At 39.6% G+C, this 144,179-nt stretch overlaps 1 protein-coding gene and 1 pseudogene across 1 annotated transcript; both read right to left on the bottom strand.

Moving 5' to 3' along the window:
- Positions 1-50,218: 50,218 nt before the first annotated feature.
- LOC149161847 (heterogeneous nuclear ribonucleoprotein 1-like) lies at positions 50,219-110,961 on the bottom strand (annotated as a pseudogene).
- Positions 110,962-130,783: 19,822 nt separating this feature from the next.
- Positions 130,784-131,827, bottom strand: LOC149161846 (heterogeneous nuclear ribonucleoprotein 1-like). The gene has a single exon (XM_089435023.1). It carries the CDS (start codon positions 131,825-131,827, stop codon positions 130,784-130,786), a length of 1,044 nt encoding a protein of 347 aa, XP_089291149.1.
- Positions 131,828-144,179: the final 12,352 nt, after the last annotated feature.

The raw sequence follows: 144,179 nt of genomic DNA, 5'->3' as shown, positions 1-144,179 counted from the left end.
CCATAAAGCAAGTATAACAATATTTTATTTTTCTTATTTACATCTCTTTACATAAAATCACAATTATATGTCATTATGAAGACCAAAACTAGTTACACCTTTCAACAGAAACTACGATCAATAAGTTGAAAAAAATAATTGTGTGTATGAGATTCATCTCCACCTAGATGCTAAGAAAAAGAGCCATGGATGGAAAGATCCAAAGGATACAAACAGATCTAGGAATACTTTAGATCACAAGTAGGACAACATATAGCAACATAGGATACCTACCGCCTGATTAACGACTACAAACTCAACTCAACCACATGTAGAGCCATTTCATCGCTCAACTGAGGAGGCCCATCCTTTGACTGAAAATGAAAGGGAAACAACTATGATTTTGGCTTTATCAATGAGGCGAACAAATGTATCCACTAATTCAATCACTCATATAGTGGTAAGGGAACAACAAATGATGAAGAACTTATGGAAATGGAATTGTTTCAAAGAAATGTTATCATTGTCTCCTCTACATCTATTCCCAATAACTCTTAGAAATGGATTGATGTTCACAAGGGAAAATGAGAAAAGGGAAAATCCATCATCAATCATGGATTATAAGACCAAGATTGTAGTAAATGTTTTTTATTGTACTTTGTTGATCTGTGATGGATGAAATGATGTAATTTTCTATTTTGACGTAATACAAATTAACTTACAAAAATCATCCACTTTATATTTTAATTAAATTTAAAGTTCCATCAAAGGATTCTAGATCGAGTGGTTTGGTGATAAATTTGTTTCCCCAACTACACAAGTTAAAGTCTTTGAATGCATGTTGTAATTGACTTATTGTGGAATTTATGAAATAGTTGTATCTAGTGTAATCTTCACAGTTTATCTTTCAAAGATACCAATTCTCCAAACATTCTCATTTTGGTTTGATTTTTTTTTCCCAAATATTTATCACAATATCAACCTTTTAAGTTCATCCATATTAAATGATAAAACATATATATATATATATATATATATATATATATATATATATATTTAAAGATGTTATGTGAACATGTACGTACTTCTTTAGTTTTTGTTCATTATTATTATTATTATTATTATTATTATATTTTGTGATGTACACATGTCTGTACAATTTTTTTTGTTGCTTTCACCCAATGCTACATCACGACATCTCCTCATATTGGGTTGGTCTATAGAGCACCTTTAATTCTAATTTAGAAACATAAATTTGAATTTTCTTTGAAGTGGATTTGTATTTTTTTTTGTAAGTAAAAGTGTTTTCATTCTTTCAAATCAATGTTTGCATCAAAATTGATTAAAATATATCCTATTCTACCACTATGGAAATTAGAGTAGGCAAAAAATTTCATTTTACTTCATAATCACACAAACCTTTACTAATAGTGTACCAAAATCCAACAAGTTTGTCTAAAATTCATGGTTTGTAGGGATATACTAAGGAAAAACCAAAGTAAGTGAGACTTGATAGTAAATAACCATAGAACATAATTAACATTTGATATTTTCCATAGTTTGAGGCTTCCATAGGGATACAATCCTCATTACCTCCCAGAGAACAACCTAGAGCAAGGAGAAGGATGAGGTGGGCTTTAATTTTCCCAATTTTGTTTTCCATGGAGCACACTAACACCTATATTTCATATAAATGAAGAAGCATCTCTTCTATGGAAGTGTTCCTATCTAATAACATGCATCCTAGTAGAAAATTGAGGTGCCAATAAAGATTGACTATATGCATATAGTGATTGAGGTGACCTCAATGATTCCTCACATCCAAAAGGAATCCTTCCACCTCGACAAGCACCTTGAAGTCAACAATGCACTATATCTCATGTGCAATGTCACATTCATCTTGTGATACTTCCTCTTAAACTCTTGTAGGAGTAAGCTCATGATAATGAGTGATAGAGATTTCAAGTTCTTGCTCGAATCTACAAATTCCAATATCCTCATAATAGGAAATGTCATAGTGGGCACATTCTCTTTGTTTGTAAAAATCACAAAGAAATAGCTATGAGGAGTGAAAATTTCATTGAGATTGGTTGGTAGGAAGAGGAGGAAGTAGATGAGGCTAGAAGGCAGGATTGTCCACTAGCAAAGGGGAGAGGAATTAGAGGTAGGGAAAGGCCAATGGGGAAGAAATTACTGTAGGGAGAAATTTTTTTTACCAATGGTCCATATAAATACCTATGACCAACCCCAAAACTCCCAAAATATGCTATATACCATTAAATAAAATGTACAATAGATGAGTGCATACAAACTGTTAGCTAATATACTCACATGTAGAGGGATGGGTTCACATGCCATCATAATTATTCTCCACCTAGAATGACCATTGTGCAAATTGGGAGTAGGCATACAAGTTGTTCTAGTCTACCAAGTACGGGATGAGTTAAAAACCCAATGATATTGGAAATTCCATGTAAATACATCATTAAACCAAATGCAAGCGACATGACTGTTAGGGTGGTAATATAGTTATGACACATAGATTAACCAATGTGATTGTATGTGTGTTCTAAATTCATCATAAAGGAAGAAATGCCACATCACCCTTCTCTTCTAGTTGGTGGAATGGTAGCCACATATCCCCATATGTCTTGTGTTGGGCATCCCATTCAGGGAATTTTATGCATTTTTTCAATGTAAATATTATTTTTCATTTTTTCTTTTTGTTTTTGGTTTTTTTGTTAAACTATTGAACATATATTATGCTGAAAAATATATATAGTACATAGTACAAAATGACACCTTGACTAACTCTAATTTTCTTGAACATGTTATTTTTCCAAGACACTTGAGAATATAGGTTAGGTTATAGAATATCTGACACTACAACCTCAAATTCCACAACAAACTACTTTGTACAATGGAATATGAACAACAATAAATAAACACACGCACAAACAGATAAATTTTTACAGTTTCCAATAAACCAACTTTGTTATATTATCAATTTATAATACAACAGTCTAGGGCTCTTGTACCAGGGATCATGGGCCTCACACAATCGCTGATATTAGGAATAAAACTAGGGTTTGGTGTCAGTCCTTTGATAACCAATCTACCCTGAACAAGATACAACTAAACTAGTAGATGATATATTGCACTTCACAACTCCAGTGGTCATACCCTAAACACATCTGCCCAATCCTTTGGCTGTTGATCTATAATAACATCAACCTACCTCTCTCAATGAACCTCCTCCTTTAGGTCACTGAACACGACTTCAATATTCCCTCTATATGTTCATTCGCCCATCGATGAATTAACACATACGGTATTTTGTTGAGCTGTTCCAACTCTGTTTGTGAAGAACTCTAGACTGCCCATTGTTGCTCCTCAATTCCTTTATGACTTCTTTCCCACTAGTTTATTCTTAGTCCTTCAAGAACACAACTCTAGGGACATATTCCCCCTATTTCCTACCTGTGCTACTCCAATGAGGTAAAATTAGGGCATGGAGGGTTGCCACCTATCATTTTCAAAAGTCATTCTTTAATAGCAAACTTGGGCTAGTCAAACTACTTCCTTGACTTCCTTCTTTTGTCCTTCAAAGATCTGTCACTAAGCTTCCTTCAAATCTGCCTCTCCTAGCAGAATTATGTTCCTGCAAAGTATGCACTTAGGGATCCTAAGGTCACCTACTTTATATCCTCTTTATAGCCTCAATATGACCTTCAATAATTTTTCCAAACGTGGAACTAATATCCACTAGAAAAACGTCACAACAAGAAGGTTAAACATACCTTGTTTCTTAACTTTCTACTGTCCTTATTGTCCTTGGTTTTATGTCCTTCCTTCAAAAATCAGACCTCTGATTAGGGCATGCTGTAAACATTGTTACAACTGTTATAGACATTTTTGTGCCTGGCATCACTGAGCATGAAATGTCAATAATCAAGGGATCCAAAGTCCCTAAACATGTTGTTCCTACCCCTAGAGGAACAAGGCCAAGTAACCACAACAATTCACAAAAGTTCTCCACCTGAAAACACTCAAAAACAAGGCAATTCTGGATCATGTCAACTGCTCCACTGAGCATCTACGCTGAATGTCAACTGCTCCACTGTCTACCTGCGTTGAATGTCAACTACAAAGAAGGCTACCTACGCTGAGCGAGTTTGGACAAGTGGCAGAGTCGTTCCTCAAGGTGTCAATGCCCAGGAAGCTTCCAAAATGACACTTGGATCAGGGAATTCAACTGGTGATGAGTAAGAGGTTCCAAATCTCCAAGTGGAAGCAAGAACCTCCAAGTGGACTCAAGAACTAATAGAGGGAGAGGACACTAGTCAGATCTCAAGCTCACTCATCCTCTCTCCAATATCCCTATATATAGATCTCTCTCCATGAGGTCAAGGGAGGCTAGAATTTGGTATTTGCAAAGAATTGCTGTTGGTTTGTGGCTAGAAACATTGGGTGTGTTATGCTTTGAAGGGAGCTGAAGAAGGAATTCCATTCTGCTGGGAAGGAGATGCTGGATTAGAGCCCTATGGGTTGTATCTCTTCCTGAACCCTGTTACTTTCAATAAAGTTATCTTGATTCTTTCCTATATGCTGGTGTATGTTGTATGATTGCATTAGTATATTTGATTTAATTCTAATCCTGAATCATTTATGAATATGTATATTTGCCTTTGTATTGTGTTCTTCTCTTGTCGCAAGTAGTTGTTCTCTTGTCACGGGTAGTTGTTCTCTTGTCATCTCGTTGGATTCAAGTAGCTGTTTTCTTGAGAAAGCGAGGAGGAAATTAGCTGTGGACACACAAAGAGAAGAGGATCTAGATCGAGGGACAACCGGAAGACAACGGTAAGTCTACCAATCTCCCCTCTTTCACATTTCATAAAGGAAGAAATCATAGTAGCTGTATTCGTTTGTTGCTAAGGCGCTGTCACACCTTAGGTGGATAGGATCGTCCTGCATAGGCATTTTTCCCCACATCAAATTGGCGACTCCGCTGGGGAAGAACTTGTTTATTCATTTCATTTGTGTTTCTGTCATTTGTTTATTTCATAGACTTGACAGTGACTATTGAACTGCATCTTTCCCGGATGCAAAGTAAAAGTTGCTGCTTTGATCCAGTATGTTGGACTTGTCTATAATCTAAACTAGATCCACAAATGATTTGATGATCCTTGTGATAGTCTTTAGTACCCTATCAAAGCATCCCTCTGTTTATACCTTACTTGTGTTTCTGATTTGGCCTGAAACAGTTGATTTTTTAGCATTTTGTGACCCAGAAACCGAGGGAAACGAGAGTTTCTCTCTTCAGCGCAGGCACTGTGAAGGCAGTCTGCATTTCAACGCAGGTCCCGAAGGGGCTACCTGCGCTGAATTTCAAACTGACAGTGTTAGACCTGCGCTGAACCAGTGTGGCCTTGTGCAGCTGGGGTTCTTTGTCCTTTTTTGCCCTGTTTTGATCTCTGTTTTTGCAGCCTTTAACCAACATAGGTGACAGTCTGATAAACCCTTTTCTTTGCTTGGATTCTGCCCCATTTTTGTACAAAAAGATTGTGAATGTTTTTTATGTGTTTGTGGCGTCATTTACAATCTTCCTTTGCATGAGTAAAGTAGTCTTTCTGTAGCCTTTGATTCAGATCTAATTGATAATGATCTTAGAAGAGAGTTCATTGGCTGTTTGTTCAGATTGATTATAGTTTTACTTTTGCTTATTGGTTCGAATTTGTTCTTTTCAAAGTATCAAAACTAGTCTTTATTTCGAAAATAGCAAAGTGATTGTAATCTCTTCTACCCTTATTGATTTCGAAGAAAATGAACTTGTTTATTTTGATCATTGTAAAAGCAAATTCAAATTTGTGCAAAAAGCTTTCTTTGTAGGCATTTATACTAAGAAAGTTGAAAACAAACACCTGCATTGTGCATTTTGCATTTGATAGTTTGCATGTTGGATTTAGGGAAAGTGCATTAGAGTGTGCTAATTGCTCTTTGAGAAAAGATAGTCGCTCTCTTTTCCCTTAGTAGCTAGGATTTTCAAAGTTGAAAGATTGTAAAGCTTGCTTATCATCTTAGACTGCATTTAGGAATTTGTATCATACATCTCGTGGTGAACCTTGAAAGGAAAACTTTAAAAAGATCAACCTAAAATAAACTGAATGAACCTAACAACGCTTTGTAACATAACGCACAACATAGAGGTCTAGGCTAGAGACGTGTTCCGGCGTCGTTAAGCCGAGTGACTGTCGATCTCTAAGAAGGTGGGTGATTCCTCCTGAGAGACGGTAGCGCTAGTACGGATTGTGCTCCCACGTACCGTCGCGTATATATTGGGAGACCCCTATAGGCATATATCTTTTATCCTTAGGAAGCCATGTCGGCCGCCCTACTGATCGCAATGCAGTGAACACAGCATTCACGAAGATCGACCACCCGTACCGTAAAAATTATTCTGTGGTTTTGCGAAAAGTTTGGCACACCCTCTGCCTAGATCTCCAGAGCAGTTTCTTTTGGCCTTTTTCGGACTCTATAACAGAAAAAGTCCATCCGAGCATTTGTCACTTCGGGCTCGTTAAAACATCGAAGGGGACTAGAGTCATCTTTAGCTTTTTCTCGACTCTTTAAAAGTGAAAAAGCAAGTTGTGTCTAAAAGCGTCGTTAACAATTTATTTTAAACGGAACAATCAACCTTTAATCCTGCGTTGATCTTTAGGTTGAAAAGATGGAGCACACAAACCAAGGAATTCCCTTGGGTGGAAATCCTAGTCCCTTCTCCTCTTTGGGAGATGTTGGTACGCCCCACATGGCCACATTGTCGCTTCTAGGACTGACAATTGGCCTACCAGTTTGGCTCTTTTCGACCAATGTCGTTCAGAATACCACCACTCCTGAACAGTCGAGTCAACAGTTAGATCAGACAAGAGTTACCTCCCAGCCTTCCACTTCATCTTCCTCCCCTCCTTCCTCTTCGCTTGACGGAACTGGTCGATCAAAAAATCGGGTTCCTAAGGAGAAGAAGGAGAAGAAGAAGAAAGAAAAGAAGAAGAAGGAGCCTAAGGCGACTGGGGCCAAACAAGTGTCACCTAACAAAAATCCACACACCGCAGTCGTAAGGCCTAAATCGCCATGCGTCATATGCAGGGGAGACCATTTCCATAGAGATTTTCCTTGTATCCCACGGATACTAAGAGACTGGTCCCCCCGTTTGCACAATTCGGGAGCATCGACCTCTGATAGCCATGTCGACTGCTCACCGTCAACTAGTGGGAGTGAAGCTCCAGGACAGAATGGGAGAGTTAAATTTCCCTACAGACTGTGTGAATGCGATCACGCCATCCACTGTTGTCCCTTCTTAGACGAGGCAAAAAGAGTTCTGGAAGATCGCCCGATCTTACGAGCGAATCTTCCTCTTGGATATCAAAAACTCCTGCCAAGTCCCTCACTAGTTGAGAATCCGGCTGAGCCACTTAGATGGTCAGCCGAAGCACCTGTCATTGAAGAAGAACCGTCTGGATCCATGCCTGACGAAAGTCAAAAGGTTGATACGGCAGTTGACCCGGTTTTGCCTTCAGAGGCTCCATCTTCAAATGACACCATCACAGAGGAGAATACAGACGACACCGTCCAGGTTCTCTTCATCAGCACTAACTCTGATGATCAAGGGGGCAATGCCACCATTCCTTTGTCGCAGGAAGTAAGTTCATCAGAGTGCTATCCGGCCGTATATTCGGTCCCACTGCCAAGCAACCTGGTTGTATGCTTTGATTAGAACCAACTAGGCAGACCCCGGTTGCCAGCCAATGTACCATTCAGAATTATTTGTCAAATATACAGAATGGTAATGACTGGCACTATCATTGATGAGGGGGCATCTGTGAGTATCCTTTCCTCTATTGCTTGGAAAGCGCTTGGTTCGCCAGCGCTTTTACCTGAGATGAGAAATCTATCAGGTTTTGATAAAGGAACCAGCCGACCTTTAGGGATCCTCCCCAATGTGCCTATAACATTGAAAGGGAAGATCGTTCAAATGAACGTGATGGTAGTTCAAGGACCCTTGGATTATAACCTACTCCTTGGACGAGACTATATATATTGCATGGGAGCTGTAGTCTCCTCACTCTTTAGAGTAATGTGTTTTCCACATGAAGGAAGAATGGTCAAGCTCGTAGACCAACTTTCGTTTCCCGGATCACACATCGCAAATAGTCATTTACCATCCCTAAATGGTCTATTCATGCAAGAAGTGTCTCAACCCACGGTCTGTCCTCCTGATGAGCGCGAGTAATCCGGGAGGATATGACTGGAACCCAGGGGGCATGCGTCCTGGTCTGCTTCGGCAGGAAAACTTTGGGTATAGGGTAGGTTTCCGCGGGAGAATATGACTAGTCCGTACCCCGTCCGTTATTTGGAAGAGGGGTTGTTCTGGAATAAGATTTTTTTGTCAAAGTTACGTGTTTGGCACCATTCATTCACCCTTGTCTATTTCGGTAGACATTGCCGAGGAAGTGTTTTGTTTGAAAGAGTAACGAGACAATATTTGGGTAACCTGAAAGAGGTAAGCCTCTCTCGATTAAAACAAATGTTTTGGCGGAGGGTAAGTAGAGGTAACCTTGAAACTCTATTTTATACCTGGGGGCATGCAAACCTTTCGGAGTGCAAGCAAGGGGAAACTATTTATTTTTTAAATTTTAAGGACCTCTAACCCTTTAAACTCGTAGGATTAGTCGTTTCCAAACTTGCATAAAGAAAGGAGAGGGAGCATAGCTTTGGTAAGGCGCAAGCTCTATAAAAAATGGGATCTTTCATGAGACACTCTTATCATATGACTAGGTAATCGAGCAGTTTTAGCATAAAGTTCATGCTCGTTAAAAAATAAACGTAAGATCCGAGCAGTTTTAACGCGGTCTTCATGCTCGTTAAAAAATAAATATAAGCAGTGAGAAATGTTTCCTCCAGTGTTTAAGCTCATTTTTATCTAAAAAATGAACCTATCCCGGTAAATAACCACTGTGATCGTAAATTTATCAGCCATAAAAACCTTGGTCGTGTTTGCACCTGCCACCTCCATCTTTCATTTGGCCGATCGTTCACCCCCATATGATTGTTTACCCATTTTGAGGAACAGCTGCGAAGAGTGATTTCACCTAGCCATCCTTGTGACACTGTCGTGATTGGAAAATTCCAACCTGTACCTGGAATCAGTTGCTACCCCTGTTTATCACGCGTTCCTGAAAAGACGAGTCTTCTTTAAGCTCTTTTCAACTGACTCGTAAAATATGAAAAGATTGCCGAGTTTTGGCCTTCTAGCTCGTTAAAAGGATAGGAAGAGCTATCCCTCCTCTAGATTTTAATCTTTTTGGACCTGAGGGATTATTGCACAAAAAGATTGAGCGCTTGTTTTGTTCGGCTCGTTAAAGATATCGAAAACTCATCCCTTTTATATTGTTTTATACTTTTTCGGACTTAAGGGATTAGATGACGAAAAAGGAATTTTGGAGTTAACTTTATGTACCTTTTCAGACTCTCTAAAAATGAAAAGGACCGAGTTATCCTTGTCGTTAGACTCGTTAAAATTATTAAATAGCGACAAACTTGCCTTTAGATGAGAACGAGTTTCACTATCGCTAAGCTCGTTAAAACATAGCGATGGGCTTGCCCGAAGGGCAGGTTATAGAACAAGCATATGTTATCCTCCTCAAGCTTGACAAAAATAAAGAGGTACTCGTCAGCAATGACTAGGGAAAAATTGGGAAAAAATCAAGAAAACTTTGATGGTAGCAGGTCACTCTTGAACATGACACTTTTCCTCCGTACCACAATCGGGTTGGGTTGTTTCATTCACCGGTCACATCACCATGGTCTTGCCATACCATCCATATTTGGGGTAATGCTACCGATCCATCGCATCAGTGTCGCCATATGTTCAAGAGAAGTCGTTCAGAAAGAGTCAACCGGGTCCCATCCACTGCCATACATTATCCTTCATCCATTCATGACCGCCACCCTGAATCATATGTCACTGATTGTTTTCACCTCCATTAAAATCATTAGCTCCGTTCCGTGTCACTGATGTGGGATTCATTAAGGCCCTCCTTTGACGGATCGCTCCTTGTCGACATCAGCTCATTATCCAAGGAGTTGATCTAGGAACAACCCCTTCAGTACTTTGAAGCTTGCATGCCTCAATGGCAAGTTTCTCACTTCCGGCGACAGGTATACATCAGTGACCTTCGACCAGAAGATTTTGCGTGGTGTTCGACGCCAAGTCCTTTATTCACACCACGTGAATTGTACTGGAGTACCTTGAGGGTCATTATCATTATCGGTGATTCCTCTCGCGCTTGTTAACGGTTTACATCATTGACCGGTAATCAAGCGATGTCTTTCCATGTTCGACTTCAGCGCAATTCTCACATGGATCGACTTGTACTTAGAGTGAAGATCGAACGATTTTGAAGACCTCGGATCTAGTTTCATCCATCTGGGCTGCGATATATATTCAGGAAAAAATAAAGACATTTGACATGTACATCATTGCAGCAGATGATCATCCTACTCAAAGGATGGTAATTTTCACCAAAATTATCAGTCTACCATCAGACGGTCGTCTGTTCTATGTACAAAAATGAATTTATAAAGCTGAGCATGGGAATGCTCGCCTCAGCTGGATCATGAAAGTAGTATGAATCATAATGTATTGTATTGTATTTTATTACAGGTCTCCTCCCAGCAGATGGATGAACTTCGGACCCTCCTAGATAAAGCATTTCACCCGATAAATGACTTCATACTTTAGGGGGCAACTGTTATAGACATTTTTGTGCCTGGCATCACTGAGCATGAAATGTCAATAATCAAGGGATCCAAAGTCCCTAAACATGTTGTTCCTACCCGTAGAGGAACAAGGCCAAGTAACCACAGCAATTCACAAAATTTCTCCACCTGAAAACACTAAAAAACAAGGCAATTCTGGATCATGTCAACTGCTCCACAGAGCATCTGCACTGAATGTCAACTGCTCCACTGTCTACCTGCGTTGAATGTCAACTGCAAAGAAGGCTACCTGCGCTGAGTGAGTTTGGACAAGTGGCAGAGTCGTTCCTCAAGGTGTCAATGCCCAGGAAGCTTCCAAAATGACAGTTGGATCAGGGAATTCGACTGGTGATGAGTAAGAGGTTCCAAATCTCCAAGTGGAAGCAAGAACCTCCAAGTGGACTCAAGAACTAACAGAGGGAGAGGACACTATCCAGATCTCAAGCTGACTCATCCTCTCTCCAATATCCCTATATATAGATCTCTCTCCATGAGGTCATGGGAGGCTGGAATTTGGTATTTGCATATAATTGTTGTTGGTTTGTGGCTAGAAACATTGGGTGTGTTATGCTTTGAAGGGAGCTGAAGAAGGAATTCCATTCTGCTGGGAAGAAGATGCTGGATTGGAGCCCTATGGGTTGTATCTCTTCCTGAACCCTGTTACTTTCAATAAAGCTATCTTGATTCTTTCCTATATGCTGGTGTATGTTGTATGATTGCATTAGTATATTTGATTTACTTCTAATCCTGAATCATTTATGAATATGTATATTTGCCTTTGTATTGTGTTCTTCTCTTGTCGCAAGTAGCTGTTCTCTTGTCACAGGTAGTTGTTCTCTTGTGATCTCGCTGGATTCAAGTAGCTGTTTTCTTGAGCAAGTGAGGAGGCAAGTAGCTATGGACACACAAAGAGAAGAGGATCTAGATCGAGGGACAACCGGAAGACAACGGTAAGTTTACCAATCTCCCCTCTTTCACATTTCATAAAGGAAGAAATCATAGTAGCTGTATTCATTTGTTGCTAAGGCGCTGTCACACCTTAGGTGGATAGGATCGTCCTGCATAGGCATTTTTCCCCACAACAACAACCCTTCCTACCTATATTATTCTACTCCAAAGTCTACTATTATCCCTCTTCTAATATATTAGTCCCTTCGTTGGTCCTTAAGACACCTCCCAACACACAGTTGCACCTTTTAGCCCTCACAAAGGCACCTACATGTTATAGACATTTTTGGGCACTGCAACCCCAATCATAAATTGTCCATAAACCAAGGGCTCCTAAGTCCCTAAAAGTGTTGTTCCAACCCCTAAAAGAACAAGGTCAACTGATTACTGCTTCTCCCAGAAGTTCTCCATGAAAAGCTACTAAGAACTGGTCAAAACTGGATCATTTCACTTCCTCCATAGGCAAAGTGCGTTGCATCTCACCTAAATACACACAGTGGGCGCGTTGCATTTCAAAAAGCCCTTCTATGGGGTGCGATGGGTGAGAAGGGACAAATGATAGTGTCAATCTGCAAGGTGGAGAAGCATGGAATCTTCCAAAAACTTCTCCTGTGACACTTGCCTCTCTGAATTCGACCAGGGATGAGTAAGAGATCATCAATCCCCAAGTGGAAGAAAGAACTATCAGAGGGAAGACACTAATCAAATCACAAGCTGACTCATCTCCCTTACAGACATCTATATATGGATCCCTCATCCCAGAGATCCAGAGGCTAGAATTTTGCATCTTGTAAGGAATTGTTGTTGGTTTCTTGAGGCAACATCATAGTGTTGGGTGATCTAAGCTTTTCATGAGGTGAAGAAGGGCTTACTTGCTGAGAGGATGGTGCTGGGTCAGAACAACTAGTTGTAACTCTCTTGGCTCTTTCTTGATTATCAATAAAGCTATTCAAGTTTTCCTCCATACTCTTGTGTGATTTATGTTTTATGCATTTGTATGGTCAATTTACATCTGATCCTAGATTGTTTATGATAATAGATCCATGTTCTTGTATAGTGTTATGCTGCTTTAATTCTACAGGTACTCTGTGAAGCTGAGTATACGAGAAAGCAAGTAGTAAAGGACTATCAGAAGAGAGAGGAATCGAGCAAGGAACCAAGTGTAAGACAGAGGTTGGCCTCCTCTATTCTTCTCTCATCTATCTTTCATAAAGGAAAACGAAAGTAGTTTTACTTTGTTTGTTTCTAAGGTAGCTATGAGCCTTAGTGGGATTAGCAGTTCTGCATAGACGCTTTTCCCTATAACAAAATGGCGACTCCGCTGGGGAGCGAATAGATTGATTGTTTATCTACATTTGTTTACTTTATAAACTTACAGATGGAACCTAAAGTCAAGCCAACTAGCCTTCGAACTGCATTTGCTATGCAAATGCAAAGTAGACCAATGCTGCCTCCATCAATCTCCAGGTTTTGTTTATGAATTAAACAACTGATTTACATGCTTTCTAATTGCCCTCGTGGTGGCTCTAGTAACCTCCTTAGATCTACCCCTGTGATTGATTTACTGATTACCACTTGCTTGGCCAAAATCCCTGAACTGGACTGCAAACTGTGACCCGGAACTCAATCAAAGTCTCGTCCCTGGTCCAACACACTGTCTGTTCTGTGAATCTCAAATTCAGTGCACTTCCCGAGTGTAGTAGGTGCGATGCATTTCAAATTCACTGTGTTACAGGTGTGCTGATCAGACTAGGCATTGTTCCTAAATTTTGGTTTCTGTGTTCACTATTTTTAGATCTATTCAAGAGTTTTGCTGCCTATAATCAGTACACCTCTGTTTGAAACCCATTTCCTTGCTGTTATTCCGCCTCTATTGTGAAAAGAACTGTAAATGTTTTTATGTATTTGTTGAGTCATTTTCAGTTCTCCTTTACAAAGAAGTAACGTAATTGTACTGTCGTTTCTTGATTTGAAAGTGTCACAAGTGTCATTTTCAGTCATAGAAGAGGACCTGATCGTTCTTGATAGTTGATTACCCTGTTACTATTATATTTGATCTGAATTAGTAGTTTTTCTAGTGTCGAAGGCAGTTTTCATTTCCAAATCGCAAAGTGTTGTTATTGTCTTCATTTTGATTTTGAAAAGAAACTTGTTAGTAATTGTCGCTTTGAAAAATAATTCAGATTTGCGCATTAGCTTTCGTTTTATAATTCACATATTAAGAAGGCTGAAAATAAATACATGCATGTGCATTTGCATTTAGACTGTTTGATTGGTTTGATTTAGGATGGTGCATATAGTGTGTGCTCTTTTCTCTTTGTTGAAAGAATACTGTCTCTCTTTCCTTAGTAGCTAGGATTTTCATTGCACAAAGAAGATAAAATGACTGTTTATCATCTTAGATTGCATTTTAGGAATTGTACATCTACATCACACGGTGAACCTGAAAGGAAAATTTCTTAAGCAAGATCAACTATAAAATAAATCTAATAAATCTAACAAGGCTTTGGAACCTAACGCACAACATCTAGAAGTCTAGGCTAGAGACGTATTCCGGCGTCATAAAGCCTGGTAACTGTTGTTCTCACTGTTGGTTGGGTGATTACTCAACTTTGAGACGATAAGTGCCAGTACGGACTTGTGCTCCCATGTACCATCGAGTATATTTTGGGAGACCACAATAGGCTTTATCCTTTATCCATAGGAAGCTGTGTCTGCCGCCCTATCGATCGCAATACACTGAACACAACATTCGGGAAGATTGACTGCCGTACCGTAAAATGTATTCTGCAGTTTTGCGATTGGTTTGGTAATTCCTCTGCCTAGATTTCCAGAGCAGTCCCTTTCGTTCCTTTTCAGACTCCTTAACGGAAAAGGTCCATCTGAGCACTTTTCACTTCAGGCTCATTAAAAAGCGAAGGTGACTAGAGTCATCTTTTGTCTTTTCTCGACTCTTTAAAATTGAAAAAACAAGTTGTGTCAAAGCGTCTAAAATTTATTTTAAAAGGAATAATCATCACCTTTCCTACGTTGGTCTTAGGTTGAGAAAATGGAGTCCACCAACCAAGGAGTTCCCCTTGGAGGAAATCCTAGTCCTTTCTCCTCTTGGGGAGATGTTGGTGCACCCCATATGGCCACATTGTCGCTTCCAGGATTGAAAATCGGCTTGCTCGTATGGCTTTTCTCAACCTTCGCCATTCAGAACACCGCAATTCCTGAACAATCGAGTCAACAACTAGACAATTCCAGAGTTATCCCCCAACCCTCTACTTCGTCCAATTCTTCCTCTCCTCCTGCCTCTTCGCTTGATGAGGCTGGTAAAGCCAAAAATCAAGTACCTGAGAAGAAGAAGGAAAAGAAGAAGAAAGAGAAGAAGAAGAAGGAGCCAAAGGAAAAAAGGGGCAACCAAGCGTCGTCTAGCGAAAATCCACACACTGCACCGACCAGGCCTAAATCACCATGTGTCATTTGCAAAGGAGACCACTATCATAGAGATTGTCCCTACATCCCTTGGATCTTAAGGGACTGGTCTCCTCGTTTGCACAACCCACTGTCGTCAACCTCTGATGATCATATTGAAAACACACCGTCGACCAGTGAAAGTGAAGCCCCTGGACAAAAAGGAAAGTGCAAATTTCCTTGTAAACTGTGTGAAGGCGATCATGCTGTCCACCATTGTCCCTTATTAGATGAGGCTAAAAGAGTTTTGGACGATCGTACAGTTTCACCGTTACGACTTCCTCCTGGATATAAGAAACTCTAGTCGAGTCTGTCACTAGTTGAAAATCCGGCTGACTCGCCCAGGTGGTTGGCCGAAGCATCTATCATTGAAGATAAACCATATGAACCCATACCAGACGAAAGTCAAAAGGTCAAGGTGGAATTTGACCCGGTCTTGCCTTCAGAGGTTCCATGTTCAGATGATACAGTCACCAAAGAGAACAAGGATGACACCGTCCAAATTATTTTTGTAAACATAGACTCCAATGAACATGGGGGCAATTTACCCATTCCTTTACTGTAGGAAGGAAGTTCGTTAGAGTCGTACCCGACCGTTATTTGGTCCCACCTCCAAGCAACCTAGTTGTTTCCTTCGACTAGAATCAACTAGGTAGACCCCGTTTATCGGCCAGTGTACCATTTAGAATCATTGCTCAAGTATATAGAATGATTTTGGCTGGTACCATTATAGATGAAGGGGCTTCTATGAGTATCCTTTCCTCGACTGCTTGGAAAGCGCTTGGTTCACCATCGTTTTTGCCTAAGATGAGAAATCTAACAGGCTTCGACAAAGGAACCAATCGACCGTTAGGGATCCTTCCTAATGTGCCCATAACATTGAGAGGGAAAACTGTTCAAACGAATGTAATGGTAGTCCAAGGAGACCTGGATTATAATCTACTCATTGGACGAGACTATATTTATTGCATGGGAGCCATTGTCTCATCACTCTTTAGAGTAATGTGTTTTCCGCACAAAGGAAGAGTGGTCAAGCTCGTAGACCAGCTTCCATTTCTCGGTTCACACATGGAAAATAGTCATATACCATCCCTGAATGGTATTTTCATGCAAGGAATGTCTCATCAATCCCCAGTCCATCCACCTGATGAGCGCGAGTGATTCGGAGGACATGACTGAAACCCAGGGGGCATGCACCCTGGTCTGCTTCGACAGGAAAACTTCAGGTATAGGATAGGTTTCCGTGAGAGATATATGACTAGTATGACACTCCCGTCCGTAATTGGAAAAGGGGGTTAGACTGGAATAAGATTCCCTTGTCAAAGTTATGTGGGTGGAGGCGTCTGCACCACTCGCCTTTGTCTATTTCGGTAGGCATCACTGAAGAAGTGTTTTGTTTGTGGTACATATAGAACAATCTTAGGTAACCTGAAAGAGGTAAGCCTTTCCCAATGAAACAAATGTTTTGTCGGTAGATTGAGAGGTGACCTTGAAACTCTATTTTATACCTAGGGGCATGCAAACCTTTTGGCGTGCAAGCGAAGAGCGACCATTTATTTTTTAAAATTTGTAGGTCCTCTAACCCTTTAAACTCGTAGGATTGGTCGTTTCCTAACTTGCATAAAGAAAGGATGTGGGGCAAAGATTTGAAAAATTGTCATTTTTATATATGAGACATCCTTATTATACGACTGGATTAATCGAGAAGTTTTAACGCGGACTTCATGCTCGTTAAAAAATAAACATAAGCAATGAGAAAATGTTTCCCCCAGCGTTTAAGCTCAATAAAAAATGAACCAATTTCGGGTAAATAACCGTTGTGAATGTAGTACTTCAGCCTTTAAATCCTTGGTCATGTTCTCATCATCACCTCCACCCTATATTGGCCGATCATTCACCTCCATTTGATTGTTTACCCCTTTTGAGGAACAACTGCGAAGAGTGATCCTGTTAGCCATCCTTGTAACACTGTCGTGATTGGAAAATTCCAAACCTTACCTGGAATCAACTGCTACCCAAATTTATCACTCGTTCCTCAAAGACGAGTCTCCTTTAAGATATTTTCAGCTCACTCATAAAACATGAAAAGATTGTCGATCCATTGGCCTCTCCAACTCGTTAAAGTGACCGGAAGTGCTATCCCTCCTTTAGATTTTAATCTTTTTGGACCTGAGGGATTATTACACAAAAAGATCAAGTGCTTGTTTTGTTCGGCTCGTTAAAAGTCTCGAAAATTCATCCCTTCTGTATTGTTTTATAATTTTTTGGACTTAAGGGATTAGATGACGAAAAAATATTTTTGGAGTTTCCTTTACGTCCCTTTTCAGACTCTCTAAAATTGAAAAGGACCGAGTTATCTTTGTCGTTAAACTCGTTAAAACCTAATAGCGACAAACTTGTACATAGCTGACAAGAATGAGTTTCACTATCGCTAGGCTCGTTAAAACATAGCGATGGGTTTGCCCGAAGGGAAAATTGTAGAACAAGCATATGTTATCCTCCTCAAGCTTGACAAAAATAAAGAGGTACTGGTTAGCAATGACTGGGGAAAATTGGGAAGAAAACTTGAAGAAACTTTGTTGGTAGCAAGTCGCTCTTGAACATGACACTTTCACTCCGCATCCAAGTAGGGTTGGGTTGTTTCATTCACCGGTCACATCACCATGGTCACATCACACCATCCACATTTGGGGTTAATGCTACCAATCCATCATGTCAGTGTCGCCGATATGTTCAAGAGAAGTCACTCAAAGAATTCACCTGTGTCTCACCAGCTGCAATACATTTACGCTCCATTCTTTCATGACCGCCACCCTAAACCTTATATCACCAGATCGTTTTCACCTCCATTAAAATCATTTGCTTCGTTCCGTGTCATTGATGTGGGATTCATTAAGGCCCTCCTATGACGGATCACTTCTTGTTGACATCAGCTCATTATCCAAGAAGTTGATGTAGGAACACCCCTTTCAGTACTTTGAAGCTTGCATACCTCAATGGCAAGTTTCTCACTTCCAGCGACAGTTTTACATCAATGGGCTTCGACCGAAAGATTTTGCGTGGTGTTCGACGCCAAGTCCCTTATTCACACCATGTGAATTCTACTGTAGTACCTTGAGGATCATTATCATCATCAATGATTCCTCTCACGCCCGTTAACAACTTACATCATTGGCTGGTAATCAGGCGATGTCTTTCCATGTTCGACTCCAGAACATTTCTCACATGGATCGACTTGTACTTTGAGTGAAGATCGAACGAGATTGAAGACCCTGGATCTAGTTTCATCCATCTGGGCTGCGATATATATTCAGGAAATAAAGACATCAAATGTACATCATTGTTGCACATATAATCATCCAATCTAAGGGATGATGGCTCTTCCAGAATCATCAGTCTACACTCAGACGACTGTCTGTCCTATGTACATGAAAATGAATTTATAAAGTTGAGCATGGGAATGCCCACCTCAACTATATCATGAAGATATTATGAAGATAATGTATTGTATTGTATATTATTATAGGTCTCCTTCCATCTTGAAAGAACTTCAGATCCTCATGATAAAGCATTTCACCCGACATCAAAAAGATTAATGACCTCATGCTTTAGGGGGCAACTGTTATAGACATTTTTGGGCAACGCAACCCCAAGCATAAAATGTCCATAAACCAAGGGCTCCTAAGTCCCTAAAAGTGTTGTTCCAACCCCTAAAAGAACAAGGTCAACTGATTACAGCTTCTCCCAGAAGTTCTCCATGAAAAACTACTCAAAACTAGTCAAAACTGGATCATTTCACCTGCTCCATAGGCAAAGTGCATTGCATCTCACCTACATACACATAGTGGGTGCGTTGAATTTCAAAAATACCTTCCATGGGGTGCGATGCGCAAGAAGGGACAAATGGCAGTGTCAATCCGCGAGGTGGAGAAGCATGGAATCTTCCAAAAACTTCTCCTGTGACACTTGCCTCTCTGAATTCGACCAGGGATGAGTAAGAGATCATCAATCTCCAAGTGGAAGCAAGAACTATCATAGGGAAGACACTAATCAAATCACAAGCTAACTCATCTCCCTTATAGAAATATATAAATGGATCCCTCATCCCAGAGATCCAGAGGCTGGAATTTTGCATCTTGTAAGGATTTGTTGTTGGTTTCTTGAGGCAACATCATAGTGTTGGGTAATCTAAGCTTCTCATGAGGTGAGGAAGGGCTTACTTGCTGAGAGGATGGTGTTGGGTCAGAACAACTGGTTGTAACTCTCTTTCTTGATTATCAATAAATCTATTTAAGTTTTCCTCCATACTCTTGTGTGATTTATGTTTTATACATTTGTATGGTCAATTTACATCTGATCCTAGATTGTTTATGATGATAGATCCATGTTCTTGTATAGTGTTATGCTGCTTTGATTCTACATGTACTCTATGAAGCTGAGTATACGAGAAAGAAAGTAGCAAAGGAATATCAGAAGAGAGAGGAATCGAGCAAGGAACCAAGCGCAAGACAGCGGTTGGTCTCCTCTATTCTTCTCTCATCTATCTTTCATAAAGGAAAACGAAAAGAGTTTTACATTGTTTGTTTCTAAGGTAGCTACCAGCCTTAGTGGGATTAACAGTTCTGCATAGACACTTTTCCTTGTAACACTACAGGAGCTCGAAATCCTTATGAAGCTTGCGACATATTCACAAGGATGATCTATAATATATTTCAACATTGAATTACTCCTCCCTTGTCACTGGTTGCTTTTGCTCCTAATGTGATTCAAATAGACATGAGAAATTAACCCAAACGACCCTATTTCCTCCTTTGATTGGCCTCCTAAAGATGTGGATACCTTAGAGAGATATCTTTTGATATTTCACACTTTGGATGTGGCATAATGAGCCTCCAAATCACCTCCATTTATATTATTTTTAAGGGTGTGCAAAAACTAGCCCTTGGGGCTTACTTCATGTTAAGCCTACATAAAACTCTTTTACAAATCCCACACAAAACATATAAAATTTATAACTTCATTTGTAGACTTCCTCTCTTGGTGCTTGATGTTTCCCCTTACTCCTTTAAGGGTGCTCTTCCATCTCCAAGGGTCACATAATCAAATTTCTTCTTAGTTTTGGCCCAACTCCTTTGGGTGTAAAACCCCATGCTTGGGTTCTTAGCCCACAAGGACTTTTGTGGTGTCAGTTCCTCCACAACCCTTTTTCCCAAGGTTTGGAGTACCTCCCAAGATACCAATATTAACATAGAAATGACTAGATTGAAAATATTGGTCAAGGCTTGAACTCAAGTGCTTTAAAACCCATTATTTGAGCTAGACGTGGCCTAACACATTATTACCAAAAGTACAAAAAGTGGCTATAAAATCCATGAAAAATATATAGAATTAAAGGTTGATGACATAAAAACTAAAAACCATGAAAAATGTTGAGCATAGGTTAGTTTTTGTAACTCTCCATCCCACCCCCTTGGAATTCCCAAGCTTAATGGAAGGTGTTACTTTATCCTAAACCAACCTCCATGGTCGCAGTATGGAAATGGGGTTAGAAATTCCTCATCGCCCATAGTTAGTGGTATTAACCTTGGGTTCCATTGTTGTATTCTACTTGTTGAGATATTTACAATGATATAAAGTTGATTGAAATCCAATTGATGAATCAAAATTTATGGCCATTTAATTTTTTGAGCATATGACCTTGCCACATTAGCCAACACCATGACTTGGAACTATCATTTAGCCTATGTGGATTTTCAAAATCAGCAGCAACCTCCATGTGGTTTGACACTTCATCATGTTAAAATTTGGGTACCAGAGGACAAGTGGTTCCCTAAGGCTTTGATCTTCGACTGGAACTTGAACGGGCTGTGATGCTGCTGACTCTTATGCTGCTATAGACTCAAAGCCCTCTTCATTTATATCCCGGAAATAGAAAGCTATACGGCCGCGAACTACTAATACACGGGGGAGTACAGGTTTTGTTCGCCTCACCCTGGCAAATCTATTGATTGGATCTAATGGATGGCAGTGAAGCTCCTGGCTCGTATGCTACCTTTGCTTCTGTTACCTCTGCATCTGTATTTGGATATGCCACTATAGGATATGAAACGGGAAAACAGGCGGGCTATGGCTCTCCAACCAATAGGCTCTGCTCCTCTCGCCCCTGGTACTGCATAAGCCTCCGCTACTAATGAAACTCCTGCCTTTTCCGGTCAATCTCGATCTATCATTGCTGCTCGATCTAAAACTAGCATGGATGCTGGCTCTCTAACAAGCTCTTGCCCTGGAAGGGATGAGCCAGCCCCAGTTCCCAAGAAAGCACCACTAACAGCTGCATATATAGTTCCAGAAGCGGATGTAGATTGAGCAGATCCATATGTACTAGTTAGAATTCCATTTCGAAAACCAGCAGTATCTTTTAGGCGTAGATGAGGCTGTTTCATCAGTCCTATCCTAAGTGGGCTATTGTTTAGTCTCTCTCTACCAGGTCCAGATTGGGGGGTTGGACTGCCTCGCTCTCCCTCGGGTGTAACCATTTGATCCGTTAGCTGGCTGGCTAGGGTTAGGTATGTATGGTGGCCTACCATGCGCCCTTGTCCGAATGAATTGAAGTCAACTGATTGTCAAAGCTAGTTCCCAGTGGTAATGAATTGATTCAACCAAATCCTACTCTAATAATGTATTTAGAATGGGAAGATCTGAAATGGGCCATCAAATTGCGAGGTATGCTTTGCAAGGTGTTGGCTTTGCCCCCGCCTTCGTTCCTGCTGCTCCCACCACGGGATAAGGTGAAACCCCCGCCTATGCCTCTATTGCTGCTCCTGGTAGTGCTTGCTTTGGGACTGGAATTGGAACTTCAATAAAAGAAACTGGTACAGGGTCAATTGCATTATCAATTGTGGCTCCGGAACGGGCTATGGAATTGGATTTGATCGAACAGGAACTAGCTGTGCTCTGGCTGTTGGTGATACTGCGGGTGATACTTATGCACCTGGAACCAGGCGAGGTAGCGGCCCTGGAAAAAGATCTCGATCTCGATAGAGACGATCCGTCTTGGCCTTCTACTGTAGCATAATGAGGTCAACCGCCTGTTTTTTACTCTTCTTCCAAGCAGCCCTGAGCGAGATAAGAGCCTTAGTATACGAAACACATCACCAAAACCAAAGAAGCACACATTGGTTAGGGGCACGCCCACCGGCGGTAAGAGACACATCCGAACACATCCATTGGTCGTCCAGCAACCATGGTCTGGTACTCGGAAAAGGCTGATGATTATAGTAATGTAAGTAATAGCAATGAGATCATTAGTGTTTATCCCTAGTATGTTCACCTATCAATGGAGTTATGACTATATATACACCAATGACCGAGTAGGAGTATAAGGTAGTGCAATGAATATTAACATATGAATAAGCAGTAACGATATTTTCACTACGATACAGAGGTGGTTAAACACGGATAGTTGAGCTATACTAATAGTGTTATAAGCAGTATGTATATTATGGCAATACAACCAATCAAGCTACCTGTGAAAGCAGTTGAAACAAGCATAAATATGGTAATGATCACAGCTGGTTACCCAGTAGTGGTATAAGGAATACGGGTCAATATGAATTCTCACATATTACTCTAATATCTAATGGGAATAGTACCAACCATGTTCCAACTATCACCAGTCAGTAAGCTAGTAATCATACACTGATTTGGCTTCATGAGGCTTTGTTACCTATATGAGACTTTATGCTAATGACCAGTCTAAACATGATACCTTTCTTATCACTGATCTTATATTGATATCATATATGGTCATAGTAATGGGATTTATACATAACCAATACACCTGAACAAGTATAACACATGAGTAACCATGATGATTACAGGAAGCTTAGTCAACCTTATACTCTTATCACTGCTTCTTGCTTAGTACTCATTGCACCTACTCTATTAGTACTGTTACCCTTATCACACAATGTAGAAGCAATACTGGTTTGTATTTGCACATTGCTATTATTACACCAAGTATAACACAATAGGTAATCACATAATCATTGATACTCTTCTATTCACATTGTACGCTATTACTCACGAGCTAACCAACTTATGCGTATTTATATAATATGAAAAGCATAGTGATAAAGTCAAAGCGTATATGATCCAAAGCTTACTTTTCATTCCATAAGTATTGGTCATATGATGCTTACTATTCCAATGCTATGTAAGGGTTACTAATATGACATGAGTATAACACACGGTAAAGATGCTTACCTTATTCCCATATGTTACTAGCTGTGGATTCATAAGCTATATACACATAAGTAGTACTAATACAGTCAGCTCTGTTCAATTCCTTCTACACCCCTATTCTAAGCTTAAGGATGAGCTATTACCATTCAATAAAGGTGAGGTAATCTATTAAGCTGAAACAGTCATCAGTTACGTATGTGTTAATAAGACAGGTACCAATCAGACTGGATACGGTTTGTTACATATCTAACTAGTCCTAATTCCATTGTATCATCTTATACCATACAGCTGCTTACTGTGATAAGATATGAGCTTACTCTATAGGCTTAACAAAGGTAATGGGTTTGAATCCCAGGAATGAGTGATCTCCATATTGATTAGGTTTGTCAACAGCCTAGTAGTATAGCTTACATGATAGGGTTATCCTATTGAATATGATAGCTAGTTTGATATGAGCAGATCCCTATTAACTAACCTGTAGATGTTTCATACAGAGTTACAACAAACATGAAAGGTAAGTGTAATTACATATCTATCTCTATTGAGATGTGTATACTACTTATTACATACGTATTACTCTAGTCGACGGAGTGCTGCCCAACAACCACTTACTTAATTAGGAATCGGAATCGGAGGTACCACAATAGGATATATTTCCCCTTACCCCTGAAACTGCTACCCCTAGTCACATTCTATGGAAGAGCTTCATGGCTACTGCCTCTATCGGGTCGGAATGAAACTGGCCAACCTTAATTTAGCTTTAGACCAGAACCCTAGGACGATAGAGTTATGGAGGATCGATCCCTAACCCAGGACTTTCTCTTTTCAGCAGCACCGGATTATGAATTGAATGGATTAAATCACCCAACATGCTCTCAGTCAGCCACTTGCCTTAAGAGAAATGCCATTTCGATACCACATATGACTCGACCCATGCCAATGACGCGCTTAATAGAGAGAACATTGCATCTCATACACTTTTTAGTATTTACCGGAACCGACCTTGTAGCCCCCAACTAGGTGCCTTCGGAGCCCGGAATAACCAATGCAATTAGTTAATGGATGGGATTTTGTCATTTGCGTTATTACATATAGAATATGAAACCTGATTTACCTTCTTTGCACACGACCCAACCGACCCAGGATAAGAAAGAAGTATTCATCCACGAACTTCAACTTAGTTACCTTTTTATGGATTGCCGCCAAATACTCTTAGTTGCCTGCTTCCTTTGCTCCCCCCGATTAGTATGCATGGACATGGCAGCAGGGTGGCTGGATGAATAGATGGATGGATGTATGGATGGTGCAATAGAGGGATAGTTTAGTAGTCCAGTCCATAGGGTTTTGACCTTGAGCTTTGATCCTTGAAACTGCCTGCCGGGTATGGCTTGGGTAGATGGATGGCATTCGGGACATCTTAGAGCCTCGTTGGGATGGGATTATGGGACCAGACTTATCAATGCTAGGAGGAGGGATATTGAGGGATGCCCTGACAAAGCCAGCCAAGATATCCTTTGTTTATCATACTTGCCTTTAGAAATATTACTCAATTGGGACTGCTATTACACACTCCCTTTCTCTTTACCTGCACCAACAACTAGACCTGGTACGATAGCCCTGTATCTTTACTTAGGCTTTGCAGGCCTCGAGACCCAGCATTTGGATTCTTTCAGCCAGGAAGCCATTGCTATACGGAACATACCCTTGCCTTTACTCTTTCACCTACCACAACTAGTAGATCTTTAGCCCTAGACCTTGAATGCATGGCAGGCATTTTGTTAGTCACCCATGTTGCTAGAGCTTTGAAGCTCCTTATGGGATGGGGTGGCATGCCATGAATGGATGCAGTGAATGGGGATGCTCAACCTTACCCCTCTCTTAATACCGCCTTCACCTAGGAGCATGATGGAATTAGATGCCAGAAAGACTCAAGTTGGCAGGGACATGAAACACTCCCCTTGTTTCTCTTTACCTGCACCAACTAGACCTGGAGCCAGCCCTAGACCTGGAATCTTTTAGTGAGTCACCCATGTAGGTAGAACTTATCTTAGAAGCAGCAGATGGGATTGGAATTGGATGGCATGTGCTATTAAACCACCTTACCCTTGACTTTTCAATGGTCACTCGTACTTCCAACCAAGCATAGAAACTCTATTACTATGCGCAGCCAGGCCATACCTAAGCGTAAACCTGACTTAGAATAACATGCCAGGCTCAGTCATATAGGCATGCATCCAACCTACCTTGCTAGAGACCAAGCCTTCTAATACCAGGCCGGTCAGTACCTTTCATATTTGGATATATTCCTCCCTAAATTTCATCTCATGCCTTATGCCTATTATATCTTATATTATGCATAGTGGAAGAACCGAGGCGCCTGTACTATAGACCAAAGAAAATAGAAGAAATATGCTAGAATAAGAAAGGCTGAAAGAATCAAAGCTCATTATCGAAATCACGTATATATAATATCTCTTGCTGTGTCTGTGTAGCTCTAGCTCAACGTGTGTTGATTGTGTGTAGTGATCTCAGTAAGTGTATATCTTTAAGCCGTGTTCAATATCTAACCTCGTGTTCAGCTCCTGCTCTCTGGTGTGTCCATCCATTCCTCTGGTGTCCAGCCATCCCATCTAAACATACAGACCCTCTAGCCCAGCCCTACCACCCATACCATCCATCAGACTCATACCGCTAATATTCACTCTATCCCCATCTAGCTCTATCCTTCTATCTAGCTATACACAGCTATACCCCAGCTCTATCTATCTCTCTATCTACCTACCTGCCTAACCTACCTTTATTACCTCCCTCTACTAGCTCTGAATGAGTACTAGACTATTCCTCTTCAGCTTGAGATTTCATTCAATATATATTAGTATTTATAGTATCGCGCGCTACCTACACAGCTTCAACACCTTGAAGGGTTAAGGTGGCTATAAAATGCACGCAAATTACCATCAGGACATGGATTGCTTTGAGGGCTTGACGACTTTTACGAAATTAACCAACAACTTTCATTGGATCAGCAGGCTCAGCAACCAACCTTTATTGGGTCAGGCTCAATTGGTACTTAATGTGGTACTTAATGGTAGCAAGGGAGAATGGTTATCGTAACTCTTTTCTTTTCTTATTGAAAAGTCAAAGTGTGAGTCACAGGCACAGGGCCAACGCTTCCACTAACGTCGAGGGTGGATTAGAAATGGCGATAGAATGCTTTATAAGAGCCATTGAGCACGTTTTGAAAGATTGGTTATATTTGCTTCTTCAACCTAATTCTTATGACTTTATTTGTTACGTTCTTCTTAAATCCAACTCTTCCTTATAAAGAACTGGATGAATGACTTGAATAGAGGATAACTGCCCCCCTATATAGGGAAAGTCGAGGTAATTTGACCAGAGATTAACTAACTAAATAGAAGAAGGTTAGTCCTGATAGCAAGCACTTGACCTCTCTATCACTTTGATCTTGAACTTGGTCCCACCTACCCGTTTACTATTGCAGTGGGAAGGCGCAAGAATAGAACAGGTTAATGGGAAAATCTATGGTAGTATGGGAGGAGGGTTTCTATCACTCTTTTCTTTATTGAGGAAGAGTAAGAGCGTGAGTCACAGAGTGTATGAGATTGTATGATGGATGAGTCAGTATGAGATTGTATGATGGATGAGTCAGTATGAGATTGTATGATGGATGAGTCAAAGGACAGGGCCCCTCGTCAAGGGTGGACTGGAAGTGGTAATAGAATGCGCTACAAGGGCGATTTATATGGTTTTCGACATTCACCTAAGTTCCTTGCCCCCGGAGGGACAAGCGGCTTCGCACCTTTGTTCAACCTTCACTTTAGTTTCTTCGCACCCGTTCCGTTGGTCTTTATTACGTATAACCGCTTGTGAGCATCCTTCCCTTCTGAAAGCCAGTGCTCTTTCTTTCCTATTGCCTTGACAAGTTGGGTCATCAGGTCTTGAACGATGCTCTTACCTTTTTTCAATGCTCAATGAATGACGACGTTGATGCAAAGGAGAAATTCTTTCTCTTCAAACCCCCACCCATGAACCAGCAAGCAAGCAGCTTAAGGAAGCACCAATCCAACAACTCTTCTTAATAAGAAAGGAAAGGAAGGCCTTGGAAGAGTTGACAATCATCCAGCTTGCCCGGCCAATCTTAACATCACATCACTACCTGCCCTTAACCGAGGGAAGTGGGAAAGCATGGGCCAAACATCCAGTACGTCACATGACTACTATATCGGGTGGGAGTGAACAAAGGATGGTAACAGTAAATGAAGGAGCCGGGTAACCGGTTGAACGAACAACTATAGGAGATGGGGAATTGAATTCCTTCCTATGCTTTTATTAGACTGCAACTACCAGCACGCTCAAACCAAAGCCCTATCCTCTATCTCTACTTGAGACCTTTCCGTCTATCTAGCCCGTCTCTCTCTCTCTTGCTGCCCGGCTTTCTGATCTCTCCCTCCTCAACCTTTGCACCCGTATCACAGTTCACCCGTACCAATCGTAGTTTCCAACAGTGCATGGAACCTATTACCTACCTGTATCATCAATCTCTCCCTCCCTCCCTCTCTTCCTTTTCCTCCCTTCCTTGCCCCCGGAGGGACAAGCGGCTTTGCACCTTGGAATATTTAGAAGAAGGAGCAGTAGGGAAGTATCTTATTGGATAGCAGCTGGTTTAATAGCTAACAGGTAGATCCCCGTGGGCAGAACAGAATAACCCTAACTGGTTGATTCGAGAACTTATTGCTATTGGGCACGGATATATCACTAGGGATGGTGTAGAATTGTAGGGATGGGATGATGTGAATGGAAGGAGTAGGGATCGTGAGTCAAGGCTTATCTACTGTGTCCAGGCCTCAAGCGTCAAGGCTTATAGTGAAGGGACTCGGCTTGGCGGATCATTTTCATTAATGTCAGTAAATTGTTTGGTGAACCGGATGTCGGAGTTGATCCATCCTAAGGTGCAAGGTTTTGCTGAAGAAGGTTATTCAGGATAAGGATGCTCAACTTGAGGATCTGCGGGAGCAGCTTATTCAGATTCGGAAGAATGAAGAGATGGATAGACTGGAGGCTAAACTAGGTAAAACTACTAAGCTACCTACCCATAAGCCGAAAGAGCCATCCTGGTGGAAGGATAAGGAGAGGATGGATAATAGGAAGAAGCCTCCTGGGTCGAAGGGATACCATAACTGGGCGGGTTATAAGCCACCTGGGTCTAAGGGATACCATAACTGGGCGGGTTATAAGCCACCTGGGTCGAAGGGACGGAGTCACTCACTATCATATGGTGAGGGTTACCATAATTGGGCGGTTTATAAGCCACCTCCGTAAGTAGCTTGGTTGCTAGATACGGCGTAGTTAGTTATATATGAGCATGTGGTAGTTGCGGCTTCATAAAATAGAGATGTGCACCTCGGCGAGATGGCGTAATGACATATATAATGCATTCATGCATGGGGATGCGCTTTAAGGCTCGACCACCGGGAGAGGTTTTTCAAGGCCTAATTTGGCCATTGAAGCTTGGCGGAGGTTTGGGGCATTCTCCCTTAATTTACTTATTGGGTGGGGGGCCTGGTCGAGCGTTAAAACCCTACTAATTTGGCCATTTTAGCTTGGCGGAGGATGCGTAAGCAGGCTCGACCATAAGGGAGAGGTTTTCACATCTTTCCCTTCAATTTACTTATTCGACGTCGTGTCTTTATATACGCTATTTCCGTAACCCTAAGTGGATCCAGTCGGTTAAGCGCGAAGCCCTCTCCTCTCCCTCTCCTCTCCCTCTCCTCTCCCTTATGGTCGAGTACCTAAAGGTCCTTATCAGTCGAGTACCTCTCCTTATTAGTCGAGCGTGCTTACGCACCCTAAAGGTCCTCTCCTTAACAGTCGAGCCTGCTTACGCATCCTTATGGTCGAGCACCCTAAAGGGACGGAGTCACTCACTATTCATATGGTGAGGGTCCTCTCCCTCTCCCTTATGGTCGAGCCCCTGACGGACCTTATGGTCGAGCCTGCTTGCGCATCCTTAACAGTCGAGCACCTAAAGGTCCTTATCAGTCGAGCCCCCTAAAGGGTCCTTAACAGTCGAGCACCTAAAGGTGATGGCGGCCTTAACAGTCGAGCCTGCTTACGCATCCTTATCAGTCGAGCCCCCTAAAGGGTCCTCTCCCTTTTGGTCGAGCCTGCTTACGCATCCTTATCAGTCGAGCCTGCTTCCGCATCCTCGGGCGGAGGAGTGTCCAAGCAGTGGGGAGCTGGCTTTTGGTGCCCAATCTTGGACAATGGGCGAAAGCCCGATCCATTGATCAATATCGCGTGAGTGTTCTATCTATCGCTGTAGCTGCGAGCGCTTCATCTATCTGGTCTTTCATCCGCAGATGAGTCTTTCGGTGATCTTATATCTACAACAATTCCGTCGCCGTCTACCAAAACGAGTAGGAGCTACATCCTTCTTCTTACTGACAGCTACGTGCTGGCTTTTTCATTCTTCCCTACCATCCCGGCAAGCGCTGGAACTTCTTCCATCCTCGTGTACTCTTCTTGCTCGCTCTCCTGGTTTGGCCCGGCTGAACCTCCTTCTCTAGGCCTCCGTTGACCTGCTTCTTCCTTAACTAAAAGTGACGATGACGATGCCAAGCTAATTCCTAGCAGGGCTGCCGACACGCGAATTACGACCAAGCACTCCACCCCATAAAAATCCTTCAGTTCGATCTCTGACCGTGCTTTTCACATTGCCCTTGGAAGGAAAGGACACTCTCTGAGGCGCATCTTTGTGTGTTAGATTTGAGAGCCTTTACTTGACTATTCCTATGAGTGGCTTACCACGCCACCACCTCCCAAAGTTAAGCCGTCTTCAATCGAAAGATACGCGGCTACCAAGGTCTTCTCTCTTCTTCAGCAGTCTTCCTAGCTACAATCCTTTAAGAAAGATTATGTAATATACTTTTATATTCTTATATATATTACAAGTCGGATCATGCAGACTGACGAGAGAGAGTCTGGTTAGTCTGATTAGTATGAATCTCAGATTGCAATCAATCACCTCGCTAGGAAAGAAAGTCTAGCCATATCGAGAAGCCCATCGGAGGATAGAACTATAATACAGATCGGGATAGCCGGGCCTGAGGCATAAGTCAGTCAATCTAAGGGGAGTTCTCATTACAGGGGAGGTGATACCTAGATAGAGAAGAGGAAGAGGACTCACTCCATTTATCTTTATGTCTGGCCCCAGCTTTAAGAATGATTTGGGATCATTCACGGGGGAGTTGTTAATAGAGAGTTCCTTTGGTTCGTGGTTTGATTGACCCTTGAGCACGAACTCGGTTCAGAGGAAGACAAGCAAAGACGAGACAGAGGCAGCTAAGGCAGCGCCCGATTCGCTACCCGACCCATCATATCGTAATTGCGTTATCGATGGGAAGAGTCATTCCTTCTGACAGAGGAGAAACTAAGGTTCGTTATAGAGGTGAGGAGTACGAGTCTCGTAATCGGGAGCCAGATCTGGATCGTACCCCAGAAGCTACATAAATTGTTGATAGCATTCATTCCCCGGGTGACTTTATTCCCTAAACTAAGGAGAGGGCGAAGCGAAAGGAAGAAGCTTGATTTCCTGTGTATTCCCGGGGGGCTACATAAAGAGATTGATTTATTCCCATAAGCTCAATTGAAGGATTTCCTCTAAGGCCGACCGGGACCAATAAGCTTCAATTGCTTGATTTCATGTAGTACCGGGGGCGCTATAAGGGATATTGAATTGCTTGACTTTATTCCCCGGCGAAAGAGAAATATCTTCCTTAATTCCAGGTATAGCAGCTCAATTGATTGCTTAATTCCCAGTCTTTTCGTTCAATTCAATCTCCACTATAGGCAACAGCGGATTGAAATATAAACTACGGCTACGGCGACTTCGCTCGTTGCTTTTTGGCCGTATCTTGCGGCTCCCCATAAATGCTCGGTTTGACCAGTAAGATCAGTACATATCGGTTCTTTCCCAAGATTGCCTTCACTGGTTAAACTAGACGCTTTTATTTGCAGTCTCTAACTCCGATAATATTCGATCCGGGTGAAGGGTGCGTAAGCACGCTCGACTAATAAGGCCGCCATCAATTTTCTTCTTTTGATTGGATGAGCCGCCCCTCGAGGCAGATAACCTTCGTTCTGGTGCTGCTTGCCCAGGAGGTGTTCAATTCATAGAGCATGATTGGGAGTGTCCATCTGATATTTTAAATAATCTGCAAAGGAGGGCGAATTACCAGTCAATTTCTGTCTGTCCAACGAAAGGAGGGGATCTCCCCCCAAAAGGTATGGCATATGATCGAATAGGTGGACGCCTATCTCCTTCTCCAACTACTAGAGGTGCTGCGGCCAGCTTCTCGAATATCCGCTTGAAGTGAGAACTCCTAGCCACTGGCTATAGCTGATGAGTTGCAGCACACGAATGAAGGTGGGACTGGAATGGATTGATAGAGTGATCTGGAGCATTATAAGATCCCCGGTTCCACCACCCGTATGAGACTCGACGTCGATCAGCTGCTTCGATCGATGAGGGTGCTTTCTCTCCCTCCCCCGAGGTTGAGTTACAATAATGGACTCCATGGGGATTACAACAACCCATATGTCTTCTATAATCGATATGCCTCAAACAAGGAATGCCAGCGGATGAAGGGAGGATGATTTCGGTGGCTGCAGACCTTCACGTCCGATGATCGAAGGAAATAGAGGAGGGAAATAGGGTATTATAGGGGGGGATGCATAGAACTGATATGCCCGTAGGGAGGTATGGCTTTTAAAGACTCTGGGAATCAACCTATTGATTGGACGGGGGGAATGGATAGCAGAAGATAGGGATTATCCGCCTCATCAACCAAATGATGGCTGGTGCAAGGCCAATCATCGGGAGCATTAACAACCCATATGAGGTGCGCGGACGTCGAAAGAGGAATGTCTCGACCGGTACCCCGCCCGCGGTATAAGTGAGAAATATGGGGTGATGCAGGATCAAACAAGGACAGGAAGTCAAGCTCACCCGGGAGATAAGGCCAATAAACAACCCAAATTCCTGCCTCCAGTCCAGACGAGCAGAGGAAGATATTTGATTCAAGGAGGGAAGTTCATAACTTATGCCCCCAGGTACCACCTCCCTGGAAAAGTGTCCAAATTTATTTTTTACTTTTCTACTAAAGTGACTTTATAAGTGGTAAAGTAAACTTAATTTAAAAGTGACTTTATAAGTGGTAAAGTTGCATTCTAATTTAAAAGTGACTTTATAAGTGGTAAAGTTACATTGTAATTTAAAGGTGACTTTATTAAAGTGAATGAAGAATTAGAAAGTGAAAAAGTGACTATGGAAATAAAAGGCTAAGTGGGTCTTTATTTAAGTGGGTGAGTTAAAAAATAGAAAGTGAGAATTAAATGCACATTTATTCTTGTCCCTAGATCTAAATGAATCTCAGCCATTAGATCTTAGTGTAACCCAAAAAGTCATTTAGAGAATAAAAGGAGAAGAGAAGGGGAAACGATCAATTCATTTTTTCATGAGCATTTGAGAGAAAGAGAAGAGAGAGCAAGGAGAAAATCTTTGAGCAGTGAGGAAGTGAAGGAGAGTAGCAAGAATACATTTCAACAAATCTGGGTAGTAGCATTTATTGGCACGCATCCCAAGGAAAAATAGTACAATAGGAGAAAAGAATAGAAATCAAGGAAGAGGGACAAAAAGTTCTGGGCACATTTTTCGAGGCTGGTCGTACAACATTTAATGTTGTTTTATTGCTGTAAAAATTTCTGTTTTGGCTATTTTTTGATTGGCACGATTTTCGAGGTGGAGTTGAAGCACAAAAATCGAGATAAGTTGTAATTTGTAGTTGCTGGAATTTTTACTATGTATTTCAGTTTCTTTGTAAAATCATTTTTAGAAATAAAGAAGAGCTCTCAAACTAGTTTTCCCCAAGAGTTGTAGGGAGTTTTTCCAGGGTCACATTGACCAGAAATAATTGTGTTACTTTTTGTGTGCAGATGTCATAATTTTTCTGTGTTTTATTTTGGCAATTTCAATAGTTGTGAAATCTCTAAATTTGTGTTTTCAGAAAAATATTATCATTTCTAGATTTTAGAATTTTTATCATGCTTGGATTTAAAACTAAATGCATGGAGTGATAAGGAAAACTGATAACCGGAGTGGGGGTTGATATTTCTTTATGGTATCAGATCTTGGTTGGCTTAAAAGTACAATTTGGGACAGCAAAGTAAAAATTACAGCAAGTTGATTTTTACACAAAAAACATAAACCTTTACCACAGATTTGAAAATTTCAATTTGATAGGACAGTGAAACATGTCTTTTGGTTTGAGAGTTGAAGACAGGTTGGATGGGCAGAACAAATATAGTGCATGGAAGGAGAGAATCCAGAGCATCTTTGAAGAAGCAGAAGTCTGGGGCATTATGGTAAATACTACACAGAACCCAGTAGTAGTACCTATTGACCCTGTATAGTTGGTAGAGTTTAACAAAAAGAATGCTAAGGCAAAAAGATTGATTCTGGAAGGAATAAAAGACCATGTCATTCCTCATGTGAGAGGAAAGACTTATGCACATAAAATGTGGATAGCCTTGACTAGTATTTACTAGAGCTCAAATGAAAACAGAAAAATGGTCCTAAAGGAGAAATTGAAGTTCATTAAAATGGCTAAGACTGACAGTGCTACAACATACCTCACAAAGATCACTTCAGTGAGAGATGAGTTGGCAGTGGTAGGTGAGATCATTTCACCCACTGAGTTGGTGAAAATTTCTTTGAATGGTCTTCCCAAGACTTGGGAGAATTTTGTGGATGAAATTGTTGCACGGGAAAACCTTCTTGACTGGGAGAGGTTGTGGGATGATTGCATTCAGAATGAGATTATAAAGAACCATCTTGGGGCATCCATACAGGTGGAGGAGGATGACAATGTGACATTGTTATCAAGAGGCAAGAAGGGCAGAGCAAAGAAGCAAGCTTCCAATAGTGGAGGCAAAAGTAAAGGTAAATGTAAGCAGGAGAACAAGGAGAAGGATTATTCCAAAGTCAAATGTTGGGACACTATGCTGTTGTGTGTCTGGAGAAGAAGAACAAGTAAGGGAAAGACAAATCCATGGCAGCTTCTGCAAGATAGAGAGCTTCTCAGAGAGATTTGATCGATATTTTGGGTTCATAGCTTGTGAGGCCACTAGTGCAGGATCACCTACCATACAGGTTCAGAGAGAGTGTGCCTTCCCTGCTACTAGCAGAGCATCTTCTAGAATTTGGTATGTTTATAGTGGCGCTTCCCGCCACATGAAAGGAGTCAGAGAGTGCTTCTCATATCTTTCAGAGGGTGATACTGATATGGAGGTAGTACTTGGTGATGATAGCAATGTTATAGCAGTCGGTGTGGGGACATTGACATTTGATAGGGGACCCAAACCTCCGTTGAAAGTGTAAGATGTTCTATATGTGCCTGGAATGAAGAAGAACTTGATATCCATCTCAACACTTGAGGATAGAGGGTATGATGTGTTGTTCAGGAGAGGGCAGGTGATTATATATCCTAGGGGAACTCTAGCTTCTTTAGCTAGAGAGATTGGTGTGTGCCATGCTAAGGTGTACAAGTTCTCATTCTAGCCCCTGATGGCATTGAGTAGTAGCACCCAAGATAGGATCGACAACAGATCTACCAGTTCAGATTTGTGTGAGATTTGGCATCACAGGATGGGGCACATGTATCATGGGGCCTTGAGTACATTCCAGGAGATCACCGCTGGAGTGCCAGATTTCAGTTCTGATCACCTTGATGTATATAGAGGATGTGCTATGGAGAAGTTTTCCAGATCTCGTTTTCCCAGTAGTTATAGTAAAGCAACCGGGATCCTTGACTTGATACATGCCGATGTGAGTGGTCTAATGTCTCATGTATCATTGAGTGGCTATGAGTACTATGTTTTATTCATTGATGATCACCCCATGAAGAACTGGATTTATTTCTTGAAAAAGGCACTCTATGGCTAGAAGCAAGCTCCTAGAGCTTGGTACTCAAGGATTGATACATACTTGCAGCAGTTTGGTTTCACAAAGAGCCTCTCATTCCAGTGTTGTATGTTGATGACTTGATCATCACTGGTGCAGAGAGACTCATTGAGGGTTGCAAGAGAGATCTTGCTTCAGAGTTTGAGATGAAGGATATCAGCTTGGTGCATTATTTTCTGGGATTGGAGGTGTGGCAGGAGGAGGGGCATTTATTCCTCGAACAAGGGAAGTACATTGTGGATATTCTTAGAAAATTTCACATGGAGGACTGCAAACCCATGTCTACACCTATGATCACTAACTGGAAGAAGCTTCATGCTTTGGATTTTGAGTTGGTGGATCCTACTCTATACAGATAGTTTATTGGTTGTTTGATGTATTTGGTCAACACTCAACCAGATATATGTTTTGCAGTTAACACTATGAGTCAGTTCATGTGTGAACCCAAGAGAGTGCACTGGGTGGCTGCAAAACACATTCTTCGTTACTTGCAGGGGACAGTGGATTTGGTCTGGATTATAGACAGGGTGATGGAGTGAAACTAGAAGGGTACATGGATTCATATTGGGCAAGTTGTGCTTCAGATAGGAAGAGTACTTTCGAGTATTGTTTCTGGTTGGGTTCGACACTTGTGTCAAGGATCAACCAGAAACAACAGTCAGTTGCATTGAGTTCAGCTAAGGCATATTGTATGGATACTAGTTTGGCTAGTTGTGAGGCCATATGGCTTCACAAGATGTTGTTTGGTCTATTTGGTCAGGCATTGAGACCTTCAGTAATTTACTGTGATAATCAAAGTTGCATAAAACTCACGGAGAATCTAGTTTTTCATGATAGGTCAAAGCATATTGAGATCAAGTATCACTTCATTAGAGACTATGTCCAAAAGGGAGCTGTCAAGCTTGAGTACATTTCCACAAATGAGCAGGTAGCGGACATTTTCACCAAATCCTTGCCACGGGGCAAGCATGTATACTTCAGAGACAAGATGGGAGTGGTGAGGAACACTTTCCTTGATAAGAAGGAGTCTTAAAATTTGTGTACCAGAGGACAAGTGGTTCCCGAAGGCTTGACCTTTGGCCTAGGGAAAAGTGTCTAAATTTATTTTTTACTTTTCTGCTAAAGTGAATTTATAAGTGGTAAAGTCAATTTAATTTAAAAGTGACTTTATAAGTGGTAAAGTTAAATTCTAATTTAAAAGTGACTTTATAAGTGGTAAAGTTACATTCTAATTTAAAGGTGACTTTATTAAAGTGAATGAAGAATTAGAAAGTGAAAAGGTGACTATGGAAATAAAAGGCTAAGTGGGTCTTTATTTAAATGGGTGAGTTAAAAAATATAAAGTGAGAATCAAATGCACATTTATTCTCATCCCTAGATCTAAATGAATCTCAGCCATTAGATCTTAGGGTAACCCAAAAGTTCATTTAGAGAATAAAAGGAGAAGAGAAGAGGAAAATATCAATTCATTCTTTCATGGGAATTTGAGAGAAAGAGAAGAGAGAGCAAGGAGAAAATTTTTGAGCAGTAAGGAAGTGAAGGAGAGCAACAAGAAGACATTTAAGCAAATTTGGGTAATAGCATTTATTGGCATGCATCCGAAGGAAAAATCGTACAGCAAGAGAAAGGTACAGAAATCAAGAGGGACAACAAGTTTTGGGCACATTTTTCAAGGCTGGACGTACAAAATTTAATGTTGTTTTATTGTTGTAAAAATTTCTGTTTTGGCAGTTTGCTGATTGGCATGCTTTTTGAGGTGGAGTTCAAGCATGGAAATCGAGATAAGTTGTAATTTGTGGTTGCTGGAATTTTTACTGTGTATTTCAGTTTCTCTATAAAATCATTTTCAAAAATAAAGAAGAGCTCTCAAACTGGTTTTCCCCAAGAGTTGTAGGGGGTTTTTCCAGGGTCACATTGACCAAAAATCACTGTGTTATTTTCTGTGTGTGGCCGTCATAATTTTGTTGTGTTTTATTTCTACAATTTTAGCAGTTGTGAAATCTCTAAATTTGTGTTTTCAAAAAAATATTATCATTTCCAGATTTTAGAATTTTTATCATGCTTGGATTTAAAAGTAAATGCATGGAGTGATAAGGAAAACTGATAATGGGAGTGGGGGTTGAGATTTCGTCACATCACACTCCATGCAATTACATTAAGATGCTAATTAATCCATCTATCAAGACCCCAACGACATGAACTTCATGTTATGTGATGGGAATTTTACATTCCTCATAACTCTTGTCTCTCCAACTGTAACACCCCTCCCTTGTGTACTAAATTATTGTAAACCTAAGCTAAGTTAAAGCTAGGTGTGATATCCTCCTTTGTGTGTTAAATGTTTGTAATCCTAACCTGAGGAAAGATAGGTTTGATACCCTCCTTTGTGTGTTAAAATATTCTAAACCTAAGCTAAGGAAATCTAGGTGACATGTGGTATGAAAAGCAAATGTGTTATTAAATAAATTAATAAAATAAATCACTTGGAGGGTGGAGCACCAAGAGAGAGGAGTTGCTTGAAAAATCCCATGAGGAATGGGATAGAGATGAATCTTTCATGATAAAGCTTCTAGATGTGATTCTAGATAAGTTTGGATGGATTGGTGATCCATCAGACGGATGGGAGATAAAGATCTATCAGACATAAAATCTTTGCAGGAGATAAAAGTTAGATTTTATGAGGAAAAGCCTCGTGGGAGATAAAGATGAGATTTTCCAGAAAAATACCTAGGCAAATGGAAGAAATCAATAAAAGCAGGATGCCGCTAATGGTAACTAAATCATGAAAGAGGGTATTAAATTCCTAGTGCAGAGATGAAATGATGACAATTGATCCTTGGCAATATCTTTGGCTCATGGGGAATCAGAGGTGATTCATGGCTGGGTGATGGTGCTTCTCCCTCCAAGTGGGATTTAGTTGGTGCTATTTGCATGGAATGTTTGTACGTGGATTCTTACTCTCTCTCTCTCTGTTACTGTTCCAATTTTCTTATGAGGATTTTTCCTAGTTCTAAGAGTGAGGCTAACATTCCCCCCCCCCCCCCCCCCCCAATGATAAATCCAAAATAAGAACAAGGAACCCTCTTCCAAGTTCTCAAGTTGATCCTCAAAAAACATTTTCATAAAAAACCACCAAAGCTGGATGCTGAAGAAACTGCAATATGAAGAGACCATGAGTTAGCTGCATGTCTGATTCATCTCTGAATGTTTCTTAAAAACTCCATCACGTGCCAAGATGCAAAAGGATCCATTTGTCCTTTGCTTGAAATCAACATCTTGTGTCCATTGAAAAAATATTGAGAATGCCCACTGGCTAATGACATTGAAAAACAACTCACTATTGCTTTTGCTGTGTTTAAAAATTGCTCACTGCTGACTTTGTTGTTGATCTCCCACTGGCGAATTTGTTGATGTCGAAAACTACTCACTGTAGCTTTTGTTGTTGATGCCCACTGGTTGCTTTGTTAATGTTGTCGAGACTTTTAGTCTGAAAACCACTGTCAATTTCATTAACATTTCCCCCCTTTGTCAGCTGAAAGGAGAGACAATCTTCTTCAAATTATAGTTGAACTCCCCCCTTCAAGTGTAGGAGTGTTTCATTGGTGTACTCCCCTGTTCAACTGCAGGAGAGTACCATCTTCATTTTTACTGTTGGCTACAATATGTGAGTGAATTCGATTGTAGAAATTATACAATATTCTGAATGTGGATGACCATTCCCAAGGATCAATCCATGAATAATCTATCTTCAATCTGCTTGATTGTTGTTGTGTGCTGCTTTGTGCTGATGAATGGTTTGACTTGCCACAATGGTGATAAGGATGGAGATCAAAACACTGGTCTTCCAGATGACCGATTCTTTGACAATGAAGGCATTTTGGTTTGACTGCAACTTTCTCATGGCTTGATGATGTTATTTGATCAAGAAATCCAGCACTGATGAACTTGATTGGCTTAGAATAATCGAGGATATGCAAGTTGTTTTCATCTTTTTCATATCCTAATCCTTCTCGATTTCTGTTACTTTGGATTTCTTCCCATGGCTTGATGATTGTTTTGGAATAAAGTTGAATTGAACCAGGGACCACTGCGACACTTGAAGTTGGTTGGATCAGTGACTTTGAATCAACATCTTTATCTTCATCTTTATGGATGAAAGACTTGGAAACATCACTTTTCTGTTGCCGCTCATCTCTTTGAAGTTGCGACTCCAGTTGAAGGAACTCAATCATTTCATGTGCATGTTGAAGATGCACTTGAATATCAGCACGAGTTTTTTTGCTGATTTGTACCACGTCTTCAGCAGTTGAGAGGATCAAATTGTTAAGAATCTTTAAAAACTGAATGCTTTTTGCCATGTGAACTATTTGGAACTCACACTCTCTTGCTTTTAATACTTGTTGGATTTGTAGAACTCACTCGCTTAATATTTGATTGATTGTTTCATGCTCGCTTGAACTTGTTTATTGCTCACTTGAAGAATAGCATACTAAAATTCACACTTGTTTGATGATGATTTCTTGCTATATGGCTTGCTTGAACTTTCTTCATTGATTATTGACACTTTGTGATTTCTTGAATGTACTGCTGATTTTAAAAAAGGAAGGGTGTCAAACACTGTTGAAAATGCACTCAGGAGACAAATGACAAGTTCAATCTTGATGACTGCATTGAAGACTTACTTGAATTAATGCATTCACCTTAACAATTCAAACTAGGGTGTCGGTTAAGACCAAGAATGCACCCATACAATTCAGTTAAAAAATGTTTATTTGCAAGTGATACAAAAAGTGTTGATGATGTTGATGTCATCTTGGCTTGAAATGCTTGATTTTGTAGCATCCTTAACTTGAATTGCTTTGATTACATGATGTGAAATGTGCTTGCTTGGAAGATCATCTTTATCAAGTTTATGATGTGATGCTTTGTGCTTGTGTACTTAAGCTTGATTACAGGAACTTGATTAAGCATTATTATACTTAAGCTTGCTTATGTGCATGGAGTTGTTTAAGCATAATACAAAGAGAGTGTTTCGATATACTGAATACAAGTCATGCACACACATTCGTTACACACGTTGTACCTAAGATCCCCTTATTCAATTTCGGGCAGGATCTAGGACACAAGCACCACAAAATTTATGATTTTATTAATTACTAGAGTACATCATTCTTCAATGTCACAACTTTGTCGTGGAAACTTCTCAATGAGAATGTCACACTTGCAAACTTTGTAAGAAAATTATCTTCAAAAACTACCTGCATTGACTCAATCGCTCTCAAAGTAAAATATTAATGTGGAGTGCAACAATGACTTTCTCTAGAAAAGAATTCTCTTATCACTCCAAAAAATACACTTTATCACTCCATTACAAAAAAAAATCACTTGACTTCCAAAAACAATTTATGAAATCACTAAATTGATTTCAAAAATTTAAAGCACTCCTTATATCTCCAAAAGAATATTTCCTTTTTTAAAAAAAGACCTTATTATTCCACTTGCTTATCACTCAAAATAAAAACACACCTTATCACTCCAAAAATCTCTATGACCACTTATGTCTCTAAAAAAAATCACTTATAGCTCCACTATTACAAGTCAAAATATTCTTGAAACATTTAGTGATGTGGTTGGAAGTCCGTACTATGTAACCCCTGAAGTACTATGCAAGAATTATGGTCCCGAAGCTGATATTTGGAGTTCTGGAGTCATTATGTAATTAGAAGGATGCTTGATAGAAAACCCAAAAATCACCCAACAACTCATGAAGTGCTTTGTGACCCTTGGATTCGGGATGATGGGGTTGCTCCTGACAAACCTCTTGATTCTACAGTGCTCTCTCAGTTGAATCAATTCTCAACAATGAACAAGATTAAAAATATGGCTCTTTGTGTTATAGCGGACAATCTCTCAAAACATGAAATTGCTGGTCTTAAAGAGATGTTCACGATGATTGATATAGATAACAGTGGTACAATTACCTTCAATGAATTGAAGGATGGATTAAAGAGAGTTGGTGCTACTAATATTATGGAGTCACAAATTCGAGAACTTATGGAGGTAGCTGATATAGACAACAGTGGTACTATAGATTATGGTGAATTCATTGCAGCTACATTGCATTTAAACAAGATGGGATGGTGCATGTGATTTTATGACGAAATTTGAAAGAGATCGGGACAAGCGATCCACTAGTATTGGCTATATATTGGATGAATGGGATGAAGAGTATGACTGTGGTAAAAGGAAAAAGATCAAACAATTACAGTTTGAATATGGCATGAATGACTTCAGTAGGAAAGATTCCAGTGGGCATCTCATGGCAGGTAGAATGAAGGGAAAACAAGATCTAGTATTGGGAAAAAATCCTCTAGATGGTATCGTAAGCACAACCAATGACCCTCTTCTCCAACCACGAATATTTTTACATTCTACATGAAACCTCGCAATCCGTAGTTTGATTGTGTAACTCCGAGTTCTGGGATCAAAAATCCCAGTGTTCCTAAGCCTGCAACTTATAGAACCGAAGAGCTATAGGAGGATTTGTTGTATTATGAGCCAAGTGAAGAATTCGAGCTTTGAAGAATTGGCGCTGATCTTGCAAACCTCCAGAACACATGCTTCCTGAATTTTGTTCTCTAGTGTCTCACGTATACACAGCCTTTGGTAGCATATTTTTGAAGCGGCCAACATAAGGCGACATGCCGCAAAGCTGGATTCTATGCCATGTGGGCATCTTCATACATTCTTCAGAAGCAACTCAGCAAATATTTTACAAATTCAATGGTGAAGCCAGATGGGTTGATTGGAAACTACACCTAAGAGATTAAGAGGGTGAGAGCAGCCACCGGATTTGCTATAGCCGCAGAGAAAATTGTCAATCTCTAATAATTGTCTCCATGCATATGTTGTGATTGATAACACTAAAGCAACAGAACACTCTTTACATAGGCTCCATAGATCTTTTCCACTCTGATACCACATGAAGAAAACTAATAAACAAATAATACACACTCACACTTATAAAATAAATATCAGACATATAGAAAAACCAGATATGGCGGAAAAGGCATGAGAGACTTTCCTGTAGTTTCTCATTCTCAGGAAGTTGTCTCAAGATAGTGCATCTATCTTGAACAAACTTGGTTGAGATATTTTCTCAACAAAACACTAATCTAGGAGAACTAGTTGGAGAGAATCTCTCATCCTAACTAAACTCCCTAGTTTGAGGAACTAACTCCTAATTCTCAAGATTTGATTTATTTAATTATAATTTTGGATTTATAATTGTTTTATTATGAGAGTGAGGCAAACATATTTGAATGAATTACATGTTCTTGGATATTAATAGATTTAATGATGTTTCCCTCTAATCTCATGAGATTCACTTGCATGGTATGTGTTTTTTGTTAATCCTTACATGTTATGAGATTAAAATCAATTATCTCAGATATAATGATGGTTGAATTTATCTCTATTATGGAATGATGGATTTATTATGCAGGTTGCATTCCAATGTGAAGTTAACTGTAGAAGCATGTTCAGTGGGTAATAGTTCTAGGACCCATTCATGGTAGAAATTGGCATGTGACAATTATTCATAAATAGATTACCTGTGTTAATGTTTCCTTATGAAATGATTGCATCCATTGTGGCTTGATGTGCATATCAGTATTCCTTTGACCATGCTTAAGGAGTTGGAAAATGGTAACTATACCTGATAAATGATTTTGGTTCTAAGTCTAAAATCGTGAAGCCAGATCTTCATGTTATTTAATCCATGCAATAAGGTACTATAAGCTGAGTTTCTTTCCTTGATGTATTCCACTTCTGTACTTGCATGGCATAAGATATCTATTGATGCTTCTATTTGTATTCTTGTAATTAATCTCATTTTATGCATGTGGATGTGTGTAATATCCGATGAATCTAAAGGTGATCATCATTTTAAAGGATCAGAGTATGTATGTATTGCTATATAAAGTCTCTAGTTAACATGGCAGATATTGGTGGCTGCATGCAAAATAGATAGTATAATGCCTTTAACAGAATAGTCCATGATGGTCAGAAGATCTATGGTATGTATACTCAATAAGGTTCGATCTTCATTCTTTCTGTTGCTTAAGAGTAATCTTATGATGGAAAATGATGGATTCTTATTATGCAAATGTTCTTACTGCATTATGATGTAACAGTAGAACATATTAAGTGTATGAAAATATAAGTGGTTGATTTGAATTATAAACTATGAAAACTGGATCTAAACAACCTCAACCTAGTACCAGTTAAGGACAGTGTAGGTATTCTTGCATGTGCATAATAGATAAGACAAGAGTAGCTTTTATTATACCTGAAGTAGGATGCATGCTTGTGTTATTAGATATAGATGTAGGGAAATGTTCTATTAATGTTGCACGAAGTATTACATGAAGACATTATAGTAGTTGTAAGGGTTGCATGTCAGGAGAGTATATCATATTACACCCATGGTATATGATTGTCTACCTTGATATTTCACAGTGGTTATGATCCTTGGTTCATTGGACTCGTGATGACTGTGAAATCTTAATTGAAATCAAGACAAATTTTTTAACTTTATGGGGCCTAGAGGCTATTTTCATGGGTAGGCTAAGGAGGTTCGTTCCACCAACCACTGAGAATTCATAATCAATCCAACTATCCCATAGTGAATTAGGGAACCTCATGCTAGCACAATGTACTGCCTCCTGGTCCATGACACATCACTTATTCTTTGCCACATGTCATCCCATGTGGCTCCTTCAGAGGGTGCTATGTGTCACTTAAAATATGATATATTGACCCCCTTAATTGGGCCAAATATCCCTAACCCATGGCACTCCATGGGAGCACCACATTAACCTACTCACCCATCATCAACCCACATTTCGCCCTATTAGTTTTCCAACTCTCACCCTGACCATGTCATTCTACCACTTGGACATGGCCCTAGGTCCTAATAGGGTACTATATTCATAAGCAAAGATAGAATTCACCATTGTAATGGATACATGGGTTGTAGTGGATCCCAACTTATTGGCCTCCACATAATCATGCCCTAGCCTTTCTCCTATTGTAACAACATAGAGATACCTACTCATAGACTATAACCATGGAATTCACACCATTTGACAATAAATCCTCTATCTCATGGATCTCGTCCACTAGGGGCCACAACTAGGTACTTACTGGCATACCAAGGCCTATGATGCAATAGGAATTTCCCTATCTCTTGAATGGTTTACAGTCTATCTCGCAACTCCCATCTACTATGGCCACATCAAAGAGGATTTCCTACCTTACTCTTGGAATGCGAATGGGAAATACCTCAATTAAATGATTATAAAAAACTCTCTTTCAAGATCTCCAACACTTAGATAAATTCCTTCTCTCGTGCTGCAAGAACAACCTAATTATGGATCCCTCTAGCTATTGTACATGGATTTCACTACTCCATTCCTAATGCTCCCAAAAATTTTCCCATCTAGTTTTTAAGGGGACATTACACCCGTTCCCTTGTATTTTTCGAGGTTTTCAAGGTTTGCATAGAAATTCTTGATAAGTCATAATGTCCGGGTCATAATTTTCATCCACCATAGCTACACATTTGAGATATTGGTCAATAATAGCCATAGACTACTTAGAGTCTAATAATGGAATATGGATCTACAAGCCCCTCTTACATGAGAACAAACATTCATACCATTCAATAAATTACATATGTATCATGCATTCCTTAACAACAATACATGCCATAAACACACACAGACACACACACATATATTCAACAACGATAAAATTCATATTACAAAAATAAGTATGAAAATACACTTAAATGAAGAAGGACTTTGATTTTCCACCCAAAAGTAGGATGATTTCATTGCTACTCTTTCTTGTAGCCAACCACCCCCTAGTTGGATTCAAAGTCTGAGGAGGTAAATTTCTTAGGAGTTCTCAAACAATCAACCAATTTTTAGATGCAAAGACGCTCCTCAAGTTTTTTCTCCAATAACTTCCAGTTGTAACACCACAATAGCTCTCACCCAACAACACAACCACAAGGGTTCAACAGAGCATAGAGAGTCTCAGTTTAGCTCTATAGAAAAATGTATATACATAAAGGGGAGGTTTATAGAATGGGTCAGCTCTAGTAGGGACAAGAGCACACCCATCCTAGTATTTTATCAAAGGGTACTAGGACCAGTGTTATCAACCCAAAGCATACACTTGGTGTTTATAACACTGGTGTTCTCAACCTAGAAAGTTCCCTAGTGGTTTATTAGCCTCGAGGCTAGCCAATGATCAGGTGGTTTATCAACGATAAATCCCTCATAGGTTTATCAACCCAACAAGCGCCATAGTATCCTAGATTTATCGATCTCTCTCTAGCGAAAACAACACATGGACACATCCAAAGGCCTCAATAATAAAATCATCATACAAGCATGCCAAAACAACCTCAACAATAACATGGGGGATCCATCTCACAAGCACAATTAAATAACACATGTTTAAGGAGATCTAGTCTTCCAGGTAGACTCACATAGTTTCCAAACTCCTCTATGTTATTCACTCCATCCTACTCTTTCAGAATTATTTCTCCTAGAATAATGTGTTACCATGGGAGAAATATCTACTTTCTTTTCTTACCAAGAATCATCATTGGGACCTTTCTTCCTCAACTCCTCTTGCATGTTGATTATATCACATGAGCTACAAGGTGAGTCTATATGATCATCCACCTTTTTAGAAGTCCATGTATTCCATTAAATGGCTGCACAATATGGTTGTATAACCAACAAGCATTTTGATGATGAAGTAAATGGAAGTTGTTGTTTTACAAGAAACTCTTCCTCCTTCAAACCTCTTAATCCATGTCAACTTCCTCATCCAATCAATGTGTTTACTTTTCCATATTATTTACATGAATTACAATTCATAATAATATTTACAAGAGGGTTTGATGGAAAAGGATGTCACAGACCCCACCCCCTTAGAGGAACACCATATTCAGTCTTCTATACCTGAAAACACATTGTTTACAAGATTTTTACATACACAACTCTTCCCATTCATTTACATTTACATTTACATTTACAATCATATCCACATTTTCTCGACCAACAAACAAGAATGGGTGTGGCACCCTCATTTTCTCAACCAACAAACAAAAATGGGTGTGGAACCCTCATGGAATAGCTCAAGACAACAATTCAAGTGGCCACAGAGAGAAAATGAAGAACCAACAAAGGTATTTTCTAGTTTAGGGACAATGGTCTACTGAAATAAAAGGTATCTTCAAGTATCCAAAGATCTTTTATGGCTATTGTTTTTATTACAACAATTTTGGACATGAAGCCATAGATTATAGATGGCATGCAAGAAAACAAAATGCATTGGTTGGAAGCAATTCAAGAAGGCATAATATGCCCATGAATAATCACATTGGAAATAGTAGTGGGTTTGAGAATGATTTTGTTATATAGAGAAATCATTTTTCCCTGCTCCCTTACCATAATGAATGCTACAACTATGGCGAGTTTGGGCACAAGGGAACCCACTACATATATAGTAGAACAAATCCCCTTCTTGACCATTGAGGATGAGAAGAAATGAATTATAAGGAAAATATGAGTTTGTATTCAGTGTTCTGTGTAGAGAAAACATGATGAAAAGAGTAGAAAGAAATCAAAATAAAAACAAGAAGAATTATCCTCTTATCCTTGGAGTAGACCCCTCTGTGAGTATTGGTTGCAATGAACGTAAGGTTTAGTTTATAGAAGAGAGAAACATCCCAATTAATCCTTCCTTGAAGGAAAAAAGGAAAATTAGTGAAAATAAGGCTTAGGTGAAGAAAGAGGAATTTAAGGAGAAGTGCATTCTAGCCTTACACAACCAAGATAAATCCCAAACAAGGGTAAATATAAAGCTAAAAGGTAATGCTCCTGTCAAGGCTCAACTAGTGAAGATGTGTAAATTAAAGGAGGATAAACTACTCAAATGGAGTAGACCCTTAACTTCTCTTTATTAAAAGGAAGAGAATGTCTTCAAGAGAGCCAAAGAAGTTAGATGGAGGCTTCAAGAAGAAATAGACATAGAGGTGCATCTAAATGATTGGAGGTATGGTTGAGTCCCCTTGCTGATTTTAATAACAATTTTTTCTATTTCAAATGTATCAGCATTACAAGACGGAGGAGAGTGTAGTTAGTATGGTTTGAGGGGGAGTTCAAAAAACTACTATATGGTGTGAGAAAATGATGGGTTGCAACAAAAGTGTGGAATGACATGAGGCATAGAGTTAAGTCAGGTCCATAGTATCAATCCCCATAGAGGGGGAGCTACTTTGGTTTTGGACCCTATATTAGGTTGGGCGGACCTACCTATGGTTTTGTGCATGTTTTTCACACATGGTTTTGGACGCGATAGTTTTTGGTCCATGTTTTTGCAAGCAATGGTTCTCGGTCCATGGTTTTGGATGCTTCGGCATGTATAAATATGTATTGTAACATTGACAGGAAAATAATGAAAAATCAAGCTCGTAGTCCTGTTTTGGGATCCAGGGGAAAACCTTTGTGTATATGTGTTTTATGTGTTATGCTCTCACACTGTTTATTTTCTTTGTTCTATAATTCGTATGCAGGTAATTTCTGTATGGGGTTAAAACCTACAAAGGTGTCCAAAACTAGAGGGAGTATTATTTCGGTAGCCATAAGGTGTCCAAAACTAGAGGGAGTATTATTCCGGTAGCCATAAGGTGTCCAAAACTAGAGGATTATGCAAGTAAGAGAGCACATTAGTAGAGAAACCTTATTTCTTCGATATGGAGAATTTTTGTGTTTCCATCAATACTAAAGGGAGATATTGTTGGATAGTTGGAATTCCTAGGTTAGTTGGTGGCATCGAGTGTGTTGACATTGATTTTAGATAGGATATAATTAATGTGCATGGTGCATCAAAATCAAGGGGAGTCCCATGGTTACTACGGTCCCTGGTAAAGAACCATTACAGTAGCAAGATGAGGTAAGAATATAAAATGTTACACCTATTATGATTAGGGAGTCTAAGGGTTTGAATGCATTTGTGCTATAGGATATTAGCTTATGTACTCCTAGAAATAACATAGTTTGACAGTGCTAAGAAAGACCTTTCTAATGATATGGCGAAGTCCAGAAAAGGCCTTATGGATCATAAGTTATTGATAATCAAAAGTGACTATCCCCAAGCTCAAAGTAGCAACTCTAAATATGTTGTAGGGTTAAATTGGTTACCAAGGTTGACATTTTTTTCAAACTAGGTGGAGTATTTAAGCAAAGTCACTAATAACATATTCAAGTCAGTGTAGAATAACAACGCAGTGGCATAATGAGTTCTAATTGGCCAGAGGTGGAGCCCACACTACATAACTCATCCCAGAAGAGTTTCCCCAATGATTTGAAGTTGCAAAAAAGGGAGCACCCGAGATGACTTGATCCTAGGAGGAGTTAGTAGGCAGTAATAACATTGATTGGTGGAGTAACATAACTTTGATTGGTGGAGTAACACTGTGGGGCCCAAATGACTTTCCCATAAGGACTTAAGTTGTGCTAAGTGTTGACGCGTGGGATGACATTAACCTAAGAGGAATGAATCGAACAAAGTGAACTCATCCCTAAGGTATTTCCCTAGAAGAACCAAAGAAGCGGTTGGAAGAGATGCTTAGGATGACATACGGCCAAGAAATGTGGCACAACACACACACGCACTCTACACAATTCCGATGAAAAATATATAATAACCCTAGATCTTTATCAATAGGATAATGTTTCTTGAAGTGTTTTTTGATTCCTCAATTATTTATAAATCTAAGTTTAACATGAATCTTTTAATGGTAATAAGAATATATTTCACAAATAAAATTTACAACATTATATAAATCAAACATTAGTAATTGTCTGTGGTGATAAAAGATATGCTAATAAAACACATTTAAGGGGAAATTCCATTCCATATTTAGGGGGGCCCAAACTATTTCTAGTTTTTTAGGAGACCCTTACATGTAGGAGACCCTTAGTCTTCATTCCAACATTCTTTAGCCTCCTCTCAAGGTAGATCCTATTCAACAAATTACCTCCTCTTTCATGGTTCTCCCATTCTATAGGGTACTAACAAACATGTTGATGATAAAATTTGTTCTAACCATTTCAATTCCGTGATACCTTCAAGATGTATCAAACATTATTTTGAAGGGTAGATATCAATATGGATTGATATTGGTATAGATACCAAAAAAAAATCCTAAATAACAAGCTCATAATAAGATTGAATGTGAGCTTGATTGAACATAAAGCTTAAATTCATAAATCCTGAATTAGATAGATCTACAGCAATAGTTATTGAATCTACAACTTACATAAAAATAAATAATGTTATTTTCTAGAAACTCAAAACTTCCAGAAAGCCATGGCAAACCTCAAGGCTTTGTGTTAGGTCAATCTAACGGTCACAATGCAAATAATAACCAGGGCCGAACAGTCCACAACGGGAACTATCTAATAGTCCACAATGGAAATAGTCGTTGATAGGCCTTCCCATGCAATCAAACAAATACAGATGCAATTCATGGCTTCAGATGACAGTAGTACATTTAGTTCTCAATAAAGTAGTAAGCTCCAAAGTAAATATCTGGAATCGTTAGAGTTCTAACAGTTACTTCTATATCTATTGACTCCAGTGTCAATTGTTCTGTCTGGCATATGGGTGATATCGACCATTGGTTCTACTTTCTGAGCCTCCCCTTCCACTCCCATAAGCACCTCCAACGCCGCGTGATGAATTAAAACTACCACCATCACCATTGGCACCGTAACCATAACCCGCAGCTCTATAGCCACCCATCATTCCACTGCCATACCCACCAAACCCTTCGCCATCAGACGCAGGACGAACTCCATAACCACGGGCACCCTCCATATCCACTATAACTAACCCTAAAAGCCCCAACTCCACCATGAACGTAGGGAGGTCGACTATCAATCCCATAAATCGGAGCAGCGTCAGGCAAGGGCTTCTTGGGTTCAGCCTTCTTGATCTGAACCGGCTTTCCACCTACCTCAACTATTTTGCATTGGGAAAAGATTTCTTCAACAACCTGCTCACTGTCAAAAGTGATAAAACCAAAACCCCTGGACTTCCCAGTGCTTCGATCTCGCATGATCTGATGTTCTACAACTTTGCCGAATTTGTCGAAGGAGTTCTTGAACTCATCATCAGAAATAGCTTTGGGTATACCACCCACAAATATCTTTCTCGTCCTTGGGCCCTTCGACGTGTTTCCCCTTGGAATCGTTCTTTTGATTTCCACCGTTTTGCCATCGAGGATGTGGGTGTCCTCTATAACCTTGTCCAACACAGAGGGTCGGCGTAAGTCACAAACCCGAATCCTCGAGGCTGCCCAGTGACACGGTCCTTCATGATAATAGAGTCTGTGAGTTCCCCATACCTACTGAAATGCTCTGTAAAAGCGTCTGTGGTGGTAATCCGAGAAAGTCCGCCGATGAATATTTTTCCAGGACTCGATGGCACATCCTGCGTTTTCTGGTCCTTTGAAGAATCCATAGCAACCGAATAAAAGACGACACAACGGAAAAAAGGGAGAAAACCTACGTCTTCGATTGAGATATCGCAGAGCGGGCTAATGTTACGAGGAATATCTGTAAACCCTAATGCTGATGTAATGGAGCTTATTATAAAGAGTGTTTTGGGTGAGCGATGAGGCGATTCTACACCAGCATGATTATTATTTATAGATGATTAAAACAAACCTAGTCCTCACCCTTCACAACCGTCGGCCCTCCAGAAATAAATAGTCCTCACCCGTCGGCCCTCCAGAAATAAAAATGTTATTTAATGTCATCGTATATCGTTTCTAATCTCTTTAAATAATATTATTGTGGGAAAAAGTAAATATGGTTAAAATAAGAATAAATGTGTATGGGTTTTATAATGAATGAATATTTTTCCAAAATATTATGAAATTATTTTCTTGGTAGTATCAATACCGTCCAAAATGAGTAATACATTTTTTTTTCACTTTTGAGAGATTTTCTACTTCACATTAAATCTAAATTTGAAAATGTGTCATATATCAATTTTTTGACTTTTTAACTCAATATGATTCAACAAAATTTTTGAGAAACTAAGAAATTGTCTAGTTCACATTAAATCTAAATTTGAAAATGTGTCATACTATCAACTTTTTGACTTTTTAACTCAATATAATTCAACAAAATTAGAGTGATCTTAGAAAGCCATTCTAATAGAAAATAACAATAATATATTAAAGAATGTCAAGTAGTTTCTTATCTTCTCATTGCTCAGAGTTCCATAGGCCGATTCCTTGTTAATGGAGTTTTCATCATCCTTTATTCCTTCATATTAAATAAAAAATTAAATAATACTTAAGAAGCTGGATAAATTTGATTTAAGATGGATGTAAGGATTTGTTTTTGAAATGATGTTATGTATATATGTATAAATATAGTTACTTATTTTTTAATTATTATTATTTCTTGTGGTGTAGAGATTTATATTCATAGTTATTACATAGAATTATTTTCAAGGACAACCATATTTACTAAACTCAAGTAGCCTTTATATGAAACCTTTGGTAGAATTATTCAATAGAAATAAAGAGGATTTTAACTTTGCATCTATCTTGATACAACTTTATTCTCTTCCTCATGAATTTTGGAACAACATATTCTAGAGGATATAGGAAGTGTTATAGGGCTTTTTGTTATCCTTTCAAAAACAACAAGGTAAGGTTGCTACACCTCATATGGCCATATTTGTGTATACATGGAGGTAATGAAGTCAGTCTCAACTAGTGTCGAAATGAACAATTGTGATAACATGTAATGTCTCTTTATAATAAATAATAAAAATAAAAATAAAAATAATAAATAATATAATATAATATTAAATAAATAATAAACAATAAATAAAAAATATAGTAATAGTAAATAAATAATAAATAATAATAAATTAATAAATTAATTACATGCTCTAAATAAATATAAATAAGAATAAAACAAGAAAGCAGTAAAAATCAGTAAAGCTATCAAAAAGTAAAAACAAGAAAGCAGTAAAGTTGCATGTTGACACGTGGAGTGTGTGCATGTGGTTCCCCTTCCAATGTTTCCTCTATATAATAGATGAGGAGGAAGATGAGAGGCATTCCATCATTCCATGATTCCATCATCCATTCTCTTGGGAGAATAGTGTTAGGAGACAAAGGATACCCTGGCAATAGTACGTTGATTGAGGGCTTGGGGGTGGCCATCAAGATTTTGTGCAACTGAGCCTATGTTGGGAGGAGAGTCGGAGGAGAGTCGTCCCCAGGACTTTATTGCAATAATCAAAATTTAACTAGCATTCAACTAGCCTTCCGTCTCTGCTCACACTCATATTTCTGAAATTTAATGTTAACTAGTTGATAAATTGTGTGTTGATTATAAATTGCTTGATTAATCTAATTAATTGCGTGTTATTATTTCGCAGCTGTTACATAACATATGGGAACAACTCCTAAAATATGAACATATTCCCTTTTGTTTTAGGAAATACCATGAATTTGCTCATTGCTTTAGAGATTTTATGTATAATTTTCATGTAGCAACCCATGCAAGAAACACAAATAAAATATCAAGAAGTGATGCAGGTGGATATTGGTGGCCAACCACCTATTCCACTTGGACCCCCACAATTGTTTCTTTTAGTTTCCTTAATTGTAGCACAACTTACTATTTTTGGTAGTTTTTTAGGGCCTAAACTTTTGAAGCCATTTTGAGGGCTTAAAAGACATTTTTTGGGAAAACAAGAGATTAGAAATGAGGTATTATGATAGTCAAACATAGATCGTATGCCAAAGTTATGGCCCGAGGAAGTTGATTTTTCAACTAACCCCAACGGGGCTCACAAGCTTTTGGAGCTTCATCTCCTAGGGTTAGATTTTTGGATGTTTAGTGTTTCCCATTGCTTCTAAATGATATAAAGTCTTCTAAAACTCACTATAACACAGTTCAGAAAGCATGTAACCACCACATCTCTTCTCAAAGATAAGCTACCATCACCTGAACTAGTGTATTTCCATTCTGCATGTAACAATTTTCAGTAATTTGTTATTAATGAATTAAAGTTTCTCTTTCACTGTAGCTTTGTTCTTTTGTTTATATTTGTATTTCATTTCCTTCCTACATAAATCCAAATTAGGAAGGCTTTACTAGAATTAAAAATAGGAAAAATATTTCTAAGAAAGGCAAAGGAGGCTTGTTGATCGAGGAAAATAGAGAAGGTAATAGATATATTGTTCTTCCAAAACTAGAGCAAGACCAAGCAAAGGTTGTTGAAAAAAGACAGAATGAATGGAAACCCATCCATAGGAAAAGAGTAAACTAGTTGTTTTGGAAATAATTCAAAAAATGGAGCATAAAAATGGAATTGAAAATATCGAAATGGGTGAGGACAAGCAAAACAACTTAGAGGAAGAGTATCTTAAGGAAATGGATTTAAAAGATTTGGATTTATAGATGCTAGCACTAGAATGGTAGACTAAAGATCTCTTAGTGATTCTTGAAGAGGAAGTGAAAATCATTATAAAATATGATATAAATTCTCAGGAAATACTTTAGATGCAAGCCCAAGATAGTCATTCGTCTCCTTCTTCTTCTTTAGTTTTGGGAGAAATTGTAATATAAAAAAAAGGAAACCAAGCCTACAAAGGAAGATAAGAAAAAGGGTAAAAAAATATTAAATATCTCATAGAAGAAATGGAAAAATATCTAGTCAATATACGCAAGGTAATGCTAAAGATGAAGAAACTCTTTAAAAAATAGAATTATGCAAAAACTCTTTAAAAATAGAATCATGCAGGAATCTCTAGATATTATGATGCTATAAGAAATTAAATTTTTTGTGGAATCAATGGAAACAATTTCTAGGGAAGTATGGAAAAGTAGTCAACCACTTACAAATCATGTTCACGAAGCTTTGGGAGGCATGACCATTCTTTGGAATACTTCTACAATTTCACTTCTTGTCTCATTCACTTCTCAAAGAACTATTACAACTAGATTCATTCTAATAGGCTTCACATGTATTGGCCTCGTTACTAATGTTTATGGACCTAATTATTAGTTAGAAAAGAATATTCTCCAAAAGATTTCCAAAAAACATTAGAGGAGAATCATGGATCATTAGAGGATATTTTAATAGGATAAAATATTTTAACGGATATAACAAAATTGAATGAAGATACTTCTGTCTTGATGGACATTCCAAATATTCTAATGTGATAGACATGGAAACAAACAACGACGTATATACTTGGGAAAAATAAAGGAGGGGAATATTCTCGAAATTTTCCAGATTTGGATCCATTCCTTCTCTTTGAATCTCTTATTTTGGATTGAATTAAATTTGAAGGTTCTTTTCTACATTGCACTGGGCCAAATCATTGGTTGATAGGACTTTTGTTAGATTGCAAAGAGAGTCCGAAGCAAAAATCCTTCATATTAAAATATTTTTGGTTAATGAAACCTTATTTCTTAAGCAACAAGGAAGCTTGGTGGAAAGAATTAGAAAACATGGACGATAAAATTATATAACACTTTTAGAATCAGTTAAGATGTATCAAAATAAAGATAAAGGAGTGGAATATTAAAGAATTAGGAAACATCCCTAATAAAAAAATATACTAGAAAAGGAGTTGAAATCCTTGAAAAATTATCATTGAAAAGGTAAGGATGGAAAAATTGAACCACTAAGAAGCTATTATTCAACTCCAATTGTAAGAGCATCTTAAATAGGATGATATTTTATGGAGGAAAAAATAAAAAATCCAATGGCTTAAAGAATGATAAAGGAATATCATTTTTTTTCACAGATCTATGATTCAACATAGGTAGTGCAATAGAATTGCGAGCATTAAAAACTCTCAAAAGTATAAGCTTGAAAATAATGAGGAAATAAATAAGGATTTATGTTGTAGCACCTATAACAACTCTCCAAAATTTTTCCTTTGCTTTGTTTTGGAGCCTCCCTCTTTGAAATCTTAACAGTCATCTTGTACTACGCAGGTACTTTTGTTTCAGTTGTTTTTATCTTTCGCTTAACAACTTGTGTTCACTTTCTTATTTTGTTGACTAATGCAAGCTGACCCAACAACTTGGAAAACTGCGCCACCTAGAGGGCAACTTCCTTGCACTCAAGAATTGCATAGAGCAGCCTAACAATTGCCTTGCACTTAGTAATTGCACAGAGCAGGCAACCAACCTTGCTCTAGAAAATTACACATAGCATGCCAGCAACCTTGCTCTAGAAAATTGCACAGAACTTGTGAGACAGCCGGGGCCACTCACCCCAGAAACATCACGTAAGCGTTTCCCAAGGTACTGTCCTTGGCATGTGCTGGTAGGTTGCCCAGTTCTCTCCAGAATAACACAATTCCTCCTTGCTTGCATGATAACTATTCCCGAAAAAAGAAAAAAAAAAGAAAAAAGAGAAAAACCATCCCTAGATTTTAGGGATCTATTTTTAGCAACTGGGAGTTACATGAAAAGTTGATTTTAGAAACTTCCTGCCAACTGTCGCTTTTTCCTAGATTTGTGGCATGCACATCATAAACCCTAAATCTGACAAATATATTTAATGGATGCTCCAAATCTCATTCTTCACATTCAATCTTGGAGCTCTGGCATTCCCAAGACATCTAGGAACCTTCGACATAGTCAACATAACTTTTCTAGGTAAGTTTTTCTTTTCATGTCTTTTGACTCTTTTTCTATCACTTTTGATTTCTTGGCTTGTGTGAGTGTTGTTTTCCTTGCTTTAATGAACAAATGCTAGCATTTCAATATGTTTTAACTTTTATAAGTATCGTTTCTAGTTTTGCATCACATTTCCTTAGTGTCACATGCATGACTCTATTATGCACTAACAGTCACTGTTGCAGTGACTCCCTTCTACACTTGTTTGACTTATTTCTACACTTGCTTGGATTGCATGCATGTATATTCACTCCGATATGCACCATATTTACACATTCATTCAGTACTTCGCATTTTGAGGTTGACCTTAGGCAGGTCTGGGCTGCCTTGGCCCAGATCTTGCTTCTCCTGGCATGAACTACGCATTTCGAAAGTCAAGGCTCTACCTTGCCTCCAAGAATTGCATAGAGAGTGGCTGACACTGGCTCCCATCTGTGTTTTGCGCAATCCTCAGAGACAGTGCCCAGTCTTGCCAACTAGGACTGCACAATGCGCAGTTCCAGACAACAATCCAGCTAGACTGAACTACATATTGCACAGTTCCAGTCCATAGTTAGCCTCTTTGGACTGTGAATTATGTAGTTCCAATCGACACCAGGCCTCACTAGTAGCTGGCACCATGCAATGTGCAGTTCCAACTGACAATCTCCTAGCCTCTCTGAGTCAATGTTGTGCAAACTTTCCCAACAGCCACCGAGTTTGCTACATGATTGATTCTTGAGTTTCTTTATGTTTTCAGATGACATTGGCTTTTCATGAGTGTCTTCTCTGTCTCGAGGTACAACAGGTGTTGATAATATTCTCAACAATATAGGTAACATGGCCTCCAAGAGAGTTGGACCAAAAGACACAGTTGAAAGTAGTACCAAAGATGTGGTCGAAAAAGTGTCTATGATCTTGCCCATTTATGCAGACACACATCTCTTCATTGAGAAAGACATAAAGATCACATGGCAAGACATCAACACTATATTCACAGGCAATTTTGAGGACAATCTGGAAGACTGTCATGTCTATGTCAACATTCATAAGTCAAGATTATACAAGGTTGCATGTAGGTATCCCACCTTCCTGTGCACAGACGTGATCCACTGGATTGTCTCACACACTGATCTTGAGACAATGATACTGAGTAGTGTTAGTGGATTAGAGATTTCTACCTTCAGCGTAGAATATTATCAACAAATGCATCATTTTCTGCAGCCAATGAACATGATGTATGCATCATTTTACACTCCCAACAACAACGCAAACACAAGAGACATCTTGAAGCATTGGGTAAGGGAGCCATCAAAGCTCAGGATGACACCCAACTAGATCTACAAGACAAAGACACTCAGGAAGGCTTACCAACTCTTGGTCATCTGTGCATGTCACTTATATGGACAAGAGAGTATGGAGACCTTCCCACAGAGTTGGGTTGTTATGTTGAATTAACTAGGAAGTGAAGGAAAACCTTTCAAATTGTCCAACATGTTGTCTCTCCAGCTGAAAGTCCATGTATCAAATTCCCAGAGTTTGCCCAAGGATCAGCAAGCAAGATTCTTCATGTCCACCTACCTGCTCGATGCAATTTGTGCCCATCAATAGTTTCCTAGCATCAGTTGGGCATGAACACCTTCATAGAATGTTGTGAATGTATATTGCAAGTTGCTCTCAGAGTGCAGCTACTGAGGAGTGATGGATAGAATATCTGACCACTTCATTGCCCCTTTGTACACGATGATCTTTGAACATGATCCACCTTGCATGTCTCAGGCATAAATGGAGGTGTTGTTGAACATTGCAGATTAGTATGCCTCACCTGATGGCACCTTCATCAAGATGTATAACATGGAGAAGGCTCCACATTTTCTGATGAAGTTTTCCACAGACAAGCTAGTCATGCACGTGGTTGCATACCACATCTCGACAGGATTATCAATTGGACTGCACAAGAATAATAAGGCACCATGGCCCATACTTCCTTTGCAAATTGGGTTGTATGCGATATGGAGATTGAAATAACTGGATGTTTAGGTCGAGGACTTCAAGAATTTTATGTTTGGTACCAAGAGTTTCAATCCCTATGATACGCATGGCTTATGCAGGGACCACTGTATGAGAGTGTACTATCTTTGGATCCACGAGGTGTGTCATTGGCCAGAGGATTACCCTTGGAGATATTGCTATAACTCCTCTAGGCTCAATGAACTAGTCAGCATGGTAGTAGAGTGGCTAGCACCACTCAAGGCAGCATCACCACAGGGAGCAACAACAATAACAACAACAAGTAGAAAACTTGCGCAAGACAAAGGAAAGAGGAATATTTATGAAAGTGTAGAGGTAGAGCAAAGATACAAGTTTAAGGAAGATCCAATGGTTTAGAGAGTAGCTTTGGAGATAGAAGCAAATAGGTAACAGGAGAGGAGTGCAAAAAAGAATAGATAAGAAAAGACTAGAAGAGACGGAGAGGAAGTTGTAGGAAATGGATCAGAAGCTGAAAGAAGAACAAGCATTGTGCAAAAGAGAGAAGGAACATGAACAGGAGGAAGTGCAAGGAAAACAAGTAGAAAAAAACATGCCAATGCAGGTTGAAGATTAAGATCCAAAAATAGATGATGAACATGGTGAGAAACCACAGGAAGAGGAACTTTCTCAGTAGGATGAATTGATAGTAGAACTAATGGACATAGATGGTGTACAACCATAAAAAGGTCAAGACACTGACCTCATGCCAAAAGCAACCAAGGTCACCCCACATGCTTCACCAGCTCCAGTAGCAGAGAAAGTGACAAGTGAACAAGGGGATATCGTTCTCCTTAAGGATAATCTAGGAATACATGTGTACAACATAGCCTTTGATGAGTCACAATAAAGAGTTGTATAGGTATGCAGAACGCACATCCCGGATGAGCATGAATCAGCTGTGAAATTTGAAGAACAGGTGATTTTGTCAAACATGTGAAGACATCCAGCTACCTTCGCCAATGCTACGAAGCCTTATGTTGAAGCCACAACCTCAAGTGTGAAGTTATTTATAGAAGAAAATGAGCACATGGCTAAGGAATTACAAGAAACTAGGTAGAGAGAGGAATAATCGACATGATCCTCCAGAGCAGAGATGATGAAAACGATACATGCTGAAGTGTCGACTCTTGACACAGTAATATACAGACTGTATGATAGGTTCATCACCATGCACAAGGTAGATGTCCATCTATATGGTCACCAACAACGCTACACCAAGATAGCGCAAACACTCACATATATAACTACCACTGTTGATCATGTACATGCATGGGAAATGAAGTACAAGGGAGCCCCACTTCACTTGCACAAGATGATGAAACCATAGGTAGAGTTGGACAAAGCACACATCTAGAGTCTGATCTGGAACTATGAGAAACTCTTGCCGCTCATCACTAATGTTTAGGCTTCGTATGCATGATTGTTCAGGAGTTTGGATGTCGTGGTGTGAAAGTATGACACCCTATCAATTAGAATACTCACTAAAACCAAAGAGAAGAAGCAAGTCCGACTGGAGCTTGACATGTACTTTGATCAATTGATGCACATAGACACCAATGCATATTTGTAGATCAGTGCAGAGAATATGCTGAGATATGTCATTGTTTTCACTGTGCTGAAGACTAAGCTACGCATGTTACAAGACGAGTTGGATAGAGGTTCCAAATAAGTATACGAGGAAGCAATGGAGGCAAGAGTTCATTTCCAGAAAGACATCATCAAACGGTACACAGACACCATTGTGCAATACCAGGTTTGGAATCAGTTCATTATTGAAGATCACGGAGAGGTGGTTGATGGGTTGGTCTTTCCACAACTGTCTAAGTCTTAGTGTTGTCTTATCTAGCTAACTAAAGCCTATTTTTGTCCCACATGGGTATATGTGGAAAGTGTATTATTTTTGTAAACATGACATAATTGAAATTCCAAGTGTCATTAGTGGAATGCGAATAATCATATGTAATGTACAGAGTTATATGTAATGAAGTTGAAGAGCCATGAGGGTAGTCCAAGAGTCTCAAAGGGGAATGTGAACGGTCACCCCACCCTTTGTTATAAATAGAACCTCACAACTCATAGAACATGATTTTGGGAGCCAAGATTTTGCTAGTCATTTCTTAGAGAGGGCTTGGAGAGTATTGTGATGAGCCTTGGCTTCTCCATGGTGTAGCGTGAGGACATCGCTTTGGAGGAGCATGCAGTGTTAACTGTAATTTTCCACTATTGGGGCTAGTGGCTATCATGGTTGTATGTATGGATGGAACTTTCACTTTATATATAATATAACATAGCCAACATGTCTTCATGCATATGTTGTTATTGTAGTTCAACTATTCTGGTTACTTTAGCAATTTATGTTGTTTCACTTACACATTTGTGTATGAACTATTTTGTCTATGATTGTATGAATCTTGTTGAAGTTGTGTTGTTGGTTTAACCCATCACTTTGGATTGTCGACTATTCTTCTTTCCAGCTTGTGATGTCATTCAACTCGTGTGTTCCTTTTAGGCTGCCTACTATTACAGGCATCTAAGTGATACACTTGTTCCCCCCCTTCGTGTGTTATAACCTCCCCATGCATCTCTCTCGACTCACCAAAAGGTGACAAACTTACTTCCGACAAAGTTATCTTACTTACCTCTACACGTTATCGTAGTCAAGGCATAGCTTTACTACCCATTGCTGGGACTCCTACTCTGAAAGGTCTAAGGTGTAGATGGGACATCTTATCGGGGAGATCCCTTGACTTGTTGGCGGGTCTAGCACCGCCAATATTTTTGGCACTAGAAGGAGGGCTAGATGACAAGCTGAGTCCTCAAAGTCTGTTTTGAATCTCTGCACATTTGTCATGACTTACTATACAATTAATCCTCTGACATGTCTATCTTATGGAAATGATTTTGAAATATCGGAGGAGCTTTGGAATGACTTGTCATGTAACACATACGATTATGAAGGTGGAGTAGCTTTTCTTAGGCACAATGTTGCCTTCACTCACTTTTGTGAAAGGCATGAAATCATTGAGGATTACATTGCCTGCTCTCTATTCGCATTTGCACTTCATGGGAATGCACTGATGTGGTATGTCACACTGCCCGATGCCTCTATTCACTCTTTTGATTAGTTGGTTGGACAGTTGACAAGTGCTTTCTATCACTATGATCATTAAAAACTCAAAATTAAAATTTTGCAATTACGAAAAGAACCTGATGAGTCCCTTGTGAAATTTTGGGATTGCTTTCATAATATTGCATTTCAAATCCCTGAAGGTGAAATTGATTGGAAATTTCTTTGTGAAATATTTCGGTATATTCTTCACATATTTAATTATCCACATATCTTAGAATCATTCGAACCCCTCCCAACATACCTCAATGTTAGAGCTACAAAATATAAGATAGACAAGGTTGTTGTCACAAGTGACCCTCCATCCAGTTCTCATCAAACAGCTCTAGCTCTGCAGTGTGAGGTCGGAGAAAGTGCGTGCACATATGTTGAACTGTCACATCCTCCCACCTCACCTGCTCTAGATATCTGCACAAATTTTCCTTGCAAGCCTGTTGGTTGTCATGATGTTTCGTTATCTCAACCTCTGTCCTCTAATTTTGTTGATCCTCTGGATTGTACTATGTTGTGTTCTCCCATTCCAGACTCCACACTTGTTGTTCATGAAGATCAAGTTATCGACGGAGATGGTGATGAGCAACCAACCTACGTTGTCATTTATGATGGGTTAGTGTGGGAAGCTGAAGAAGAACATGTGGTGAAGGATGACTGATGAGCCCCAAATTTGGTAACATTTTGGGCTCATTTGGCCTAACTACCTTTGCTCAAGCCTTTATTTTTCATAACTTATGCATCATTTTTTAGTATGTTTATGTCATTTGTACGAATAAGGGCAGTCACTATTCCTAGGTGGCTAACACGTGCTCATTTCAAGTTTTTTGACACATGATTGGAACAAAACTGAGCAGATAAGGACCAAGAGACAACCAAGATGGGGTTGAGGATTCATAGGAGGGTTGTCTAGCATTAAATGGCCTTCCTCGGGATCTTCACCCCGAACTCCGAGCTCTAACAGCCACCACAACCGGATTTAGAAGGCAGCCAAACGGATTTTGAGGAAGCAGCAGTTCACTACTATTTTGGTCGGCCAAGTCCCACTGATTTAGGAGGCCAGCTTGGGGCCTCGTGATGTATAAATGATAAGTGCCTAGCCTTCGAAAAGGACTTTTGAAACATTGTTGCACATTCTGCACTACGAGCTGCTAGCTTGGTTTTGCTCTTTTGTAGCAATTATTGGCATGCTATTTGACTTATGATTATTATTTAATGGAAAGCAGTCAGATTTGATCTCAGTTCTGAGCCTTTAAAGGAGCCATAGCTCTCGGGGTTGGGCCCAACCTGAGAGCCTAAGGCCTCCTTCTTCTGTATTATTATCTTTTCTTTCAGCATTATGGTTTTCCTTTACATGCATTTGAAACGCAGTTTGCTGAGTTAGATTTCTTGGTGTGGTTAAGTAGGTCATTGTTATAAGATAGAGTTTCTTCAGCTATTTAGAATAGAGTGAAGAGATTGGAGTTGATAAAAGTTCTAGAAAAGGGTTGCCCGAACACTCATTTTCACCTCTTTCTAGGGGTTGGGATTGCAGACAGTGCTACCCACCAAAAAAATTGGTTTACGTATTCATGCTATCTTTGGTGCAATATTTTCATTTGTAGAAGTTGTCCATGCATTCAGACCTCTTGGAATGATTCTTTGCTTCAGTACCAATACATGGTTTTCTTTAGAAGTAACGTGCTGATCATTGGTTCCATTAAAAAGTTAGGACAGATCAGGAATGTTTTGGTTATGTGCAGGACGTGGATGATTTGATTCGGTTTACACTGTGCAGTGCTACTCCCTCACCCTTTCATCCTTCTAAGCCTTGCCCAGGCCAACTTCTCATCCCCCAATTAGACCCTTTGTCTCTCAGCTACTCTACTGCCCACGTTATCCTCCCTTTTCGGCCTTCCATTCCCTCTACCCTCCTCCAGAAAAACTAGCTTAGCACACCTCCTCATCATCTCATCTCTCTATCACTAAGTCATTACAAGCCCCTCTCCTACCTCCCTATCCACCCATGCAGCCTCTTCCACTCACCCATCACCGAAAATCTGATTGTAGAACATCCTGTAGGAATTACTGAACATCCTGTAGAAATTCTGAAACATCCTGTAGAACCCCTGCAGACTTCCTGTAGAAGCTCATAAACACGGTTTCTTGGGAGCCAAATTTTGTGAGGCTCTCTGGAAGGGTGTTAGGGACCCCTTAGACCCTCTCTGAACCTTCCCAACCTTTTTCAAGCCTTTCTCCTCCTTGATCCACCTCTGCACAGTAAAAAGCTAGTTAAAAGCACATGCATGATAATTCTAATAATTAAAACAAAAATACAAAAGATGTTTTCTTCAGATAGAGGTAGTCTAGACACATGCATTTTACCTTCATAAAAGTAATGGCATCTCCTTCAGTAGTTTTCATTCCCATCTCTGCATCAGTAAGACTAGTTGGTAGAATTAGGGTTTGCTAGGGTTTGCGTTCTTGTTGGCTTTCAGTTCCTTTCTGCAAATAGATTAGCTTCCTTTGAGTTAGCTATCGTCCATCAGTTAAAAAGATTCTTCTAAGAGCTTATAGAAGTTTGCTTGAGCCCCTAGCGGATTTGTGCCAGCTGACCAGGTGACAGCTGCGGCAAGAGCTAGTACTTGTGCATACAGCACCGTCGCTTCCAAGTTTGTTACGAACTACCGGGTTGATAAAATTAAAGAAGGAAGCTCCAGGAGTTGTAGAATTATTTCTACAATACTAGAGCCCACCATCTTTTTGGCACCGTTGCCGGGGAAGCGTCAGAGTATTGGCGATTGTTGCTTTTCTTCTACTTTCCTACTCTCGCCTGCAGCTAAGTAGTATTTCATTTCCATTCTGCAATTTCCTTTCTGCAAAAGTAGCATAGACATTTCCTGCTTTCATAGATTAACATTTCAATTCCGCAATTTCATTTTTGCAAGCATAGATTAGCATTTCAATTCCGCAAGTGTAGCTTAGCATTTCATTCCTACAATTTCATTTGACCAAAATAGATTAGTTCTTTCATGCTTTCATTTCAATTCCGCATTTCCATTTCAGCAAGATAGTCAGTTGTAATTCAATCTGTTTTAGTTTTGCAGGTACCAGAAAAAAACAAAAGCAATCAGAAGTCTTTTCATTTCATGCCTCGTAGAAATCGAGATAAAACAGGCAAATTCTTACCCAACACCCCCACCACATCACTGAGTCACCCTTCTCTCTTCTTTGGTGACAGTGATCCAGAAGAACCTATAGGCGAACCTCCTGAGATATACGAAGATCCTATAGCAGAAGAAGAGTTAGAGAACACTCCATTTGAAGCTATGGATGACAATAGGGGAGAAGATGAGAGAATTGAAGGTCCCTTCCCCATCCGAGAGACCAATGGAGACATGAAAATGAAGAACATCAGCCCCTCCGCTTTACCTCACTTCCATGGACTGACTACTGAAGACCCTAATACCTTCCTGTTTGAGTTTTCCATCCTTTGTCGAACCTATGACCATACCGAAGATGAGCAAAAACTGAAACTCTTCCCCTCTACCCTTAAGGATGCAGCATTACGCTGGTTCATGGGCTTACCTGGGGACAGTATCACCACTTGGGCCTAGATGCAGCAAGCTTTCAATACCAAATATCGGGACTACTGTAGGTCCAAGGAAACCAAGGGAGAAATCTTTCGGATGACCATGGGGAATGATGAGTCTTTAGAAGATTACGAGGAAAGGTTCCAACTTAGCTATAAACGGGCCAGGTGCACACTTGACCCTGAATCTCTTAAGTTGGTCCTGCTCCGAGGAGTCCCTGAAGACCTCTTAGATACCCTTCACATGCTAGCTGGAGGAGATATTTACCAACTGCCTTATGAGGACATAAAGACTGTGTTTAGAAACCACTCTAGGGCAGCCCGGAAAAGAGGTAGAGGAAACCTCCTCTCAGCTGGTATTCCTTTCTCCCAACATGAGTTTGCAAATCAATTAGAGGACCTCAAGAGTGAGGTGAGACAGACCATCGCGATGCAACTTGATACATTCCGAATCCAGCAGAAGAAAGAGGAAGCTGAGAGGGTTTTGGCTATCTTCTGCCCGAGGTGTACAAGGAAACACCCTAAGAACGAGTGCCCATTACATTCGGTTGAGGTATGTTTTGTTTGTGAGGAGGACCACCCCACAAACCAATGTCTGACCTTACCTGGGCTTAAATCCATGTATCAAGGGACAGAAGCGCCCACTGAACCTCTCTATTTCCTCAACCAAAGGAGGCCACATGAACCTAGACCTTACCAACAGGGGATGCAAGGGACACCTCAAGCTTATTAAAGCCCCAACCAATTCGCTCCTATGCCTTCCTGGGGTCCCCCTGCTCATCTTTCCTGGTCTATACCTCCTCCATGGTCTTACCCGCCCCAGTACCATACTCAGCCCACTACGCATTCGTTTCACTCACATGCCCAGCCATAGCCTCAGTGGAATGCACCTCAATCGGGGTGGAGGCCCTAGTACAATACTCCTCCCACCATTTTGCCTCCACCACCAGCTCAACCACAACCATTACCTCCTTCTCCTCCAAGGCAACCCCAAATGCCTGCTCAACCGAACCCGAACCCCAACAACAGACAAGCCCAACAGGTATATACTGGGGAAACATCATGCCCTACCTATGTTGTGGAGATCCAGGAGATCAATCTGCGATCTGGAAAGACTCTTCCAGATCGCCAACCTCCTCCCCCAGAGGACGAGGAAGATAAATAGGAAAGTGAACCAAAGGCCATTCCACCCTTTCCTGAGAGACTAACGGCCACCACACAACCCAACCCAGAGGAGGATGAGCTTCTGGGAGAACTCAAACAGTTGTGTGTGAGAATACCACTTCTCCAAGCCATCAAATATGTACCGATATACAACAAACTGGTTAAGAAAAAGTGCTTCAGACACCCAGGCAGGCGAAAAAGAGATGCTTCAACCATCAATGTCATAGGACAGCTGTCTGATCTTATGTTGGGGCAGGCCATCTGCCCAAAGTATCTGGATCCTGGGAGTCCTGTAGTTGATGTCCACATCAATGGCACCATCATACCTCACACATTTATTGATCTGGGGGCTGCCATTAATGTGATGACCAGAGATGCCATGCTCAAACTCAACCTCTAGGGTTCCCTGGGAAAGACCTCGACAGTCCTACAACTAGCAGATCGCTCCACTGTGACTCTCGAAGGGATTTTAGAGGATGTCTTGGTCTCTGTTGACTCTTGGGAGTACCCTGCAGACTTTTTGGTTCTGGAACCGAAGGCAAAGCTTACTGGATACCCTCTTATTTTGGGAAGACCTTGGTTAGCCACTGCAGATGCTTACATAAGCTGATGTGCAGGAAACATGACCATCAAAAATGGTCCTATGTCCAAGCAGCTAGTCCTGTACCCTCCTGCCCAACCCTTATTAGAGCATGACTTACCACTTTGGTTGGAGGAAGGAGAAGAGGATGAGGTGTACTCAGCACCTTTGTGCACCCTAGACACCACTAGGGGAGGCCTCCCAACCGAGGATGATTTGATTGAGACCTTAATCCAGACTCCACCTCCCAGTGCATTGTCCTTAGAGGAATTGGTGGAGGATGCCCAAGCCAGCACCTTAGTGGACCTTTGTGCGACCAACCATGGTTCGAAGTTTCTTAGGTTTAGCAGGGTATTATAGGAGATTCATTAAAGACTTCAGTAAGCTAGCCTCGCCATCGTTTAGCCTCTTGGCAAAAGATGTTGAGTTTAAATGGACTGATGATTGTCAGAAGGCTCTGAATGAATTAAAGGACAAGTTGGTGTCTGCCCCAATCTTGAGAGGTCCAAACTGGGCCCTACCTTTCCACATCCACACTGATGCCTCAAACAAAGCCATAGGGGAAGCCTTAGGACAAGTTGAACAAAAACTTCCATACGCCATCTACTTTGTCAGCAAAAACTTATCCAAGGCAGAACTGAATTACACTGTAATTGAGAAAGAATTCTTGGCCGTGGTCCATGCACTGAACAAATTCCGACATTATATCACTGGATATCAAACATTTGTACATACTGATCATGATGCAATTAGATATTTAATGAATAAACCATATGTGAATGCTCGTATTATTAGATGGTTACTTTTGTTGCATCAATTTGATTTGACTATCGTTGACAAACCAGGTAAAGAAAATGTTGTTGTTGACTTTTTGTCTAGATTGGATTTACCTGCAGGAGAGGATGGAGCAGTGGATGACCAGATGCCAGATGAACATCTGTTTGCTATTTCAATACTCTCTCCATGGTTTGCTGATATTGCAAACTACCTTGTCTCAACACAGTTTCCTCCGCACCTATCCTCAAGAGAGAAGAGTAGGATCATACGGAAGAGTGCCTCATTCACTTGGATCGGGGGCAACCTGTTCTAGCTTGGCCCTGATCAGATCTTAAGGCATTGTGTAAGGGAGGAGGAAGTCTTTGATATCCTCCTAACCTGTCATGACGGGCCTTGTGGAGGACAGTTTGCAGCCAAAAGGACTGCCTTCAAAATCCTGCAGGCAGGCTACTATTGGCCCACGCTTCATCAAGATGTCAGAAGGTATATCAGCCAATGTGACCGATGCCAAAGGATGGGTAAACCGACTCCAAGGGACGAAATGCCTCTCCAACCTCAAGTGACCCTTGAGCCATTTGAGAAGTGGGGTATGGATTTTGTGGGTCCAATCAATCCTCCTTCGAGGCAAAGGTCTTACATCATTGTGTGCACAGACTACCTGACAAAGTGGGCAGAAACCAAGGCAATCAAAGCAGCGATAGAAGAAAAGGTGGCCGAGTTCTTAAGAGAAAACATCTTCTACAAATTTGGCTACCCAAGAGAGCTAGTCATTGATCAAGGAAGCCAGTTCACCTCCAACTTAATTGAAGACCTACTCGCTCATCACAAAATCAGGCATAGGAGTTCCACCCCCTATCATCCTCAAGCAAATGGGCAGGTGGAAGTCACCAATAGAGCATTGGAAGGGATCTTGACTAAGGTGGTGAGCAGCAGTAGGAAAGATTGGGCAGATCGCCTGGTTGAGGCCACATGGGCTTACAACACCACTTGGAAGACCACAACCGGCTTCACACCTTATGAACTGGTTTATGGGAAGAGAGCTTTGCTGTCAATTGAGTTCGAATACAACACCTTGAGGATGGCAGCTCAGCTAGACCTGGATCTCAGCCATGCCCAACAAGAAAGGTTATTGCAGCTAAATGGATTGGACGAGCACCGAATGCAGGCCCTTCTCCACTCAGAAGTGTTTCAACTTCAGAGGAAGGTGTGGCATGACCAACACCTCAATGACAAGCAATTTCAGCCGGGAGATTGGGCGCTGTTGTATGATTCCAGGCATAAGGATTTCAAGGGGAAGCTGAGAACCAGATGGCTGGGACCATACGCTGTGGAAAAATGTAATGACAATGGATTTGTTCTTATTCAGACCATTGATGACGAGGCCATCCCTATGCTTGTCAATGGGCATCGACTAAAGATCTACAAAAACCTCTCTCAAGACAAGAATTCATCAAAACTGTGGAAAAATCTGTGCTGGTCATAGAGCAGGGTTCTGCCTCTGTTTTGGGCATACCCTGAAGATCTTAAAAAAAAAAAAAAAAAAAAGATCCTTGGGTGAAAACCTTTCTGAGGCTCCCAAGGCAGATGGTAGGGGTGAAAACCTCGTTGAGGCATCCCTGCTGTCTTTCTGAAAATGTTTGAAAAACACCCTTGAGTGAAAACCTCCCTGAGGCGCCCCTGCGATGTTTCAAAAAAAGAAAAAAAAAAAAAAAAAAAAAGAAAAAACAAACAAAAAGAACAGGGAAAGCAAGTTCACAATGTGGCAATGCATGCAGGTTGCAGGTATTCCATGCAGGAAAAGAGGCCCCTCAACTCAAAGACAAGGGTCCCTACTATGCTACCAGGTGACCTCACCAGCACTCCCTCTAGAAACACTCATCTCTTCCAAGGTCTGGGCATGATTTGATCACAGTTTAGCCTTCTACAGGAAGCTACAGGACTTTCTACAGGAAGTTTTGTATTTCTACAGGAAACTTCCTGTAGAAGCTTTGGACGGCCCAGAACCGACTGTGTGGGAAGATCTAACACCCGAGGTCCGACACAGAGGCATGCAAGCTAATGTTTTCTCCCTCACGCACTGCTATCGCCTCCTTCTACCACCCCAGTTGCCATGCAATGGAAATACCTGCAGAGTCAAATCAGAACATTGAATTATCAGAGGAAGCGATTCTCAAATGGGAAAAAAGGATGCAGAGACACCATGCATTACTTATCAAAGCCATCCGAGGGCCCTGCGATCGTGACCGTGATGCCACCGTCTCCACCGTTTTGGCATGCACCCGAGGAGGAAAAACTGCTACAGGACATCCTACAGGAATCCCATAGCAGTTCATCCAGCTAGAGTGTACACCATCAAGGCGCCTGCAACACATAGAGCAGGCACATGCACCACCCGCAGCCAAGTAACAAGCTTCGTAATTAGCAGCAGTCTGCAAGGAGGGAGCTCCGTGCCTGTGTATGAAGCAGCAACAAGCAAATCCAATCACCCTCGTCCTGAAACCTGAAAATAATGTCGCGGCCGCAGAGGTAAGTGCCTCACCCTTTTTTCATCGAATTACATGAATAATACTCTAAAATGTTTGCAAGTGTGGAAATGAACGGGTTGAGTAGTCGGGTAGCCATTCAACTGGCCACCACAACCAGTTAGATGGTCGCGTCAGATTTGGAAAGTGGTGGTCGTGGCAAGCGAAACGGGTAATGGACATGTGAGAAGCGTCCAGTCAGGGAGAAGCGGCGATTTAACGGAAATGGCGGCGGTAGATCTGCAAGGAATGATGCGGCAGTCAGGGAGACTTGCATTGAAATGAGTAGGTGACGTCCTCCAACGGTCCGGCAGGGACAGCTCACCCCCGTGCCACGAGTTCAGCCGGGATTCAAATCCACCGGCTAGATCGTCACTCCACTCATTTATCACCAGCCGTTTTGCAGTCAAGTGAGCGTCCGAATTTCTTTGAAGCTCGTTGCTCCAAGTCCTCGGCTCGTTCAGACATCTGGTGGTGGCACAGAAGGCGCAGAACCACTGACGTGCTCTCCGGAACCTGTGCGCGACTTCTACAGGAAGCTCACCGCTACGAAGGAAAATTGATCTATTCACGTCAAAGGTGGCGAATTGGAAAAGGTAAGCCTGAACCTGTTCCTCCCATGCAATTGGTTTGAAGGGTGGCGAAGTCGACGTCCTCAAAAATGTAAAACTACAGTCTGAGCATAAAATTGCAAGCGTCGTCTTCCTTTTGCATGAAAATTATCGTCGTAGTATATGCGGGGTTTTCTATAGGATTTGGTTCGTAATTAAGGCCCTGTCAAGGCTCATATTCACGAATTGTGTGCATGACAGAGGCGTAGTTCTGCGCTCTGTCTCAAGCAATCCGAAAGGCCATCTTTTGATACACCCCCGCCACCTCCAGCTAACATAACAGGCTTTCACCATGCCAGGTGGATTCATCAGAAAGGAACTGACAGACTCAAAGAAGCTACGGGGGAACCCGGAGGTGGTAGAACTGTTCACTCGTGTGCGATGGATGTCGTTCTGCGACAAGCTTCAAGGTTATGATGATGAGGTGGCAGAGGAGTTCCTGCGAGCTTTGAAGCCAAAATCAAAAACGTTGGCCGTTGTCAATTTCAGGGGTTTGAATCTCAGACTCACCCCACAGTTCATCAGCAGAGTCATTGGCCTCCCAATGGGGGTACCGTGGGACAAGGAGGAGAGGAAATTAGGCCAGAAGGCTAAAAAGGAGTTCTTTCCACCGGAGGAGCAATTCTCAGAGGATAAGAACGAGGTTCGCAGAGCTAGCCTACAGCCGCTTTGGAGTGAGTTCAGCCTCCAAATTATGAAATATATCACGTGCGAAGGACGATTCAGCATCGTATATGGGTACCATTTCCGGCTACTCACAGAATTGAGGCACCAAATGGACCTACCTTCAGAAAACAAGCTAAGTATTCCTTACTTCCTCCTACAGTCCATGACTGAATGTGCCACCAAATTACGAGAGGGCATGCCAGACCAGGTAGCCCATCATGGGCTCATTAAGCTCCTCATGGAGGATGCACTCCACACCTACACAGTCCCTCTCTCGTGGGAAGCCTTCCAAAATCTGACTAAGGATGGCGATATCAAAATGTTGACCAAGGAGCTCACCTCCTCCAGTAGCGAGGAGAAGGAGCCAGTACACACAGAGAAGAAAGGGAAAGGCCAAGAAACCGCGGCCAAAGCACCGAAGAAAGAACAAAAGGGGAGGCAAGAGAAACCCAGGTTGCAGAAAAGGAGGGTGACAAATCCACACTGACACCCAGAGAGAAAAGGCTACAGAGTAGGGTGGAAAGGACAAAACAAGTCCACGTCAGTAAAGGCACCTCGAAAGAAGCCTCAACCAAGTCAAAAGGCAAAGCACCCTCAGCCAAACAGGCTAAAACGGTGCCACCTGTTTCTACAGGAAAACCAAAAACGGCTTCTACAGGAAGCCAGAAATCAGCTGATACAGGGCCTTCTACAGGAAGCCCTTAGAAAGGAAAACCAAAGGAGAAGACAACCAAAATTCTTGCAAGAGAGGCAGCAGCCGTGCTAGCCACCCTTAGTACACCTCCTAAGCCGAAGGGAAAACGAAAGAGGGAGATCCCTCTGTATTTCAAAGCCAGGAGAAGTGTGAGAATCAAAACAGGCAGGCCCTAACCACCATCCAGCAGCCCAATTACTATAGAAGATACCCCTACCTCACCAAGGGAGAGGTCCCCCTCAAAAATATTAGTCACTTATGAGCGAGGGAGCCCGAAGACAACTACTTGGAAGGAGAGAATGGACAGGTTGGCTTCAGAAGCCCCGCTACAGGATGCTGAGGCCATTCTACAGGAAACATTGGCCCGGCTTAAGGAGACAGAGATGATGGAGGGAGAGGCACCCTCATCACCACTTAGGGAAGACGAAGTAGAGCCACCGAGGGAAGAAGAGAAAGAGCATATTCCGGAACCTAGTCCCTAGCCAAGCTTGAGCTCGTATTATAACTTTTTGGAGGCTGGGAAAATTATTCCACAAAAATTCACAGTGCCGCTTTTCTTTGCGTTGGAGGAAGAAAGAGTGAGAACCCACACGTGGATGAAAATAGCTAAATCAAAAGGAGTGGCAGATATAGGACCCTTGGAGGAACAACTCAAGGAGGCAAGAAAAGAAATAGCTATGTCCAAACACGTGGCAAACTGCCAGCGGGTATTCCTACAGGAAGAGAACGAGAAACTTAAACTGTAGCTACAGGAACTGAAGAAGGAAAAGGGCACATCCTCAGGGGAAACTACAGCAAAACATCAAGGCCGAGAAGGACTGCAAGTTGGTCTTGGGGAGCCAAACTCGCATCTACAGGAAAGGGAACTGCATACAAGCTCTCAAACAATAGTTGCAGCAAAAAGAGGCACAACTGGCTTGCATGGCCAGTTGGGCCATGGATGCTCTACAATGCAAACAGCCGGCCAAATCCTATGGTCTGTACCTACGAGATCAGTGGCTACAATTTCAGATTAATGCATTGGCACAGAGGGGTATCTCCCAACTCCAAGACCCCCAACAGTTCACAGCGTTATGCAATAGCAGTTCATCAGAGGATAAGGCCAAACTCTCGGAGTTCTATCTCCATAATTTGGCCCTTCCTAATGTGACTTCATGGGATCCCAACATAGTTGTAGGGGATATGCAGTTGATGGCATTTGCCTCATGGTTGAACCATGAAGAAAAAAGGGTAGCAGAGGTCAAAGAGGTCATGGACCGAGAATTACATGAGCCACTACTGATTAGAGCATAGCCAGGGGATCCCACTACATTGATATCGGCCCACTAACACTTAGCCACCAACCCTCAAACTTTATTGAAATATATGGATCAGCAGGCTCAGGCCATCACACATTTCGAGGATATGGAGCGACTATTAGGGGACAACTGTGTTCATGCTTGCACCCGCCGATGGAACACATTGTCCCACAGCCTTAAAATCAGAGAATATCATACTCCAACTCGAATGAGGGAAGCTCTAGCACGGGTTCCCCTCTACAAGAAGTCCACACAGAACCTCCAAGCCAACTGGATTGGCCTCAAGCTAAGCCCACCTCTGCTGTTAGGATTGATGGAAGGCAACACAGAAAAAGAAGAGCATAAGCAGTGTGAAGAGGTGGAAAGGAAGGCTGGGTTCCATGCCAATGAGGAGGAGACCACTTCAGAAGCCTGGGATGTGAGGGTGGCAGTGAAAGCAATGAAGGACGAGGAGCTGGATTAGTTGCTCAGGGATGAGCAATCATTTTAGCTGGGGGGTGATGATGAGCCCCAAATTTGGTAACATTTTGGGCTCATTTGGCCTAACTACCTTTGCTCAATCCTTCATTTTTCATAACTTATGCATCATTTTTTAGTATGTTTATGTCATCTGTACGAATAAGGGCAGTTACTATTCCTAGGTGGCTAACACGTGCTCATTTCAGGTTTTTTGACACATGATTGGAACAAAACCAAGCAGATAAGGACCAGGAGATAGCCAAGATGGGGTTGAGGATTCGTAGGAGGGTCGTCCAGCATTAAATGGCCTTCCTCGGGATCTTGACCCCCAACTCCAAGCTCTAACAACCACCACAACCGGATTTAGAAGGCAGCCAAATGGATTTTGAGGAAGCAACAGTTCACTACTAGTTTGGTCAGCCAAGTCCCACTGATTTAGGAGGCCAGCTTGGGGCCTCGTGATGTATAAATGATAAGGCCTTAACCTTCGAAAAGGAATTTTGAAACATTGTTACACATTCTGCACTACGAGCTGCTAGCTTGGTTTTGCTCTTTTGTAGCCATTATTGGCATGCTATTTAACTTATGATTATTATTTAATGGAAAGCAGTCAGATTTGATCTCAATTCTGAGCCTTTAAAGGAGCCATAGCTCTCGGGGTTGGGCCCAACCTAAGAGCCTAAGGCCTCCTTCTTCTGTATTGTTATCTTTTCTTTCAGCATTATGGTTTTTCTTTACATGCATTTGAAATGCAGTTTGCTAAGTTAGATTTCTTGGTGTGGTTAAGTAGGTCATTGTTATAAGACAGAGTTGCTTCATTTGTTTAGAATAGAGTGAAGAGATTGGAGTTGATAAAAGTTCTAGAAAAGGGTTGCCTGCACACTCATTTTCACCTCTTTCTAGGGGCTGGAATTGCAGACAGTGCTACCCACCAAAAACATTGGTTTACGTATTCATGCTATCTTTGGTGCAATATTTTTGTTTTTAGAAGTTGTCCATGCATTCATACCTCTTGGAATGATTCTTTGCTTCAGTACCAATACATGGTTTTCTTTAGAAGTAACGCGCTGATCATTGGTTCCATTAAAAAGTTAGGACAGATCAGGATTGTTTTGGTTATGTGCAGGACGTGGATGATTTGATTCAGTTTACACTATGCAGTGCTACTCCCTCACCCTCTCATCCTTCTAAGCCTTGCCCAGGCCAACTGCTCATCCCCCAATTAGACCCCTTGTCTCTCAGCTACTCTACTACCCACGTTATCCTCCCTTTTCGGCCTTCCATTCCCTCTACCCTCCTCCAGACAAACTAACTTAGCACACCTCCTCATCATCTCATCTCTCTGTCACTAAGTCATTACAAACCCCTCTCCTACCTACCTATCCACCCATGAAGCCTCTTCCACTCACCCATCACCCAAAATCCGATTGTAGAACATCATGTAGGAATTACTGAACATCCTGTAGAAATTCTGAAACATCCTGTAGAACCCTTGCAGACTCCCTGTAGAAGCTCATAAACATGGTTTCTTGGGAACCAAACTTTGTGAGACTCTCTGGAAGGGTGTTAGGGACCCCTTAGACCCTCTTTGAACCTTCCCAACCTTTTTCAAGCCTTTCTCCTCCTTGATCCACCTCTGCACAGTAAAAAGCTAGTTAAAAGCACATGCATGATAATTCTAATAATTGAAACAAAAATACAAAAGATGTTTTCTTCAGATAGAGGTAGTCCAGACACATGCATTTTACCTTCATAGAAGTAATGGCATCTCCTTCAGTAGTTTGCATTCCCATCTCTGCATCAGTAAGACTAGTTGGTAGAATTAGGGTTTGCTAGGGTTTGCGTTCTTGTTGGCTTTCAGTTCCTTTCTGCAAATAGATTAGCTTCCTTTGAGTTAGCTTTCATCCATCAGTTAAAAATCTTCTTCTAAGAGCTTATAGAAGTTGGCTTGAGCCCCTAGTGGACTTGTGCCAGCTGACCAGGTGACAGCTGCGGCAAGAGCTAGTACTTGTGCATACATCACTGTCGCTTCCAAGTTTGTTACGAACTACCGGGCTGATAAAATTAAAGAAGGAAGCTCCATGAGTTGTAGCATTATTGCTACAATACTGGAGCCCACCAATGACATCCTTCTGTCTACACCTCATCCACTATTTCCTGACATCTTTTGTTATTCTGTTGTTTATGGTTTGTCTTGTGAGAATCCATCCCTAAATGTTTTTTATTCTGATCATTCACAAAAAACACCAGATGTCAGTTTTTCATTTGATCATGGAGAAGACACATATTTCTTTGCAAGTCCTCCCAATCTATCATCTTTCTTTTCTCAAAACAAAAAGGGTGAACATTCGTGATTTTCATCAAACCCTTTGTATGATTCGTTAGATCATGAGGATGTTGATGAACATATTCAATTTTATGATCATGACTATCATGATCCCTTTACTCTTTCATTCTATCATGATGATGATTCATTCGTTGTTGATCTTTCTAAGCCACTCGTATTTGATGATCTACCTGATGATGAAGTGGAAACTCTTCAAGCTGTCGAGGCACTTCAACCCACATTGATGGTTATGTCAGGTCCTCATTGTCTTGAGGTCAGTTCTACTTCCGATAAGAAATTTATTGAAATAACGAAGGTTCCCCACCACTCTCCTATTTACATTGAAGATCAATATAGTTCACATATTTCACATACTCCACCTGAATCACATGAACCCATCGCTCGTGTATTGCAGGAATCATATACAACACACACTCTTGAAAAATCTATGTTGTCTTTCTTTTTCATGTTTTCTCATTTATCATGGTCAAAAGATTGTGTATGATTATTGTATGTGCACAATGTGTTGCATCACCATGATATGTCCGCATAATGCTTACATTGTGCTTTTACTCATTTCTTTTCTGTGGACACTTTTAAACTCAGAGCTTGTTGGCCTTCACTATTTTATTTTTCTTGTTTGTTGGTTTAAATGCTTATATTTATTGTTAACCAAGACTTAACCAACATGGGTCAACTAATGTGATGGTGGTTGCATTGGAAATACCACTTTATGTGAGTGGGCGCATGCATTGTTTAGTTTAGGAGTAGGATTAGTGTTTTCTATTATTTTGTTTTGTTTGCATTTTTCTTTGATTTATTGTTTGCATTGCATTTCTTTCTTGCTTACTTGGTTTGCTTTCTTTTACTTCTACTCTTTGCTTGTTTGCACCCATAGGTTTAGTTTTGCATGAAACCATGTGTGGATCATGAGACAAGCAAGGTGAAGTACAGGAGGATGTGTACAACTATCAACACTTTGTTATCTGTTGTCCTCTCTCTTTATGAAGGGCTTGTTTTCTTCAGTTGATGATACCCTAATGGAAAATATGTTCTGTTCAGAGTGAGTCTTGGTGAAAACACAACACTTGCACTTTTAACTAGTGCCACCTACTCTAATAAGTTTTTTTGGGTTAACTATTGTCAGTTCAGTCAAGTAGAGTAAGGTGAGGGGAAAACATTAACAAGTATGTCAAAGGTATATATAACATACTTCTCTGAAGGGACAACCTATTTTTCTCTCAATAAGTCGGGATCCCTCTTTTGCCTCTGAAAATGAATAAGTGCTTATGCACAGTTCTTTGAAAAATGAGAAAAATATGAAAAATGAGGAAAAAAACAAAGGTGAAAGAAGAGAAAGGATTCATGCAAAGAGAGGTGATGCAAGTAACTCTGCCTGGGGACAAACTAGGCTTGTTGGCAGCGGAGTGATGCTTGTGTCCTTGTGTGACACTACCGGGGTAGTGTTTAGGCCTTCTCGTGGTAGAGAAACACCAGAGATGAAACTAAGACTATAACATTTATATTAATTGTGCACCAATATACCTCTCATCCCCAATCAAAATAACTCAGTTGGCTTGGCTTGGTATGTGTACTAACCGATCAAGAGAATGGTAGGGACTATATCTTTAACTCAAGTTTAGTGCTAAAGCCATGATGATCAAAGAATAAAACAATACTTTCGGAGTTAGACTCACTTTTCACAAAACAAGGTCCATACAAAGAGTTAGAGTTCTACCAGTGTGTTGCCAATGTTGTAGAGGCTACAACCACCCTCAAAAATTTCACCTTCACTTCATTTTGGAGTCTCCCTCTTTGAAATATTAGCAACCATATTTTACTTCTTAGGTACTTGCGTTAAATTTGTTTTTATATTTTTCTTAACAACTTGTGTTCACTTTCTTGTTATGTCGACTAACCGCAAGCTAACCCAACAACTTGGTTCACATCCAGTTTTGTGCTGTCTAGGAAAGTTGCGCCATCCTAGAGGGAAATTGCCTTTCACTGAAGAATTGAGCAGAGTAGCCTAGTAGCTACCTTACACTCAAAAAGTGCACAGAGTAGGCAATCAACCTTGCTTTGGAAAATTGAGCAAAGCAGGCCAACAACCTTGCTCTATAAAATTGAGCAGAACTTGTGAGACAGTCGGGGCCAGTCAGCCTAGAAACATCATATAAGCGTTTCCTTAGTTGGTTTCCATTGCATGTGCAGGTAGGTTGTCTGGATCCCTCCAGAACAACACACTTTTCCCTTGCATTCATGGAAGCTTTTATCGTAAAAGAAAAAAAGAAAAAGAGAAAAAAAGCATCCATAGATTTTAGGGATCTATTTTTAGTCGCTGGGAGTTACATGAAAAGTCGATTTTAGAAACTTCCCGCCAAGTGTCGCTTTTTCCTATATTTGTGGCATGTGTGTCATAGACCCTAAATCTAAAACATCTATTTAATGGATTCCCCATAGCTCATTTTTCACATTCGATTTTGGATCTCTCGCATTCCCGAGGCATCTAGGAACCTTCGACACAGTCTGCACAACTTTTCTGGGTAAGTTTTTCTTTCCAGTCTTTTGCCGCTTTTGATTTCTTGGTTTGTGTGAGTGTTTTTTTCCTTGTTTTAGTGAACAACTGCTACCATTTCAATTTGTTTTAACTTGTATAAGTGTCATTTCTAGTTTTGCATTGCATTTCCTTAGTTGCTCATGTATGACCTTGTTCTAGACTAATAGTCGTTATTGCGGTGAATCCCTTCATGAGCTTCATTTTTTTTCCTGTTCGACTAGTTTCTACACTTGATTGGATTTCATTCATGTCTATTCACTCATATCAGCACCATATTTTCACATTCATTCAATTCTTCACATTTTCAGTTTTCCCTTGGTGAGATCTGGGCTTCCCTCACCCAGATCTTGCTTCTCCCAAGATGCACTGTGTATTCCCAGAAGTCAAGGCTCCACCTTGCCTCTAGGAATTGCATAGAGGTTACATGGCACTGGCTCCTAGTTGTGCTCTGTGCAATCCTGGGAGAGAATGCCCAGTCCCACCCAATAGGATTACGCAATGCACAGTTCCAGACATCAACCCAGCTAGACTGAACTATGCATTGTGCAATTCCAGTCCACATTCAACCTCTCTGGACTGCACATTATATAGTTTCAATTAGCAACAAGCCACACTGGCAGTTGGGACTACACAATGCGTAGTTCCAGCTGACAGTCTCCCAGCCTCTCTAAGTCAATGCTTCGAAATCTTGCCCAATAGTCACCCAGCTTGTTGCATAATTGATTATTGAGTTGCTTTATGTTTTCAACTAACATTGGCTTTCTGTCAATGTCTTCTCTATCTCCAGGTACAACAGGTGTTGGGAATCTTCTCAACAGTACAGGTAACATGGCCTCCAAGAGAGCTGGATCAAAAGACAAAGTTGAAAGCAGTACCAAAGATGTGGTTGAACAGGTGTCTATGGGCTTTGTTACCAGGAAAACTAGTGTCTATTCAGAACTGCTAGTCCCACTAAGACGGGTAGCTATCTTAGAAACAAACAAACTAACGTCACTTGTGCTTTCCTTTACAAGAGATAGATGATGTAAGTTGTTAACAGGCACGAGAGGAATCACCGATGATGATGATGACCCTCAAGGTACTGCAGTACAATTCATGTGGTGTGAATACATGAGTCAATGTTGAACACCACGCAAAATCTTTTGGTCGAAGGCCATTAATGTAAACCTGTCTCTAGAAGTGAGAAACTTGCCATTGAGGCATGCAAGCTTCAAAGTACTGAAAGGGTTGTTCCTAGGTTGGCTTCTTGGATAACGAGCTGATGTCGACAAGAAGTGACCTGTCATAGGAGGGCATTGATGAATCCCACATCTATGACATGGAACGGAGAAAATGATTTTGTAGAGGTGGAAACGATCTGATGATACAAGGTTTAGGGTGGTAGTCATGAAAGAATGAAGTGTGAAGGTATTGTAGCGGATGAGTCACAAGCTAGGTAGGTGAATTCTTTGAGCGACTTCTCTTGAACATATTGGCGACACTGAAATGGATTGGTAGCATTAACCCCAAAAGTGGATGGTACAATGGACCAATGGTGATGTGACCGGTGAATAGAATAACCCAACCCGACTCAATCATGGTGATGGAGTGAAAGTGTCATGTTCAAGAGCAACCTGCTACCAATAAAGTTTCTTCAAGCTTTCTTCCCAATTTTCCCCAGTAATTTCTAACCAGTACCTCTTTATTTTTGTCAAGCTTGAGGAGGATAACATATGCTTGTTCTATAATTTTCCCTTCGGGCAAACCCATTGCTATGTTTTAATGAGCCTAGCAATAGTGAAACTCGCTCTTGTCTGAATGGACAAGTTTGTCGCTATTTTCTTAACCATTTTAATGACAAGGATAACTCAGTCCTTTTCAATTTTAGAGATTCTGAAAAGAGACGGAAATGAAACTCCAATATTCCTTTTTCGTAGTATAATCCATTAAGTCCGAAAAAGTATAAAACAATGCAAAAGGGGTGATTTTTCGATATTTTTAATGAGCCGAACAAGACGAACGCTCGATCTTTTTGTGTAATAATCCCTGAGGTCAAAAAAATATTAAAATCTAGAGGAGGGATGGCACTTCCAATCACTTTAACGAGCTGGAGATGCCAATTGCTTGGCAATCTTTTCATATTTTATGAGTCAGATGAAAAGAGCTTAAAGGAGACTTGTTTTGAGGAACGAGTGATATTTTTGGGTAGTAGCTGGTTCCAGCTGAGGGTTGGAACTTTCCAATCACGACAGTGTTAAGAAGATGGCTAATAGGATCACTATTCGCAGCTATTCCTCAAAAGGGGTAAACAATCAAATGGAGGCATATGATCAGCTAAAACAGAGTGGAGGTGATAATAAGAACACGACCAAGGCTTAAAAGCTGATGATAATGCGTTCACAATGGTTATTTACCAGAGGCGGGTTCATTTTTTAACGAGATTAAACTCTGGTGGAACATATGCTCCTTGCTAGGTTTAATTTTTAACGAGCTTTAACTTTGCGTAAAACTACTCGTGCTAATGGTCATTGATATTCGATTCACCGTTAACACTATGTTCTTTTGACGGTTGTACTACCTGCTCAATTGCTCCATCAAACTGATTAGAAATGAGGACATATTATTGAAAAATGAGTTAAAAAACTAATACCCTACTTAAATTATGTGAAAGGTAACTTAAAAATAGTTTTTTACCCCTCATTTTACCATTTCATTTGGAGTTGTGATTGTTGGAGCTCTGGAGGTTATTTCCCCCTTAATTTTCATCAACTGATTCTAGGAGATTCTATGGATGATTTTCATTGCAATCTGGACTAGGTAGGAGCTAAACCTGAGCTCTTCAATTGCATTCTTTTCTTTTTGAATTCTGAGCATGTTTTCCTACTTTTTTGGGCCCCTAGGGTTTGAACATTTCGTTTTGTCCCCATATCACCTAGTATATATCGAAAGTTGCGATGCATCCTAGGCTAGCCACTGGCTAGTTAGGATGCATCTCACTTAGTACACAGCTAGGGTGTGATGGGCGCAAGGAGGAAAACTTTTGCACTGATTTTTCATTGAAATTTTGCCTGTTTTTTGTCAAATCAGGATCCTAATTCTTCTCTTGTTTGCTTTTAAGAGATTCATCAGAGAAAAAATGGTTGTTACTGTTTAATCAATTTAGTGTTATCTAAATTGCTAGTATTAATTGTCAACCCGGGGCTCGTAAGCTGATGAAGTGAAGGTGTACTATATGTACTTAAGTAACCTCTTAGAGTTTTTCTTATCGTTGGGGGTGTTGTTGTGGTTAATTATGTTCCTAAGATGGAGTGATAATTTATAAACAAGTGAGTGATGGTGTGTGTGTAGAGTGAATCCTAAATGAGTGAAAGTGTGTGTTTAGTGATCTCTAACTACTTGCTTGAAAGGAAATGCTTGAAAGGAATAAATGAACTGAAATAACTTGAAATAAATTTGAAAGCAAATGACCACTTCCAATGGCACTAGACACCATTCAAGATGCTGCTAATAAAAGAAAAGAAAGTCACTTTTAAAACCCAAAAATAAAGATTATCTCTCTCTAACTCGATGCTTCAAAGCACATGTACTGTGTAAAGCACGGATAGAAAGTAGCTTAAGTTGAATTAGAAAAGTGAGAAAAATCTGCTTGAAAGACTAATGATAACGGTTTGCTCTTTCTAATTCTCTACTTCAGCCATATGTACTATGCAAAGTATGATTAGAAAGTAGTGAAAGAATAGTCTAAGAAGCACTTAAAATCAAAACTCTACTTTAAAGACTAGTGGTAATATTTTGCTCTTTCTAACTCTCTACTTCAGCCATATGTACTATGCAAAGTATGGTTAGAAAGTAGTGAAAGAATAGTCTAAAAAGCACTCAAAACTAACTGCAAGTTAGTGATATTCTGATCTTAAAAGATAACAGTTTATGATGAAGATCATTCATGTGTTAGCAGCTCTTTGAGAAATAAGATTAAAAATCAGCTATAAAAAGAAAGGCAGCACTTGAATTTGTCAACTTCAAATACCATTAGTTTGTAAAGCAAACACACACACACATAAAAATAAATCCCGGGCTAAAAGAAACCTACAAAGAAGTAACACTGATCAGCTTGAAAGAAAGGAAAACAAGTAAATGAAACTCTACATGCTTAAAGAAATGAATAGGAAAATAAAGAAATACTGCACATAAAATACTTTACAGAGGCTGAGATGAGCAGGGGCCCTCTATTCATTCAGCCACAAGAAAACTCAGAGATCTGGAAACTTCAAAACGGTGCTATGTCTATTCCTCCATTTGCAAAAAGTGTACAAAACAGAGTGCTAGAATAGCACTAAAAAAACAGAGTTCACAACGCTCTTAAATTTAACACAAGTTCAGAAATTACAACTGATAAAAGTCTAATGAGCGTACGCAGACGCAGCTATTTATAGAGGTTTCTAAGATAGCCTACTCGTACAGCTAATTAACTGAAAAACAACAAACTGTCATGCGTATTTATGGTCCCTTGACACTTCATACGGCTGCGTGGATGAGTTTAATGGTTCTGTCGTCATGGGTAATGAATCCCATGTTGGATCATGTCCCCTGCCACCTGTAGAACGTGGACAAGTCACCGTTTAAGATGACGTGACCTAGCAGCTCACAATCACCGTTAAACAGCCTTGAGTTGACCGTAACTTGACCAGCTTTGACCATGGGTAAAGATGACGTGGATGGCTGGAAAAATGGGACAGGAACCTCGAGCACGTTGATACCTAAGTGCCCATGTGGCTCATCTGGCAAACCGACACGTGGAACATTGCGTTTAACAAAAAGGCTGCAGGATCTTCAGATAGCTGCAGGATCATCAGATAGCTGCGGGATTCCTGCAAGTAAGTCAAAATCTAAACAAATAGTCATCCATTAGCAAAACTTGCTTGATCATGCTTAATGACACCTAATGTAATGATCTGGGTGGTTTTATAGTGAAAATGAGGCAAAAGTGAAGAAAAGATGAGGAAAAACTGAGGAAAATGGTAGACAAGTAGGTGTAAAGTAGAGGCTCTACATACCCCCACTCCGAGGGTATTGCATGTCCTCATGCAATGAAAACACAATTCAATCCACCTGCTGGGATGCCTCAGCTAAGACATCCAATCTCCTCCTCTTCCTTTGTGTGGAAACATTAACCTTTGGTCTCTTGAACATGCATCTGAATTTCAAATTGATTAAGGCTCTGTTCAGCCTTCTACATCTCTTCTTGAGTCTGCTGTTTTTCTTCTGCCACATGCCCATGTGAAGCAAGGTGTTATCTTGGATTTCTTTGGCAATATCAGCTTGCTGCTTCATTTCTTCATTTCTCTGTTTAATGTGACGGTTTAGCACCTCAAGTTCATAGATCTCTTGTTTGAGTAAGTCTATTTGCTGCTCATGAGGTATGACATTACTTGGGCCAGCAGTGTTCTGCTCCAATGTTTCAAAATAGTTGTACACCTCTTGTTGAACTGGGTCAACAATTGGTGACTTCCTTGGACTATATTCATGTTCAATTTCAGTTTCAAATTCCGGCTGAAATGGACTGTCCTCCCTTGGAGGAGTAGCTGCCTCACGTTGTGGACTATCCTCAAGGTCTGTTTTTATAGCACCCTTCTCAGGTGTGCTTAGATCAATGAAAAGTGTCCTTGTGGCTTTCCCTTTATTCTGCAATCTACTACTCCTTCTTACAGTGGCAGCACTCTGTGTTTCTTTTTGTGCCTTTTTCCTTGGTTTTTGTACTTTTACTTTCTTGGAGAGGGCAATTTTCTCATGGAGTTTAGCTAACCTTTGTGCTAAGGGCTGGCTATCTCTTTCTTCATCACTAGAATGCTCTGGAGTCTGATCAGTTTCTTGAATTATGCATTTTCCCCTTGTCTTGTTTTTGTTTCTTTTTATCTTCTCTTCTCTTTTTGGCAGCTTCTTTGGCAAGTTCAACGAGGGTTTCTGAGATAATCTCTTGAGCACTGTCCTCAATAGGTTCCATTTCAGGTTCAGGATGATGTACTTCTATTTCCTCTACAGTTTGTCCTTGAACAGTTTCCTCTAAGATATCAGTCTCAGAGATACTTTCTTTTCTCTTCCTTCTGCTTTTCCTAGGTATAGAAGTTTCTCCAGGTTCTTTAAAATGATTCCTTACAAGGAATTTCTCCCATGTGTCTTGTTTTTCTTTTAATTGTTCTTCCACCAATAACTTAACAAGACTATGATGACAGAGGTAAGCTTCAATGTTTCGTGGATTCCGTTGGGCCATGGAACACATTTTCCTAAGGCTTTGGAATAGAAAATAGGGAAGATTTATATCATGTTCTCCTTGAAATTGCAGCATAATTTTACCATGATAAATGTATAATACCCCAAATCTCCCTTCACACGTGAAAAATTTTTGCACTAACAACAGTAGAATTTTCCATTCTTCCTTAACATGAGAGATAGGAATTCCTTTGGTGAAAACACTTGTATCCATACCTGGGTTTTTAAAAATCCGCTTCCATTGTTGATCCTGGACTGCCCGGTTTTTGAACCAACGTTCACCGGTTTGTGGAAGAGATGTAGCCCTTGCTATGCTTCCCTCACTGACTGCAAATGTTAAATCGCCCACCTCTACTTGACTGTCTTTATCCTTGAATGACCTTGCAAAGGCTTTTGTTACTTCTTTGTGGTAGCCCTTAAACTTCTTGATGCACTGTAGCCAATTGGCTTTTTGCAATGCCTCCTCAACCTGAGGGTATGCCTCCAAGAATTTCGAACCTTCTGGTTCAGCCCTTAAAAGTTTTCCCATTGACTCCTCAGCTCTGTTTAAAACACGACTTTGATGGTGGCTTTACACAGTAATTCCTCGGTTCTTGTTCAGACTTTGTGGAACAGAGGATATATGGGTGCATCAACAGCCTCAGACACCGAGAATTCACGGCTTGAATCAGAGTTAAGTGGTGGATAACAGCGTGAACACAGTGAAACGGTGACTAGCAGTCGTAATACAACTGTATCACACGTTTACTGGCTATACAGCAGAGAGAAAAACAGAGTATGGTTTATGGAGGTAATCGTAGTGAGTGAAACGGAATAAGGGAGATGATAGCGTGAAATGGAGTGTTATGAGCGCAGAGGGTTTCGAAATAATGAATGGAACGGCTATATTCTCCGATTTCGGCTGTGGATTAACACATGGCTGCGGGATGAGGACTGAGAGAGACGTAATACGGTAGGTTACGTCATTAGGGTACGAAACCTTAATGACAAAAACAGCCATATGTGATTTCAAAAATCGTGGGTATTATGAGCTGGTAGACGTGGAGGATTCGTAGATTTGTGGTCGTATGGGAAAAGAAAATGGGTAATCATTACAATTAGTGGCCAACAAGACATAACCCAGAAAATTCTGCGTAATGAAATAACTATAGGTTTAAAATTTTAAACATACCTCAGATCCGCATTTGATTTGGCTTCTGATAATTTGCTACTAACCTTTTGTCAACTTTATTGCTAGCACATGATTCTTTCCTCCTTATCTTTGATGATTTTGAACTGTAAATATTTTCTTCAAACAGACTGTGTTTCTTGTGCAGGTGCAGAAGGCTGCAGAAAGGCTAAACGACTGCAGAATTGCCAAATAGCTGCAGGAACTGCAATGGTGTCTTCCAGCTGCATAAAATACTTTAGTTGCCTGAAAAAAACTTTATTAATGAAATGAAATGGAATAAATGAATGAATGGGTGGAAAGCAGTGAGGTGAAGTGAGGATGGTGAGATGGAATAAATGAAATGAGATGAAAGAGAGAGAGAGATTTTTTTTTTTTTTTTTGGAAAACATGAGGTGTCAGGTGACCCTGATTTTCACCTCATGTTTTCTGCATGAGACTGCCAATCAGAGATTGGTTTTCAGGCTCATACATTTATTCATTTTTTTTTTCTTTTTTTTTTTTTCCTTTTTTTTTTTTTTATTGAAATTGAAAGAAACAGAGATTAGGCTGATGGAGGAGAAGAATTCTTCTCAACCAGCCTCATTTCAGAATCGCCTTGGAATAATTAACAAACTCCTCTTTTGAGAGTGGCTTGTGGTAAACTTTCAACCGGTGGCCATTCACAATAAAGGGAGTTTGAAGTTCATCAATAGTCTTCACTCTAACTGCTCCATTATTAAAGACTTCATCAATCTCATATGGCCCAAGCCAATGAGTTTGAAATTTTCCTTTGAAGTCCTTAAATTTTGAATCAAACAAGAGTGCCCAATCACCCTTTTGAAACTTCTTTTCTTTGATATGTCGATCATGCCATTTTCTTCTTTGGTGCTGAACTAGATCGGTCCTTAGAATTGCATCTTGTCTCATTTCATCTAGTTCGTTTAACTGGTCCATTCTGTGCTTCTGGGCTTCTGATAAGCTCATCCCCAATTGAACTGCTGTCTTGAAGGTCTTGATTTGGAACTCAATGGAGAACAGGACTTCCTTCCCATAAACAAGTTCATAGGGAGAATGTCCTGTGGTGTTCCTCCATGTAGTTCTATAGGCCCATAAGGCTTCAGGAAGCCTTTCTGCCCAATCTCTTCTATGAAGATGAACAGTCTTTGTGATGATGCTTTCAAGAATTTTATTTGTAGATTATACTTGACCATTCGCTTGCGGATGGTATGGAGTAGATGTTCTATGCTTGATCTTATATTCCTCCATCAGCTTCTCCATCATCCTTGATGTAAATTGGCTTCCCTGATCTGTTACAATTTCTCTTGGGACACCAAAACGAGTGAAAATATCCTTAAAAAGAAATTGAACAACTGAATTTTCAGTAGCAGAAGTCAATGCTATAGCTTCTACCCACTTGGTAACATAATCAGTACAAACCAATATATATCTGTTTTGCTTGGATGGCGGATTAATTGGTCCAACAAAATCTAGAGCCCATTTCTCGAAAGGTTCGATGCATACCTGTGGCTGTAGTGGCATTTCATTTGAAAGAGTTGGTCTCCCAATTCTCTGACAACTGTCACACCTTTTAACATATTGCTTCGCATCCTTAAAGAGAGAAGGCCAATAATATCCTGATGAAAGGATTTTATAGGCAGTCCTCTTATCAGAAAAATGTCCGCCACAAGGTTCGTCATGACATGCCTTAAGGATGTCAGGCATTTCATCCTCCCGTACACATCTTCTGATCATCAAATCTGGCCCTGTTCTGAACAATTCATTAGAAATCCAAGAATAATGTGAACTATCCTGAATGATTTTCCTTTTCTCATTAGGAAATAAATGTAAAGGTAACTTTCCAGTAACTAAATAATTAGCAATATCAGCATACCAAGGGGTTTTGGTAGTTACTGCAAACAAATACTCATCTGGAAATTTATCCTCTACAGGAGAGTCCTCATTAGTGTTTTGGATTCTAGACAAGAAGTCAGCTACTGTGTTCTGTTTACCTGGTCGATCTAACACAGTTATGTTGAATTCTTGTAAAAGCAAAAGCCATCTTGTAACTCTACCATTAGTGACTGGTTTGTTCATGAGGTATCTAATGGCAGAGTGATCAGTGTGGACAAAGGTTTCATAGCCGGTTATATAGTGTCTAAACTTGTTTATAGCATGAACAACGGCTAGAAATTCCTTTTTAGTAACAGTATAATTTAACTCAGTAGGAGTCAAATTCTTACTCGTGTAATAAATGGCATAAGGGATCAAATCCTTTTGTCCCAAAACAGCTCCTAAAGCTGTATCTAAAGCATCAGTAGAAATGTGGAAAGGGAGTTTCCAATTTGGACCCCTTAGAATGGGTGCTTCAGATATTCTAGTCTTTAAAGTTTCAAAGGCAGATTGACATTCAGGATCCCACTTAAATTCACAATCTTTAGTAAGTAGTCTGAAAAGAGGGGATGCTATCTTAGTGAAGTTTTCAATAAATCTTCTGTAATAACCAGTAAACCCAAGAAAACTTCTAACATCTCTTTGGCAATTTGGAACAGGTAACTTAGAGATGACTTCTACTTTAGATCTATCAACTTTGATTCCATCTCCTGAAATATGATGTCCTAAAACAATCCCTTCAGTAAACATCATAAAACACTTTTCATGACTTAAAGAAAGATTTGTTTCCTTACATCTTACCAGTACTTTTTCCAAATTTGCCAAAGCTTCTTCAAATGTATTACCATAGACTGTGAAATCGTCCATGTATACCTCTACACAATCATGAATCAGATCTGAGAAGATTCCTAGTACAGCCCTTTGAAATGTAGCGGGTGCATTGCACAATCCAAAAGGGAGTACTCGATAGGCAAAAGTTCCCCAAGGACAAGTAAAGGTGGTTTTGTCTTGATCTTCAGGTGCTACCTGAATCTGATTGTAACCACTAAAACCATCCAAGAATGAGAAATACTTTTTACCTGCTAAAGTGTCTAGTACCTGATCAATAAAAGGTAGAGGAAAATGATCCTTTAAGGTTGCCTTGTTCAATTCTCGATAGTCAATGCAAACTCTCCATTTACCATTCTTTTTGGGCACTATAACCAAGGGAGAAACCCATTGGCTATCTGAAATGGGGTAAATGAAGTTTACCTTGAGCAATTTCTGAAGTTCTTCTTTCACAATTTCCCTAAGATTTGGATTCATCCGTCTTTGTGGCTGCCTAATGGGTCTGCTGTTTTCTTCAATATAAGTGTGATGAATACAAGTCTTAGGGTCGATTCCTTTCATGTCAGTATATTCCCATGCAAAGGCAGTGGAATGTTTTTGCAACAGTTTAGTTAATTCTTCTTGTTGTAGTCTTTCCAAGTTCTTGTTAATGTTTAATGTTTTTCCTGGAAAGATTTCAACTGTAGAACTACCAAACTCTTCCATTGAGAAGAGAGACATCTGTCTAGAGGAGAGATATTCAATGTCTGCATCTAACTGAAACTGTGAAGAGTCATATTCTAAAGGTATCTCAAAATTTTCTAATGTATTTAGAATTTGACTGTCCTCACTGATCTCAGAGATGGTTAGAACAGGTTGAAGAGTATCCTCATCATCAATCCACTCATCTTCTCCTATTTCTGTTATTGCCTTTGCGGGAGGATACAAGTTGAATTTCTTGGTAGAATTACCATCTGATATATACATGTCTCCAGACCTACAACTTATGAAAGCATCAGCTGTGGCCAGCCAAGGTCTTCCTAGAATAAGAGGATGTCCTCCTAGATTGTTCTTGGGAGTTAAAATCATAAAATCAACTGGATATTCCCAAGAGTCTAGTGAGACTGGAATGTCTTCCAATACACCATCAGGTTTAATGATTGATCTATCTGCAAGTTGCAACAAAGTAGGTGTAAAGAGAAGGTTAGGAAGTTTTAACTGATCCATGGTCTGTCTACTCATAATGTTGATAGCGGCTCCTAAGTCAATCAAAGTATTTGGGATTTCAACCCCATTAATATGAGTTTTAACAATAGGGCTACCGGGATCTACATATTTTTGCATGGTAATTTTACCCATCATAATGTCTGCAATTTTTCCAACTAGATGTATCCTTTTGGTATCTTTGGTTCTTTTTATTGTTTTCTTCAAACTCATCTCCTTTATTGTCTTTGCTAGAATGGGAATCTCCTTAATGGCTGTTAACAAGGGAATCTTGATACAGACATTTTTCAATTCATCTAGAAAGCTATAGTCAGGCAACCAAATCTGCTTCTCCACTCCTTTATCAATTTGCAATCTTTCAGGAAAAGGAGGAATAGCTGAAGATGTGGGTTGCTCTACTAAGGGAGTTGATTCTTTTTCTTTTTCTTTAATGCTTGGGTTTTGAAGGGATACTTCAGAACCCTTATTGGCTTTGAGAGATTCTTCCTCAGAAATGCTTGGTTGTTGAGCACTTGTAGAAGGTTGGTCTAGGATTCTACCTGATCTGAGTTGGACCTCATTGAGAGGAACAACCATATAGGTAGGGAATGGTTGACCTTCCATGAGTGGTTGACCTTCCATTACGTAAGCACTTTGAGGATTCCTATTATTGGGGTTTGGTTGAGGTTGAGAGGGAAGTTGATTTGGCCTCTGTTGAGATTGTAACAAGAGTTGAGAATTTTGATTTTGTGGAGGAGGTTGTTGTTGTTGAGGGAATGGTAATGACAATTGTTGACCTTGATTTGGAAGTTGGGGAGCTTGCTGATTTTGAAAGGATTGAGGATATTGATAGAATTGGGCAAATCTCCCATAAGGATTTTGCATTTGCATGCTTTGCAACCATGCTTGGAAAGGATTTTGTGGTTGTGACCAAGGTTGTTGCCAAGGATTCCAATTTGGTGGGGGTTGGAAATTCATAGAGTTGTTAAACCCTTGATTTTGATGCCCCTGCCAAGGTCTTCTTGCAACAAAACAAAGGGATTCAAGCGTACTTGGATCTTCTTGAAAGACTGCTTTGAGGCCAGGGATTGAAGGACATTCCTTGGTCTCATGGGTTTCTGAGCAAATTACACAGGTTTCCACAACTTGTGCTTCCAAGGGACATTCCCTTAAAGCATGCTTCTTTCTACACTTCGGGCAAAAGATAGTCATAGCCTCGGCTTCTGCTTTTTGTTTATTTTGAATCTTAAGGGTATCAATTTGTTCACTAAGACTCCCTAAGATGTCAGTTTTAAATTCATCTAGCATATTACCGATTTCAGCCCTACTCACTGATCCTGTTGCAGATTTATTTGCCCTAAGGAGAGAAGGATCTCTAGGCCCTTTTTGAGTTTTTGATTTGCCCCTTGAGAGATGGATACAAAGTTCTGCTATATCATTGAGAGAAAGTTGAGAAATATCCCCCTTCCCCATCATGTTTAAGATATCTATCCATTCATCCCTAATGGCTTTTAATAAGAGGGCTTTTAAGGTCTCTTCATCCAAGGTACTCATTTTTGCTCTTTTTAAATTATATTGAAATCTCTCAAGTAAATCTTCTAAGCTCTCATCTTCTTTTTGCATCATTTTAAAAACCTCGTCCTTATGATTAGTAGGCATACAATAGTCCAAATACCTATCCAAAAAGGTTTGTTTCATTTCATCCCAGGTCCTAATGGATTGAGTAAGTAACCCCATGAACCATTTCAAAGCTTGATATTTTAATGTTGATGGGAACAGTTTGAGTTTCTGAGTATCATCCAGATAGTCATAGGTTCGACACACAACTTCAAATTCAAACAAGAATGTTTCAGGGTCCTCAGTTCTTAATCCATGAAAATTTGGGAGGACGGATGGTGATATGTTTTTCATGGTGGCTCGGGAGTCCTCATTAACAATGGGAAACCCAAATGAGTTATCCCCATCTCTATTTCCTCCAATGGGACCTCTACCTCCTCCATTGTTATTGTTATTTCCTCCTCCTCCTCTACCTCTACCTCTACCACCTCCTTCTTCCTCTGCCATGATGATTCTCCTAGGGATTTCAAAATCTTCTGGTTCTTCTACAAAGGGTGAATGAGAAGAGATTTCTCCTTCCTCTTCAGGTGAGTCTATTTCCTCAATTACAATTGGTTTTCTTGTAGGAGAAAGAGAAGAGTCTCTTCCTAGTTCAAACTCAATAGAAGGTATAGGAGAGTCAACTCTTGGCTCTTGAATTTCAGGACTAGGAGTTTCGGTTGGAGATAAGGGAGGTGTCTCTTGTCTATCTCTTGAAGCAGATGGACTTGTAAAAATTGAACTTTGAGCTCTAGCTAAAAACCTTCCCCTAGAATCTCTAGCTCTATGCATGTCATTTTTTTATTTTATCTTCAAGTCAAGTTAAATAGTTCTTTTTCTGATCTTCCAGTTCACTCTAGGTGCAAGAAGAGAGCATACTCAAGAAACTATTAAATCAATAACTTTCTCCTTTCTGATCCTCCAGATCACTTCAAAGTGCAAGAGGAGAGCATACTTAGATAGGCTATTAACTTCTTTCCTTGAAACTTTATATTTTTTTTTCTTCTAAGAATATGGCTACTTAATTTCACTTCCCCGGCAACGGCGCCAAAATGTTTAGTCAATTTAGTGTTATCTAAATTGCTAGTATTAATTGTCAACCCGGGGCTCGTAAGCTGATGAAGTGAAGGTGTACTATATGTACTTAAGTAACCTCTTAGAGTTTTTCTTATCGTTGGGGGTGTTGTTGTGGTTAATTATGTTCCTAAGATGGAGTGATAATTTATAAACAAGTGCGTGATGGTGTGTGTGTAGAGTGAATCCTAAATGAGTGAAAGTGTGTGTTTAGTGATCTCTAACTACTTGCTTGAAAGGAAATGCTTGAAAGGAATAAATGAACTGAAATAACTTGAAATAAATTTGAAAGCAAATGACCACTTCCAATGGCACTAGACACCATTCAAGCTGCTGCTAATAAAAGAAAAGAAAGTCACTTTTAAAACCCAAAAATAAAGATTATCTCTCTCTAACTCGATGCTTCAAAGCACATGTACTGTGTAAAGCACGGATAGAAAGTAGCTTAAGTTGAATTAGAAAAGTGAGAAAAATCTGCTTGAAAGACTAATGATAACGGTTTGCTCTTTCTAATTCTCTACTTCAGCCATATGTACTATGCAAAGTATGATTAGAAAGTAGTGAAAGAATAGTCTAAGAAGCACTTAAAATCAAAACTCTACTTTAAAGACTAGTGGTAATATTTTGCTCTTTCTAACTCTCTACTTCAGCCATATGTACTATGCAAAGTATGGTTAGAAAGTAGTGAAAGAATAGTCTAAAAAGCACTCAAAACTAACTGCAAGTTAGTGATATTCTGATCTTAAAAGATAACAGTTTATGATGAAGATCATTCATGTGTTAGCAGCTCTTTGAGAAATAAGATTAAAAATCAGCTATAAAAACAAAGGCAGCACTTGAATTTGTCAACTTCAAATACCATTAGTTTGTAAAGCAAACACACACACATAAAAATAAATCCCGGGCTAAAAGAAACCTGCAAAGAAGTAACACTGATCAGCTTGAAAGAAAGGAAAACAAGTAAATGAAACTATACATGCTTAAAGAAATGAATAGGAAAATAAAGAAATACTGCACATAAAATACTTTACAGAGGATGAGATGAGCAGGGGCCCTCTATTCATTCAGCCACAAGAAAACTCAGAGATCTGGAAACTTCAAAACGATGCTATGTCTATTCCTCCATTTGCAAAAAGTGTACAAAACAGAGTGCTAGAATAGCACTAAAAAAAACAGAGTTCACAACGCTCTTAAATTTAACACAAGTTCAGAAATTACAACTGATAAAAGTCTAATGAGCGTACGCAGACGCAGCTATTTATAGAGGTTTCTAAGATAGCCTACTCGTACAGCTAATTAACTGAAAAACAACAAACTGTCATGCGTATTTATGGTCCCTTGACACTTCATACGGCTGCGTGGATGAGTTTAATGGTTCTGTCGTCATGGGTAATGAATCCCATGTTGGATCATGTCCCCTGCCACCTGTAGAACGTGGACAAGTCACCGTTTAAGACGACGTGACCTAGCAGCTCACAATCACCGTTAAACAGCCTTGAGTTGACCGTAACTTGACCAGCTTTGACCATGGGTAAAGATGACGTGGATGGCTGGAAAAATGGGACAGGAACCTCGAGCACGTTGATACCTAAGTGCCCATGTGGCTCATCTGGCAAACCGACACGTGGAACATTGCGTTTAACAAAAAGGCTGCAGGATCTTCAGATAGCTGCAGGATCATCAGATAGCTGCGGGATTCCTGCAAGTAAGTCAAAATCTAAACAAATAGTCATCCATTAGCAAAACTTGCTTGATCATGCTTAATGACACCTAATGTAATGATCTGGGTGGTTTTATAGTGAAAATGAGGCAAAAGTGAAGAAAAGATGAGGAAAAACTGAGGAAAATGGTAGACAAGTAGGTGTAAAGTAGAGGCTCTACAGTTACATGGTGTGAACATGAGCATGAAGAAGAGGACATGGTTTCCCTACATGATCCAGGTACGGTAACTGCATTGCAGAACTGTGGCTTGCTCTAGTTCTTCCACATGTCTAGAATGAGGCAACAAATCAGCTTGTTGCAATATTTCCTCGATGCATGGGATCCTACCAACCAAGTGTTTTAGATAAGAGGAAAATCCATCCCCATGACTGTTGAGGACATCTACTTTTTTACTGGTTTATCGAGGCATGGTGTCCCTCTCTCATTATCAGGTTCTGCCCATGGGGGTGAACCTGTGAGGGATTATATTTGTCGATACTGTAGAGAAGGATCTCCGCCAATCAGGGATGGCAAGATCAGTATCTGAGATGTCATAGACTGGTCCTTGAGGACTATTTTATTCACATTTTCTAGATTGGCTGGTAGCGTGGCCCTTCACTTGGACAACAAGTCCTATATGCAGTATGCCTTGGAATGCCTCGAACCCAAGGTATTCAACTTGTGTGATGTAGTACCTCCAGTGATCAAAGAACAATTTACCAAGGTGAAAAACGAAAGAGCTAAGAACTTTTTCTATTGTTCTATTCTGACAGCTTTCGCCTTGGAGAGGATCCCACTAATGCAACCCCAGTACATCTCACTTGGCCTACCACCACCGACTGAGCCACAGATGTAGAGATGCGTCGACCTTATGGCCAAACATGCTGGTCAATCGTAGGTTTCATTCTATGATGCTTTCTTCGAGTGGTTCAACCGTCAGAAGATGGTTTATGCCAAGTGTCCATATGCTGGGATGGATTTCTGGGGTGACCCAGATTTGGCGCTGCCGGTTGGCGAGCAATGGGGTGTCATAGGTAAAAATTTCTGACCATATCTATGTTTATTTATTTTTATAATGTTCTTGTGTTTTTTAAATATTTATCAAGACTAATCAAAACTCATGTGCTTATGCAGATATCTGGCTAGTGTGACCAGCAGTGCGCCCGAGAGCAGCAGCTGCCGTTCCAGCAGCAAAGGTTGTAGGGAGGGCCATTCTTTGTGACCTAGATGTATCCGAGACCCTTGCAGTGTTGTAGGATCAGATCGAGGGTCTCACCCTTGGTATTCCGGATGTGAGGACCGACGAGCTACCTCTGAGATTATAACACCATACCACTGGTGTGCCAAGCCAATGAAGTAGGCTCTTGCACATGATTTCACAGGCGGTGATTAGTTATCACCAGCACCATTAGATTAGGGTGCCCCCTTGCATTTTGAGTTTTTGGGTCATATGACTGATTTTTTCCTGGACACAGAACACTATGTACAAACTATAAACAGTTATATATATATATATATATATATATATATATATATATAGATATATATATATATATATATATATATATATATATTATTTGATTTTCGTAGCTTTATTTCGGTTAAGTTATATGATCCTGATGCAGTTATTGATAAAATGATTTTCTTTTACAAATGTTGCAAATGTCTATCTAACACATAATTTGCTAATGAATTGGTTAATGTGTTTAAGTTTCTGGAAATATGTTGATATTGAATAGAATTGAAGTGCCTTTCCAAAATTCAGACCCTTAGGAACATGTGATAGATAGCTGGATTCCGAATGGAATAGATGCCTGTAAGCTATAGAATGATGAGCTGTGAGACTAGCCTGATGACAAGTTGGCGTATGCCATGCGTGATGGCATCAGAGATGAGTTCTATCAACGCACTATATTCAGCAATGTTGTTCGTTGATTGACCAATAGACACCCCTCTGAAACTCACTAACTTGTCGCTTGGATCAAAGATGGCCCAAGCTGCGAAGATAGGTTCTGTGTACTACGACTCACCCCGTCAGCGTATCCAACAAATGACTCCAATGGGTTCAACATCTACAACAAAATGCAAAATTGGATTACCTAACCAAAACTATCACTCTTAACGAAAAGAAAAATGTAACAAAAGTATATGAAGAGGTTACCATGCCCAGTCAAGCATAGTAACACTTAAGGTACAACCCGTTTCGGGGTTGCGACAGTGGAATCCTGTCATAATCTACTAGCTCGTAGGCTCCTTTTGCTAATGCACGTTTAACAATGTAGGGACCCATCCATAAATACTAGAACTTACCTGCTCCAAATTTATCAGATTCCTGATCATAAAGCAAGACCAGGTCACCTTTTGAGAAAACGCGGGGTTTGACATTCTTGTCAAATTGTGCTTTGACTCATTTCTTATGTGCTTCGTTAGCCAAGGCGGCGTCACGACAGGTTTCATCCAGTTGGATTAACTCTAAGAAATGAGCCTCTTCCTCTGAAGTTCTGTGGAGGACATCAACTGCAAGCTTAAGAGATGAAATTTTGCACTAAACTGGTAAGATTGCTTCCAGGCCATACACCAGCTGAAAGGGCGTAAAACCAGTCGCATTTCTTACTAATGTTTAGTATGCCCACAAGGATGAGTACATGATTAGGTGCCAACTCCATTTATGGACTCCAATCATCCTTTGTAGCATGTGTTTCAGGACTTTGTTGATCACCTCAACTTGCCCGTTAACTTGTGAATAATAGGGAATAGAGCTGTCATGGGACAGTACTAATTTGGCGGCTAATTCAACCATCATGTGATTACGAAAATGCGATCCATGATCTGTGACTATAGCTTGTGGAACACCGAACCTGGAGACTACATGATTGAAAAAGAAAAGAGCGGCTGTTTCGCCGCTATTGTTTAAGGTAGGCATCTCCTCGACCCATTTCGTAAAATAGTCAACTACGACTATGATATACCCATGCCCCCTAGTCAAGGTGGGGTTACATTGCATGAAATCTATGCCCCATTTGGCGAATGGCCCAACAACAACTACTGGTTGCAGAGGTGCGGGTGGTATTCTGGTTTTGCAGTCGAAGATTTGACAAGCGTGGCAACTTTTGACTGCGGTTATGCAATCTTTGAACATTGTTGGCCAGAAGTATCCCGCTTGTAAAATCTTTTGTGTCGTAGCATAACCAGATTGATGCCCCCCACATGCGCGTGAATGAAAATCATTCAGTACTTTTTCGGCCTCCTCATGTGTGAGGCACCTTCGAAGAACTATATCGACACCACGATGGTAAAGCGTATCATCGATGATCATGTAGTATTCTGCTTGGTATATAGTACATCGTTGTTATGAGCGAGAGGTATTAGACCTATACGTTTAGGTTTGGAGATAAATGATTATATCTCCATACCACGGATCACTTGAAGATATCAGAAACAAAAATTTGTCCATGATTGTTGCTTTAGATGTTGAATCATTGGACTACGATGGAAAATCACATAGTAACTCTATGAAAACTAGAGCTTTCTTTGATTTGAATTTTACGAATTCCAGATCAAACTCTTGCAAAATTGCTATCCACTTTGAATATTTTCCCCCAAGCAACTGTCTCGACAAGATGTAAGTCATGGTGTTATAGACAATTTTGTGCCTGGCAGCATCGGGCATGAATTGTCAATAATCCAAGGGATCCAAAGTCCCTAAACATGATGTTCCTACCCCTAGAGGAACAAGGTCAGCAAACCAACAGCTCTCAGATCAGTTCTCCACCTGAAAACACTCAAAAACAAGCAATCCTGAAATCAAAGTAGGTGCTCCACTAGGCTTCTGCGCTGAAACTCAACTCCTCCATGGTGTACCTGCGTTGCAAAGCAAGTGGAACAAAGGCCACCTGCGCTGAGCGAGATGGGACAAGTGGCACACTGAGTCATTGCTCTGGAATATTCCAAAAATGACACTTGGATCAGGGATTTCGCCTTGTGATGAGTCAGAGGCTCTGTTTCTCCAAGTGGAAGCAAGGTTCTCCAAGTGGACTCAAGAACTGAAGATCAACTGAAGAGAGAGAGGACACAAGGCAGCTACACATCAGTTGCAAGCTGACTCATCCTTTCTCAATTCATCTATATATTGAGCTCTCTCCTATGAGCTCAGGAGACTGGAATTTTGTGCAAAGTAATGATATGCTGTTGATTTCACTATAGAGCTATTGGGTGATTGCTTGAAGGAGGTGAAGAGGAGAAATTCTTTCTGCTGGGAGGTGTTGCTGGATTGGGGCCTTCAATGGTTGTAACTCTCTCAGAACTTTACTTCTTCATTAATAAAAGCTATTGAGGTTCTTCTATATGCACTTGTTTCAATAATGTATTGTGATAATTGTATATTTGATTTATGCTAATCCGTGAATCAGTTATGATTGCATGCTTCTTGTAGTTTCCTTCTTTGTTATTTTGTAGGATCTCATTGTAGCTGGGCCAGCAAAAGAGCAAGGAGCTAGGAGCAAGCAACAAAGAGAAGAGTTTGGATTCGACATTAAGCGCAAGGCAACGGTTAGTGCATTTCCTCATTCTCTCTTGCTTTCGTAAAGAAGTAAACCTTAAGTAGTTTTCTTTACAGTTGTTGCTGAGGTACTATCACCCTTAGAGTGGGATAGGGTCATCCGAATCGGATACTTTTCCCTACAACAAAAATGGCGACTCCGCCGGGGATCGTATCTGTTTGATTGTTTGTAGTATTTTGCTATTCATTTCCTGAACAAAATAGTACCAAATCGAAAAGCTTTTGACTATATCAAAAGCGAAGTAGAGGGCAGTTACTCTAGCTCATTTCTGAGCATGTTCATGATTTGAAGAGCTGCTCTACAAGGATCCTTGTAAGCTCTTAGTGATAGCTTTTCACCTTCCTTGTCATCCCTTAGTGTGTGCTTGACTGATAGCTTCTGATTTGAGCAAAAACTGTGAATTTTTGAGAAAATTGTGACCCGGAAACTGAGAAAACGCAACTTTCGTTTTCCAAAGCAGGTAGTACACAGGCTACCTGCTTTGCAACGCAGGTCCCGAAGGGGCTACCTACGCTGAGAGCCAGACTGGCTGAGCAGCACCTGCGTTGGCCCAATTTTGCCTTGTGCAGTTGGGGTTTCCTCCCTTTTTCTTGCCTGTTTTCACTATAGTTTTTGCAGCAAGTTGTCTTTCTTGTACCTGTTCTGAAACCAACCTTACTTGCCATCATTCTGCCTCTGTTATATAACGAAATTGTACTTGTTCTTTTGTATTTCTTGCTTCATTTACAATTTCCCATAACGAAAGTGAACTAGTCTTGCTTTGGCCTCTTAGATCCGAACCTGTGTTAGGCATTTTGCTGGTCTAAAGAGTTAGCTTGTTTGCTGTCCATAGCTGATTAGTCTTTTCACTTTCGTCATTATGGTTTGATTTCATGTATTTCCAGTGATTAAACAAGTAAATCTTAAGGTGTCTTTTGATTTTGGACTAGCTTGTTTACTTTCGCTTGAAATCGAAATCAAAGTTATATAACAACTTTATTTTTGTAATGCATCAACATTAAGAAAGGGAAAAGAAAATACATGCATTGTGCATTTTGCATTTGACTGTTTGCATGCTGATTTAGGAAATTTGCATTAGTGTGTGCTCTATGATCTGTGTGAAAAGATTTTCCTTTCTTCTCCCTCAGTAGTTAAGATTTTCAAAGTTGAAAGATTGAAAAGTTTGCTTCTCATCTTAGACTGCATTCAGGAATTTGTTACACACATCTCGTGGTGATCCTTAAAGGCAAACTGCTAAACAAGATCAACATTAAAATAAATTCAATTTACATAACAACGCTTTGTAACATAACGCAAACACATAGAGGTCTAGGTAGAGACGTGTTCCGGCGTCGTTAAACATAGTGACTGTCGATCTCTACGAAGGTGGGTGATTCCTCCTGAGAGTCGGTGGCACTAATACGGACTTGTGCTCCCACGTACCATCGCGTATATATTGGGAGACCCCTATAGGAACAAAGCCTTTATCCATAGGAAGCCGTGTCGGCCGCCCTACTGATCGCGATGCAGTGAACACAGCATTCACGAAGATCGACCACCCGTACCGTAAAACGTATTCTGTGGTTTCGCGAAAAGTTTGGCACACCCTCTGCCTAGAACTCCAGAGAAGTTTCTTTTGGCCTTTTTCAAACTCTATAACTGAAAAAGTCCATCCGAGCATTTGTCACTTCGGGCTCGTTAAAACATCGAAGGAGACTAGAGTCATCTTTAGCTTTTTCTCGACTCTTAAAACATGAAAAAGCAAAGTTGTGTCTAAAGCGTCGTTAATAAAATTTATTTTAATCGGAACATAATCACCTGTTATTCCCACGTTGATCTTTCAGTTGAAAAGTATGGAGCCCACCAACCAAGGAAGTCACCTTGGCGAAAGTCCCAATCCCTTCTCCTCTTGGGGAGATGTTGGTGCGCCTCATATGGCCACATTGTCGCTTCCAGGATTGACAATTGGCCTACCTGTATGGCTCTTTTCAACTAATGTAGTTTAGATCGCCACTAATCCTGAGCAGTCGAATCAACAGTCAGACCAGTCTAGAACTACCCACCAGCCTTCCACTGCTTACAATTCTTCCTCTGATCCTTCATCTTCGTAGGGTAGAGCCGGCAAAAGTCAGCCTCCCGTGGAGAAGAAGGAGAAGAAGAAGAAAGAAAAGAAGCAGAAGGAGCCTATGGCGAAGGCGACTGGGGGCAAGCACTTCCACCGTGATTGTCCTTGTATTCCCCGGATACTAAGGGACTGGTCCCCCAGGTTGCACAATCCGGTAGCATCAACCTCTGGTAGTCATGTTGATTGCAGTCCGTCAACTAGCGAGAGTGAAGGACGAAAAGGGAGACCAAGATCACCCTGTATGTTGTGTGAAGGTGATCACGCCATCCACCGATGTCCACTCTTAGATGAGGCGAAGAGAGTTTTGGAAGATCGTCCGGTATCACCGTTACGACTTCCTCCTGGATACCAAAAACTCGTGCCTAATCCCTCGATAGTTGAAAATCCAGCTGGCCCGCTCAAGTGGTCAGCTGAAGTGTCAGTCATTGAGAATGAACCTACTGAATCCAGACCAGACGAAAGTCTAAAGGTCGAAACGGCAGTTGACCCAGTTCTTCCTTCAGAGGTTTCATCCTCAAATGACTCCGTCATTGAAGACCCATCTTCAAATGACACCCTCACTGAAGAGGATAAGGATGACACCGTCCATATTCTTTTCATCAACACAGACTCTGATGAGCATCAGGGCAATGCGCCCATTCCTTTATCGCAGGAAGGAACATCGTCAGGGTCGTATCCGACCGTGTATTCGGCCCCACCACCAAGCAACCTGGTTGTGTCCTTTGATTGGAATCAACTAGGCAGACCCCGGTTACCAGCCAGTATCCCATTCAGAATCATCGTCCAAATCTACAGAATGGTGATGGCTGGAACTATCATTGATGAAGGGGCATCTGTGAGTATCCTTTCCTCTATTGCTTGGAAAGCACTGGGTTCCCCGACGCTTTTACCTGAGATGAGAAATCTATCAAGTTTTGATAAAGGAACCAGTCACCCGTTAGGGATTCTCCCCAATGTTCCCATTACATTGAAAGGGAAGACAGTTCATATGAACGTCATGGTCGTCCAGGGACCCTTGGTGTATAACTTACTCCTTGGACGAGACTATATATATTGCATGGAGGCAATAGTGTCCTCACTCTTCAGAGTTATGTGTTTTCCGCACGAAGGAAGAATGGTCAAGCTCGTAGACCAACGTTCATTTCCAGGATCACGCATCGCAAATAGTCAAATACCATCCCTTAACGGTTTATTCACTCAAGGAATGCCTCCACCCCCGGTTCTACTTCCCGATGAGTGCGAGTGATTCAGAAAGAAAGAACTGGGACCCAGGGGGCATGCACCCTGGCCTGCCTTGGGCAGAGGAAACCTTGGGTATAAAGTTAATTTCCGCAGAAGAATGGGACTAGTCCGTACCCCGTCCGAAGGAAGGAAGAGAGGGTTGTTCTAGGATAAAGTTCTTTTGTCAAAGTTATGTGAGCGAAATAATCGGCTCCCTTTGTCTAAAAAATAGGCTCTCCTGAGGAAGGAGATCCATTTGTGGCGGCAAGTAGCCACCATCTTTGAAGGCAAGCCTCACCCATTAAAACATATGTTTTGAAGGATAAGTAGGGGCAGCCTCCAAAGAAAGAGATGAAATTGCTGCAACAAGTAGTCACCATCCTTAGCAACCTAATAATAGACATCGCCGGAAAAAGAGTTTAGTTTGCGGCAGCAAACAAAACCATTTTTCGGATAATAAGAAAGAGGCAGCGCCTCGAAATTATACTTTATACCTGGGGGCATGCAAACCTTTTGGAGTGCAAGCGCGGGACGACTATTTATTTTTTAAATTTTTAGGTCCTCCCTTTAAACCTGTAGGTCTAACCCGTTAAACTCGTAGGATTAGCCGTTTCCAACTTACATAAAGAAAGGATGTGGGGAAAAAGTCAAAACTTGCCAAATAGGAGCATAGCTTCGTGAGATAAAGCTCCTTAAAAAATAGCTATCTCACCTGAGGCGTTTCTTGTATTATGACTGGTATAATCGAGCAGTTTTAGCACACAGTTCATGCTCGTTAAAAAATAAACGCAAGAACCGAGCAGTTTTAGCACATAGTTCATGCTCGTTAAAAAATAAACATAAGTTGTGAGCAATCTTCCCCTAGAGTTCAAGCTCACCCAGAAAAAATGAACCGGTAAATAACCTTGGTAAATGTAACCTTTGACAGCCATATTAAAGCCCTTGGTCGTGTTCTTGCAGTCTCACCTCCATCCGTTCATTTGGCCAATCGTTCATCTCCATATGTTTGTTTACCCATTTTGAGGAACAGCTGCGAAGAGTGATTTCACTAAGCCATCCTTGTGACACTGCCGTGATTGGAATATTCCAACCTGTACCTGGAATCTGCTGCTGCCCTGTTCATCACTCGTTCCTCAAAAGACGAGTCTTCTTTGAGCTCTTTTCACTGACTCGTAAAATATGAAAAGTTTGCCGAGTTTTGGCCTTCCAGCTCGTTAAAGCGACCGGAAAGCTATCCCTCCTCTAGATTTTAATCTTTTTTGGACCTGAGGGATTATTGCACAAAAAGATCGAGCACTTGTTTTGTTCGGCTCGTTAAAGCAATCGAAAATTCATCCCTTCTGTATTGTTTTATACTTTTTCGGACTTAAGGGATTAGATGACGAAAAAGGAATTCTGGAGTTGACTTTATGTACCTTTTCAGAATCTCTAAAAATGAAAAGGACCGAGTTATCCTTGTCGTTAGACTCGTTAAATTCATTAAATAGCGACAAACTTGTCTTTAGACGAGAACGAGTTTCCCTATCGCTAGGCTCGTTAAAACATAGCGATGGGCTTGCCCGAAGGGCAGGTTATAGAACAAGCATATGTTATCCTCCTCAAGCTTGATAAAAATAAAGAGGTACTGGTCAGCAATGACTGGGGAAAAATTGGGAGAACCTCACAGCTTTAATGGTAGCAAGTCGCTCTTGAACATGACACTTTGTCCTCCGTATCACATCGGGTTGGGTTGTTTCATTCACCGGTCTCATCACCATGGTCCTCGCCACACCATCCACATTTGGGGTAATGCTACCAATCCATCACATCAGTGTCGTTATATGTTCAAGAGATGTTGTTCTGCAAAGAGTCAACCGTGTCCCATCCACTGCCATACATTGTCCTTCATCCATTTCATGACCGCCACCCTGAATCATACATCACAGTTTGTTTTCACCTCATCACAATCACTAGCTCCGTTCCGTGTCACTGAAGTGGGATTCATTAAGGCCCTCCTTTGACGGATCGCTCCTTGTCGACATCAGCTCATTATCCAAGGAGTCGATCTAGGAACAACCCCTTCAGTACTTTGAAGCTTGCATGCCTCAATGGCAAGTTTCTCACTTCCGGCGACAGGTATACATCAATGACCTTCGACCAGAAGATTTTGCATGGTGGTCGACGCCAAGTCCTTTATTCCCACCATGTAAATTGTACTGTCGTACCTTGAGGGTCATCATCCTTATCGGTGATTCCTCTCGCGCTTGTTAACGGTTTACATCATTGACTGGTAATCAAGCGATGTCTTTCCATGTTCGACTTCAAGAAATTCTCACATGGATCGACTTGTACATCGAGTGAAGATCGGAAGAGATTGAAGACCCCGGATCTAGTTTCATCCATCCGGGCTGTGATATATATTCAGGATATAAAGACATTTGATATGTACATCATTGCAGCAGATGATCATCCTTCTCAAAGGATGATAATTTCAGCAGAGAATTATCAGTCTATCATCAGACGATCGTCTGTGCTATGTACCAAAATGAATTTATAAAGCTGAGCATGGGAATTCCCGCCTCAGCTAGATCATGAAAAAGTATGAAAAATAATGTATTGTATTGTATCTTATTACAGGACACTCCTCAGCAGATTGAATGAACTTCGGATCCTCCTAATAAAGCATTTCACCCGATAAACGACCTCATACTTTAAGGGGCATCTGTTATAGACAATTTTGTGCCTGGCAGCATTGGGCATGAATTGTCAATAATCCAGGGGATCCAAAGTCCCTAAACATGATGTTCCTACCCCTAGAGGAACAAGGTCAGCAAACCAACAGCTCTCAGATCAGTTCTCCACCTGAAAACACTCAAAAACAAGCAATCCTGAAATCAAAGCAGGTGCTCCACTAGGCTTCTGCGCTGAAACTCAACTCCTCCATGGTGTACCTGCATTGCAAAGCAAGTGGAACAAAGGCCACCTGCGCTGAGCGAGATGGGACAAGTGGCACACTGAGTCATTGCTCTGGAATCTTCCAAAAATGACACTTGGATCAGGGATTTCGCATTGTGATGAGTCAGAGGCTCTGTTTCTCCAAGTGGAAGCAAGGTTCTCCAAGTGGACTCAAGAACTGAAGATCAACTGAAGAGAGAGAGGACACAAGGCAGCTACACATCAGTTGCAAGCTGACTCATCCTTTCTCAATTCATCTATATATTGAGCTCTCTCCTATGAGCTCAGGAGGCTGGAATTTTGTGCAAAGTAATGATATGCTGTTGATTTCACTATAGAGCTATTGGGTGATCGCTTGAAGGAGGTGAAGAGGAGAAATTCTTTCTGCTGGGAGGTGTTGCTGGATTGGGGCCTTCAATGGTTGTAACTCTCTCAGAACTTTACTTCTTCATTAATAAAAGCTATTGAGGTTCTTCTATATGCACTTGTTTCAATAATGTATTGTGATAATTGTATATTTGATTTATGCTAATCCGTGAATCAGTTATGATTGCATGCTTCTTGTAGTTTCCTTCTTTGTTATTTTGCAGGATCTCATTGTAGCTGGGCCAGCAAAAGAGCAAGGAGCTGGGAGCAAGCAGCAAAGAGAAGAGTTTGGATTCGACATTAAGCGCAAGGCAATGGTTAGTGCATTTCCTCATTCTCTCTTGCTTTCGTAAAGAAGTAAACCTTAAGTAGTTTTCTTTACAGTTGTTGCTGAGGTACTATCACCCTTAGAGTGGGATAGGGTCATCCGAATCGGATACTTTTCCCTACAACACATGGGGTTGCAATATGACAAAATGGTAGTTTTTCGAAAGAGAACATAGTGTTGAAATCTTTGTATTGCTTGAACTGCTATGAGAGCCAGCTTTTCAACATAGGAGTACTTGCTTTCTGTATCATTTAATTTTTGACTTAAATAATAAATAGGATGTTCAATTCCATTATCTTCTTGAACTAAAACCATTGCGATGGTCGTATCTGTTGTAGCCAGATACAGGTTAAAGTCTCTTTGATAATTAGGAGTGTAAATTAATGATGCTTTTATTAGGGATTCCTTTAGAGCATCAAAGGAAGCTTGCACGACCTGATCCTAGTTGAAGGGTACTTCTTTTTTCAAGAGACGCGTATAACCTTTAGCAAGTTCGACATAATTTGGAATGAACCTCCTGAGAAAATTTGCTTTCCCTTGGAGTTTCTAAATCTGAAGCAAATTTGAAGGTGGAGGCAAATCGATGATTTCTTGAACCTTGCACGGGTCGAGATGAATCCAGTCCTTTGAAACTACAAAGCTAGGTAAATGACCAGAACCGACACAAAACACACACTTGTGCGGATTGAGTCTTATTTTGTAGTGTCGGCAACGTAGAAATATTTCTCTCAAATGTTGTGGATGATTGGTCCGCTTTCGCGAGTGAGCCGAAAGATCATCAAGTTATGGTTAAACGATGTTCTTGATGTCATGGAAGGCATAATTCATTGCCCTCTGAAAATTTGCCCCTGCGTTCTTTAAACCAAAAGGTAGCTTACGGTACGTGAATGTGCCCCACGAAGAGATAAATGCAGTCTTTGACTGGTCCTGTAGGCGGATATTTATTTGATTATACCCAGAAAATCCATCCATAAATGAAAAGATTTCTTATTTGGCGCATTCATCAATTATCTGGTCGATGAAGTGTGTAGGGTAGTTATCCTTTGGACAAGATTGATTTACATCCTTGTAATGGACACACACTCTAACTGTTCCTTTCTTTTTCAACACGGGAACAATGTTCGATACCCAATCAGTTAGAGGAACCGGGTAAATGAAACCAGCATGGAGAAGTTTTTCAACTTCTGCCTTGATGGCAGCGACTTTCTTTGGGTGCTTGATGTTTCCCCTTACTCCTTTAAGGGTTCTATTCTATCTCCAAGGGTCACATAATCAAATTTCTTCTTGGTTTTGGCCCAACTCCTTTGGGTGTAAAACCCCATGCTTGGGTTCTTAGCCCACAAGGCCTTTTGTGGTGTCAGTTCCTCCACAACCCTTTTGCCCAGGGTTTGGAGTACCTCCCAAGATACCAATATTAACATAGAAATGACTAGATTGAAAATATTGGTCAAGGCTTGAACTCAAGCGCTTCAAAACCCATTGTTTGAGCTAGACGTGGCCTAACACATTATTACCAAAAGTACAAAAAGTGGTTATAAAAACCATGAAAAATATATATAATTAAAGGTAGATGACATAAAAACTAAAAACCATGAAAAATGTTGAGCATAGGTTAGTTTTTGTAACTCTCCATCCCACCCCATTGGAATTCCCAAGCTTAATGGAAGGTGTTACTTTATCCTAAACCAACCTCCATGGTCTCAGCATGGAAATGGGGTTAGAAATTTCTTGTCTCCCATAGTTAGTGATATTAACCTTGGGTTCCACCATTGTATTCTACTTGTTGAGATATTTATAATGATATAAAGTTGATTGAAATCCAATTGATGAATCAAAATTTATGGCCATTTAATTTTTTGAGCATATGACCTTGCCACATTAGCCAACACCATGACTTGGCACTATCATTTAACATGTGTGGATTTTCAAAATCAGTAGCAACCTCCACGTGCTTTGACACATCATCATGTTAAAATTTGGGTACCAGAGGGCAAGTGGTTCCCTAAGGCTTTGATCTTTGGCCTAGGGAAAAGTGTCCAAATTTATTTTTTACTTTTTTGCTAAAGCGACTTTATAAGTGATAAAGTTGCATTCAATTTAAAAGTGACTTTATAAGTGGTAAAGTTACATTCTAATTTAAAGGTGACTTTACTAAAGTGAATGAAGAATTAGAAAGTGAAAAAGTGACTATGGAAATAAAAGGCTAAGTGGGTCTTTATTTAAGTGGGTGAGTTAAAAAATAGAAAGTGAGAATTAAATGCACATTTATTCTCATTCCTAGATCTAAATGAATCTCAGCCATTAGATCTTAGTGTAACCCAAAAGGTCATTTAGAGAATAAAAGGAGAAGAGAAGAGGAAAAGATCAATTCATTTTTTCATGAGCATTTGAGAGAAAGAGAAGAGTCAGCAAGGATAAAATTTCTGAGCAGTGAGGAAGTGAAGGAGAGCAGCAAGAAGACATTTCAGCAAATCTGGGCAGTAGCATTTATTGGCACACATCCCAAGGAAAAATCGTACAACAAGAGAAAAGAACAGAAAATCGAGGAAGAGGGACAACAAGTTCCAGGCACATTTTTCGAGGCTGGTCATACAAAATTTAATGTTGTTTTATTTCTGTAAAAATTTCTTTTTTGGCTATTTTCTGATTGGCACGATTTTTGAGGTGGAGTTGAAGCACGAAAATCGAGATAAGTTGTAATTTGTGGTTGCTGGAATTTTTACTGTGTATTTCAGTTTCTTTGTAAAATCATTTTTAGAAATAAAGAAGAGCTCTCAATCTAGTTTTCCCCAAGAGTTGTAGGGGGTTTTTCCAGGGTCACATTGACCATAAATCATTGTGTTATTTTCTGTGTGCATATGTCATAATTTGAGTTTGTTTTATTTCTGCAATTTCAACAGTTGTGAAATCTCTAAATTTGTGTTTTCAGAAAAATATTATCATTTCTAGATTTTAGAATTTTTATCATGCTTGGATTTAAAACTAAATCCATGGAGTGATAAGGAAAACTGACAACCGGAGTGGGGGTTGATATTTCTTCATGGTATCAGAGCTTGGTTGGCTGAAAAGTACAGTTTGGGACAGCAAAGTGAAAATTACAGCAAGTTGATTTTTACATAGAAAACATAAACCTTTACCACAGATTTGAAAATTTCAATTTGATAGGACAGTCAAACATGTCTTTGGGTTTGATAGTTGAAGACAGGTTAGATGGGTAGAACAAATATAGTGCATAGAAGGAGAGAATCCAGAGCATCTTTGAGGAAGCAAAAGTTTGGGGCATTATGGTAAATACCACACAGAACCCAGTAGTAGTACCTGCTGACCCTGTACAGTTGGTAGAGTTTAACAAAAATAATGCTAAGGCAAAAAGATTGATTCTAGAAGGAATAAAAGACCATGTCATTCCTCATGTGAGAGGAAATGCTTATGCACATGAGATGTGGATAGCCTTGACCAGTCTTTACTAGACCTCAAATGAAAACAGAAAAATGGTCCTAAAGGAGAAACTAAAGTCCATTAAAATGGCTAAGACTGACAGTGCTACAACATACCTCACAAATATCACTTCAGTGAGAGATGAGTTGGTAGCTGTAGGTGAGATCATTGCACCCACTGAGTTGGTGAGAATTGCTTTTAATGGTCTTCCCAAGACTTGGGAGAATTTTGTGGATGACATTGTTGCACGGGAAAACCTTCTCAATTGGGAGAGGTTGTGGGATGATTACATTCAGAATGAGATTAGAAAGAACCATCTTGGGGCATCCAAATATGTGGAGGAGGATGATAATGTGGCATTGTTAGCAAGAGGCAAGAAGGGCAGAGCAAAGAAGCAAGATTCCAACAGTGGAGGCAAATGTAAAGGTAAATGTAAGCAGTAGAACAAGGAGAAGGATTATTCCAAAGTCAAATGTTGGAATTGTCAAATGTTGGGACACTATGCTATTGTGTGTTTGGAGAAGAATAACAAGAAAAGGAAAGACAAACCCATGTCAGCTTCTGCAGAGATAGAGAGCTTCTTAGAGAGATTTGTATCAGAGCCAAGTTATTGTTTGAGTGGATCGTGAATTTGCCTGAGGTCATGAATATCATTTGTAGCCCATTGTTGTCAAAGTTGGCATTTGGAGGGTGTTGAAGACATTCGACTGAAAATTCAAGTTGAGGAAGTCGCAATTTAGCCAGCAAGGGGAAGTCGCAATCTCTTCCTGTTATCATGCTACAACTTTAATATTGAGTATTTCTCTTTCTTTAACCTGAAGAAAATGGAATCTGCAAGTTCTTCTGAATCTATGGGAAAATTTGGTTCAAAATATTTTGATGCAATGCAAAATGAACAAGAACTTAGATCAGGAATGTATGATTTATGTCACAATGAAGAAATTTCTGGAAATGAAGCATGTCTGAATGTAGAAGAAGTTAGCCCCACTATAGATTGGAAACTTCCCTCCGTCTCGCCTACTGATGTATATAAAAATCTTGGTCCTTTTAATTTTAGAGCTCTTAGTCAGATAAAAATAAAAGAGAAGTCTATCAAAACTAAGCTAAGCTTGAATGTCATGATGACTATCCCACTCCTTGAACAAAAACATATCCAAGTTGCTTTGAAATCAGGATAACAGTACGCCCATCTCGGAATGGTCAGGATTGGTCTGAATGCTTTGCACAGAAAAGGAAAACAAGCCTTTGTTTTTTCAGCCCTATTTGATAATCGATGGAGTAATTTTACACAAGCTATGATAGGAGGAATCGAGATCAGTCTCTCTGATGGTCTGATTCAATATGATGTTTTCCCTGATTTCCCTATTGCCCTTGATGACCCAAATATTTTGAAGTGTCTAACCCTAGGTATCCAAACCAAAGGTTATGAAAACTTCCATTCAAAATCAAAAAATTTGACAGTCTTTTATATTACTTGTGTTCGGTTTTATAATACCACCATACCTGCAGTATTGCATTCTCCTGGTAAGGACTCTGGTAGAGTAACCCTTGTATAGTATGACTCTGCCTGTAATCCAGTTGCCCCTGTATATGTCTCCCGTAAAGATTTGTGTCTGCCAGATGATTGTGTTACCAATTGGGGAAAACCCACAAAGAAAACTGTTGTTGCTGCCCACTCCATTATCACCGAAACAGATGGCAAGGTTATCACCAGATTCCCCAGAGTAAAGATAGCTCAGCGTGGTGGACTTTCTATCACTTCAATACCTACAACTATTTCTATTAGTCAATTACATCCTGCACAAACCATCTCAGCCTTTTAGTTCAGTCTGTGACCATCCACATTGCTCAAAAACATTTTTCCAGTTCTCTTCTGATCCTCCTACTCCTCATGGAGTATCATCCAATAACCACCGTGTAAATATGATCAAATTTGTTCCACCTTTTGAAGATGATCTTTCTGAGCAAAGTTACAAAAAAGTATATTTCTTTAATCTTCAAGAAGATCTTCTTGTAAATTCTCTCCATCCTAATAGAGCCTTGGGATTTGTACATGAGTCTACCATCCCAACCTATAGGAAAAATCCTATTGATAAAATTCCCAGTTCAATAGAAATCCCTTCAGATGAAGAGATAATTGCATTTTTGAAAATTTTCAAAGGAATTGGTCCTTATGATCCAGAAAATGCCTAGAAGAAGAAAATGTTTAATTGGGATATTTATACTCATGAAAAAGAACATTTATATATGCAAGAAATGCTCCTTCTAGAAAAAAAGGACAGAAAATCTTTCAACCAGCAAAACAATGAGAGATGGAAAGAATACATGAAAGCTCAAGACATGTGGATATCATTCTATGAATGGTATTATCCCTCTGCAAGTCAAGTAGAGGAATCAATAATAAAACAGTTCAGGAATGAAGCTAAGCAGAAAAGGATCAATGCACCTGAACAATATGTAGAAAAGAAATTAGAGGGGAATCGTGTCATCATTCTCTCTCCTCTCAGAATTCCTGAATTCTCTCCTAAGATCCAAAATATGCTCTCCAAACCTAATTTGCCAAAACATCTAATTACAGTAAGAGAAAAAGGATAAGAATTGATAAAATCTGTATGCTCCCAGTTTCATGTTAACATGATAAGGACAGGAACCCTAGGGAAGCATAAGTGGGAACTTCTAGATGGCTCTATCCAAGAGACAGATACAAAATTCCCGCCATGGAAGAATTTTGTGATCCGACAGCAGGATGGGAAAATATATAAACTTCTTCCCTCTCATCCTGATGATTCTGCATTGTCTGCAAGAGAAGCAATTGCAGCAACCAATTGGACAAACTTAGCTATGTCATGTTTAGAAAGATTTGTCAGAAGTAAATTTAACTCTGTAAAAAATGCATATGAATAAATGAAATTGATGTTAGAAAGAGTTCTACAGAAACAACATTACAATACAGTTTGTTTGAATGATAATGTCAGGACTCTTGTAGAAAATGATCAAACCATAGCACAAAGCCTGGATAGATTGTCAATTCAGATAGATAAAAAGATCTGTGAAGCAGCAGCAGCTCATGGAAAAGAGATTTTCAAGGTAAATAAAAGCCTTGATATTGTAAAACATCAAGTATGGGTTGTATCTACTGGAGTAGAGTCATTAAAAAAGAAGCCCAGTGTAGAGGCTTACAAATCCACCGCTCTATTCTCCGAGCCAAAAACAACAGTCCCATACTGCATAACCCCTTCAGTGGAAAGTCTGATTAAAGCTCCCAGTTCCCTAAACTTTCCACCACCTACTTCTACACATCCCTATTCATTGTTTGCTAATCCCAGTATTTTCACCAAAATACCTTATTTGTCAGAAAAACCTCAAGAAGAAAAGCCTGATGAATCTAAAGGTAGTGTTTCTGAATTCATATTTGGTGAATCCTCTCATGACAAGGATGATGAAGATACAAGCCTTCATAAGATTGAAGCAGGCCCAATACTTGAAGATATTGAGGCTTGTATTAACAATTTTTCTGAACAAGATAAAGAACAATTTGGCATCACAGGGACAGAAGAAGAAGATGTAGAACACCAGGTGAATGCCACCTCTTCCAGATCCAAGTGGAATTCTACTTGGGATCCAGCCCCATACCAAAAAGATTTAATGAAATCTGAATATCACAAACATTGGTCTGCCAATTCCACCTATTCATGGAATATTGATAACTGCACTAAGGCAGAGGTCATGTCAGTCTTACAATCTATGCTAGTTTGCTATAGGACATATCTTGCAGATGACATTGGCCCCATAAATGCCTGCAGAAGAATAATTGGAGGTTTTGAAGGTACTCTAGATGCATGGTTGAGAGCAGAAACACTAAAAGAACCAAACCTTCTTCCCTCCTGGGAACGATCAGTTGTGTTGAATAAAGATGGAACCACATAAATGGATCCTGTTACCCATCTTCCTGAAAATAATATGATAGGAAAACTACTCCATGGAATCACTGTAAATTTTGTTGGTTTTTCTCAGATTACAGATGATATCACAACCATCACACTGCTTGCTATGAGGTTGCATAATATGCAACATTTTGATGAAAACTTTAATGAGTTTTTGCATAGGCTCCATACTTTGTCTCCTAGTTTGATTCTAGAACCAAAATGGAAGGAAATATTTGTTGCTTGACTTCCACAATGGGTCTCCTCTGCAATTGTAAATAAACTCCTAGGCAAAGTAGGAGATTATAAGTTCGGCGTAATCAGGCAAGCAGTTAAATCAGTGATCATCGAGCTTTGTTCACAAATGAAAGTTGCACGTGCTGCTACAAACCCAAAAAAGCCACATGGGTATCAACAACTCTGCAAACAATGGCACTGAGGGAAAGCTGGCAATTCTGAGGGGCAGAAGCAAAGGAAAAAATTCTATTCTAAGAAGAATTCCCAACATTCCAAAAGAAAACCAAAGAGACATTTTAAAAATAAGCCATACAAACACACAAAAATGTTCTCTAAAGGAAAATAAATAATCTGTTACATCTATAATAAAAAAGGGCATACATCAAATAAATGTCCAGAGCAGAAAAAAGAATCTTCTAAAAAGAAGGTCACATATGGAAACAAGAAGGGAAAGGTCGACTTCTTTGATCTTCCAAGTAGTTGTGATGAACTAATCAGCTCTGAGTCTGAATCAGAAAATGAAGTAAATTATGCAGATGAATCTTCATCATTAGAAGAAGAAATATGCAGGGATACTTACTACACTGAATGCAGAGATTGTGAATGCAGTGACCCAGATGTCTGTAAAAGCAATGCAGTAAGAATGATGAAGACAGACTATGATGAGATTAGTAGGAATCTCTTCACACAAGTGATGGCCACAACAGATCTGCAATTAAAAGATATGTACAAAACATTATTGATGGACCATTTGAAGCAAATCCCCAGAAGTCTAAAGAACCAGCCATACAAAGGGTATGTCCCTCCTGCTACTTTGTTTTCAATAGAAGCATTAACAAGGCAATTCAGGACTGAAGATTTTGGAGAAGATCTCCCATAGACTCTTCCAGCAATTCATCAGGCAATCAAAGAACTAAGGAAGACTGTGAGAGAAAATAAGAAATTATGTATTAAAAATCATAGAAATCTTTTAGTAAAAATGATGGGATCCCTTGGTGCTTCTACTTAAAAGAATCCTCGTCTTTCAAGATAGTCAGAAAACTGGACTTATGTTGCAAATCCCATCTCTGAAGAAATTCATAAAGAAGAACCAAAAGAAAAGAACCAGGATGACAGGATATCATTCGAATGCAATGCCATAAATCGAGATGTCATGTATTGTGTCAAAATGAGAGTAAGGATTGGGAACCAGTATGAAGACTGGAAAGTCTTAATGGACACTGGTTCAAGATTGAACATTGTTAGTGATGCAGTTGTTAACACCCATTTGAGACGACCAACTGCATGTCCAAAATTTATTACAGCCAGTGGTGAAATAGAAACAAAGAAGGAAGCAGAAATTGAAATATTTCTGACAAAAGACACTGGAATAAGAGTGGTGTGTCCTATAGTTCCTAACATGGATTGTGCTATGTATTTAGGAACTCCTTTTTTCCAGAATTTCACCAAGCATGGAGCCAAGCTTGACGTCACTACTCAAAGGTATGGCTATTTTGTCAGCTTGAATGGTAAAGAGATATTCTTTCCTTTCATCAACTCAAATGCCCCAAATAGACTAAGAAGAATAGAAAGATTAGAAAATGTATTGGCTAAGATGGAAGTAAAGAAGGAATCTCTAAAAGTAAAAGGGCTTTTAGATAATTGGAAGTATGCAAAGGAGATAGCAAACCTCACTGCTAAATTTAAAGAATGTGGCTCTGATACCATTTTATAGGATCAACACAATCAAACACGCTAACATATTGGATTTGTGGAAATTTATCTTTCTTTATTGAATATGAAACTAATGATTACAACAATGGACACTTGCAAGACTGAGTTTTCTTCCTCAGATTGACTGCAGCAGCATTTAACGAATATATCTTAGCTCAAGGCTTAAGGAATTCGTAGGCTAACTGGCATGCGTGCAGACTGAGTCTCAAAAACTTACAGACTTGCAAACTCATAGAATACCTATGTGATCCGGCTACTTTAGGTTCACACTAGCATCAGGCACTAATGCGTAGGCTTCTCGAATCACTTACCGACTAGAACTCTCTAAAATGTTGCTCTGATGATCCCAATTCCTTTTGGCATATCTATAAGCATGAAGTAGAACTCCCACTGAAAGCAGATTTCAATGGTAAGCTCAGAAGATCTAAAGCAGTCCCCATGAATGAAGAACAGATGAAGATGTGCAAAGAAGAAATTAAAGATCTTTTGAAGAAAGGATTAATAAGGAAAAGCAAGAGCCCTATTGCTTGCTTTGCTTTTTATGTAAATAAACATGTAGAGATTGCTAGAGGAAAGCCCCAATTGGTAGTCAAATAGAAACCTCTCAACAACATTCTCGACTATGATGCTTATCCCTTGCCAAAGCCATCCACTATTTTGGCCCAAATATCAAAAAATAAAAGGTATTTTCTAATTTTGATCTAAAATCAGGATTTTCGCAGGTTGGTATTAAAGAAGCAGACAAATGGAAGACAATTTTCTCTGTTCCACAAGGGCATTATGAGTGGAACATCATGCCTTTCGGTCTCATCAATGCACCTTCAGCTTTCGAGAAGATAATGGATGAAACCTTCGAAGGTATGGATGAATTTTTAAAGAAGTATATTGATGATTTGTTGATACATTTTGACAATATACCAAATCATATCAAACATCTAAAAATCTTCTTGAAAATAATCAAAGAAATGGGCATTGTTTTATCTGCATCTAAAATGAATCTTTTCAAGACTATGGTAGATTTTCTGGGATACAATATCCAGTATGGCTCTTACACTGTGATTCAAAGAAGTCTCAATTTTGTTGATCATTTCCCAGACGTGATAATTGATAAAACTCAGTTACAAACATTCTTACGAAATCGTAATTATATTTCAAAATTTTTGAGCCACTGTGCACAAGATAGGAAGTTACTAAATAAAATGCTCCAGAAAATCCCTATTCCATGGGATGAAAACTGTACTCAAGCAGTAAGGAGAATAAAATAAAGAGTGAAGAGCATCCAGCCGCTGTCTCCAATAAGAGGAGAATGGAAAAAGATAATCATGACGGATGTCAGTCAGGCTAGATGGGGAGCAGTTTTGTGCCAAGAAAATCCAAATAAGTCTGGAGGAAAGAAAGAGATAGAGGTATGCCAGTATGCCTCTAGGCTCTAGGCTAAAAACCAACTAAATTGGTCCAGCTTGAAGAAAGAATTGAGAGCAGTCTGTCTTGGTATCACCAAGTTTAAAGACTTTGTCATATACACTAAGTTCACAGTAAAGACAGACTATCAAGCCTTGAAATATGTGATCCATAAGTGCCAATTTGAAGATGCAGCATTAGTCAGATGGATCATGGAACTAATTCAATACTCTTTTGATATTGAATTTGTTCCAGGAGATAAAAACAGTTTTTCAGATATGTTAAGCAGGGAATTCCTTTCAGAACATTCCATCCTTGCTTTGAATTGTAATTATTTTGTCAGGACAGGGTAACTCCAGAAAAGGCAGGAAAAAACGGATTGCATTATTCATTAGCTAACTATCATTTATATACAGAAATAGGACGGATCAGTTCATCTTCTTGATGACTGATCGCGTTCCAATTCACCCATCCGTTGAGGATTAGGTGTCAACATTCCCCCCCTTAATCTGAAGGGATGTTGGTGAGTCCAAGCATCGTTCTGAATCTTTCAAGCTTTTCTCTTCCAAGCGCTTTGGTGAAGATGTCTGCAATTTGCTCGTTTGTGGAAAAATGACGGAGATGGATTGTTTTGGCCTCAACATGATGTCGGATCAGATGATATTTAGTATTGATGTGCTTAGTACGATCATGGAACTTTGGGTTCTTGGCCAACTTTATTGCAGAGGTGTTATCAATCATGAGTGGAGTTGATTGTATTTGTTTTACCTGCAAATCTTCAAGAATTTTCCTGAGCCACACAATTTCTTTTGTTGCTTCAGCTGTTGCCACATATTCTGCTTCTGTTGTGGAATCTGCTGGTACTGATTGTTTGCGTGATCTCCAGGAGACAGCTCCTGATCCAAGACTCATAGCATATCCTAAAGTAGATACCTCAGTTTCCTTGTCTCCATCGAAGTTTGAATCAGAGTATCCAATCAAGTTGAAGTCGTCCACCTGTGTATACTTGATTCCAAGGTCTTGAGTTCCCTTCAAGTACCTTAGAACTCTTTTTGCAGCAGACCAATGTCCCTCACAAGGCTTTTGCATAAACCTGGAGAGGATTCCAACAACAAATGAAATGTCTGGTCTGGTAGTAGTGAGGTAGATGAGACTTCCTACAAGCTGTCTATACTTTGTTGCATCCTCAAGTTCCTTTCCTTCAATAGATGTGAGCTTCAAGTTTTGTTCCATTGGAGTAGAAAGAGGATTGCACTCTGTCATGCCAAATCTGTTTAACAAATCTCCAATGTATTTCTTTTGAGAAAGAAATATGGATTTTGGATGTTGGGTTACTTCAATGCGAAGATAGTAATGAACATAGCCCAAATCAGTCATTTCAAAACTTTTTCCTAATTCTTTCTTTATGGATGCAATATAGCTTTCATTGTTCCCTATCATTAAAAGATCATCTACATATACCACAAGATATACAACTGTTTTGCCAACTTTCTTGACAAATAAAGTTGCATCATCAAGATCAAAATGATTGAAGTTGAGTTTCAGAAGATGCTCAGTTAGTTTTTCATACCAGGCTCGTGGTGCTTGTTTGAGGCCATACAAGGACTTCACAAGTTTGCATACTTTATGTTCATGTGCTTTCATAGCAAATCCTTCAGGCTGGGACATAAAAACATTCTCTTTTAGATCACCATTCAAGAATGTAGTTTTTACATCCATTTGATGGACTTTCCAACCGTTCTGAGCAGCTAGTGCAAAGAGTGTCCAGATGGTGGCCCATTTTGCTGTGGGGGAAAAAGTTTCCTCATAATCGACCCCTTCCTTCTGTGCAAAACCTTTTGCCACAAGCCTAGCTTTGTGCTTGTCAAGTGAGCCATCAGCTTTTTATTTGTTCTTGTAGACCCACTTGCACCCAATTGGTTTGGTTCCAAATGGAGGATCAACCAGCTTCCAAGTGCCATTCTTTATGAGGGCATCATACTCCTTCTGCATCACTTCTTTCCATTCATCATGAGAAGCAGCTTCTTTGAAGGAAGTTGGTTCAAAATCTGTAGACAAGTTCAATTCACAATCATAAGTAACATCCATATCAACAGGTGAATTAGAATTATCTGCATCACCTCCATCTTGTCGGTTTGTATTTCTGGTTCCTGTTTTTCCAATTTCATCAGGATGAACACTTTCAAGTGTCTTTGTCAGCCATTTTGGGGGACCTTTCTGAGATGGTCCAGGCTGCTCTGTTGATTGAGTTGGGTCTGAATCAAAATTAAGTCTCCCAATTCTATCAATTACATCACTTAAAGCATCATCCGTTGTTGGAGTGTCATGCAGGGGAGATTGTTCTTCAGAAGAAGATTCCACATGGTGATCTAGTATAGGAATCCCCCCTTCAAGATGTGGAATCTGATTATCAAACTCTTGAAATGATTTCGGTTTTGTGAATCTATCCAAGCGATCAAGTTGCTGCTCAACAACACTGTCAGATTTGGATGATTCAAGAAAAATGACATCTCTAGATACAACAAACTTTTTATTTACTTCATCATAGAGATGATATGGTTTAGATGTGTTTGAATACCCCAGGAAGATACACTTACGACTTCTAGCACCAAGTTTGTTTCTATGTACCTTTGGTATTAAAGCATAACAGGTGGAACCAAAGATCCTGAGATGTTTTACCGAAGGAACATGTCCATACCACAATTCATAAGGAGTCTTGTTTCTTATAGCACTAGATGGACATCTATTCTTTATATATGCAGCACATAGAACAACATCAGCCCAAAACATTATCTTTACATTTTTGAAGAAAAGCATGGATCGTACCATATTCAAAATTGTTCTGTTCATTCTTTCAGCTACACCATAATGTTGAGGATTATAAGGCATAGTTGTTTGATGTTTAATCCCATGTTGGCGAAGATAGTGTTCAAATTCATTTGATGTATATTCTTTTCCATTATCAGTGCGAATAGACCCAATATGAGATTGTGCATCATTTTCAATCCATTTATGAAAATTCTTGAATGTTTGAAAAGCATCAGATTTGTTCTTCAATAAATAAACCCAACACATTCTGGTGTAATCATCAATAAATGTCATGATATATTTATTTCCATTTGCAGAATGAACAGGCATTGGACCACATAAATCTGAATGAATGAGTTCAAGATTCCTATGTGCTCTTGAATGTGAATCATGAAAAGACTGTTTGCTATGCTTTCCTAGAATGCAAGCATCACATTGCTTATGTTTTCTAGGAATTGTAGGCAAACCAGCAACACCATTTTTCTTCAACAAGCGGAGACTATCATAGTTTAAATGTCCAAATCTAACATGCCATAATAAACTTGATGGAAGTGTACCTTCTTCATGATGAGAAATATATGAGAAATGTTGTGCATGAGCAGAGGTTCCTTGTAGTTTAAGAAGTCTTTCTTCTTCTATTCCCCTCATGACAAGTGAGTTATCAGATGCCTTTCTTACCTCAAGCTTTCCATCAAACATATGAATGGAGTGACCTTGCTGGTGGATGTGGACCAAGGACAGCAAGTTTCTCTTGAGTTGTGGGAGATATAGAACATGATCCAGAAGAAAGTCTGGAAGACCAGGCAGTTTAAGCCTGATTGTGCCAAGCCCTGATGGCTTGATTTTTGACTGATCTGCAAAGTATACTGCTCCATCAACATTGTCAGTGAAATCTTCAAAAAAATCTTTCTTATGAGTCATATGACAGGTTGCTCCTGAATCAAGCAACCCGTCATTTTTCGAAGAAGCAAGTGATAAACAAATCTTCATTTACTCCAATGTTACATTGTGCCTCAATATAGTGAGCGGATTCAGGTGCTTTACCTTTGTCTGTGTCATCAGTTTTACCTTTCTACTGGTTTCTTCTCTGGTCAATTTTGTCCCATGGTAGCTTGCATGTAGAAGCATCATGTGATCCATTTCGTTTGCAGCGAATGCAATGCAGATCTGCCTTTTCTCCTTGAGAATGTCTGCCCCCCCTGCCTCTGAAGTATCTTCCTCTTCCTCTTCGTCCACCTCTTCCTCTTGTAGAATCTTGAGCAGGATGATTTTCTTTATGAGCAAGGCAAACAGTCTCTTCAGAATATTCAGGGACTGTCTTCTTTCCAAAGGCTTTCTCTCTTTCAGCAAAATTTTTCACAAGAGACTCAAAGGTTATGTCTTTAAGATTTCCATTTGCTTGTAAAGACTCAAGATAATTGGAGTAGGTAGGATAGAGTGCTTTAAGAAAGGCAATAAGAGAGATATCCAGATCAACCTTAGTGGATTTAATATCATGCATTATAGACTTTATTTCAGATGCAAGAGCAAGAGGATCATTATTTTTCAGTTCAAGAGTGAAGAGTTTAATCATGAGCTGAACAACTTCAAGTGCAGAATGTGAATCATAGAGTTCTTTCAGCTTTTGTAAAGCTTCAAAGGCAGTGGAATAGGATGAAATATGGCGACTTACTTCTTCATTTATAGATGCTGCGATTAATGCATAGGCTTTGCTGTTCTTGTTTTCCCAAATGACAAGTTCTTTATCTAATGTAGGCTGCACAGGGTCTTTGTCTTCTTCTCCGACACACACTCCTTTCCACAACTCATTGTAGATGAGGGTGTGTTTTACCATCCGAGACCATTCTAAATAGTTCTCCTTGCCAGTGAGAACTATTCCTACCATAGAAATGATTGAATGCATTCTGTAAAAGAATGTCTCTGCTAAAAAGAAACTTCTGTAAAAAAATCCTTATGCCACAGCCTTATGCAGTTTATTTTCTTCTAACGTTTGATAGAAGCATCAACATTTCTTATATCACTGCAATATTACTATGTTTTGAAAAATGCGCAATGGATCACTTCAATATATATCACTTCATTCTATTAATATATCACTTCAATATATTAAAATATATCATGCAATACTACAAATGCTTTGATATATAAACACTCTGACTGATATAACTTTGAATGCTTTGAAAACAGCTTATATAAATGCTTTGGATGATATATGTAAACTGCGCAATACTATTTGAACTACTAAACACAGTTTTGTTACCATACGCAGCAATGTTCACTCTCAAAGACTTCCCACAGACGGTGCCAGATGTTACAATCTTCCCACAACAACCATATTTGACTCCATCCTCTGTATGTAACAATGCATCAGTTATGTAATTGTCTGTTTAAAAACAGTCTTTTACTTGAGAACAGATTCAATGGTGTTCCATTTTCCTTCATACATCAAAGGCTCTAAAAAATTTCACTTGAAATAGATGAAGAGCACTACTGAAAAAACTTTGAAATAGAGAACGAAACGAGGAAATCTCATTTCTATGAACTGCTTTACTACTGAAGTATTTTGATGCTACACCTTTTTGTTTTCAAATAAAAAATGGCATTTGCGCCAATTTTAAAGTCTTTCTTGAAAAACAGGATGCCATTCAGTTACCATACCATATCCTCCTTAAAACAGCGCATTCAAAAACTATTCAAACAGCTTCGTGTTCAACGAATGCATGAAAAAGACCCTCGGGATCCTTTCCGCTTCAAGTATGGAGCCACAACAATATCTTATGCGGGCCTATCCGAGACCATGAGCAGGAGAATGCTGATGAAACAACCTCCCATCTAATCCTTTATCTGATATGCACCTTCCCAGGTTTACGAAACAGTAATGTGAGCAGACTGTAGAAAGAACTATGACCAGCACTGTAATGAAACATTATATCAAACCAAACATAAAAGAAAAAGATGGACACATTGTCCTGGAGTCACATAAATACCACAGAGCCACAAACATAATCAGTAATGGCATAATCTAACTTTTGCCCTAAAACTCTGCTCGGCGCTTGTGGAGAGTTGAAGCCGATAACAAAACCAGAAGAATTAGGAAGACAACTGCGGCGAAAGAGGCACCAAGAGCACCGGTGGCTTGGATACAGAATGAATCGAACTGTTGACAGATGGAAAACCAGTTGGTTTTGGTGTTTCCTTTGCGAGCCACATACGTTATCGCTAACGATTGCGAATGCAACGGTTGCGGACAACCTGACTCTACTGTCAGAGACCTAATGACACGCAAGACAGAGGCATTATTGCAAATGTTCAGGCAGAAGCAGTGGCAGAACGACAGAGGACAACAACAGAAATGAAGGAGTTACGGCTATTTTAAGAACCTGGGACCTGTGCTCTGATACCATGTCAGTCCAGGGTAACTCCAGAATAGGCAAGAAAAAACTGATTGCATTATTCATTAGCTAACTGTCATTTATATACAAAAATAGGACGGATCAGTTCATCTTCTTGATGATTGATCGCTTTCCAATTCACCCATCTGTTGAGGATTAGGTGTCAACATATTTAAGAAGACATGATGAGACTATTGAGATAGAAACTTCAACTGGATGGATTTCATATGATTTAGAGAATTCTTTGCTAGACCATGATGATGATTGGCGGCCAATAAAAGAAGTCCGATACAGGACAGGTTTTCCTTATCTCTGGACAGATCCTTTGCAGGATGAATTGAATGAAGAACCCTTAGAGGCTCTGGATTATTTAAGACACATTGGAAGCATAGCCTACAGAATTGAAAGAGACAATGAAGATGATAATCAAATCACAAGTTGCCATATAACATTCAGGAGGTTTGCTAATCATCTCAATAGATCAAACTATGACGAGGAACGCCAAAAGGAAGCCTTCTATACAGGAATGAACCTCCATAATTTTTCTTCTAATCTGTTTTACTCCTTACAATTTTCTTTCTTATTTGAAGGTGTCCCTGCTGAAGACATGGAGGAAGATGATCCTCTCCCAGATTGGTTCATGCAATGGTGGAAGATATATGGCTTGTCACCCCTTATATTAAAACCCTATTCTTTTACTCTGCTGAAGATTCCGGGTTTAGTCCACAAAGTATGCTCGTAACTGAGGTCCTTTACAAAACAATAAAGGATCTATTGGAACTAGAAGATATATATTTCCTAAGAGGTGTCAGAAGATGTGGCCATGTCCGATGGTTTGTAATGAATCATTATAAAACAAGATCTATTTCCATAAGTACTAGTTATGCCAAATTCCATGAACAAGTGGATCCAAATCTAAATCCATTCATGAACTTAAATTATCTGGACCTACCTAACCCACACAGTAAAACAACTTGGGAATCAGAAAATGAAGTATGGGTCCAGTATTATTCAAACTACATGATTGAAAGGTGGAATTACCAGTACTACACTCATCCTCATATTGACTACTACACCTTTTAAGTGTCGTCTTTCCAACCGACTATGGTGTTGGACAAGCTTTCATGGCTTCCCTTGTCTTGGAATCTCCACTCTGTAATATTTGTACAAACGAGATTTGCATATCTTGACTTTAAGCCTTTTCAATCTTTCGAGGGTTCTCTTTTGATGAATATTCTGTGTGTAAATACTGTGTGTACTAGATTCAGTCCCCATATGCCTCTGGCTATCCATAAAAGGAGAAGGGATGAGATAATATGGGACAATCCTCCCATGCCCGAATCTGGCTTTCGGCAATTTGATGAGATACGATCGGTACATTGCTTTTGAGTCATTAGGTTTTGTACATTCTGTTTTCAGCAATTGACGGATGCTTGTCCCCTTTGGTAGCTCTATAAATATTTCGAACTACAAGGTAAGGCTCATTGGGGAAGGAGAAGAAATTCGGGGAGTTTGAGAGTTTGAGTCGAACTTTCTCCTGTTCTACATCTGCGAACTTTTAGTCTGAACTGCTTGCCTCACGAGAAGAGTCTTAGAGAGTTCTAGTCGGTAAGTGATTCGAGAAGCCTGCACATTAGTGCTTGATGCTTGTGTGAAGCTAAAGTGGCCAGATCATATAGGTATTCTATGAGTCTATAAGTCTTTAAGTTTTTGAGACTCATCCTGCACGCATGCCAAGTAGCCTAACAATTTCTTAAGCCTTCAGCTAAGATATATTCGTTAAATGCTACTACAGTCAATCTGAGGAAGGAAACTCAGTCTTGCAAGTGTCCATTGTTGTAATCATCAGTTTCATATTCAATAAAGAAAGAGAAATTTCCGCAAATCCGATATGTTAGCCTAGAGGTTATTTTCATGGGTAGGCTAAGGAGGTTCGTTACACCAACCACTGAGAATTCATAATCAATCCAACTATCCCACAATGCATTGGGGAACCCCATGCTAGCACACCGTACTACCTCTGGGTCCATGACACATCACTTATTCTTTGCCACATGTCATCCCAGGTGGCACCTTTAGAGGGTGCTATGTGTCACTTAAAATATGATATATTGACCCCCTTAATTGGGCCAAATATCCCTACCACATGGCACTCCATGGGAGCACCACATTAACCTACTCACCCATCATCAACCCACATTTTGCCCTATTAGTTTTCCAACTCTCGCCCTGACCATGTCATTCTACCACTTGGACATGGCCCTAGGTCCTAATAGGGTACTATATTCATAAGCAAAGATAGACTTCACCATTGTAATGGATACATGGGATATAGTGGATCCAAACTTATTGGCCTCCACATAATCATGCCCTAGCCTTTCTCCTACTCATAGACTACAACCATGATATTCACACCATTTGACAATAAACACTCTATCTCCTGGATCTCGTCCACTAGGGGCCACAACTAGGTACTTACTGGCATACCAAGGACTATGATGCAATAGGAATTTCCCTATCTCTTGAATGGTTTATAATCTATCTCGCAACTCCCATCTACTATGGCCACATCTAAGAGGATTTCCTGCCTTACTCCTGGAACACAAACGGGAAATACCTCCATTAAATGATTATAAAAAACTCTCTTTCAAGCTCTCCAACACTTAGATAAATTCCTTCTCTCACGTTGCGAGAACAACCTAAATATGGATCCCTCTAGCTATTGTACATGGATTTCACTCCTCCATTCCTAATGCTCCCAAGAAATTTTCCCATGTAGTTTTTAAGGGGACATTACACCCATTCCCTTGAATTTTCCGGGGTTTTCAAGGTTTTCATAGAAATTCTTGATAAGTCATAATGTCCAGATCATAATTTTCATCCACCATAGCTACACATTTGAGATCTTGGTCAATAATAGCCATAGACTACTTAGAGTCTAATAATGGAATATGGATCCGCAAGCCCCTCTTACATGAGAACAAACATTCATACCATTCAATAAATTACATATGTATCATGCATTCCTTAACAACAATACATGTTATAAACAGACACACACACACACACACACATATTCAACAACGATAAAATTCATATTACACAAATAAGTATGAAAATACACTTAACCACTTATCTTAGTAACTTCAGGACTAGAACTGAAGAAGGGACTTTGATTTTCCACCCAAAAGTAGGATGATTTCATTGCTACTCTTTCTTGTAGCCAACCACCCCCTAGTTGGATTCAAAGTCTGAGGAGGTAAATTTCTTAGGAGTTCTCAAACAATCAACCAATTTTTAGATGCAGAGACGCTCCTCAAGTGTTTTCTCCAATAACTTCCAGTTGTAACACCACAATAGCTCTCACCCAACAACAACACAACCACAAGGGTTCAACAGAGCATAGAGAGTCTGAGTTTAGTTCTATATAAGAATGTATATACATAAAGGGAAGGTTTATAGAATGGGTCAGCTCTAGTAGGGACAAGAGCACACGCATCCTAGTAGTTTATCAAAGGGTACTAGGACCAGTGTTATCAACCCGAAGGATACCCTTGGTGTTTATCAGCCCCTCAAATATTGAGGTGTCTCAGCCTATCCAATAGTTTCTCAACCCAGAAATTTCCCTAGTGGTTTATCAGCCTCGAGGCTAGCCAATGATCAGGTGGTTTATCAATGATAAATCCCTCATAGGTTTATCAACCCAACAAGCGCCATAATATCCTAGATTTATCGATCTCTCTCTAGCCAAAACAACACATGGACACATCCAAAGGCCTCAATAATAAAATCATCATAGAGGCATGCCAAAACAAACTCAACAATAACATGGGGGATCCATCTCACAAGCGTAATTAAATAACACATGTTTAAGGAGATCTAGTCTTCCAGGTAGACTCAAATAGTTTCCAAACTCCTTCTCTATGTTCTTCACTCCATCCTACTCTTTTAGAATTATTTCTCCTAGAATAATGTGTTACCATGGGAGAAATATCTACTTTCTTTTCTCACCAAGAATCCTCATTGAGACCTTTCTTCCTCAACTCCTCTTGCATGTTGATTATATCACATGAGCTACAAGCTGAGTCTATATGATCATCCACCTTTTTAGAGGTCCATGTATTCCATTAAATGGCTGCACAATATGGTCATATAACCAACAAGCATTTTGATGATGAAGTAAATGGAAGTTGTTGTTTTACAAGAAACTCTTCCTCCTTCAAATCTCTTAATCCATGTCAACTTCCTCATCCAATCAATGTGTTTACTTTTCCATATTATTTACATGAATTACAATTCATAATAATATTTACAAGAGGTTTTGATGGAAAAGGATGTCACAGACCCCACCCCCTTAGAGGAACACCATCTTCAGTCTTCTATACCTGAAAACACATTGTTTACAAGATATTTACATACACAACTCTTCCCGTTCATTTACATTTACATTTACAATCATATCCACATTTTCTCAACCAAAAAACAAGAATGGGTGTGGCACCCTCATTTTCTCAAACGCACTTTCTAGTTTATGGACAAAGGTCTACTGAAATAAAAGGTATCTTCAAGTATCCAAAGCTCTTTTATGGATATTGTTTTTATTGCAACAATTTTGGACATAAAGCCATAGGTTATAAATGGCATGCAAGAAAACGAAATGCATTGTGTAGAAGTAATTCAAGAAGGCATAATATGCCCATGAATAATCACATTGGAAATAGTAGTGGGTTTGAGAATGATTTTGTTATATAGAGAAATCCTTTTTCCCCGCTACCTTACCATAATGAATGCTACAACTATGGCAAGTTTGGGCACAAGAGAACCCACTACATATATAGTAGAAAAAATCCCCTTCTTAGAATACAACAAAGGTAGGTAACTTGACCATTGAGGATGAGAAGAAATGAATTATAAGTCAAATATGAGTTTGTATTCAGTGTTCTGTGTAGAGAAAACATGATGAAAAGAGTAGAAAGAAATCAAAATAAAAACAAGAAGAATTATCCTCTTATCCTTGGAGTAGACCCCTCTGTGAGTATTGGTTGCAATGAACGTAAGGTTTAGTTTATAGAAGAGAGAAACATCCCAATTAATCCTTCCTTGAAGGAAAAAAGGAAAATTAGTGAAAATAAGGCTTAGGTGAAGAAAGAGGAATTTAAGGAGAAGTGCATTATAGCCTTACACAACCAAGATAAATACCAAACAAGGGTAAATATAAAGCTAAAAGGTAATGCTCCTATCAAGGCTCAACTAGTGAAGATGTGTAAATTAAAGGAGGATAAACTACTCAAATGGAGTAGACCCTTAACTTCTCTTTATTAAAAGGAAGAGAATGTCTTCAAGAGAGCCAAAGAAGTTAGATGGAGGCCTCAAGAGGAAATAGACATAGAGGTTCATCTAAATTATTGGAGGTATGGTTGAGTCCCCTTACTGATTTTAATAACAAAATTTTCTATTTCAAATGTATTAGCATTACAAGAGGGAGGAGAGTGCAGTTAGTATGGTATGAGGGGGAGTTCACAACACTATTTTATGGTGTGAGAAAATGATGGGTTGCAACAGAAGTGTGAAATGACATGAGGCATAGAGTTAAGTTAGGTCCATAGTATCAATCCCCATAGAGGGGGAGCTACTTTGGTTTTGGACCCTATATTAGGTTGGGCGGACCTACCTATTGTTTTGTGCATGTTTTTCACACATGGTTTTGGACACAATAGTTTTTTGTCCATGTTTTTGGACGCAATGGTTTTTGGTCCATGGTTTTGGATGCTTCGGCATGTATAAATATGTATTGTAACATTGACAGGAAAATAATGAAAAATCAAGCTGGTAGTCCTGGTTTTGGGGTCCAAGAGAAAATCTTTATGTATATGTGTTTTATGTGTTATGCTCTCACATTGCTTATTTTCTGTGTTCTAGAATTCGTATACAGGTAATTTCTGTATGGGGTTAAAACCTACAGAGGTGTCCAAAACTAGAGGGAGTATTATTTTAGTAGCCATAAGGTGTCCAAAACTAGAGCATTATGCAAGTAAGGGAGCACATTAGTAGAGAAACCCTTAGTCAACAATTGAAAGGAGGAGAAGTAGTTTGTAACTCTTTGCCATTGATGTCAAAGGGGGAGAGTAAGTTGTTGATGGCTGAAGCAGGGGAGAGAAAGCCATTGGTGGCTCATTCAAGGAAGAAATGACAATCATTGATAAGAAGGCTTGACCACTGACCATCGATATGGAGAATTGTTGTGTTTCCATCAATACTAAATGGGGATATTGTTAGATAGTCGACATTGATTTTAGCTAGGATATAATTGATGTGCATGGTGCATCAAAATCAAGGGGAGTCCCATGGTTACTACAATCCTTGGTAAAGAACCATTACAGTAGCAAGATGAGGTAAGAATATAAAATGTTACACCTATGATGATTAGGGAGTCTAAGGGTTTGAATGCATTTGTGCTATAGGATATTAACTTAGGTACTCCTAGAAATAACACAGTTTGATAGTGCTCAGATAGACCTTTCTAATGATATGGCAAAGTCTAGAAAAGGCCTTACAGATCATAAGTGATTGATAATCAAAAGTGACTATCCCCAAGCTCAAAGTAGCAACTCTAAATATGTTGTAGGGTTAAATTGGTTACCAAGGTTGACATTTTTTCCAAATTGGGTGGAGTATTTAAGCAAAGTCACAAATAAGAGATTCGAGTCAATGTAAAATAACAACTTAGTGGCATAATGAGTTCTAATTGGCCAGAGGTGGAGCCCACACTACATAACTCATCCTAGAAGAGTTTCCCCAATGATTTGAAGTTGCACAAAAAGGGATTGCCCGAGATGACGTGAGCCTAGGAGGAGTTAGTAGGTAGTAATAACATTGATTGGTGGAGTAACATTGTGGGGCCCGAATGACTTCCCCATAAGGACTAGTTGTGCTAAGTGTTGAGGCATGGGATGACATTAACCTAGGAGGAGTGAATCGAACAAGGTGAACTCATCCCAGAGGTATTTCCCTAGACGAACCAAAGAAGAAGTTGGAGGAGATGCATAGGATGACATAGAGCCAAGAAATGTGGCACAACACACACACTCTACACACAATCCCCATGAAAAATATATAATAACCCTAGATCTAAGTTAAACATGAATCTTTTAGTGGTAATAAGAATATATTTCACAAATAAAATTTACAACATTATATAAATCAAACATTAGTAATTGTCTGTGGTGATAAAAGATATGCTAATAAAACACATTTAAAGGAAAATTCCATTCCGTATTTGGGGGACCCAAACCATTTCTAGTTTTTTAGTACTCAAATTGAAGATGTCTAGCCCCTTACATGTAGGAGACCCTTAGTCTTCATTCCAACATTCTTTAGCCTCCTCTCAAGCTAGATCCTATTCAACAAATTACCTCCTCTTTCATGGTTCTCCCATTGTATAGGGTACTATGATAAAATTTGTCTTAACCATTTCAATTCCTTGATACCTTCAAGATGTATCAAATATTATTTTAATCAAAATTGACTTTGATATCATGACTTAATTCATTAAGTAAATCATATTTTTTAAGGGTAGATATCAATATGGATTGATATTGGTATAGATACCAAAAAAAATCCTAAATAACAAGCTCAAAATAAGATTGAATGTGAGCTTGATTGAACATAAAGCTTAAATTCATAAATCCTGAATTAGATAGATCTAGAGCAATAGTTATTGAATCTACAACTTACATAAAAATATATAATGTTATTTTCTAGAAACTCAAAACTTCCAGAAAGCCTTGGCAAACCTCAAGGCTTTCCATGCAAATAATGCCAAGGCCCGAACACAAGGGGAACTATCTAATATTCCACAATGGAAATAGTCGTTAATAGGCCTTCCCATGCAATCAAACAAATACAGATGAAATTCATGGCTTCAGATGACAATAGTACATTTAAGTCTCAATAAAGTAGTAAGCTCCAAAGTAAATATCTGGAATTGTTAGAGTTCTAACAGTCACTTCTATATCTATTGACTCCAGTGTCAATTGTTCTGTCTGGCATATGGGTGATATCGACCAACGGTTCTACTTCCTGAGCCTCCCCTTCCACTCCCATAAGCACCTCCAACGCCGCGTAATGAATTAAAACTACCACCATCACCATTGGCACCGTAACCATAACCTGCAGCTCTATAGCCACCCATCATTCCACTGCCATACCCACAAAACCCTTCGCCATCAGACGCAGGACGAACTCCATAACCACGGGCAGGATCTTCTTCATAGGCTCCTAAACTGCCAACCCCGTAACCTCCATAACGTCTACCATATTCAGAACCTCCATACGCAGCATACCCTCCAGGCCTACCGCTATAACCTCCTGCTAATATATACGGGTTGCTCCCTCCATATCCACTATAACTAACCCTAAAAGCTCCAACTCTACCATGAACGTAGGGAGGCCGACTATCAATCCCATAAATCGGAGCAGCGTCAGGCAAGGGCTTCTTGGGTTCAGCCTTCTTGATTTCAACCTGCTTTCCACCTACCTCAACCATTTTGCCTTTGGAAATGATTTCTTCAACAACCTGCTCACTGTCAAAAGTGATAAAACCAAAACCCCTGGACTTCCCAGTGCTTCGATCTCGCATGATCTGATGTTCTACAACTTTGCCGAATTTGTCGAAGTAGTTCTTGAACTCATCATCAGAAATAGCTTTGGGTATACCACCCACAAATATCTTTCTCGTCCTTGGACCCTTCGACGTATTTCCCCTTGGAATCGTTCTTTTGATTTCCACCGTTTTGCCATCGAGGATGTGGGTGTCCTCTATAACCTTGTCCACCACAGAGGGGTCGGCGTAAGTCACAAACCCGAATCCTCGAGGCTGCCCAGTGACACGGTCCTTCATGATAATAGAGTCTGTGAGTTCCCCATACCTACTGAAATGCTCTGTAAAAGCGTCTGTGGTGGTAATCCGAGAAAGTCCGCCGATGAATATTTTTCCAGGACCCGATGGCCGTTCCATGCTATCGTCCACATTCGAAGGCACATCCTGCGTTTTCTGGTCCTTTGAAGAATCCATAGCAACCGAATAAAAGACGACACAACTGAAAAAAAGGGAGGAAACCTACGTCTCCGATTGAGATATCGCAGAGCGGGCTAATGTTACGGGGAATATCTGTAAACCCTAATGCTGATGTAATGGAGCTTATTATAAAGAGTATTTTGGGTGAGCGATGAGGCGATTCTACACAAGCATGATTATTATTTATAGATGATTAAAACAAACCTAGTCCTCACCCTTCACAACCGTCGGCCCTCCAGAAATAAAAATGTTATTTAATGTCATCGTATATCGTTTCTAACCTCTTTAAATAATATTATTGTGGGAAAAGATAAATATGGTTAAAATAAGAATAAATGTGTATGTGTTTTATAATGAATGAATATTATCTTATTCCAAAATGAAATTATATGAAATTATTTTCATGGTAGTATCAATACCGTCCAAAATGAGTAACACTTTTTTTTTTCACTTTTGTCTACTTCACATTAAATCTAAATTTGAAAATGTGTCATACTATCAACTTTTTGACTTTTTAATTCAATATAATTCAACAAAATTTTTGAAAGATGGTCTAGTTCACATTAAATCTAAATTTGAAAATGTGTCATACTATCACTTTTTGATTTTTTAACTCAATATAATTCAACAAAATTAGAGTGATCTTAGAAAGCCATTCTAATAGAAAATAACAATAATATATTAAAGAATGTCAAGTAGTTTCTTATCTTCTCACTGCTCAGAGTTCCATAAGCCATTTCGGTGTTAATGGAGTCTTCATCATCCTTTATTCCTTCATATTAAATAAAAAATTAAATAATACTTAAGAAGCTTGATAAATTTGATTTAAGATGGATGTAAGGTCATTTGTTTTTGAAATGATGTTATGTATATATGTATAAATATAGTTACTTATTTTTACTTTAATTATTATTATTTTTTGTGGTGTAGAGATTTATATTCATAGTTATTACATAGAATTATTTTCAAGGACAATCATATTTACTAAACTCAAGTAGCCTTTACATGAAACCTTTGGTAGAATTATTCAATAGAAATAAAGAGGATTTTAACTTTGCATCTATCTTGATACAACTTTATTCTCTTCCTCATGAATTTTGGAACAACATATTCTAGAGGATATAGAAAGTGTTGTAGGGCTTTTTGTTATCCTTTCAAAAACAACAAGGTAAGGTTGCTACACCTCATATGGCCATATTTGTGTATACATGGAGCTAATGAAGTCAGTCTCAACTAGTGTCGAAATCAACAATTGTGATAACATGTAATGTCCCCAAGACTTTATTGCAATAATCAAAATTTAACTAGCATTCAACTAGCCTTCCAGAGGTAAGTTGTCTCTGCTCACACTCATATTTCTGAAATTTAATGTTAACTAGGTGATAAATTGTGTGTTGATTATAAATCGCTTGATTAATCTAATTAATTGCGTGTTATTATTTCGGGGCCATTACATAACATATGGGAACAACTCCTAAACTATGAACATATTCCCTTTTGTTTCAGGAAATACCATGAATGTGCTCATTGCTTTAGAGATTTTATGTATAATTTTCACGTAGCAACCCACGCAAGGAACATAAATAAAATATCAAGAAGTGATGCAGGTGGATATTGGTGGCCAACCACCTATTCCACTTGGACCCCCACAATTGTTTCTTTTAGTTTCCTCAATTGTAGCACAACTTACTATTTTTGGTAGTTTTTTAGGGCCTAAACTTTTGGAGCCATTTTGAGGGCCTAAAAGACATTTTTTTGGGAAAAAAAGAGATTAGAAATGAGGTATTATGGTAGTCAAACATAGATTGTATGCCAAATTTATGACCCGAGGAAGTTGATGTTTCAACTAACCCTAACGGGGCTCACAAGCTTTTGGCGCTTCATCTCCTAGGGTTAGATTTTTGGATGTTTAGTGTTTCCCATTGATTCTAAATGATATAAAGCCCTTTGAAACTCACTATAACATAGTTCAGAAGGCATGTAACCACCACATCTCTTCTGAAAGATAAGCTACCATCACCTGAACTAGTGTATTTCCATTCTGCATGTAACAATTTTCAGTAATTTGTTATTAATGAATTAAAGTTTTTCTTTCACTGTAGCTTTGTGCTTTTGTTTGTATTTGTATTTCATTTCCTTCCTACATAAATCCAAATTAGGAAGGCTTTACTAGAATTAAAAATAGGAAAAATATTTCCAAGAAAGGGAAAGGAGGCTTGTTGATCGAGGAAAATAGAGAAGGCAATAGATATATTGTTCTTCCAAAACTAGAGCAAGACCAAGCAAAGGTTGTTGAAAAAAGAAAAAGAATGAATGGAAACCCATCCCTAGGAAAAGAGTAAACTAGTTGTTTTGGAAATAATTCAAAAAATGGAGCATAAAAATGGAATTGAAGATATCGAAATGGGTGAGGACAAGAAAAACAACTTAGAGGAAGAGTATCTTAAGGAAATGGATTTAAAAGATTTGGATTTATAGATGCTAGCACTAGAATGGAAGACTAAAGATCTATTAGTGATTCTTGAAGAGGAAGTGAAAATCATTACAAAATATGATATAAATTCTTAGGAAATACTTTAGATGCAAGCCCAAGATAATCATTCTTCTCCTCCTTCTTCTTCAGTTTTTGGAGAAATTGTAATATAAAAAAAGAGGAAACCAAGCCTATAAAGGAAGATAAGAAAAAGGGTAAAAAAAGTATTAAACATCTCATAGAAGAAATGGAAAAATATCTAGTCAATATACGCAAGGTAATGCTAATGATAAAGAAACTCTTGAAAAAATAGAATTATGCAAAAACTCTTTAAAAATAGAATCATGCAGGAATCTCTAGATATTATGATGCTATAAGAAATTAATTTTTTTGTGGAATCAATGGAAAAAATCTCTAGGGAAGTATGGAAAAGTAGTCAACCACTCACAAATCATGTTCATGAAGCTTTGGGAGGCATGGCCATTCTTTGGAATACTTCTACAATTTCACTTCTTGTCTCATTCACTTCTCAAAGAACTATTACAACTAGATTCATTCTAATAGGATTCACATGTATTGGCCTCGTTACTAATGTTTATGGACCTAATTATTAGTTAGAAAAGAATATTCTCCAAAATATTTCCAAAAACATTAGAGGAAAATCATGGATCATTAGAGGATATTTTAATATGATAAAATATTTTAACGGATATAACAAAATTGAATGAAGATACTTATGTCTTGATAGACATTCCAAATATTCTAATATGATAGACATGGAAATAAACAATGGAGTATATACTTGGAAAAATAAAGGAGGGGAATATTCTCTAAATTTTCCACATTTGGATCCATTCCTTCTCTTTGAATCTCTTATTTTGGATTGAATTAAATTTGAAGGTTCTTTTCTACATTGCAATGGGCCAAATCATTGGTTGATAGGACTTTTGTTAGATTGGAAAGAGAGTCCGAAGCACAAATTCTTCATATTAAAATATTTTTGGTTAATGAAACCTTATTTCTTAAGCAACAATGAAGCTTGGTGGAAAGAATTAGAAAACATGGACGATAACATTATATAACACTTTTAGAATCACTTAGATGTATCAAAATAAAGATAAAGGAGTGGAATATTAAAGAATTAGGAAACATCCATAATAAAAAGAATGTACTAGAAAAGGAGTTGAAATCCTCGAAAAATTATCATTGAAGAGGTAAGGATGGAAAAATTGAACCACTAAGAAGCTATTATTCAACTCCAACTGTAAGAGCATCTTAAATAGGAGGATACTTTATGGAGGAAAAAATAAAAAATCCAATGGCTTAAAGAATGACAAAGGAATATCATTTTTTTCACAGATCTATGATTCAACATAGGTAGTGCAATAGACTTGTGAGCATTAAGAACTCTCAAAAGTATAAGATTGAAAATAATGAGGAAATAAATAAGGATTTATGTTGTAGCACCTACAACAACTCTCCAAAAATTTTCCTTTGCTTTGTTTTGGAGCCTCCCTCTTTGAAATCTTAGTAGTCGTCTTGCACTACGCAGGTACTTTTGTTTCAGTTGTTTTTATCTTTCGCTTAACAACTTGTGTTCACTTTCTTGTTTTTTTGACTAATGCAAGCTGACCCAACAACTTGGAAAACTGTGCCACCTAGAGGGCAACTTCCTTGCACTCAAGAATTGCATAGAGCAGCCTAACAATTGCCTTGCACTTAGTAATTGCACAGAGCAGGCAACCAACCTTGCTCTAGAAAATTACACATAGCAGGCCAACAACCTTGTTCTAGAAAATTGCACAGAACTTGTGAGACAGCGGGGGCCACTCACCCCAGAAACATCACGTAAGCGTTTCCTAAGGTATTGTCCTTGGCATGTGCTAGTAGGTTGCCCAGTTCTCTCCAGAAAAACACAATTCCTCCTTGCATGCATGATAACTATTCCCAAAAAAAGAAAAAAAAGAAAAAAGAGAAAAACCATCCCTAGATTTTAGGGATCTATTTTTAGCAACTCGGAGTTACATGCAAAGTTGATTTTAGAAACTTCCTGCCAACTGTCGCTTTTTCCTAGATTTGTGGCATGCACATCATAAACCCTAAATTTGACAAATATATTTAATGGATGCTCCAAATCTCATTCTTCACATTCGATCTTGGAGCTCTGGCATTCCCAAGACATCTAGGAACCTTTCGCATAGTCAACATAACTTTTCCAGGTAAGTTTTTCTTTTCATGTCTTTTGCCTCTTTTTCTATGACTTTTGATTTCTTGGCTTGTGTGAGTGTTGTTTTCCTTGCTTTAGTGAACGAATGCTAGCATTTCAATATGTTTTAACTTTTAGAAGTATAGTTTCTATTTTTTCATCACATTTCCTTAGTGTCACATGCATGACTCTATTATGCACTAACAATCACTGTTGCGGTGACTCCCTTCTACACTTGTTTGACTTATTTCTACACTTGCTTAGATTGCATGCATGTATATTCACTCTGATATGCACCATATTTACAAATTCATTTAGTACTTCGCATTTTGAGGTTGACCTTAGGTAGGTATGGGCTGCCTTGGCCCAGATCTTGCTTCTCGTGGCATGAACTACGAATTCCGAAAGTCAAGGCTCTACCTTCCCTCCAGTAATTGCATAGAGGGTGGCTAACAATGGCTCCCAACTATGTTTTGTGCAATCCTCAGAGACAGTGCCCAATCTTGCCAACTGGGACTGCACAATGCGTAGTTCCAGACAACAATCCAGCTAGACTGAACTGCATATTGCACAGTTCCAGTACATAGTCAGCCTCTTTGGACTGTGAATTATGTAGTTCCAATAAGTAGTAGGCCTTACTAGTAGCTGGGACCATGCAATGTGCAGTTCCAACTGACAGTCTCCTAGCCTTTCTAAGTCAATGTTGTGCAAACTTTCCCAACAGCCACCCAGTTTGCTACATGATTGATTCTTGAGTTTCTTTATGTTTTCAGATGACATTGTCTTGTCATGAGTTTCTTCTCTATCTCGAGGTACAACAGGTGTTGAGAATATTCTCAACAATATAGGTAACATGGCCTCCAAGAGAGTTGGACCAAAAGACAAAGTTGAAAGTAGTACCAAAGACGTGGTCGAAAGAGTGTCTATGATCTTGCCCATTTATGCAGACACACATCTCTTCATTGAGAAAGACATAAAGATCACATGGAAAGACATCAACACTATATTCATAGGAAATTTTGAGGACAATCTGGAGGACTGTCATGTCTATGTGAACATTCATAAGTCAGGATTGTACAAGGTTGCATGCAGGTATCCCACCTTCCTGTGCACAGACGTGATCCACTGGATTATCTCACACACTAATCTTGAGACAATGATATTGAGTAGTGTTAGTGGATTAGAGATTTCTACCTTCAGGGTAGAATATTATCAACAAATGCATCATTTTCCATAGCCAATGAACATGATGGATGCATCATTTTACACTCCCAACAACAACGCGAACACAAGAGACATCTTGAAGCATTAGGTAAGGGAGCCATCAAAGCTCAAGATGACACCCAACTAGATCTACAAGACAAAGACACTCAGGAAGGCTTACCAACTCTTGGTCGTCTGTGCATGTCACTTATATGGAAAAGAGAGTATGGAGACCTTCCCACAGAGTTGGGTTGTTATGTTGGATTAACTAGGAAGTGAAGGAAAACCTTTCAAATTGTCCAACATGTTGTCTCTCCAGCTGAAAGTCCATGTACCAAATAACCAGAGTTCGCCCAAGGATCAGCAAGCAAGATTCTTCATGTCCGCCTACCTGCTCGATGCAATCTGTGCCCATCAATAGTTTCCTAGCATGAGTTGGGCATGAACACCTTCATAGAATGTTGTGAATGTATATTGCAATTCTCTCTCAGAGTGCAGCTACTAAGGAGTGATGGATAGAATATCTGACCACTTCATTGCCCCTTTGTACACAATGATCTTTGAACATGATCCACCTTGCATGTCTCAGGCATAAATGGAGGTGTTGTTGAACATTGTAGATTAGTATGCCTCACCTGATGGCACCTTCATCAAGATGTACAACATGGAGAAGGCTCCACATTTGTTGATGAAGTTTTCCACAGAAAAGCTAGTCATGCACGTGGTTGCATACCACATCTCGACAGGATTATCAATTGGACTGCACAAGAATAATAAGGCACCATTGCCTATACTTCCTTTGAAAATTGGGTTTTATGTGATATGGATATTGAAATAACTGGATGGTGAGGTCGAGGACTTCAAGAAGTTTATATTTGGTACCAAGAGTTTCAATCCCTATGATATGCATGGCTTACGCAGGGACCACTGTATGAGAGTGTAATATCTTTGGATCCATGGGGTGTGTCATTCGTTGGAGGATTACCCTTGGAGATATTGCTATAACTCCTCTAGGCTCCACGAACTAATCAGCATGGTAGTAGAGTGGCTAGCACCACTCAAGGCAGCATCACCACAGGGAGAAACAACAATAGCAACAACAAGCAGAAAACTTGCGCAAGACAAAGGAAAGAGGAATATTTCTGAAAGTGCAGAGGTAGAGCAAAGATACAAGTTTAAGGAAGATCCACTGGTTTAGAGAGTAGCTTTGGAGATAGAATCAAATATGTGACAGGAGAGGAGTGCAAAAAACAAGAGATAAGAAAAGACTAGAAGAGACGAGAGGAATTTGTAGGAAATGGAGCAGAAGATGAAAGAAGAACAAGCGTTGTGCAAAAGAGAGAACGAAGCATAGAAGGAACATGAACAGGAGGAAGTGCAAGGAAACAGGTAGAAGAAAACATGCCAATGCATGTTGAAGATTAAGATCCAAAAATAGATGATGAACATGGTGAGAAACTACAGGAATAGGAACTTTCTCAATAGGATGAATTGATAGTAGAACCGATGGACATAGACGGTGTACAATCGTAACAAGATCAAGACACTGACCTCATGCCAAAAGCAACCAAGGTCGCCCCACTTGCTTCACCAACTACAGCAGTAGATCAAGTCACAAGTGAATAAGGGGATACCATTCTCCTGAAGGATAATCCAGGAATAGATGTGTACAACATAGCATTTGATGAGTCACAATAAAGATTTGTATAGGCATGGAGAACGCACATCCCGGATGAGCATGATTCACCTATGCAATTTGAAGAACATGTTATTTTGTCAAACATGTGAAGACATCCAACTACCTTGGCCAATACTACGAAGCCTTATTTTGAAGCCACAATCTCAAGTGTGAAGTTCTTTATAGAAGAAAATGAGCTCATGGCTAAGGAATTACAAGAAACTAGGTAGAGAGAGGAATAATCGACAGGATCTTCCAGAGCAGAGTTGATGAAAGCGATACATGCTGAAGTGTCAACTCTTGAGACAGTAATATAGAGACTGTATGATAGGTTCATCACCATGCACAAGGTAGATGTCCATCTACATGGTCACCAACAACGATACACCAAGATAGCGTAAACACTCACATATATAACTACCACTGTTGATCATGTACATACATGGGAAATGAAGTACAAGGGAGCCCCACTTCGCTTGCACAAGATGATGAAACCACAGGTAGAGTTGGACAAAGCACACAGCTGGAGTCTGATCCAGAACTATGAGAAACTCTTGCCGCTCATCACTAATGTTGAGGCTTTGTATGCACGATTGTTCAAGAGTTTGGATGTCGTGGTGAGAAAGAATGACACCCTATCAATTAGAATACTCACTAAAACCAAAGAGAAGAAGCAAGTCCGACTGGAGCTTGACATGTACTTTGATCAATTGATGCACATGGACACCAATGCATATTTTTAGATCAGTGCAGAGAATACGTTGAGATATGTCATTGTTTTCACTGTGCTGAAGACTAAGCTACGCATGTTACAAGACGAGTTGGATAGAGGTTCCAAATAAGTATACGAGGAAGCAATGGAGGCAAGAGTTCATTTCCAGAAAGACATCATCAAACAGTACGCAGACACCATTATGCAATACTAGGCTTCGAATTAGTTCATTATCAAAGATCACAGAGAGGTGGTTGACGGGTTGGTCTTTCCACAACCGTCTAAGCCTTAGTGTTGTCTTATCTAGCTAACTCAAGCCTATTTTTTCCCACATGGGTATATGTGGAAAGTGTATTATTTTTGTAAACATGACGTAACTGAAATTCCAAGTGTCATTAGTGGAATGTAAACAATCATATGTAATGTGCAGAGTTATATGTAATGAAGTTGAAGAGCCATGAGGGTAGTCCAAAAGTCACAAAGGGGAATGTGAACGGTCACCCCACCCTTTGTTATAAATAGAACCTCACAACTCATAGAACATGATTTTGGGAGCCAAGATTTTGCTAGGCATTGCTTAGAGAGGGCTTGGAGAGTATTGTGATGAGCCTTGGCTTCTCCACGGTGTAGGGTGAGGACATCGCTTTGGAGGAGCAGGTAATGTTAACTATAATGTTCCACTATTGGGGCTAGTGGCTATCATGGTTGTATGTATGGATGGAACTTTCAGTTTATATATAATATAACATAGCCAACATGTCTTCATGCATATGTTGTTATTGTAGTTCGACTATTCTGGTTACTTTAGCAATTTATGTTGTTTCACTTACACATTTGTGTATGAACTATTTTGTATATGATTGTATGAATCTTGTTGAAGTTGTGTTGTTGGTTTAACCCATCACTTTGGATTGTCAACTATTCTTCTTTCCAACTTGTGATGTCATTCAACTCGTGTGTTCCTTTTAGGCTGCCTACTATTAGAGGCATCTAAGTGATATACTTCTTCCCCCCCTCCATGTGTTATAACCTCCCCATGCATCCCTCTCGACTCGCCGCAAGGTGACACACTTGCTTCCGACAAAGTTATCTTACTTACCTCTACTCATTATCGCAGTCAAGGCATAGCTTTGTTGGGACTCCTACTCCAAAAGGTCTAAGGTGTAGATGGGAGTTCTTATCGGGGAGATCCCTTGACTTGTTGGCGGGTCTAGTACCACCAATATTTTTGGCACTAGAAGGAGGGCTAGATGACAAGCTGAGTCCTCAAAGTTTGTTTTGAATCTCTGCACATCTGTCATGACTTACTATACAATTAATCCTCTGACATGTCTGTCTTATGGAAATGATTTTGAGATATCGGAGGAGCTTTGGAAGGACTTGTCACATAACACATACGATTATGAAGGTGGAGTAGCTTTTCTTAGGCACAATGTTTCCTTCACTCACTTTTGTGAAAGGCATGAAATCATTGAGGATTACATTGCCTGCTCTCTATTCGCATTTGCACTTCATGGGAATGCACTGATGTGGTGTGTCACACTGTCCGATGCCTCTATTCACTCTTTTGATCAGTTGGTTGGATAGTTGACAAGTTCTTTCTATCACTATGATTGTTAAGCACTCAAAAATAAAATTTTGCAATTACGAAAAGAACCTGATGAGTCCCTTGTGAAATTTTGGGATTGCTTTCGTAATATTTCATTTCAAATCCTTGAAGGTGAAATTGATTGGAAGTTTCTTTGTGAAATATTTCGGTATCTTCTTCACATATTTAATTATCCACATATATTAGAATCATTCGAACATCTCCCAAAATACCTCGACGTTAGAGCTACAAAATATAAGACAGACAAGGTTGCTTTCACAAGTGAACCTCCATCCAGTTCTCATCAAACAGCTCTAGCTCTACAGTGTGAGGTGGGAGAAAGTGTGTGCACATATGTTGAACTGTCACATCCTCCCACCCTACCTGCTCTAGATATCTGCACAGATTTTCTTTACAATCCTGTTGGTTGTCATAATGTTTCGTTATCTCAACCTCTGTCCTCTAATTTTGTTGATCCTCTGGATTGTACTATGTTGTGTTCTCCCATTCCAGACACCACACTTGTTGTTCATGAGGATCAAGTTATCGACAGAGTTGGTGATGAGAAACCAACCTATGCTGTCATTTATGATGGGTTTGTGTGGGAAGCTGAAGAAGAACATGTGGTGAAGGATGAAATCCTTCTGTCTACACCTCATCCACTATTTCCTGACATCTTTTGTTATTCTGTTGTTTCTGGTTTGTCTTGTGAGAATCCATCCCTAAATGTTTTTTATTCTGATCATTCACAAAAAATACCGGATGTTAGTTTGTCATTTGATCATGGAGAAGACACATATTTCTTTGCAAGTCCTCCCAATCTATCATCTTTTCTTTCTCAAAACAAAAAGGGTGAACATTCATGATTTTAATCAAACCCTTTGTATGATTCATTAGATCATGAGGATGTCAATGAACATATTCAATTTTATGATCATGACTATCATGATCCCTTTACTCTTTCATTCTATCATGATGATGATTCATTCATTGTAAATCTTTCTAAGCCACTCGTATTTGATGATCTACTTGATGATGAAGTGGAAACTTCTCAAGCTATCGAGGCACTTCAACCCACATTGATGGTTATGTTAGGTCCTCATTTTCTTGAGGTCATTTCTAATTCCGATAAGAAATTTATTGAAATAACGAAGGCTCCCCACCACTCTCCTATTTATATTGAAGATCAATATAGTTCACATATTTCACATACTCCACTTGAATCACATGAACCCATCGCTCGTGTATTGGAGGAATCATATACAACACACACTCTTGAAAAGTCTATGTTGTCTTTCTTTTTCATGTTTTCTCATTTATCATGGTCAAAAGAGTGTGTATGATTATTGTATGTGCACAATGTGTTGCATCACCATGATATGTCCGCATAATGCTTATCTTGTGCTTTTACTCATTTCTTTTCTGTGGACACTTTTAAACTCAGAGCCTGTTTGCCTTCACTATTATATATTTCTTGTTTGTTGGTTTAAATGCTTATATTTATTGTTAACCAAGACTTAACCAACATGGGTCAACTAATGCGATGGTGGCTCCATTGGAAATATCACTTTATGTGAGTGGACACATGCATTGTTTAGTTTAGGAGTAGGATTATTGTTTGCCTTTATTTTGTTTTGTTTGCATTTTCCTTTGAATTATTGTTTGCATTGCATTTCTTTCTTGCTTACTTGGTTTGCTTTCTTTTACTTCTACTCTTTGCTTGTTTGCACCCATAGGTTTAGTTTTGCATGAAACCGTGTGTGGATCATGAGACAAGCAAGGTGAAGTACAGGAGGATGTGTACAACTATCAACACTTGGTTATCTGTTGTCCTCTCTCTTTATGAAGGGCTTGTTTTCTTCAGTTGATGATACCCTAATGGAAAATATGTTATGTTCAGATTGAGTCTTGGTGAAAACACAACACTTTCACTTTTGACTAGTGCCACCTACTCTAATAAGTTTTTTTGGGTTAACTATTGTCAGTTCAGTCAAGTAGAGTAAGGTGAGGGGAAAAACATTAACAAGTATGTCAAAGGTATATATAACATACTTCTCTGAAGGGACAACCTACTTTTCTCTCAATAAGTCAGGATCCCTCTTTTGCCTCTGAAAATGAATAAGTGTGTGTGCACAGTTCTTTAAAAAATGAGAAAAATATGAAAAATGAGGAAAAAAATAAAGGTGAGAGAAGAGAAAGGATTCTTGCAAAGAGAGGTGATGCAAGTAACTCCGCCTGGGTACAGACCAGGCTCGCTGGCAGCGGAGTGATGCTTGTGTCCTTGTGTGACACTACCGGGGTAGTGTTTAGGCCTTTTGGTGGCAGAGAAACACCAGAGATGAAACTAAGACTATAACATTTATATTAATTGTGCACCAATATACCTCTCATCCCCAATCAAAATAACTCAGTTGGCTTGGCTTGGTATGTGTGCTAACCGATCGAGAGAATGGTAGGGAATATATCTTTAACTCAAGCTTAGTATTGAA

Source organism: Pinus tabuliformis, chromosome 5_2 (genome assembly GCF_031772625.1).
Source record: "Pinus tabuliformis cultivar Carrire ecotype Pingquan chromosome 5_2, CPIR1, whole genome shotgun sequence".
Classification (NCBI taxonomy): domain Eukaryota; kingdom Viridiplantae; phylum Streptophyta; class Pinopsida; order Pinales; family Pinaceae; genus Pinus; species Pinus tabuliformis.
The sequence above is the reverse complement of the archived record's forward strand: the minus strand, read 5'-3'. Positions and strand labels throughout refer to the sequence as shown.

Bases quoted from the DNA above. Each gene is read 5' to 3' on its own strand.
- LOC149161846 (XM_089435023.1), bottom strand. From the start codon at position 131,827: ATGGATTCTTCAAAGGACCAGAAAACGCAGGATGTGCCTTCGAATGTG.